This window comes from Neolamprologus brichardi, chromosome 2 (genome assembly GCF_056152115.1).
Source record: "Neolamprologus brichardi isolate AB-2024 chromosome 2, ASM5615211v1, whole genome shotgun sequence".
Taxonomy (NCBI): Eukaryota; Metazoa; Chordata; class Actinopteri; order Cichliformes; family Cichlidae; genus Neolamprologus; species Neolamprologus brichardi.
The window spans coordinates 8,214,745-8,336,640 of record NC_142105.1 but is presented as its reverse complement, the minus strand read 5'-3'; the positions used below and the strand labels follow the sequence as shown (position 1 = coordinate 8,336,640).

General features: G+C 40.9%; 7 protein-coding genes and 1 long non-coding RNA gene across 9 annotated transcripts; 2 read left to right on the top strand and 6 right to left on the bottom strand.

Annotated features, from left to right (window-relative positions):
- The first annotated feature begins 4,049 nt into the window (after window positions 1-4,049).
- On the top strand, window positions 4,050-24,265 carry b4galt1l (DP-Gal:betaGlcNAc beta 1,4- galactosyltransferase, polypeptide 1, like). Its single transcript, XM_006798917.3, has 6 exons — window positions 4,050-4,881; window positions 11,643-11,878; window positions 16,874-17,061; window positions 19,286-19,408; window positions 19,901-20,005; window positions 22,840-24,265. The coding sequence occupies exons 1-6, from the start codon at window positions 4,578-4,580 to the stop codon at window positions 22,967-22,969; spliced, it is 1,086 nt and encodes a 361-aa protein (XP_006798980.1). The 5' UTR covers window positions 4,050-4,577; the 3' UTR covers window positions 22,970-24,265.
- Window positions 24,266-28,988: 4,723 nt separating this feature from the next.
- LOC102785487 (exosome complex component RRP40-like) lies at window positions 28,989-33,340 on the bottom strand. The gene is made up of 4 exons (XM_087830235.1): window positions 33,335-33,340; window positions 30,254-30,442; window positions 29,975-30,126; window positions 28,989-29,858 (listed from the first exon to the last, which is right to left on the bottom strand). Exons 1-4 carry the CDS (start codon window positions 33,338-33,340, stop codon window positions 29,651-29,653), a joined length of 555 nt encoding a protein of 184 aa, XP_087686361.1. The 3' UTR covers window positions 28,989-29,650.
- exosc3 (exosome component 3) lies at window positions 32,955-34,971 on the bottom strand. Its single transcript, XM_087852527.1, has 4 exons — window positions 34,693-34,971; window positions 34,196-34,345; window positions 33,917-34,068; window positions 32,955-33,824 (listed from the first exon to the last, which is right to left on the bottom strand). The coding sequence occupies exons 1-4, from the start codon at window positions 34,915-34,917 to the stop codon at window positions 33,617-33,619; spliced, it is 735 nt and encodes a 244-aa protein (XP_087708653.1). The 5' UTR covers window positions 34,918-34,971; the 3' UTR covers window positions 32,955-33,616.
- A 1,346-nt stretch (window positions 34,972-36,317) lies between these two features.
- LOC102798360 (uncharacterized) lies at window positions 36,318-39,470 on the bottom strand. The gene is made up of 3 exons (XR_015720721.1): window positions 39,249-39,470; window positions 38,226-38,534; window positions 36,318-38,006 (listed from the first exon to the last, which is right to left on the bottom strand). It is a non-coding gene; the product is annotated as an uncharacterized LOC102798360 (long non-coding RNA).
- Window positions 39,471-41,256: 1,786 nt separating this feature from the next.
- tgfbi (transforming growth factor, beta-induced) lies at window positions 41,257-65,103 on the bottom strand. Its single transcript, XM_006798915.3, has 17 exons — window positions 64,878-65,103; window positions 60,854-60,952; window positions 50,295-50,359; window positions 50,037-50,194; window positions 49,760-49,924; window positions 48,950-49,096; window positions 47,146-47,287; window positions 46,843-47,055; window positions 46,135-46,272; window positions 45,898-46,040; window positions 43,614-43,750; window positions 43,176-43,306; window positions 42,668-42,792; window positions 42,279-42,381; window positions 42,017-42,084; window positions 41,822-41,846; window positions 41,257-41,729 (listed from the first exon to the last, which is right to left on the bottom strand). Exons 1-17 carry the CDS (start codon window positions 64,988-64,990, stop codon window positions 41,668-41,670), a joined length of 2,034 nt encoding a protein of 677 aa, XP_006798978.1. The 5' UTR covers window positions 64,991-65,103; the 3' UTR covers window positions 41,257-41,667.
- Window positions 65,104-69,961: 4,858 nt separating this feature from the next.
- Window positions 69,962-84,830, top strand: elp1 (elongator acetyltransferase complex subunit 1). The gene is made up of 36 exons (XM_006798913.3): window positions 69,962-70,051; window positions 71,105-71,291; window positions 71,526-71,678; window positions 71,820-71,901; window positions 72,092-72,172; window positions 72,276-72,361; window positions 72,443-72,633; window positions 72,718-72,841; window positions 72,938-73,031; window positions 73,199-73,429; window positions 73,512-73,682; window positions 74,004-74,082; window positions 74,171-74,326; window positions 74,423-74,529; window positions 74,708-74,811; window positions 74,912-74,965; window positions 75,054-75,159; window positions 76,457-76,581; window positions 76,882-76,955; window positions 77,519-77,597; window positions 77,859-77,938; window positions 78,743-78,880; window positions 79,049-79,134; window positions 79,224-79,372; window positions 79,782-79,905; window positions 80,013-80,110; window positions 81,663-81,864; window positions 81,977-82,038; window positions 82,169-82,231; window positions 82,328-82,388; window positions 82,483-82,596; window positions 82,678-82,777; window positions 82,878-83,005; window positions 83,300-83,451; window positions 84,498-84,576; window positions 84,702-84,830. The coding sequence occupies exons 2-36, from the start codon at window positions 71,142-71,144 to the stop codon at window positions 84,767-84,769; spliced, it is 3,951 nt and encodes a 1,316-aa protein (XP_006798976.1). The 5' UTR covers window positions 69,962-70,051; window positions 71,105-71,141; the 3' UTR covers window positions 84,770-84,830.
- Window positions 84,831-84,836: 6 nt separating this feature from the next.
- Window positions 84,837-99,749, bottom strand: cpxm1b (carboxypeptidase X (M14 family), member 1b). 2 transcript variants are annotated; one of them, XM_087846942.1, is made up of 15 exons: window positions 99,332-99,749; window positions 98,050-98,205; window positions 94,856-94,965; window positions 94,619-94,758; window positions 94,245-94,329; window positions 93,248-93,407; window positions 93,067-93,158; window positions 92,332-92,455; window positions 88,660-88,856; window positions 88,378-88,557; window positions 87,266-87,463; window positions 87,083-87,179; window positions 85,804-85,943; window positions 85,616-85,718; window positions 84,837-85,361 (listed from the first exon to the last, which is right to left on the bottom strand). In XM_087846942.1, exons 1-15 carry the CDS (start codon window positions 99,747-99,749, stop codon window positions 85,057-85,059), a joined length of 2,505 nt encoding a protein of 834 aa, XP_087703068.1. In that variant the 3' UTR covers window positions 84,837-85,056. The 2 variants fall into 2 exon arrangements, with proteins under 2 accessions (XP_087703068.1, XP_035767042.2); XM_035911149.2 differs by lacking the exon at window positions 98,050-98,205 and having other exon boundaries at window positions 99,332-99,707.
- Window positions 99,750-100,010: 261 nt separating this feature from the next.
- On the bottom strand, window positions 100,011-108,398 carry smu1a (SMU1 DNA replication regulator and spliceosomal factor a). Its single transcript, XM_087846923.1, has 12 exons — window positions 108,277-108,398; window positions 105,960-106,170; window positions 105,402-105,554; window positions 105,065-105,175; window positions 104,666-104,794; window positions 104,416-104,535; window positions 104,199-104,315; window positions 103,817-103,944; window positions 102,439-102,565; window positions 102,178-102,345; window positions 101,934-102,086; window positions 100,011-101,581 (listed from the first exon to the last, which is right to left on the bottom strand). Exons 1-12 carry the CDS (start codon window positions 108,300-108,302, stop codon window positions 101,483-101,485), a joined length of 1,542 nt encoding a protein of 513 aa, XP_087703049.1. The 5' UTR covers window positions 108,303-108,398; the 3' UTR covers window positions 100,011-101,482.
- Between the last annotated feature and the right edge of the window lie 13,498 nt (window positions 108,399-121,896).

Below are 121,896 nucleotides of genomic sequence, written 5' to 3'. Positions count from 1 at the left end.
GGCCATAGAAAAAGACTTTCAGACTGCCTCGAAGATATTCTGGCAAACCGTCAGGTATCTCAGGAGGGGAAAGCGGTGCTCTACCTGTGTATAGTGCTGGCGGAGCGCTGCTGACTTCGACTGAGAAAATTGTCAGGCGGTGGAAGGAATACTTTGAGGACTTCCTTAATCCCACTGACACATCTTCCGAGGAGGAAGCAGAGTCTGGGGATGAGGGGAATGACCGCCAATTTCTGATGGCGAGGTCACTGAGGCAGTTAAACAACTCCTTGGTGGCAGAGCCCCTGGTGTTGATGAGGTCTGCCCCCAGTTCCTGAAGGCTCTGGACGTTGTAGGGCTGTCCTGGTTGACACGCCTCTACAATGTTGTGTGGAGATCAGGGGTAGTACCCCTGGACTGGCAGACCGGGGTGGTGGTCCCCATCTTTAAGAAGGGGGACCGGAGGGTGTGTTCCAACTACAGGGGGATCACACTCCTCAGCCTCCCTGGGAAAGTACCTCGAATACAAGGTACTCGGATACAAGAGGAACAATGCGGTTTTCGTCCTGGTCGCGGAACACTGGACCAGCTCTTTATCCTCTCAAGGATACTTGAGGGTGCATGGGAGTTTGCCCAACCAATCTACATGTGTTTTGTGGACTTGGAGAAGACTTGGAGAAGGCATTCGACCGTGTCCCTCGGGGTTCTCGGGGTGGGAGGTGCTGCGGGAGTATAGGGTGTCTGGCCCATTACTATGGGCCATTCGATCCCTATACAACCGTTGCAAGAGCTTGGTTTGCATTGCCGGCAATAAGTCGGACTCGTTCCCGGTGGGTGATGGGCTCCGCCAGGGCTGCCCTTTGTCACCGATTCTGTTCAGAATTTTTATGGACAGGATTTCTAGGCGCAGCCAAGTGGCAGAGGGCTTTCACTTCGGTGGCCTCAGAATCTCATCTCTGCTTTTCCTGGATGATGTGGTTCTGTTGGCTTCATCGGGTGAAGGCCTCCAGCTCGCACTGGAATGGTTCGCAGCCGAGTGTGAAGCAGCGGGAATGAGGATCAGCACCTCCAAATCTGAGGCCATGGTTCTCAGCCGGAAAAGGGTGGAGTGCCCACTCCCGGGTCGGGGATGAGTTCCTGCCCCAAGTGGAGGAGTTCAAGTATCTCGGGGTCTTGTTCGCGAGCGATGGGAGAAGGGAGTGGGAAATCGACAGATGGATTGGTGCTGCAGCTGCAGTGATGCGGAGGCTGCACCGGTCCGTCGTGGTGAAGAGGGAGCTGGGTGTAAAAGCAAAGCTCTCAATTTACCGGTCGATCTAGGTCCCTACCCTCACCCATGGCCACGAGCTGTGGGTAGTGACCGAAAGAACGAGATTGCGGATACAAGCGGCGGAAATGAGCTTCCTCCAAAGGGTGGCTGGCCTCTCCCTTAGAGATAGGGTGAGAAGTTTGGCCATTTGGGAGGGGCTCAGAGTAGAGAAGCTGCTCCTCCACATCGAAAGGAGCCAGCTGAGGTGGTTCGGGCATCTGACAAGGATGCCTCCTGGGCGCCTCCTGGGTGAGGTGTTACAGGCATGTCCCACCGGGAGGAGGCCCCGGGGCAGACCCAGGACACGCTGGAGAGATTATATCTCTCGGCTGGCCTGGGAACGCCTTGGTGTTCCCCCGGATAAGCTGGAGGAGGTGGCTGGGGAGAGGGAGGTCTGGGCTTCTCTGCTTAGGCTGCTGCCCCCGCGACCCGGCCCCGGATAAAGCGGATGAAGATGGATGGATGGATGGATTGTTGAGTAAATTTCTGCTTTTCTATTCTGGCCTGCAACCAATCCAAAAGGACTGTATTGTTTTACACTGAATTTTTCTGACTCACTGTTACAAAAATACAGCGATTTACCTGTTCTTTAAATCTCAGTGTAATAAAATCATTAACTGGATATATTTCATTTAAAATGGTTTAAAATGTTGTCTCCAAATTTTGGTTATCTGATCTGATAGAGATAAAAATATCTTATAAAGATATAGTGTCTTTTAACCTGATTAGTATAATTTTTTTTAGCATTAAATGTAATATTTTCATTGTGGCGCAGATCAGGATCTTTGAAATCTCTGAGTGCTGCAGATCTTCGCTAAAGTTTGAGAGAGTGGGGCTGTTTTATCAACTTGTTATAGATTTTTATATTAAAGCGAAGACTGAATTTAAAACAAAGTTCTTGACACGGCAACGCACCACCAATATCATTCATGAAATGTTATATTGCCCAAACGGATATTACTGAGATTGGTGTAATTAAGAAAACTTTGTTGTTGTTTTTCAATATTTTGACCACATGGGGGCGCAGTAAACATTCATAAACTACCACAGCCCGTTCAGACTGTAATAATAAACTTCTTGTCAACAATTTATTATACTTTTAAAGTTCTTTTGTGTAGTTTATATGATTTATTTTCAGATAATTTACTTGGCTTGTAGTTTTTATTTTGTGCCAATTTTTCAATGTTCAATTAATTAATTTCACTTTATTTTATTTTAGTTTTGTTTGCTTAATCGTCTAAATGCATTAATATTAAATTAATGTAGTCATTGTTTTAAAGGTACGTAACTGATTGTCACTTAAGTAACGACAACTCATTGTTTTATTTAGTCTTAATGTACTTTATTTTTATCTCTTATTTTACTTTGTGTAATTCATTTGATTTAAGTAATTTTATTTTAGTTTAGTATGATTTATTTCATTTCATTTTATGTATTTATTTATTTTTTATTTCGTTTTCTTCGTTTAATTTTTTTACAGCCTTCAATCCTGAAGAATAACTAGCTTGACTCAGGGAAGATTAGTGGTTCATAACGCAAATAAAAGATTTATGAAGTCTGTAGGCGGTAAGAAGACGTCGCTGCTTTGTATAACCGGAAGCCAAGTCTCTTCTTCAAATTCACTACTGTGAACTTCCTCCAGGAAAATCGTTTCGTTTGCCTTCAAAATAAAGGTCTGGCTAAGCATTAGGAGATAAGAAGAGTTTAGCTAATTTTATTCTCAGGTGTTATCGTCACCCTAGCATATTAGCATAGAAAAAAAGTAACTGATTATGTGAGTAATTTCATTCAATAATCTGATACATCCTAAATGATTTGGTGCTCTGATAATTTTGATAGTTGCATATTTTTTATGTTTAACAATAATTTCTGATTTGAGTTCTAGTAGTTCTTACATTCGATGTTGTCTCATTAATCATCTGACAATTCTTCTGACCTCTACAGTTTGGCCTGGGTCTGCCTCTCCACTGTTAGGATAAGAAGATCGTTTGGAACCTTCACTAAAGCTGTTTTTTGTACTGTGATGAGCTCTGAAATCTGACTGGATCTCTTCAAATAAACCATCTTCAGATAAAAGGAAGCTTGGAGATTGGCCTATAATTAGCTAAGACAGTGATGGCCTTTAAAAATTATCATGAAAGTACTTGAAGGCATGTGGTACATAGCTGATTAACAGTGACAGATTAAATGGTGAGGTGTTTCTTTTATTATGTTTATCTATATCATTGGAGCAGAACTGTTTGAAATCTTTCCCTTCTATAAGCGGTAGAAATGTTATATTAATCACTATGTGCCTCATTGTGACACTTTAGGGCACTGTATTGCACAGGTACAAAAGTGTGTTGCCCTTTCATATGTGAACACTCAATATGGTTTCTTGAATTTATTTTTCAATTAACTTTGGCCTTGGACAGTGAGAGTGAAGGTAAAGGTCAAATGCAAGGCCTAGTATGTCTTTAAAACTGTGGATGCTAACAAACAGACACTACATACTCCCTCCCTTGGGGTGGAGTGGGGGGGGGGGGGGGGATTATATTAAAAAGAGTGTTTGTCAGTAAAAGAAAAAAACTTATCAATGGATACATCCATGTTTTATATAGACAAAGACTTCTTGATTGATTAATTCACTGACTGACTGACAGATCAGTGGGATTAATTTATAACATATAATTTATTTGTAAGCATTTAGAGAAACGGCACTCCGGGTGGTTTTGTGTTTTATTGTGAAAGTCTGAAACCGGAGGTGTTCACTATAGTTTCGTCACACTGACAGGTTAGTGTCCTCTGCGGCACGCGAAAGTTTATCCACTCTCTCCGGAACTTCGCAGCTCACTGTCCGAACTGACGTTTGCTGCTCCCGGCTCCGGTACCAACTGACGTGCGGATGTTTCTCTCGAACACTTTTCAGAACTTTTCCGCGGGATTTGTTAACGTTTGTTAGCCAACTTTAAAAGAGCCGTTTAACGGAGACACATAGTTTCCGAGCCGCGTAGCTGTGAGTTTATTTTAAACCGGAACTGAGGGGCAAACTAATTAATTTACCATCCACCTGAACGTGACGGAGCTCGTTTTTGTTTTTGTTTTTTACGTCTCGGTTATTTGCTTTATTCCCGCGACATTTCGCTCTTATTTTAACCGGATATCACAGGAAACTTGGAAACTTTCCCGACAACTTGCAGGAAAATGGAGTCTGAAAGCAGATAACATTAAGCGACCAGGGGAAACAGACGTTATTTCCGCTTCATCGGCCGGGTTTTAACGAAACACCTCCGGGACTGTGCGAGCCAGGATGCCCGGAGAGTCCTCCGTCAACTTCAGCGTCCTCCACCGGATTTGTAAGCTGGTGGTGCTGCTCTGTTTTCTCCACATCGCCGTCACCGTGGTCTTCTATGTCCGCTCCTTCGATTTCCGCCTCGCCTTCGTTCAGAATCAGCAGTCCAGTAATAACATCCCTAAGATCCAGAATAACAACCCGGTGGTGACCTCCGGACTCGAGCCTGCGAAAGACGGGGATAAAGTCTCCGAAAAGGGGGAAGTCTTGGAGCAGCCGGTGAAGAAGCTGGAGAAATGCCCCGAGACGTCCCCCCTGCTGGGTAAGACTAGCCAGAACCCTGGTTCTGAGGTCCAGAGTCCGTTTAAAGGTTTAAAACACCACAGACCTCGGAGATTGACTAGTTTCGGTCCTCACACTTTAATAGGAAACAGGGCTGTATAATTGTGACAGTATTGGTTTCTGTGACTTAATAACCTATTCAAACATACTTTTTAGCTCCAACTACCAAAAACAATAAATATACTTTTCACGACTCGCGATCATTTACTTTTTAACGGCATAATGCAGATTATTAACAATTAAAACCAAGCATTTGGGGCTTAAATAGTGTACTTGTTTACTCCCGACACCTTATTGTATTTCTGTAGCAAGATACTGTACTGCTCCTTTAAGTTTCCTCACTAAGAACAAATGAGGTCACTTGAGTGTTTGAATTGTTGTTTTAGAAACGGTTTGTGGAGCTGGATTTTTTAAATAACTGCCTGAGGTTGGAAATGCTGCCTTATTGCAGGGGTAAGACATTGTTTAAGATCCATCCATCCATTCTCTTGCGCTTATCCTTTTCAGGTTGACAATGCTGTGACAGCATGAGTCGCGGCAGAAAAAAGCAGCAAACTGGACATTGTGTCTTCCTTTCCTGTCAAAAACCACAGTTAGGGTAGCTTTATCTACTAAACTTCATACTGGTTGTTATTATTTATGTATGGCACATCCCTCTGCTGTGGAGAAGAGGCGCGAGAACAGTTACTCAAAGAGACGCCTTCACGTGCTCATCTTGTCCAACAAACAGTCCAGACCTCTACGATATTAAATAAATGAAAACGGCAGTTGAAGAGTTTCATTCAGGAATGTGGCTGCCTTAAAGCCACATTCCTGTACTCTTTTTGCCTGTTGCACAATCGAGTTACAAATCACTTCCTGTTCCCACTTTATGGCATTAGAGAGCACCTACTTTCAGTGATGCTGGCAGAAATGAAACTTACAGGTTTTAAAAGTACGATCTAAATATGAAGCTCAAGCTTCAGGATCTGCTGCAGTATCAGGATAGGTGAACAGACAAGGCTTTGCAATTTAGCTGAGATCTTTAGACTTGATCGGGTGTTTTTCATAGGTTTTACATCTTTTTATATTGATAAAAGACCCCTCCCTGCAATAGTAATAGATACACAAAGAAAAAAAGGGTCACCTTCTGGTATAGAAATAACTTTTTCTCTCTCTCTCCCCCCCCTCCCCTTACAGCGAGTTCAAGGAAGTCTTCTGTGAATGAACAAAAACTTCATATGTTATATTTACAGGACAGTCTGGACAATGAACCGTCAGCAGTTATATTTTACTCATTTTACACATTTTGTTATATACTTTCACTGATCCATGATGCAAAATAACTTTGAGATCCCTGGACTAGAGTAACCAAATATGTTTTGTGGTACATGATATGTTTTGAAGTGTACCTGGAAATAGCTTAAATGACATCTCGGTCCAAAAATACCTCCTGCCTCCTTCTGTCGTGAGGTCAAAGATAGCTCTGAAGTACGACTGATAAGAACTTGTGCTCTGACTTCATGCTAACAGTTTGTTACCATGAAAAAGTCATTACAAAAAAAGATCCAGTGTAACTCCATTCTTCCTCCTTATTAAGGCTTCTCATGTCTGCATCACTATGAATTATGGGACAGCATTATCTCCTCTCCTTCCATAAAGGATACTGCAGTGTATGCCCAGCTAAACGAGGTAATAAAGGAAGCATTAAAGCACCTTTCCTTTGTATTTGGAGAATTCAAATGACTAATCTTGTCAAATTGCATATGTGTATGAATTTCATGCACACATGCTAAATCTAGCAGTGGGAAAGCTTTAATGTTTTTTTTTTTTTTAAGTAAACCAATTAGACATAGAAAATATTAAAATTTTAATCACTCCTCACAGTCTTAAACCTCAAATGTGTCTTAAAATCAAATGTGATTAATTTGCTTTAATAATAAGAGTACATGCACGTTTGCATTCATGTGCTCCTCGGAGGGCCGGAATCTCCGCAGCTGAGAAATCATTCCTATGATAGTATTGTGCTGATTTTGGCCGAAGAGGATTACTGCCAGTTAATACCTCTTCCAACTCATCTTTGTCTGTGGATGGTTACAAATTACAAACTAAATCCCAAAAATCCCAAAACAATGAAAAGTTTCAACCCTATTATTGGTAACTTTATTACCATTTTCCCATTATTTATTTTTTAGCCAGCTGGAAAGCTGGAAGCTTTTTTCGATATCACATGACCGCGCAGTAAGATTGAAGTAACCAAAATGAGAGTAATTGTTTTCTGTGTCGTTACTTTTTAAATAGATGAGGTGGAAGAACACGATGAGCTGCCTCCACGTTAGGTTTCATGAATCTGTGGGGTTGCAGATGGCTCTAGTTTAATCACCAGAGTGGGCTTGATTTATGGGGGAGTTTTGTGTGTTCTTGAGTTCATCTGATTGGAGTCCAAACACCGTTCAGGAGATACGACGTACAGCTGCAGCCAGGTGTTCGGTTACCTTTAAACTTCGTAGTTTTGGCTCACATTAAATCTCAGTGTCATCCAGCTGTGATCTAAAGATCTCTAATAAGGTGTTTCCTCTCTCCTCGTGTCTCCTCCTGGTGTGGGGATGCAGTCAGAGGTGCTAGGATGTTCTCCAGATGTGAGATAATGCAAGCCAATCAGAGCCTCTGTACATGCTCCTCCTCTAACTGAGTTTCTGCTGGAGCTCGGGTTTCTGCTAAAGCTGCTCGTCCTCCATGCTTTGTTTGTGAGAAACAGCCGACAGAAGCAGCAGCAGTTTGCAGGCTTACGAGTCTCTGAGGAGGTAGAGTAGAGGAAACCAGATGTTGTCTGTTCACATCTGACCTGAGGTTTCCAGTCCTGAGGCTTCTTTTATAAACACACACATGCAAACACACACACCTCATGTCAAGGTTGGAATTTATAAGATAAAAAACGCTTACAGAGCCCCTTTAGCGGAAACATTCAGACCAGCTGGCTCTCGAGTGCATCTCTTCTCCCACAGACACACTCCATCTCCTCCATGTTGGACTGCAGCTTGGAGTCCTCGTCTTGTTCTGCAACCTCTGTGACTTTGGCATAGCAGCACCCATGAACCAGTTCTCCAGCCTACTGCAGGTTTTAGCTAGAGTGCTGTCACTAAAAGGAGAGAATCCACATTCATGAGGTGCTTTGCATTTTTGGTTGAATGAGCGGTGTCCATTATGAGGTGGACTGTGGTTTTAAAACAAGTCTGTTCCAAATCACAGGTGCAGACAGTGTTATACAATATTTTGTAGTCCAGGTACACTTCTGTGTGCTCTTTCATAAACGTTCTCTCTGCGTGTTTGTCTGGACTTTCAGTTTGATCAGTTTGTGTAACTTTGATCAGGATGTTTGTTATTAGTCTGATGATCTCACCGTTTCCTCAGCTGTGACCTCTCGGACCCCCTCAGACCTCTTAGATCAGCTCTGTCAGCCCACAGACATTCAGCTTCATCGCACTCTTTGGTTTCTGAGTGCGAACTAGTCTGAACCCATCTTGACTTTTAACTACACAGAGAACTTGTGAAAGTGTGGATTTTTAAAATTGTGACCTTTTATTTTAGTTTTAGTTTGCTGTTGGAAAAAAAAATGTGTGACTCAAAATCAGGGGTGCCAAACATTAGGCCTGGGGCCCAGAACCAGCCAGGCAAAGACTTAAATCCGGCCAGACTGGACAGCTTTAGAAAATGTGACAGAAAACATACATTTTTAACTGTATTTTCATAAGCTTTATAGCTTTATCTTTACTGATAAAGACCCAATGTATGGATGTTCATGCTACACAAAAAATATTGTTTTTTACAATCTACTATAGACATTTATATATTTATTTATTCATTTATTTTTGCAGTGTGCAATTAATATTCATTGCACACTGTCCATTTTCTTTCTGTTTGAGCCGGATTAAAATTGCTCTCCTTGGTTATTAATGAGCAGTGAAAATGATCAATGGTTTTACTCTGTGAACTCTGTCAGACATTGTGTCATATAAAGAGGTTTCACTCTACAACACTTATTTGTTTCTGTAAGACCAAAAGCTCCTAATATCTTAACTAATATTTACTCAAGTATTGGGCAGATTACGTGGAGCCACAAGATGGCTCCACGTAATCTACGGCCTGACGGCCAGAGGTCAGTAATGGGTATGTAGGATCAGTCGATTGGTCAGCTGTGGGGTTATTTAGGTCAAGTGACCTGTGTTTGCTCAAATCTCATAGATGGCAAACTGGCTGAAGTGAACCCTCACTATCAAATAGGTTTGAATTTTCACAGTAAAGGAAGCCCATTGAAATCCGCTTGTTAAGTGGATACGATTTGCCATTAGGTCTTTCTGGGTCCAAGCGCTCCTTCGGGTTCCAGAATCAAACAAGCACTTAAAAACAGTCCAAATTCTTCTAGCTCCAGTAAAATGATCTGTGCAAGTCGGCTTTTTAAGGACTGCCCTTAAATCTCCTCAAAGACCAGCTTGAATGATCCAGGAGCAAAGTGACATTATCCAGCAGTTTGTATCCATGGGCAGGAAACGTCCCAGCTTTTAATTCAACGGAAGACCTATGGGCAGTCCTTTAAAAGCACAAACTGTGATCAGCTAGGAGTGCTGGTAAGTCCAGCATGCTACGGAGGATTGAAAATGTTATGAAGGAGTCTCACAACTGTAAATACGGGCTCTACACTGTAAAAGTGAGTTATTTAGCAATAAAGTCTTTGAAACTTATGACATGCTTATAATTGTTGTTCACTGTATCATAGGGAGAAAATTGAGCCATTGCCCAAACTTTTGTATATGACTGTAAATACTCAGCGCAAGATTAACTCCCCCTTTATAAAAAAACAAACAAAAGTCCATTAGGATATCTCAAAACTCCTGTAATATAATTGCAAATGTTCTCACGCAGGCCTACATCTTTTAATAGCTGACCTTAAATCTTTATCCAGAGGGATCACCAAATGAAAGCAGCTTGAAGTGGCTTAAAGATGAACATATTAACATGTGAAACTGTGCTGAAACCACAAGTGGAAGGCTAAACAGTGAAGGATGTGATAAAATGGTTCCAGCTGTGCTCCCACTTCCTCTGTTAGGGAGTCCTGTTTGGTTTCTGTTGACACGTCATCACACGGTGAGAAATAGTACTCTGGACTTGCAGAGGAGCAGAACATTTTATCTGACATGAGTAGGACTCTGTTCTAGCTGTAGTTTTCTTGGCACTGGTCTAGCATGATGTCACTGTTACAGAGATGTCCGTAATGCGCGGGCAGACATCTTTCCGTGTTCAGGAAAATGACGTGAATATACAGGCTGTATAAAAGTTGTTGACCTGAGATCAGCGTCTAACTGCTCTCTGGATGAAGAGCGCAAATCTTTGTGTGTTAATGAGCTGTTTGGACTTTTGGACTCTTTCTGCAGCAGCATATTTCTCTGATTACACACTGAGAACTGCAGAAGGTTGGAAAATGTTCTGCAGGACGAAAACAGTTTTCTGTCCTGCTGTTTGTGCTCACATCATTTCAGTCAGAATAAACCAGAACAGACTGGAAGAACACGCTGCAGGCGTACACAAACACGTTTAACCTGTCCTGACGATTATGTGACCAGACTCTTCACAGCAGTTTTCCTCAGATACATTTGACTTCGTCTCTCCTCAGGGGCTGCTCTTTTCATTCATTCAGATATAATGCTTATAACACATCAGAGTTTAATGGGAGGCGGTGCTGGTTATCTCGGTGATATGTTTGGCATGAAAGGACTCCGCATCGTTTGATGGGAATGAAAATTATCACTCACAGAGGGTTGAACCCTGAAAATCAAGGTGTGACTGGCTAGTCCAGTTTGCCCAAATTTCATTGCAGCAACTCAAAAGCGGTTCTCAGTAGTTTGTATGCCTCCCCCTCACCTGCTTGTATGCATGCCTGACAGTGTTGGGCCATGCTCCTGATGAGATGAGATGGTGTCCTGGGGATCACTGAGCTCCTGGATAGTCTGAGTTGTAACTTGGCATAAGCCAAACATAAGTTTTGAGCGCAATCTATCGGATTTAGGTAAGGCAAGTGTGGGGGCCAGTCAGTAGTATCAATTCCTTCATCCTTCAGGAACTGCCTTCATACTCTCGCCACATGAGGCCGGGCATTGTTGTGCGCCAGCGGGAACCCAGGGCCCACTGCACCAGTGTATCGCCTGACAACAGGTCCCAGGATTTCATCCTGATATCTAATGGCAGCCAGGGTGCTGTTGCTGAGCCCGTGGAGCTCTGTGCGTCACTCCATAGATATGCCTCTCAGACTATCACTGACCCACCATACTAATACATACGTGCTAAACGATGTTACAGGGAGCATATTGTTCTCCACGGCTTCTCCATATGCTTTCACGTGAGGTGACGAGCAGGACGCCAGTTCTGGTATTCTATGGCTAATGCCATATGGGCTAAGGGCCTTCTGTGGCCCTGTCCAGCACTCCCAGGGTACCTGCCTGTCTCCCAGAATATTTGGAATAATTTGTATTCATTAGCTTATCCTACTGTATTTTTCCATGTGGATGTTAGTGAATGAGGCCTAGTTGTTGTATATTTATATATTATTTCACTTTTTGTTTTTCTACACTCTATTTTGTTTTTTAAAAATAATACTTTTGCTCAGTTTTTTGCCTGTGGGTGAAGCTCTCTGCTGTGGCCACCTGAAAAGGTTGTGCTGATCCTTTACTCTGTAGTCAGACTCTCTGATGTTGGTGTTTGTGTCCTCAGTGGGTCCCCTGCGAGTGGAGTTTAACATTCCTGTAAACCTGGAGCTGATAAAAAAGGAGAACCCCAACGTGCAGCCGGGCGGACGCTTCAAACCCAAAGACTGCGAGGCGCTGCAGAAAGTGGCCATCATCATCCCGTTCCGCAACCGAGAAGAGCACCTCAAGTACTGGCTGTACTACCTGCACCCGATCCTGCAAAGGCAGCAGCTCGACTACGGGATCTACGTCATCAACCAGGTACACTTACGATGTGTGTTCATACATGAGAACAAAGAGACAATTAAAATCCTGTATGTATAAGTTCCACTGTTTACTTGACAGGGTGGACTGTTTGCCTCTTTGCGTAAAAATGAAATGAGAGAGCATGTTTATCCAGAGTTTGGTTTCACAAATAGTAAAATAATAAATCTGGTCTCCTGCCTGTGTGACGCCAGTGTTGGCATGAATGGCTCTTTATCCTCCCAACGCCAGATACATTCCTGGAATTCAAGCTTCAGCTTGTTGCTTACATGAAATAATCAGTTTGGAGACATTAAATACACTGTTGTGTCTGGGTGCTTCCTCCTCACTATCACTCCCCCTTACTGTGCGATGGCAGGAGTTTGTTTTGCAGTGTGCAGCTGTCAGTGATAAAAAGAAGTTTATCAAACGTGACTGATGGGGGTGTGTGCAGGGGGTTGATCTCGCTACTTCTGACCAGAAATACCAGTCAGTTAAGCTATTCATGTAGCTAACTATTGGTTTACAACAGGAATAAACCATTTATACTAAGTACTCTGTACAAAATCAAACTTTTTATTAATGCAGTAACTACCTTTAAAATTACTGTTGAGTATTAGATTAACAAGAAAAAGAAGTAATGAAAGCAAGCCATAGGGTTTAAAAATAAGATGATAATCTTTATTTATTTATTTTTGCCTCTTTTTGAACTGGACCCCATCTTATAACTAAAAAGGAGCAGTGGCTATCAGATGTAAAGCTCTTAAAGTTCCTCTTAGGGTGGAGAACAGTGGTTAAAAAAAGGCTTCAATCCTGGAACAATTAATGAAATACCTTTGAACTTCTCTGTCTACTCTTCAATCACATCATGATTGTTTAACATAAAAATCCACAGGTGGTTCACAGAGTATCTCACAGTAAGAACTCTAAACTTCTTTCTTACACGAAGCTTCTTCAATCAGCAGAATTTACTGTGAATTCTTGGAAACTGGGAGTGTGATCTCTAGTGCTATTGATGTTTGCAGGCCGCATTGTCACATACTTTTGAGGATTCTGGAAACTGTGTGAGTGAAAGACTGGTGGCTTTTGCTTAAGTACACAGAGAGGGTGTGTTCACTGTGTTTTGTGTTGTGCAGAAGGCTTATCAGCACAACACAAACTGGAGCAACACTAACGGCATTAGTGGCTTTGGAGCTGAAATTCGAGTCGGATCAGTCACCCATCTCAAACAATTTTAGGTTTAGATTGGACTCTGGTTACTAGGAACATTCATTGTATTGCAGTTACTCCCACCACTTATAGATTACCAGAGGAGTTATTTAACATCTCTCTTAGCAGGACTGAAGTAAATACTCTTAAATCTACTTTAAGCCCAACAAAACCCACTCAGACAAGTTATTATCAAAATAAACTATTGTTGTACAGTTTGATAAGCTGACAGATTCTGCTACGCCAAGATGGAGGTGATGATGATGTGTTTAACTAAACAAACGAATGTGTCTGTGTGACATCAAACGTTGTGTTTTGATAGTAATGTCTTTTCTCAGCTTCTTAGATCCTGTTCCTGATAAATCCTACAAAGGGAAACAAAACTGAATTGAAATAAAAATTCAAAATGAATAACTCTCATCTGTGTTGATTATTTTTTGATTACTTGAATAACAGGACAGTTTTTAGTTTTGGGGCTCAGAAGTCACCAGTGTTTCTGGATCTTTGCATAGTTGAAATGTTAAAATGTGTTTACACAGCATCCGGAGAGCTGGTGATATGCAGTAGAGGCCATTAATTAAAAACTTGTTAGAAATTTGTTATTGCTCCCAAATGTTGTACCTCTGGGCGCGGCTTTCTGCTGTCTGTGTGGAAATGAGAACTTTGCGTATAGTTACAGTCTGCGTGCTTGGTCTGAGGATCTTTGCTGAGACACTGACAGTAATGTTAGCAGTCTGGCTTGGTTTGATAAAAGCCAGCCACCAGGCCTCTGAGGACAGATAAGCAAGCTCAGGTGTTATTTACATGTAAATGAGCTGGTGCCCCACCTGCAGACAGAATCAGGGTCAGTTTACACCTGCCCAGGTGAACCCAGGTGACCTAACGAATGAATATTCGCTAAATACGTGGGAGTTCATTTGCAGAAAACCTAAATAACAGAGACGAGTAAACACGTTTACTGGTGTCTTAGCGCCTGCTTTTCCAGTCAACAAAGACCTCAGTGTTTTGCCTTTCTATACCATGTAACTCTATTCAAATATCTCCTAATTTACGTGCAGTCACTCTGCATGTATTCAAACCTAATCCAAATGTTTCCCAGCCTCCATTCAAATATCTGCTGATTTACCTTCTCTATAGGTATATGCTAACAAAAACATACACAAAACTTAATTTAAAATAAATGCTAATATAACATCGGTCTGCACCTAGGCCAGCAGGAGGCTGTCGCTGATGAAAATTTCACACAATTGGATGGAAAATGCCAAACAATAGTTTTGTATTATAATCTTTTTAAATTAAAGGGTTTGAATCATAAATATTTAACACTCAGTGAATATATGTGGTGATAGTGACTGTTTACAAACATCATCTGGCACACGCAGCTGTTGTATGTAGTGTGTGTGTGTGTTGTTGTAACTGCATGGACCCCAGTGACTGAAGACTGAGCCTCATATTCAATCACCTGACTGATTTCTGAACTTTCTTCTTCTGCTTTGTTTCTCAGTGTGACTCACAGTTGTTGTTTTTCTCTCTCTTGTGTGTGTGTCCTTCCTCCTCCTCTTCCTCCTCACTGTGCTTATCTTGCTGCCCCTCCTCACCCCTCCAACCTCCCCTCCCTTTGCATGTCAGGCCTTTCTGACCAATGGTTGTGGCCCTGGAGACGCTGAGGCTCAACCCCCGTTTGGTGTTGACTGAGGGGGTCGCACTGGTAATACAGGCTTCCTTCTCTTGTTTTCTATCTGCTCCAACTTGTTTCTACTGTATTTGTTTCCTGTGAAGCTTTACTAACCTCTTTGTGGATCTTTTCATTCTGGCAACAGGAATTTTATCAGTTCCCTTCGGGCGCACTTCCTATTTTTTTGCATGATTACACTTGTTAAAGCACGCTACAGAGCTGCTGTGATGCAGATATCTGCAGCAGCTGCAGATCTCAACTTGCCTTTGTGCCTCATGAAGCCACCTGAAGGATCTCTAGCTTTGTGTGCTTGTCAGCTGAAACACAACTCCTTTGTTGGGTTGATTTTGCCCTAAAAATAAATATGTTTAGTTTAGTCTTTTAAAAAGAACGCTTGTTTGGTTAGAGCATTAAAAACTACTTGGTTAAGATTAGTCACTAACAAGAACACAGTTATGTTTAGGCCCTCCATACACCTTGGTCAGGTGTAGACTTTAGAAACTACCCATTAATTGGCTTCTGTACTTTTGGATGGAAAATCTGAAGATTTACGTTTATGTAGATGTACATCAACCTTCATCTTTAGGCTCCCTTCACACCTGCTCAGTGCATAATCACCTGAGGTCTGTTTACTGCTCCCATAGAAACCTGAGTTATTATTAGCACAGCAGCAGCAGGCATGAAGTTCTGAAGTTTCTCTCATACATCCCACGTGGCTGCTCACAGCTCCTTTATTCATCATGAAGGACAACTGGACCAGGATCAGTGTGAAGGAGTGTTGGATTCACTGCTGGTCTGTTTGTGAACAATGTTCATGAGCACCATTCACAAAGAGTTGCAGAATGGCTGCAGTAACAACATTGTAAGATGGTGGAAGATGTACCCTTAGGTCCTGTCCTTGATTTAGAGATGGTGAGGTCTTCCTCACAGCCCATTGTTCATTCAGTGAGCTTGTTTCAGTTATTATGCAAATATATGGTTTATAATGTTGGGGAAATCCGCAGTCACCTGAGACACTCATGTTACACTTCAATGAGATACTTTTTACCCCTCACTTGTAAAAAGAAAAAAAGGCAGAGGCATTGTTGTAGTGTAGACATCCAGGTCAAAGGTCAACTTTCCTTAAACTCACCTAGTGTGAGATAGAAATCCTATCTATTAGGATGTTTTGTTGGCCATTGTGCCTTTTGATTGAAGAGCAAAGAGTGTAGACACACAGGATTTTATTTGATCAATGTGACTTGAAGCTGTCAGACCAGCTTTGAGTCGCACTTTCAGAAGTTTTATTTACTTTATGGGGTATTGCAGATGTGTGACTTAAATGGTTTTTATTTATCACCTCGAGGCTGTATGAAGATTTGGGTGGCTGGTAACAAGTCACCGAGGAATCCAGAAGACTCAGTCTAATAGCTTGAATGATCCATCATGCTGGGATTAACTATATATTTTTTCTCATTTTCGTCCATCTGTTTATAGTTTCAGTGCACTGTAATAACCTCAGTTCGGAGCAGCTTCGTGCTGTCTTATTGTCCTTAAACGGCTCTTCTGACTTCACTCTCTCTTTGAAGGAAGTCATTTTTTTTTTCATATGAAGCAGAAAGTACACTAAATGCAAGAAAAATGCTGCAAACTTGCATAAAGTCATTAAGAGTGCAGCAGGAGACTCAAAGTCTGTCACCACTAAATGGGTGATGCAGATTAGGTTGCATTGAAAGTAGCCCCTGTAATCTTATGAGACGATAGTCGTATGTCAGCGCAGACATAAACATTTTTAAACCCAGTAAAATTTCATTAAACGGTTTGGGTTGTCTCAAAATCCTGCAATGTTTTAAGGTCATACTGAGCTTTGTCTTGTATTATCTCGACGGAGGCTTTTACTCATATCAGTTTCTGCATATTTGTACAGTTCAAGTTGTCTAACATTCTTCAAACCGGTCGATCAAGAACTGCTGTACAAGGAGACAAAAAAACACTATTGTTTGCCTGGTGATGGATTCATTACATTTGATCTACTATATTATATACTCTACGATACAGGTCAAGTTTGAAAGTGTTTTTTGTGACTAACTTAACACTCTGTTCTTTAACCAGTGCCGCACTTTTAACCCGTGATTATCTGTGTGTGTCAGGATGGCGACGAGACCTTCAACAGAGCCAAGCTGCTGAACATTGGCTACGCGGAGGCCTTGAAGGAGTACGATTACAACTGCTTCGTCTTCAGCGATGTCGACCTCATCCCCATGGACGACCGCAACACCTACAAGTGCTTCAGCCAGCCTCGGCACCTGTCTGTGTCCATGGACAAGTTCGGCTTCAGGTGAGACGCCACAGGAAATAAAGGGATGAGAAACTTAAACGACAGTTACGCCACAGAAAACTGAATGGAGGTGCAAGACAAGCAGATTTATTGTGACCATCTCCAATGAACTTGGGATCTCGTTGATTTGAAGTGATTACTTCAAATTCGGGGACCAGGTCTGCAATAACTTGCAGTCTACTGTTGTCTTCAAAGCAACTTTAGTGCATCGAGATGGGATGGAGTTAGTCTGCTATTAGTGATAAAAACTGTGATTGGAAATCATTTGCTGTCTACATTCACAGAAATTCATATGAACTTCTTACAGTCAAAGTCCAGTCAGAACCTCGTAGATTTAGAACAGAAGTTCAGAAATTCCTCCATAAATTGTGACGTAGTTGCTGCAGGACGGTGTTTTAATTGCAAATAACCAGAATACAACCCTGCTGATTTGAGTTGAGTCCCGATAAGTGGAGACCGACTCAGATTGATTGCAACATGTTGATGATCTGTCTGCATTAAATTAAATTTAAATAGAGGTTATTTGGAAACCTTTACCAATCTGTCTGAGAGTGATTGCAGTTGGTCAGAGTCAGACCGGGAATGTTTGGAGATGGGTTTTTCTACCACCAGGTGACTTTTGCCATCAGTTTCTGATTGGAGGTGATTGCCATGGGGTTGTGTGTGCAACACTATCACTCTCACTTACCCAAATACTTGCAGTGAGTCACCAAATGTAAAAAAAAAAAAGAAAATTCATGCAAACACCAGACAACCAACAATTTAAATTTTTTTCTTCATTGTAAAGAAGCTGCTGTCGAATTTTTACTCATTTTACACGTGTACTTACAGACAGATAGTAATGGTTAATCAATTTCTTGTAACCCGACCCTGTTATTGAGGATCTCTTTGTCATGCTTTGAGCTGATGGTGTCAAACTCTGTTTGTTCTGTTGAGGTCAGCTGAGAGAGGCACAGTATGTGCCGTATACCTGTCAGATACATGTTTTGTAGCTAATGGGTAAAATTAATAATGTTTAACATCGTACACATAACTGGCATCACGGATCAAGTCAGCTAAAGTAATTTCAGGCAGTAGTTGTTTCCAACACACAGTCACTGCTTTCTTCAAGTGTTTTGGGAGGAGACTTTTAAAGGAGTCGTGTTTATCTCAGCTATGTAACCAAGGTCGAACACAAGGTCAGGCAGAATTATCTCATGATTAGTTCATAACAATACCTTGGAACTGTAAAAATGACCCCTGCTTGCATGCATTTAAGAGTTTTTGAGAAAAACATCCTCTTCCTTTTTCTTGCTGGATCCTCCAGCCTGTCTGACTACATTGCAACACAGGAGAGGCTGTGCAGCTGCTGATTGTAATGCTGTGTTTGAGGCTGGGATAACTATATAACACAAAAGTGATTGAACTCATTAGTCACCGTTTTGGAGTAAAAGAGACTTGTTGCTAAAGATAAATTTAAAAAAAGCCTCCTTGAAGCATTCATAGCTGAGAAATGAGGGTCTTTTTTTTTTCTTTCTAAAAATCCTTGTTCTTGGTCTCGCTGTGAGGTGTGAAACGAAAGTGCCACTTTTGGCGTCGGAGCATCCTGCAGAGCTGACGTGTCAGTACTCAGGTCTGGATGTGCTCAGCACTGAATCTGTGTTGTGGGCCGGGTTAATCGTGCAGACAGTGTGTAGTTCTAGTGAAGAGAACAGACAGACTTTGAAACCACTGAGAAAGAGGTGGGTACTGAAAGAAAACCTCCCTTCCTGTTTCCTGTCGCTGCTGTCCCTGAGCAACAGCGTTTCCTGTCAGGAAGCCCAAAGAAGCTGATGTGTGTCATTTCACCTCCTGCTGTTGTTCTGTGAAAAACAGGCTGAGCATGAAAGGAAAAAATGTCCACTGTCACTCAGATCACGACACGAAGTGTTTACACAAAACTGCTTTGTACAAATACAGGATGGTAACTGGTTATGAGAACAAGTGAAAGCTGCTTCCTCTATGCTCTGCAGGCTGCAGCTGAGTGAGGCCTTATCATGTCCAGCTTTATGTTTTTCTTCTTGACTTTATTAGAGTCACTTTGCACGATTCACAGTTTAGAATAACAATAATTTACCTTATATTAGGCCTTGGTGCAGTCCCTCAGTTCATGCTTTGTCTGAAATGAGCCATTTTAGCTCCTCTGCCTTTAATATCCAAGATTGATCATGTCGGTCAGGTTTAATGACCTGTTTGTCCTCTGCAGGTTACCGTACAATCAGTATTTTGGAGGCGTCTCCTCCTTGAGTAAAGAGCAATACTTGAAGATCAACGGCTTTCCCAACAACTATTGGGGCTGGGGAGGAGAGGACGATGACATCTACAACAGGTACATTTTCTGCTTTACATGCTGCAGCGGACTCGCTCGTGTCATTACAAACACATCGCATACCGTCTTTATACACATGTCGCATGTCACATGATCCACAGTCTACAAGTCAACCGCAGCTCCAGTGTCAGTTTTTATGTGTCTGAAGCTTTTATTTGATTTGAATTGACAGCAAATATGTGTTGTTATCCACTCATCAGCTAATGAATCATCATAAAAATGTGCATGAAAATTACCCACGTTTGAAAAGAACATTTTTATATGGGGCAAAAAGGAAATATGTAACATTTACAAACACTTGGAAAATAGTTTATAAAATTATGAAAATTTGCCTGGACAATAATAGCATTTTTTTTAAATTACCAAAAAATAATTCAATGCTACAAATTAATTATTACCATCTTTATTATATTTAAAAAATATATAAATCAAACAAAAATCAAAGAAAGACATTTTAAATATATTCTTTAAAAAAAACTGTTGTGTTTTCAGGGTGGCGTCTAAAGGAATGTCCATCTCCAGAGCCACCGGTGAAATCGGGAAGTGCCGCATGATCCGACACAACAGAGACAAGATGAATGATCCAAACCCACAGAGGTGCAGACCCAAATCATCATCACACAACTCTGCTTGTTATACCAGACACACACACACACAACACACACTGTCGTTTATTCTGCATGATGACAGGGAGTCACGCTGGAGTACACCCACTCTCCTGAACTGTTTTCACTTCATGTAAAACTTGTCACATGAGATTTAATTTCATTAATTTCATTTCCAATGTTATTCCTCACTGTCACATACTTTGGAAATATAACATTGACTTTCACTGCTATGCTGATGATCCGCTGCAGTGTATTTCTTCCAAACCCATTTTCTCCCTTCCACCCATCTCTCTTTGATTGCTTTAAGAAGATTAACCATAGTTCTCTGATTTTCTCAAACTCAGTAGTAATAAAATTGAAGCTCCACCTGTCAGCACAGATTCCACTTTAACTAAATCCTACAGGTTTTCCATTAATATTGATGACAACTCCATCCTTCCCTCCGCTCAGGTTAAGAGTCTAGGTGTCATCCTCAACAGTACTTTATTAATCTTCCACTTAAGCAACATCAATCATCTCTGTCCCATCATCATCCTCCATGCTGCTGCCACGATTAGCCGACTAGTCACGATTACGTCGACTATCAAAATTTTCAATGACTAATTTAATAGTTGGCGCGTCGTTTGAAGCTTTGAAAGATCCCAAAAGACGCAGGAATAAAGTAGTAGGATTTAAGAGTGTAATAACGGACTAAAACAGAAGATGGCAGCACTGCATGTACAAGGATGCCAGCTGCCGTTAAACCCCGAAGAAGAAGAAGCAGTGTCCGGTATCGTAGCTGTGTCCAAATTCAGGAACCACATCCTCCTGTGCCTGCATTTGTAGGACGATTACGTTACAGCAACATGATGAAGACTGTCCAAATTCGAAGACTCCCGACAAATGCGGCCCCTTCATTTCCCCAGATTTGAAGGATGGGTCGGGTGTATACTTCGTGGCCCAACTTATCCCAGAATTCATAGCACGGCCCTGCTCAGTTTCCAACAATGGCGGCAGCTAGTTAGTTTTGATATTACTCTTATTATTCTTTCTGGATCACAAAATAAACATTTAACATATTTTCAGGTGACAATGTAACGGTGTAAACCTCAAATATCTGCTCAGTTTATCAAGACACCACATACCTTCAAAAGCGCGCCGACGTTTTCGGAGACGTCTGTTACCCACCAGCTCGATAGCTAGCCGGGGTACAAGGCTCACAAGAGCCGGTGAGAACACCGGACTCCCGGCAAATCATTTTCAAACCCACCTCCGCCTTTTGCTACTCAGGTTAAACATGATATATAAGTCACTTAGATAACTTAAAAATGTTATTGTTTGGCTTTTTTTAGTATTTTATTTGTTCCTGAGTAAATTGCTTTGGCTGAGATTAAAGTTATAGTTTTTACACAGCTGAATAAACGTCAAGCAGACAGCTGATTATCAGAAGTGTGAAATGCTCGAGAATATACTCCGGTGTCCCGTTATATTTTAGATAGCAAGGAGCAGACGGCTGAGTTTATTAAACTCCACCGAGACAATCTGCTAATTTCATTAGAATTTAATAAACTATCATCTTGTCTTTATTTTTAGTTAGCACATACCTTAAACACTTAAAGCTGTAAGCTAATGATAGTTATATAAGAGCAGATGCATGCTGGTGCAATAAGCTGTACATTTTACATCCAGTGATCTGATTAGTCGACTAATTGCAAAAATAATTGGTGACTAGTTGACTATCAAAATAATTGTTTGTGGCAGCCCTACCCTCCATGCTGCTGTCATCCTTGTCCATGGCTTTGTCACTTTTTGGATGGATTATTGTAATTCTCTTCTCTTTGGTCTCCCTAACAAGTCCCTTGATGAACTCCGGAATTCTGCAGCCTTGATCGTAACTCGCCCACACCCTCAGAGAGCACATCACCTCTGTGTTTCAGCCACCTCACTGGCTGCCTGTAGTGTCTAGAATCACTTTTAAAATATTGCTTTTCACTTTCAAATCTCTCCATAACCTGGCTCCTCCCTGCTTGTGTGATTTACCCCACATTGCTAGTCCCTCCCGCTCCCTTATGTCTTCTTCTGATACTCACCTTATTGTTCCCCGCACCCATCTCACCACTTTTGGGAACAGAACTTTAAGTTGCTCTGTTCCCCAGCTCGGGAATTCACTTCCTCCTGATATTAGAAACACAGGCTCTTTTCCCTTATTCAAGTCAAAACTAAACATGCATCTTCAAACTGGCTCACTCTCTTTAAACATAGACTCCAATTATTGTCTAATGCTGTTTTTTTTTTTATCCTTTTTACTGTTTGTCTTCTATGCTTTGAACACTGACCTTGGGTTTTAGTAAGGCGCCCACAAAAAATGTGTTATTATTGTTATCAGTACTGTTAGGTCTACACTTATAGACCTCGCTGACTGAGACTTATTCCCGTGAACAAAGCAAGACGAACAGAGATCGATCGGTTTTAACTTGCGCATGGGGAGCCCAGTTGGAATCTTAGAGCTGTGAGTTCTGCACCCAACCTCAGAGGCCTCCAACTCTGGCCCCCTCCTACAGAACATATGTCGTGTGTGTCCGCAACAGTGAACGTGTGATGTGTTTGTGTGAGCATGTGATGTGATCAGTGAAACGTGAATGTGTGTCTGTGTAGAAAACAGAGGTGAGCATTCATGCTAAAGATCTAATCATCTTGCACACTGACAACCATATTGATCCACAATTCTCTAACAAGTACCATTACTGATCAATATTTTTACTGCTAATTAAAATGATGGCTAAATGTGGTTTTAAGAGTGAGGCTGTTGGTTCTGAAGGGTCTGGATGCTGTTTTTGGTTTCAGGTTTAACCGGATTGCTCACACTCGAGAGACCATGAACAAAGACGGCATAAACTCTCTGAATTACCAGGTGGTGAACATCCAGAAGCTTGACCTTTTCACTATGATCACCGTGGATGTGGGAAAGCCATGAAGGATCTGTGGCACCGGGACCAGGCTGAAATCCACACCGTGCCTCTGACACTTGAAGCTTTAAGTTCTGGTTCTGCTCCAGAACTACTGGACTGTTTCCGTGATTTTTTTTTTTTAAAGTGTTTTTGTTTTTTGGGTTTTTGCACAAACAGACTCATGGTTTGTGGAGTTTTTTCGGGGCCTTAAGGACTCATTTCTGATTGGTCAGCTGGAACCAATCAGCTCCCACCATCTGTGCGTCAGACGCTGCTGCTGGGATATTTCCTAAACAAGACTTTTGTTTTGAAAATCAGACAATCAGAGCTGCCCTCAGGGTCATGTGGTCTGGGCTTTACTGCTGGAGGATTAGGGGTTATTGAGTGTGTCTGTTTTACCTTTTTTAAAAAATCAGGTTTGTGATCAATGTTTCTTTTTTTACAGCCAAAGTTTAATCCAAAATGAAACAAGAGTCTGTTCCTCAATAGATTATATTACTAATTAATCAGCACTGATTGATTATCTGCTTGTTTTGATTCCAACAAAACAGAAAAAAAGAAAAATGATAGATTATCGGTGATGGTTGGTTTCTCTGTTGACTGATTAGCTGTACTTCATTTTGATTGATTGATTGATTGTATCTCTAAGTGTCCTTATTGGTACCAAAGACTTTACTGATCCTGTGGATGAGGTCAACTGACTGCTGGACAAGTTCGTTTGATTATTGATGACACATATTGATCCAGTGTGTGTTATCTGTCCTGCATGTTCATTTGTGTCTGCAGACCAGTCTCCTCCTCACTCTGTGAACAAATCACCTGTAAATGTGCCTTAGTGGTGGGACTGGTGGAGAAGCCAGTGTATGAATGTGTGTTTTGTTTTGTTTTGTTTTTATTCCCTTTAATATGCCATGTGTATGTTTTTCTTGGTGTCTTGTTTCACTCGGTGTTTGTGGTGTTGTCTCTATGGGTCATGCTGTGCTGTAGATAATCATTTCCAGGGTGGAGGTCAGCCTGACCCACAGAGACGAAACGTGAATCAGAACACAGCAGGCTAGAAAAAAAAGAAAAGGTAATAATCCTTTTAAAAGCACTAAATTCAGATTCATAAAACCAGTTAAATTAATAAATACCTGAAATCAGATTTCTGTCCTGCTGCAGTGATTTTGGCTATAATATGTTTCTGTATGTGGACATTAAAGATGATGTGTTGGGCATTGTTTCCTCTATTTGCATTCCTTTCCTGTAATGCAAACAGCATTTCACAATTTAAAAAAAAAAAAGAAAAAATTAAGTAAATAAAGAATTATTTGGTTTCCCTGCACCAGTAATATGCTTTGATGCTTCTTAGAAGATTACAAAAGCTTTTGCTACTGAAAAACAGGTTTTTTAGTCAAATGTTATTCACAGAAGCCCCGCCCAACTGCTCTGTCTGCTTTGCCTGAAAAAGAAAGACACTATAGTCCTGTCTTCCTGTCTTCACCCCCAACTTGTTGCTGCAGATGGCTACCCCTGCCAGTGCCTGGTTCTGCAGGAGGTTGTCTGACATTGGGGTTTTCGTAAGCTGTAAGCCATAATCATCAACATTATAAAAAATAAAGGCTTGAAATATCTTTCTTCACATGTAATGAGTCTATAATCATATATTAGTTTGACTTTTTAAGTTAAATTAGTGAAATAAATTAACTTTTGCAAATCTTCAAATCTTTCAAGTTTCAGGAAATTCTATCCAAATTCAATAAAAGCTGTGCCTCCGAAGCATAACAGAAAAGGAACTTTGCTTTGATTAAAAAACATTTTACGCCAGTAAACGAAGGAAAGTGATACAGTCCTAAAAGCAAATATTTAAAATCACAGCTTAAAACTGACCACTGCATGTACAGAATCATTAGAAACAAAGTCACAGGGCAACTTATCAAATTTCTTCCTCGAGATCAGAACACAACAGAGAAATACTAAATTACTGTGGAAAAGTATTAATCAGAGAGCGCCTGAAAAATATATCCATACAACTTCAAGTAAACTGGACCATACAAAATGACAGTCTCGTTTTTGTAAACAGTTTTAATGACTATTTTATTAATTTTTTTATTATTAATATTTTATTAATAAAATTTGCAGAAATACAATCTGCTTTATTTTAATTGGTAAAACTACTTTAACTCCCAATTACAAAGATGATGATAAAGTATGTAAAAAACTTTAGACTATAGCCAAACTCCTGAGCAAAGTGCACCTGGGGGCTTGATACTTTCCCCTAAAGAATTATAAGGACATTTTAACTACTTCTGTTAGTCATTTTATTAATTAGTCTTTGGAGGAAGGTATATTCCCATGCCATTAAAAACCTCTACTGTAACTCTATCAATATACCACCAGCCTCTTCAAAAATGATTAAAAAGGTTGTGTCTAAAGAATTGATGGCCTATCTAACTGGAGAAAATCTACTCCACCCCATGCAGTTTGGTTTTCGAGCTTACTGCTCCACATCTAACTCCATCTGTCTATCAATGCCAACAAACTGGATTCAGTCCTGACTCCTGCTTATCTTACTGCTTTCAGTGTTTCAGGATAAAACTGAAAATATCATCATCGAGAGCCTGTACAATGGGAGTACCACAAGGCTCAATCTTAGGACCATTGCTGTTCACTATAAACAATTTAGTAAATATGATTTTCATCTGTGTGATGGTGTTAAAACCTTGATGTATGCTGATGACCCAGTGCTATATTTACACATTAAAGACCTTGAACAAATTGCTGCCAAATTAACATTCAGTATTCAAAAAGTGCCAAAATCATTCACATTTTATTCTGAATAAACAGAAATCAGTGACTATGTTCTTTCAGAATGAACACAACGTATTCACCCAAGTATCTACACTGATGGAAAACAGCTAAAAAAAATGCTGTTCAGTTTAAATATTCAGAGGTTACCTTAGATTCCACTCTTATATTTTAAAAAAAACATTTCATAAAGATGTGCCATATGCTGAAATACAGCATAACTACTTTAATTCATTAGGAACTAACTGACAGTTGCTGCATCTAAGACATAATTGAATGCAATGATTCTTTCTTAATTTCATTACTGCATTTCATGCTGGTCACAGGACTGGATTAAAATCCATCAGATCATTTCACAAATGAGTTCTTAAAGTTCTGGATAGTATTATAGTGAGATAATTACTGAAAATAACCTGTAACATTTTGATAATCTATCTATTGTATTTTTTATACATAATGCTGCTCTGACAACTTTGATGGAGAATGAAGTTCCACTAAGTCATGTAGTATAAAGAAGAGCTTTATGACTTGACCAAAGAGTTTCAGCCTGTCCCTTTCATCAGGGTCATCAAGAACAGTATTGCAGACAGCATTTTAAATAAATTAAGTGTGTGAGTAGAGAAAAAAATCTAATAGGAAACATTTAAAACAACCAATTTCTACACCAACAGAGCACCAGCATGGATGGGCTCAGCATGTGGTCATGTGACATAAGACCAAATAAGGAGTGACTGATGTCACATCTAAGTGTGAGATTTGTCCAGCACTGCTCTGAGTAAATGAGCGGAGCTAATGGTAGGACTGTAATATACCTTTCCAGATGACAATGGGAGTGTCAGCGGGAAGTTTAAGGTGGTTTTCAAACAGGATTTACAACCAAACACCTTTATTATCAGCGTGTTGATCAGAGTGAGTTTACTGAATGTAGTCATAAGAGAAAGTTTGGAAGAGTTTGAGGTATTTTCAGACCTGGAGGTTTGATGAATGCTAAAGTCTCCATGAAACAAACTGAAGTCACAGCCCATTGTTCATTCAGTGGGCTAGTTTCAGTCATTGTGCAAATGTACTGTTTATAAGGCTGAAGAAACCTGCAGTCAGCTGAGACTGAAGAAGTCACTTGGATGAGTGACAAAACGATTCTCCCACTTAAAAAGCTAAGTCCAGATGAACAGAATCAACCTTTTGGGATCTTGATGAAACAGCACACCCCTGCTGAAGGATCAGAGTCCCTGCAGCTCTTTGCTGTTTCAGGACTCCAAAATTCTGCTGTCTCTACAAAAAATAAAATCTAAATAACTAAAACTTAAGAAATACAAAAAATAACTAAATCACAGATAAGGACTTTTAAATACTGAATGCAATACAAATTTCTTCAAATTTGTATTCTATTAAGGAGGTCAAGGGCAAATGTGGCACCATATATTGACCTCAAATGCAGAACTTACTCTTAAACGCAACCCTGAGATTTCTGCTATATTTTCTCGCAAGTTCCCATAATGCTGTCCTTACCTGTTCAGTCACATATTTGACTTTCCAAGTAGGTACAAAGGTTTTGCATACAATTGCAGTGATCTGGAACGTTCCACTCAATGCATGTCAGTTGCATCTTCTTGTGCATTACTTCTCATAGCATCTTCATGTCTGCAGCCTTACTATCATGAGAAATATCTCCTGTCTGAAGAATCAGGTGTCAATTTGTGCTCCCTGATGATGTTTCATTACAATTGACAAAACCAAATAAAGGTATCAATCACCATATAACAGACTACCTATAAGCATTTAATAGTTTTTCATTTTCTGTGAAGAAGCAGTGTCATTGTGGTGCTACGAGTGCTGATCATCAGCCTGAAACCGACCGGCTTCCTCAAATTTGACCCTGGCTCACTGTCATTAACAACTGTTTAAAACCAGTCCTCAAGCTGCTCTGCTCACCTTTGTTTTGGAATAAAGTTGTTTTCCTATAACTTCGATACCCTAATGTGGCTTCTCGGGGAAAGAACAAGAGTCAAGGTGTTTGCCAGTCTGAGTTTGGTTTGAATTAAACGAATGCCTCATGCCGCTGGGGCTCTGGGATGCAGAAAAGTTTCTAGTTTGGCAACTAATCTTCAGATAAGAGATAAACCTGACTCATTCAAAGAACATGAAAAAGGCTTGGAACATTATCTGAAATCTTACTGAAACACACCCGAAATTTTAAAAGTGACAAGTCGTTGACAAACTGAGGTGACAGGTGCAATTTAATCTGTTCTTTCCCCAAACAGAAGATACGAAACAAGCCTGATATAAGGGAAGCAACCTCCATACACCCACATGTGAAACCAGACGAAGTGAGGAGGCTTGAATTTCCTAAATGAAAAAACTGGAGAATCATTTTTAGAAAGTGATGAATGTTTGAGATCATCACTGCACTGTGTTAAGCCCTCATCAGACATGTGTCAGAGATAAGGGAGGATAAGGAAGTTGGTGGTTACTTCCTTATGTCATGGTCACCAACTGCCTTTGCAGGTTGTGGTTCATTATCTGAGAGCACAATAGCAGAGGAGGCATTTGGTGCATCGTTTCTCTTCTATTCAAACTCGACCAAGTGAGCTCCAGTCAGAGACGTTATCAGAGGGAGAGGTGACAGACAACAGCAGATAAAGATCTATAAGCTGCAGAACAGCATTAATATTCCTGTGAATTTATGAGATAATATTAATGCAGTAAACAAGCATGAAACTGTGTTCTTATCACTGTCTATGAAACAGTTGCTTTGGTCTTTTTTAAATATTATTTTCTTTTGTCTTTGTTTTTATGTGTTGCCGTGTTCCACTGCCCCCTGGTGGTCAACACAGATGCTGCAGCTCACCCACAGTCATTTAGAATAAAAAAATAATTAAAAACATTTTTTTTTACTTAACACTTAAATTTAAACCCCTTTAAAAACCAGAAGTGAAAAATTAAATCCATATTTGATAAATGCACGTTATGCTTCAGTTTTTAATTTTGATCCCGATCCCATCTTTGGGTTCATCAACAGGGGGACAATTATCAACTTCAGACTATCTGAAAATCTAAAGGAATCATGAAAATATAAATTTTATCAGTCAGTGTCTCCAGTTATGCTGCTGCTGTGTCTGCCATCAGGAAGCCAAGCTGTTCATGTTGGACTTGGAGCCGATAAAAAAAAGAAAACAATCATGGCTAAAAGTTTTGACAGTGTCAGAAATTTGTGCTTCAGCTTTTTTAAATGTCTCCATCTTATAGAGAACAAAGCAATTTATACATTTTAAAGGCTTTTATTGGCAAATAAATCAAATGTATGCACAGAGTTAGTATTTACAGTGTTGACCCTTCTTTGTAACCTCTACAGATCTCCGTAATGTGCTCTAGATCCATTCCTGCCTCATCAGCACTCCAGTTGATCACAGATTCTCAATTTCATTAATAGTGGAATTTTCTGGTCCTGGATCTGAGATATTAATATGCAGATCTCTGAGGGATCACTTTACCTTGTGATGTGGTGAAAAAGGCACAGACTGTCACCAAACTGCTCCAGGATTGTAGGAAGGAGCCGCTCTTTGGTCAATCCTCAACTTTTCTGAACATTTATAATTTTGACATTAGACATTTTTTTTAAAAAAATATTTCCCCCTCACCCTCATCTAGTTTTATTTATTTTCATCTTGAGAGTCTGTCATGTTTGTGGTTTTTGAGTGGGCAAGTTCTTTGACAGCTGCTTTTCAAAAACGTTCAGACTGGAGCTCCATGTGAAAACATGTAATGATCCTTTAAATACTGAACAGCTGTAGACATGCTCAGTGTGATATCACAGAGCCCAGGAGTGACATCACTGCAGCATTACACCTGGACTCAGGTCTGAAGTGGTCTACAGTGTGGGCTCTGCTGGTTCAGTCGGTGTCCTGGAGTCAAGAAGTTGTCTAGAACGCCCCCTGCTGGACCTTCCTGAACAGCTGCTGTCTCTGCTGGGCCGTCATGGTTTCGGCACTCTGCAACAGGTTTGCGATGATCAGCGTCTGCTGCACGCTGGCCGATTTGACCCAAATGCGTCCGTTCATCCCGACTACAAGCTCACACGGGAAGAGGTGCTCAAGGTCTGAGCGGATGTTGCTTTGGGGTGCCAGCAGCCTGAGGGGGTGGGGGGGGGGGGGGGTGGGGGGGGGAGAGTAATGTTTAGCCTGAGTTAAAAAGACCATAGATATGTCATGTCATGTTAGCTGTAGAGGGTGCCATGTGTCAGTTACCTTCTGACGAGACCAAGAGAGACTCTGAATAGCAGACCTCCTGTTCCAAACACTCCCATCCCATTAGCTCGTCCTGAGCTGTCAATACACACCAGCTCTGGTTCCATGTCCCTATTGGCTATGAGGAACTGAGCAAACACCAGGTCGCCCATCTGTACAGGTGACACACAAACACACAGGGAGAAGAGAGGGGGAATCATTACAGTGGCTCTCTTTAACCTAAAGGCTGATTACCTTTAGAGTTCCCTGCACACCAAACGTCAGTCTGATTTTGGATACCTGGACGTTGGGTCTGTTCCTCTTGGTCGCCCCTTCAAATGCCAGGTAGGACAGAGACGCCTGCTCACTCCCTCCGAAGTCCACCTTGAAGACATCTCCAGATTTGGCGGTGACGATCCCGATGATGCTCTCTCCTTTAGCTGGGACATACTGAGGATAAAGAGAGACATAATCAGCTCCCAGCACGCACTACTTTACATTCCGACGCAGCTTTACTGCGGACTTCCACTGGACACTGCCAGACTCCATTTCAATTTTTCTATACTTATGAATTAACCTGCAGGAGGAAGTTTCAGACCAAAACATGAGAGCCTTTGTTTTGGAATAAAGTTGTTTTCCTATAACTTCGATACCCTAATGTGTAGTGTATGTAGTGATAAGAGAAAGTTTGGAAGAGTTTGAGGTATTTTCAGACCTGGAGGTTTGATGATTGCTAAAGTCTCCATGAAACAAACTGAAGTCACAGCCCATTGTTCATTCAGTGCTAGTTTCAGTCATTGTGCAAATGTACTGTTTATAAGGCTGAAGAAACCTGCAGTCAGCTGAGACTGAAGAAGTCACTTGGATGAGTAACAAAACGATTCTCCCACTTAAAAAGCTAAGTCCAGATGAACAGAATCAACCTTTTGGGATCTTGATGAAACAGCACACCCCTGCTGAAGGACCAGAGTCCCTGCAGCTCTTCGCTGTTTCAGGACTCCGAACTTCTGCTGTCTCTACAAAAAATAAAATCTAAATAACTAAAACTTAAGAAATACAAAAAATAACTAAATCACAGATAAGGACTTTTAAATACTGAATGCAATACAAATTTCTTCAAATTTGTATTCTATTAAGGAGGTCAAGGGCAAATGTGGCACCATATATTGACCTCAAATGCAGAACTTACTCTTAAACGCAACCCTGAGATTTCTGCTATATTTTCTCACAAGTTCCCGAAATGCTGTCCTTACCTGTTCAGTCACATATTTGACTTTTCAAGAAGGTACAAAGGTTTTGCATACAGTTGCAGTGATCTGGAACGTTCCACTCAATGCATGTCAGTTGCATCTTCTTGTGCATTACTTCTCATAGCATCTTCATGTCTGCAGCCTTACTATCATGAGAAATATCTCCTGTCTGAAGAATCAGGTGTCAATTTGTGCTCCCTGATGATGTTTCATTACAATTGACAAAACCAAATAAAGGTATCAATCACCATATAACAGACTACCTATAAGCATTTAATAGTTTTTCATTTTCTGTGAAGAAGCAGTGTCATTGTGGTGCTACGAGTGCTGATCATCAGCCTGAAACCGACCGGCTTCCTCAAATTTGACCCTGGCTCACTGTCATTAACAACTGTTTAAAACCAGTCCTCAAGCTGCTCTGCTCACCTTTGTTTTGGAATAAAGTTGTTTTCCTATAACTTCGATACCCTGATGTGGCTTCTTGGGGAAAGAACAAGAGTCAAGGTGTTTGTCAGTCTGAGTTTGGTTTGAATTATCGAATGTCTCATGCCGCTGGGGCTCTGGGATGCAGAAAAGTTTCTAGTTTGGCAACTAATCTTCAGATAAGAGATAAACCTGACTCATTCAAAGAACATGAAAAAGGCTTGCAACATTATCTGAAATCTTACTGAAACACACCCGAAATTTTAAAAGTGACAAGTCGTTGACAAACTGAGGTGACGGGTGCAATTTAATCTGTTCTTTCCCCAAACAGAAGATACGAAACAAGCCTGATATAAGGGAAGCAACCTCCATACACCCACATGTGAAACCAGACGAAGTGAGGAGGCTTGAATTTCCTAAATGAAAAAACTGGAGAATCATTTTTAGAAAGTGATGAATGTTTGAGATCATCACTGCACTGTGTTAAGCCCTCATCAGACATGTGTCAGAGATAAGGGAGGATAAGGAAGTTGGTGGTTACTTCCTTATGTCATGGTCACCAACTGCCTTTGCAGGTTGTGGTTCATTATCTGAGAGCACAATAGCAGAGGAGGCATTTGGTGCATCGTTTCTCTTCTATTCAAACTCGACCAAGTGAGCTCCAGTCAGAGATGTTATCAGAGGGAGAGGTGACTGACAACAGCAGATAAAGATCTATAAGCTGCAGAACAGCATTAATATTCCTGTGAATTTATGAGATAATATTAATACAGTAAACAAGCATGAAACTGTGTTCTTATCACTGTCTATGAAACAGTTGCTTTGGTCTTTTTTAAATATTATTTTCTTTTGTCTTTGTTTTTATGTGTTGCCGTGTTCCACTGCCCCCTGGTGGTCAACACAGATGCTGCAGCTCACCCACAGTCATTTAGAATAAAAAAAGAATTAAAAACATTTTTTTTTACTTAACACTTAAATTTAAACCCCTTTAAAAACCAGAAGTGAAAAATTAAATCCATATTTGATAAATGCACGTTATGCTTCAGTTTTTAATTTTGATCCCGATCCCATCTTTGGGTTCATCAACAGGGGGACAATTATCAACTTCAGACTATCTGAAAATCTAAAGGAATCATGAAAATATAAATTTTATCAGTCAGTGTCTCCAGTTATGCTGCTGCTGTGTCTGCCATCAGGAAGCCAAGCTGTTCATGTTGGACTTGGAGCCGATAAAAAAAAGAAAACAATCATGGCTAAAAGTTTTGACAGTGTCAGAAATTTGTGCTTCAGCTTTTTTAAATGTCTCCATCTTATAGAGAACAAAGCAATTTATACATTTTAAAGGCTTTTATTGGCAAATAAATCAAATGTATGCACAGAGTTAGTATTTACAGTGTTGACCCTTCTTTGTAACCTCTACAGATCTCCGTAATGTGCTCTAGATCCATTCCTGCCTCATCAGCACTCCAGTTGATCACAGATTCTCAATTTCATTAATAGTGGAATTTTCTGGTCCTGGATCTGAGATATTAATATGCAGATCTCTGAGGGATCACTTTACCTTGTGATGTGGTGAAAAAGGCACAGACTGTCACCAAACTGCTCCAGGATTGTAGGAAGGAGCCGCTCTTTGGTCAATCCTCAACTTTTCTGAACATTTATAATTTTGACATTAGACATTTTTTTTTTTTAAATATTTCCCCCTCACCCTCATCTAGTTTTATTTATTTTCATCTTGAGAGTCTGTCATGTTTGTGGTTTTTGAGTGGGCAGGTTCTTTGACAGCTGCTTTTCAAAAACGTTCAGACTGGAGCTCCATGTGAAAACATGTAATGATCCTTTAAACACTGAACAGCTGTAGACATGCTCAGTGTGATATCACAGAGCCCAGGAGTGACATCACTGCAGCATTACACCTGGACTCAGGTCTGAAGTGGTCTACAGTGTGGGCTCTGCTGGTTCAGTCGGTGTCCTGGAGTCAAGAAGTCGTCTAGAACGCCCCCTGCTGGACCTTCCTGAACAGCTGCTGTCTCTGCTGGGCAGTCATGGTTTCGGCACTCTGCAACAGGTTTGCGATGATCAGCGTCTGCTGCACGCTGGCCGATTTGACCCAAATGCGTCCGTTCATCCCGACTACAAGCTCACACGGGAAGAGGTGCTCAAGGTCTGAGCGGATGTTGCTTTGGGGTGCCAGCAGCCTGAGAGGGGAAGGGGGGAGTAATGTTTACCCTGAGTTAAAAAGACCATAGACATGTCATGTTAGCTGTAGAGGGTGCCATGTGTCAGTTACCTTCTGACGAGACCAAGAGAGACTCTGAATAGCAGACCTCCTGTTCCAAACACTCCCATCCCATTAGCTCGTCCTGAGCTGTCAATACACACCAGCTCTGGTTCCATGTCCTTATTGGCTATGAGGAACTGAGCAAACACCAGGTCGCCCATCTGTACAGGTGACACACAAACACACAGGGAGAAGAGAGGGGGAATCATTACAGTGGCTCTCTTTAACCTAAAGGCCGATTACCTTTAGAGTTCCCTGCACACCAAACGTCAGTCTGATTTTGGATACCTGGACGTTGGGTCTGTTCCTCTTGGTCGCCCCTTCGAATGCCAGGTAGGACAGAGACGCCTGCTCACTCCCTCCGAAGTCCACCTTGAAGACATCTCCAGATTTGGCGGTGACGATCCCGATGATGCTCTCTCCTTTAGCTGGGACATACTGAGGATAAAGAGAGACATAATCAGCTCCCAGCACGCACTACTTTACATTCCGACGCAGCTTTACTGCGGACTTCCACTGGACACTGCCAGACTCCATTTCAATTTTTCTATACTTGTGAATTAACCTGCAGGAGGAAGTTTCAGACCAAAACATGAGAGCTTCCGGAGGTCTGCTTGGTGCTGTGATTAATTCGGGGTTATAATTGAACACTGAGAGAAACACACTTTTCACACTTCCAGGTTTCTGAGATAAATTAGCATCCAGAGAGCAGAAAACCAGCGTCTATCGATGAATTAGGTTATCAGAAACTCACACTGGCGTTATCTTACTAATATTTCTCTCACCCTTCTCTGTTGGGAATCGATCCAGAACACGTTGGGCTCCTTGTGTCGCAGCACGCCGCTCTTACACACCACTAGCCGGTCACCGCAGCGCCGCAGGCCCGGACCGCACACCACCTTCTCCGACTTCACCGGCACCGTCAGAGAAATGTTCTCTTCGGCCTCGAAGGAAAACTCGTCCCCCGGTAACAGCACCTCCCCAACCCTTTCCTTCACGGTAGAAAACATGCTGCCGCCTATTCTTCAGCGTTAACTCCTCTAACAGGTTGTTGTTGTTTTCCACCGGAAAAAACCCCCCCAGTATCACACGCAAGAAACATCCAACAGCGCCCTCTGTCAGTCAGGAGGTATTACAACAAGCTGGCAAACATGCCAGTAATTTGTTGGTAGATTTAAAAAACAAAACAAAACAAAATAAAAAAACAAAAACATGTGTGACCCAAACCATTGTTACCAGGTCTGACTGATCTTTACCTCATTTTTAACATGTCTCTTTATTAAATATGTTATTTAAAATCACAAAGTGATTATGAATTGAGAACAAAATCATACATTATTATAGTGTTATTTTATTCTTCAGATACTTTGATATGACAGTAGATTGAAAGACAAGAAAAACAAAAAAAAATAGGGATGAGTCTGAGAAAAAAGGTTCAACAGTGAAGTCCCAATTGTATCAACAAACAATTAAATAAACAGTGAAAAAACAAAAATCCAAGAGTAACGTTATAATTTACAAGAAAAATGGTGTCATTTACAGTTAGGATCATTGTACACCTAAATAAACAACTAAATAAATACATAAATATGTGTAGACAAACAGAGGATCTAATCTAAATTAATTTACAATAAAACAGTTATGTCACACTATATAATTAATGATTCTTTAGTTGTTACATTTTGTGCATTTAATGGCACTTACTGTACATTTTAATTGGTATGAATATATTTTTGTCAGTCTGCCCCAGGGCAGCTGTGGCTACAACTGTAGCTGCCTCCACCAGTGTGTGAATGTGTGTGTGAATGGGTGGATGACTGGTGTGTAAAGCGCTTTGGGGTCCCTAGGGGGGACTAGTAAAAGCGCTGTACAAATACAGGCCATTTACCATTTTGTATTTATTTTATATTTTGGCAGGTTTTGTCTTCCATATTTAGTCCAGTCAGCTGCTGTTTTCTATTTTAATTTATGTAAATATACACCTCACACCTAGTTAATTTCTCCTTAATTTTTAATGTTCAAATATTAATTTTGCGCATCAGCAGATCTCTTTTCTTGAGCAAACGAGAGATCAATCAACTAATTCAATTCAGGCCATAATAAAGGAAAATAGCAAAATTTAGAACAAAGATTTTTACCGTTAACTCAGCAGAGACAGATTTGTTTTTAAATTTTCCACCACCGTTGGCAGCAAGAACTGCAATTGGGTGTTTCTGATAACTGACAATATACGTCTTTCATATTGCTGTGGAGGAATTTTAGCCCACTATTCTTTGCAGAATTGTTTTCATTTCATACACATTGAAGGGTTTTCCAGCATGACTGACCTGTTTAAAGTCACACCAAGGCATCTTGGCATCTTGGCAGAGTCAATCTGGACTTTGACTCAGCCACTCTAATGCCTTCATTTTGTTTTGCTGAGCCACCCAGAGGTGGACTTCCTGCTGTGTTTCTGATCTTTGTCCTGCTGCTTAACCTCAGTGTGCTTGAGCTTCAGGACAGGGACTGATGGATGGATTTTCTAGTTGAGAGCAGAATTTATGGCTCCTGAGTACCATTAGTACCACTGCCACCACCATGTTTGACTGCTGCTATGATGTTGTTTTTATGAAATGTTGTTAGTGTGATGTAATGGGATTCAAAATAGTTCCACTTTTGTATTTTCAAACAGTCTACAGAATATTTTCCTCAAAGTCTTGGGGATCATGCAGAAGCATTTCAAAAAATGTGAGATGAGCGTTTGTGCTGTTTATACTCAGCAGTGGTTTTCTCCCCGTACTCTCCCCTGGATGCCATTTACGCTCCATTTCTTTCTTAATTTTTTTTTTTTTACCTCAACTGAGACGTTACAGTGAAATGATCAGGGTGACAAATATGCAAAAAGCTAAAATCATGAAGGGGGCACACACACAGTAATATAAATGTTCTTGAGGGGGTAAATGAAGTATTACTTTTGTTTTAAAGTAAAGGGTTGTACGGAGGAGGATTAGGGCCAATGGAAAAAAAAAGTCAGAATTCTGAGATTAAAGTCAGAATTCTGAGGAAAAAGTCAGAATTATAAGAATTATAAGTACGCCCCACATAGCAATCAATTCCTCCAATTCCTGAAGATAAACAAATTCCAGGTGAGCTAGACAGCTCTGCAGAAACAGAAACTGCTTTGGAAAATGATGCAACGCTAAAGAAATTCTCCGTTCAACATGAAGCCAGCACACCACCTGACAACTCAGAGGATAAAAACATATTTGAATTTTTTAGTAACAGATATTGATTAGTTGAAGATGAAATTGTTGATATTAAATCGGAGGTGGACAAGCTGTAGATATTGAACCTTCAAGTCGAGTAACAAGGTTTCTGTAATGTAGGAAAAATAGTGATATCGATTTTAAAACGTTTCTAGAATACTAATTGGAGACTTTAAATTGGCTAGTTTTAAAATTATAATGGCTCTTTTAAATTGATGGAGTCACTTTTGAAAATCCTTTGACTGGTCCTATAGCAGGCATTCGATTCGATTCATCAGTATAAAATATTTATGTTCAAAGCACATTTCTCAGATTAAAAAGGGATAGAAAGGTAATTTGTTTTGTAAATAAATATAAATATACAGCAGAAATGTTGTTTGTTAAAACAATGACAAAAATGTTTCTGAACATGCATGGAACAGTTAAACTTTTCCCAATACACTGTGAACAACAGGCAGGTAAGTGTCTTAAACTCCCACACATAATAGCATTTCTGTCACACTTCACTATCAGAACCTTTTGTTCCGTTTCAGCAAGAGCTGCTTTTCTAAATTGACAGAGGCTATCTGGCTTTGTTTGGCTGTGAAGAGTAAACCAGTACAGCTAAAAAGTTGTTCACACGCAGCAGAAGCAAGCAGAGCTGTGTTCAGCTTAAGAGAGAGGTTCTTGATGGCTGAGAAGGAGTGCAGCAGCTCCATGGGGTCTGTGGCACAAGCAAGATAACCATCAAGCTCAACTGCAATTTGCAGCCTTCTGGAGATTGGTCTGGAGAAGAATTCATCTTCATGACTCTCTTTGCTGATCCTCACTCTCATGCTCCATCGTTTTAAGATGTTGTATGATGCATGTCAAGGCTGCAAGTAGATAACACAATTTTGTTATTTAAATTTAAGTGATTATTCCTGAACACACAAACTTAAAATCAGCTAATTCTCAAAAATGATTGTTTGATATTAAGGACACACCATCAATAACTTACAATGTATTAGGTGACATACTCACTTAAATGTGTTCATATGTAATAATACACAAAAATGGGATCATATGAATCTTTGAAAAAAAATCTGGCATACCAGCCTCCATTACATCTGCTCTGTCAGTCCAGGAAGGCTTGAACTTGGGTAAGAGGACTGCAGCTGCAGCCAACTCTGGATCCTCCATCATTGGTCCAAAATGCTTTTGAAGGCCATGCTGCACTCTGATGAGTGGCATGCATGTCTTGCTTGATGTCTCCAGCCTGCTAAGTTTGGACAGTAGTTGTTGGATTACTGGCAGCAGCCCTCCCATGAAGGAAGTGGACTCAGACTGGAGGATGTTTGAAGCTTTCACCAGTGGCTTCATGGTGGTACAGCCTTAGGAATGCAACTTCTGCGGGACTCAACCTGTAAGATACAACAACAAAGGCCACTATGATTACAATAGGGATCTTCTTATTAAATATTAAGAGTCTGCTCACGTTTTCAACCGTCTATTAAAGAAAATTCACAAAATTTGCAACCATATTGGTAGGTGTCCAATTTTACTCACATATTTACCTTGATCATCAAGAGAACCGGCAAACATGTCAAATGTGTGACACCCTCTCAATCTTTTGCAGGCTAGTTCAGAAAAGGGATCACATATACAAAAATGCTGCCCATAGAGCTAACAAATCAAAACAATCCACATTATGTTCTGTAAAAAAAAAAAATCACATTGGGAAACATAACCCTACCGATTAAGACCCATGTCATTTGGCCAATGATACTGATCCATCAGTCGGCTCCAGTGAGCTGGAAGATTAATTTGAGATGCAGCTCAGCAGTGTGTGCCATTTTTGTTTTTAAATATAGACCAGCTGATTTTAGGCCTCTGAGTTTTAAATGACTCAAGATTTAATTTACTGTAATGATGATGGTTGTCCAAATAAGCTAAAACATTCCTAAGAAGTGTAGCTCAATTATGTTATATTATACAAGTTAGCTAGCTCCGTGTTACTTTAATACTGTATCAGGCTAACCAACGGCAGTGACAATATCTTAGCCAAACTAATGACCTTAACACACATGAAAAATAAAAAAACAATATCGTACACGTATAGCTGTAAGACTTCTTACCTCAATGTGTTTTTTTTTTAGATTAGATGCTGAAGTCTTGTAAGCTGATATCACTGTAGAGGTCAAAGTTTGCACTGCATCTGGACGCTGTCTCCTTTTCTCCCTCTCTACATGAAAAACCCATTCATCCGGGTACAGCCACACGTCCTCCGTCTTTTCTACATCGTTTTCTCGGTTGACGGCGTTGTCTTCTGTCTCCATTTGGGCTTCTTTGTCTCCAAATCTTCAGTCTATAAATTTGTTCAGCAGCGGAGGTTGCTTGCGTCTTAAATTGGCGCGGTCGCGATTGCACGGTCTTATTGGCTGCAAAGATGCAGATGAAAGGTTTGAATATTAATTCAAATTCTGGGCATACTCAATTGCGACTTTTGATTTTATAAGTAGCGAAGTAGATCACATGGTCTATATTGTACTCAAGTACGAGTAAAATTTCACACTTGAAAAATTACTCATAAAAGTACAAGTACCCCCCAAAAAATCTAGTTAATTATAGTAAAGTGAGTATTTGTAATTCGTTACTTCCACCCCTGGTTTTTCCTCTCCACTGTTACATATTGCTTGCTCAGAGTTTGTCTGTTGGGGTTTTCTTTTTAATACTGTAAGGTTAAGACCTTAAAGTAATACGCTGCAAGCTTACCTTGCTGTGTATTACTTTAAGACCGTAACCTTACATTGTGAAGGCTTTGAGAAAAAACACCATTTCATTTGGCGCTATACATACTGAAGTGAATTGAATTGAACTAACATGACTAATTCGGCACTTCAAGTTTACCTCAATAAAAGTTTTACATTTTTACACTCTGATTTCTGTTTGTTTATTATCTGTAAGTTGAATAAATACATGTGTTACCTGTTATTTAGTTCAAACTGTGGGTACAAAATGCAGAGAATATGTTGTGTTGTCATGTGACCGGTTCTCTCATGTGTGCCTTTTTCTTGTTTTGTATGCATTTCTCTTATTTTTATTTATTCCTGCTATCTTACTAATAATTTTTTATTCCTGCGGTTGGTGTGGAATTCACATTTTCATTAAATTATTTTAACCCTCTCTGGCATTGATTTTCGTTTTTCAGAAAAAAAAAACTTCACCCTATGTGTGGTGCTGGAAACATTTTACCAACTTATGAACTCATAAGTCTAAAACAAACAAGTTCATGTCGTGATTGCTGAAATTTCCCATCACCTGAGGGTTATGCAACTCAGTTACCTTGGGTCAGATGTTCATGCTACACGGAGCTGAAAGGTTTGAGTTAGAGAACTTTTCCAACTTCTGTGCCCGCTCCGCGTGGTGCCCTGCTGCGAGCCGCAGCTGTCCTGCATTACCTGCTGCTGTCACTCATCTCCACAGCTGACACCTGAGCCGCAGCTTTAAACCTGCTCTGCATTAAAAGAAGCCAAACACAGAGAGCAGACTGACAGGAAGTCCCAGAGTCTGCTCATACTAACTAAATAAAAGGCCCGGTAATTTAATGAAATCAGGCAGGGAGAGCATGTTTGTAGAAGAGGTCATCCTCACCGTTTCCAAAGTTTCAGATGAACTGAAGCTGATAAGAGTTAAACTAATGATATTGGTGACTTATTACTGACTTGATTTAGACTCACTATGAGTTTGTTTTGTGCTCATGTCTGAAATTTGATTTTGATGGGAAACACTCATCGAACAGCTCACGGCTGATGTTGATGTTCGGTCTTGAAACAAGATAATTTTAACAGCATGTTCTGGTCTCTGAGAGGCGTCCACTGCTTCAAATTAAACTGTGCAAAAAGCAGCTCAGTTTCAAACCTGGATCACATCAGGGACGATGCAGGATTCCCAAATGTTAGAGGGATGGAGTCACAACCACTGTTATAGGTAGAATCTGAGAAAATTACAGAGCAACTTTTGTTGTAAAAATGTAACTAAGACATAATGATTTGATTGTTCTTCAACTTCACTTTCATACAGAGATGTTAGTGCAGACAGATGTGAGGTGAGGCTGAAGGACACATGGTGTCAAACGAGCGGCAGTGTGGTCTCACTTTTTGGTTTTATTTTACAAAAAAAACAAAACACACACACACACAGAAACCATCAGCTCTATGGTTGCTTCGAGCTCTGACATGCTGCAGAACAACAAGAGTACAAAACACACTTTACAAAAGTTCACACTCTGAATTATGGAAGTAAAAACTAGCTGTTATATATATATATATATTTTTTTACAGCGCACAGAAAAAACAACATTGGTTTGATTAAAAATAAAAAAGGAACAATTTTAAAAAGTCTTCACACACATTTCTTCTTTTCCAGACATGAATTACACCAGAAAATCACCTTCAGATCCTCTCATGGCTACACAGCAGAGGATTTAACACATGACCTTTGACCCTCTCTAGAGAGCCTCTGCTTTTCTCCTTCTCGTCTTCCCTCTTGGCAGTGTTACTGCCTCCGGCTAATCATCTTGCTGGAGTGACTGTTGAGAACCTTATTGAAGAGATCGTCTGAAGAAACAGAGAATGAAGCAGAGCAGATTCAGATGAGAGTGGCGTGCAGCAGGAACTAAACACATCATGAAGACATTACAAACACTCACCGTTCCTGAAGCCCCTGGAGTCTGCCTGCAAGACACAAAGGAGGGCATTGCAGCTCAAACATGTGATTCAGTAATCAGAGGACAGGTATTACATCAATCTTTCTGATTTCAGGATTTAGAACATTTTGAGGTGCAAAAGTGATATTCAGATTATTTGTGAAAAGGTTTTTTGGCATAAAGAAAGGCCTTTCTCACCCTGGAAGCGGCAATGGCTCTGAGAGGAGCTGCAGGTCCGTCGCTCTGCTCTCTGTCCACCTTTGGAGCTGAAGACACAAAAACGCCAGGTCAGCTTTAAAGGACAGGTCCACATTTGAAAAGCACTTACGTCGCTTCAATTTTATGTATACAGCGCCAAATCACAACATCAGTGGCTGCATGGCGCTTTATATTGTAAGATAGACCCTACAATAATACAACTATCTTATCCATAGTTCGATGTTGTAAACATGGTACTCACGCAGAGGTCTGATGATGGTGTTGACGGCATGGATAATTCCGTTTGTCGCCATCAGGTCAGCGTCAGCCACGGGGATTTTGTTGACGTAAACCGTGTAGTTACGCTGAGAGACAAAGAAAGGCGTCAGACTCGCTGATTATTCCTAAGAAAACAGCAATACTGTGCAACATCTATGGTCAACACAAATTAAATATGCCTTTAAATGTGAAATAAGATACAAAGTGCTGAATAAAATATTGAAAACAAAATATAAAATAGACAAATTAGAGATGAATAATCAAAATATAATAATAATAATCATAATATTAATATCAATAATAATAAACTGTGTATTTAAAATAAATAAATAAAAGATTTCATCATCTTTTAAATAAAGTTTTTGAACCAACCAAGCCCAGCTCCAGCTTCTCCCCCTGCAGAGTTTGGAACCTGGTGTGAGAGGAGACGCCACCGCTCACCAGCATATTCTCCCCCAGGTGATACTTGAGCACACCTGACAGCTGCTGAGGGTCACCTGGACACAGAAACACAAACGGTTCTTACTGTGCATCTGATCTCATTTCCTTCTTCATGCTAAGCTCTGCTATAAGCCATGACTTGCTTTGCCCCGTGTCAGTAGATGACTGGAATCAGAGCAGAGTCTCTGTATGTCTTTATTAGGGTAGAAGGTGCTGCTGCTGTTTGTGCAGCAGATTAAACAAACAGTTTGTGAACATTCAGCGTGTTCAGTCCAAACAAAGAGCAGAAAATTAGCCCCCCTGAGAAATCTCTACAAACCACTTCTCAGTATGAACTGCTGTAAAGAAGAGAGACGCTTTCCACATGTGTGTGGAAACTGTCCATGTGGATTAATTAAGAATGTGAATAAAGAAAGCTGTGTGGTTGAATAAAACTCACGCATCAGCCTGTTGCGTTCATCCTGCGGCAGTGCATTGAAGGCATCGTTGGTGGGAGCGAAGAAGGTGAACATCTTCTGCTGGTTCAGAAGCTCGGTCATACCTGCTGTCTGGATGGCATTGACCAGCATGCTGAAAACAGCAATAAATGATGTTAGCTCAAATGGCAACTACACAACAACACACTAACACCTCTGCTTCCAGTCATTATGCAACACCAAACTAACAGCTTTATGATAATCTAGGCTAACAGCTGACTCACTTTTTTGGAGCTTCAAACTACAAAAAAAACTTTTTTACTGATCATAGTTTGTGCAGTTGCTGCTCTGTGCCTCTAAGGTGCACTGTAGAGTCATTAAAACTGCCAACAGGTGACAGGGAGTGTTTTTGCTGTACTTTTCCATCAGAGAAACATGATTCAGATGGTACAGATCCTCACATGAAGCGGTCATCGGCCTTCAAGACATCCATGATGTTTCCCATTGGTGGAGTGATTACTTTGTCCACTGTGAACATGGTGGCATAGCGTCCAACCTTGTCATGCGCAGCGATACAGGCATTCTCGATGCAAAGGTTCTACAAAGAAAAAAAAATTGTGTTTAAATACATAACACTGGGCTTTGGAATCAGAAAAAACGATTTCTAGTTATTATTATTACTGTTATTATACTGTTTAGATACCACTGCTAGCAAGCCAGAGTGTTTCTGATATATTTGTTGATCTAATATTTGTTGTGGAAACCTGTTAACCTTCACACTGACCATGCTGAGTTTGACCATCTTGATTTTGAAGGTACCCTTCTAGTTATTATTATGTTGCTTAGATTAAAAAAACTGACCAACTAAAGCTTCTTCTCTGTAATGTTTGTTAACTTGCGAAGGAAACCTGACCACAGGCCTGAGGGAATCACAGATGACTAAGAATTTTTTCATGCTACTGTCTCCACGTTCTAGAGTCTAGTCTAGGATATTGCGTTGGTCTTATCTTTACAATGTAAAGTGTCAAACACAAACCTTAAAACATACTTCACATTAAAATGTAACAATTAATGGTGTAATGTAACTCTGTGGCTAAGTAGACAGGTTTATATCCTCTTTAAATGAGGTAACACACCGCACACACAGTCCCACAATGGTTAAGTATGGAAAGACTTAACCGCTGTGGGATGCAGGAAGCTTGATGTGGTCTGCAGAGTTTATTACTGAGCAAACAACCACCCACAAACACGACCTGGGACATGTGGAAACGAGCAGAAACACAAACACTTCACATCCTGTGTGACCAGAGCACAATCAATACTACTGCTAGGACGTATCAATGCGTAAAGCATCAGTGTGAGAGGCAGCTAATCCACTACAAAATCAGTTCACTTTTCGGTCATTCATCGATTATCTGACTTGACTTTTGCAAAGTATGTTTCTGAAAGCCTAAGGAAAAAACTAAAACTGACACATAGAGAGGGGTTAGCAAGGGCAGAACAAGGGTCAACGGAGGGGAGAGAAACGGGGACCAAAAGAGGCCAAACAAGGGCTAACAGCGTGCAAGGGAGCACACAAGAGCCAGCAACGCTAACATGGGGTAAAGGCCAAAGTGACTCAATACAGGGGCGATAGAGGCCAAATAGGTATCAACGTATTAGGTGTAAGCTTGTGAGATTAAAAAGGTTTTGAACATAGACATAGTTATAACTGACCTTCGGTCAGCAGCCAGCTTGTTCCAAAGAACAAGACCACAGTAGCTGAAAGCACCCTCAGCAGGCTGAGACCTGATTCTGGGAACCGTTAAAAGATCTGCATCTGATTACTTGAGAGGTCTGACTGGGTTAGAGAATCAGCAAGTCGAAGATAGGCCAAAACGTGAGCCTTGAGGAAACCCTGATTGGATTTTTTTTAACTACTAATCACAGTTTAGGTCTCTGACCTGAACCAATGAAATCATAAAGGCTTTGAATTAAATGTCATGATCAACAGTGTTAAAGTCAATAATGAGATCAAGCAGAACTAAGACAATACAAACAAGGACCAACCAAGTAGAGATTGACTAATAAGCTGGCTAGCCTACTCAGCAACTGGTGATGCTGACTGTTCAGCTCCAAACAATCATGGGAAAATAAGCATTTATTGTGTTTCATTTCTTACTTCAATAAAGTTCTGTCTGCATGTTTCAAGTTAAAGTTAATAAAGAAAAGAGGTTTTCAAGAGAGATGAAAACCAGCATCTCGTTAGGAGATGGAAGCAGTTTAATTCCTCATGGCAGCAGCAGACGGAGGCAGCAGCTCCATCAGAAGTTGTTTCTTCAGCAGCAGCTTCCTGTTCTGACCACAAACAATCACATAAAACAAAACCACATAAAAGAGCAACATCTGCTGTGAACAGCCTCTTGATCCAGCAGAGAACCATCCACACTCAATTCAGCCAAACAGCTGAACAGTTGGCTGTTCTGCATTCAGAATATTTAACTTGTTTCAGGTCCAATTAAACAGTCTCATGGCTGTATTTTGACACATGATGAAACAGTACTACTCTGCTTCTTTAACCTGTGAATTCCAAGTACTCCTAACCACATCTGTACACTTCTAGAATTTGTGATTTTTGGCTGTTCAGTCGCCCTAACAGAGAGTTATGGTTAGTAACCACAACTGAGTCTGAGACACAAGGAATCTGAAAAGTGCCTCTAACAAACTGTGGAACAAACCACCAAGTAAAAAAATGTCAGTTCTTACTTTTCTGTAGACAAAGACTCTGAGTTTGAGGCCTCCCAGTGTCTCCAACTCCTGGCCATGGTATAGAGCCTTGGATGACAGCTGCTCCTTCAAGATGTGATTGCTCATTAATTTTCTCATGCTGGGAGTCATTGTCATACTTCCTGTTAGACATGTGGAAACAATGGCTGTTCATACCCATTTCTGATTATCCCTACAGGATGGCAGGAAAGTCTTTTTTTGGGGGCCACACGTTACCTTTAAAGGCGTCGTTCAGAGGAGCAAGCATGGTCAGAGTCTCAGACCCGGTCAGGTGGGGGGTTAGACCAGCTTCAACAAACATCCTGGTCGCAGTGGAAACAGATGAACTTTCAGCCAGCTCCAGGAGAGTTTTAGCTGCAAGAGACAAAGAAGTATTAGTACTATCTTTGGTACAACTAATAATCCTTTTAGGTAACCCTAACCCTAACCTAAAAATGGTAACTGTAACTTGTGTTTGTTAGAATTTTCCACAATTGTTCACTTCCAGTGGTAATCAATGTGGACAAATGTGACTTGGTTTATTTTAATATAATTGGTCTCATAGTCACTCAACACCACCATCGGACCAATCAATTGGTTCAAGGTGTGATTTCATAACACCAAAATTTGATTTGGTTGAATATCACCCAGGTGTAGAGATCCAAGAAGTGGACGGATCTTGTCTCTTAGTCTCAGTGAGGACCCTAAACTTTGAAAGATCTGTAAAAATAATAAACATGAGATTTTTTTGGATCTCCTGCTAAGACAGAAGTTCTTCCAATGACCTGAAGGCGATAATTCAACTCTGAGTCCATGATTATTCCAAGTGCTTATGTTAAAACCACTACTGAAGGACTATTTTGTGCGGATTCCTTGTGCAGCAATATCTTCCCTATATTGGGCAAAGCTTTGTGGTATTAGTAGTATTGTTTGTAGAGCAATTACCTGAGTCAGGAATGAGCAGCTCGCCGATGTAGTGGATGACTCCATTGGTGGCTAGCTGGTCCGTCTTGGTGATGATAGCTTTGCCGTTCAGGGTCATGTGTTCTCCATCACAGCCGACCTCCAGCATGGTTCCCTGCAGCGTTTCCAGTGGTGTTCCTGACACAATCGACTCTGCGCAGTGCATGTTCTTCAGGATGTGGTAGTTGAGCAGGTCTGAGGGGGCCACACATCAGATCATACAAAAGTAATTAAAAATATAAACAGAGCCAGATAGAAGGAGTCACAGTGTCTTGTGCCGTTCACCTTTTAGAGCTATGGGGTCTCCCAGAATTCTGTTGAGGGTCTCCCGAGGAATCTTCTCGAAGGCGTCGTTGGTGGGAGCGAAGACAGTGTAATGACCCTCGCTCTCCAGCATGGTGGTGAGACCTGCAGCAGCAAAGGCCGTCTGAAACACAGACAATGAGACATACAAGAAAACAGAGACAAGAGTTTAAGCTGCTTATTCCATCAGAACTTACAACTACTACAAGTGTCTGGGGACGTGCAAACCTGTTGCTGGAGAAAAGCTAAATGTTCAGGATTTCATAGTTCTCTAACTGTTTTCTGTATGTGACAGATATGGACAGCAGTCACCCAGAATCTGTTACTGTGAAGCATGTGGTTAAAAATGTCTTTTTGACATAAGAAACAACTTCTGTGAAAAAGATTTCTCCCCAGTGTCAACATACCCATGGCCACACTCTAAATTGCCAGACAAAAGGTGGTGGCCAGGGTTCTTCTTCTTCTTTCATGTTTAACGGCAGCTTGCATTGGTGGCCAGGGTTTGAAACAACTAAATGCAAAGAGGGATAACTGGACCGCACCACCACTTCCTGCTGAAGGGGCGAATGTGTGTTTTCTTTAATTTACAAATAAAGTAGTTGTACTTCGTGGCTCAAGAGTTGGGAGTTCGGGTTGTAATCGGAAGGTTGCCGGTTCGAGCCCCGGCTTGGACAGTCTCGGTCGTTGTGTCCTTGGGCAAGACACTTCACCTGTTGCCTACTGATGGTGGTCAGAGGGCCTGGCGGCGTAAGTGTTCGGCAGCCTCGCCTCTGTCAGTGCGCCCCAGGGTGGCTGTGGCTACAATGTAGCCTGCCATCACCACTGTGTGAATGTGTGTATGAATGGGTGGATGACTGGATGTGTAAAGCGCTTTGGGGTCCTTAGGGACTAGTAAAGCGCTATGCAAATACAGGCCATTTACCATTTACTTAATTAAATGTTTGAGTTTAGTTTAGGGTTTAGTAGTTTTGATTTCCTTCTTTGGTGTTTAGTTTATTAACAAACCAGACTGTACTGCATTGTTTGCTGTTTATGATTGTGTTTTGTTTAGTTACCCCTCGTGTCTCAATGGTCTGATCAGCCATTATTTATACCCTCGTGTGTAATTTCATGTGGAGGTCATTTATGTTTGTTTGGGCAGTCATTTGGTTTGTTAAGTTTGCAGTCTTTGCCTGAGTTGAGTTTTGTTTCTTTGACCTCTTTTATGAGCTCAACATTTATGACTTTTGTAAATATAATTTTTGGGTTGGGTTCACAAATGAAAACCCTATTTTTGTAATAATTCCTGTGACTCCTCCTGCTTTTTCAACTCGGTCCATCACAATGTCCCATAGAGGTCTGCAACAGCAACTATGGACTAGCAGGTCCAGTTAATGGGGTAGACCTTAGATTCAGAAGGAGAGTTCATGGGACTTTAGAACTTTGACTGATAATTTACCTTGTGATATATTTTAATGATTTACTGTGATGGAATCAAACTCTTTGTCATTTTATGGTGAAAAATGTTCTTCTTAAACTGCTGAGGTATTTGCCCCTGTTATGTTTCACAGCCTGGTGAAACTCTCTGTGATAGTCATTTTATACCCAGTCGTGTTACTAATGAACATTAGCTGGCTGATGTTCCACCAGCTGTTACACAACTTTTACAGTTGCTTTAGCTGTTCATGTAACAACTTCATTTAAATATTTTTAGATAAGCAGGTATTTCTAATTTCGTAGGCTGTTTTAATACTATTTTTTCCAAAGGTTTAAAACAACAAAAGGATTTTAAATTCAATGGACTTACACGCAGAGTCTCCAGGTCGTCATCAATGTCAATGATTGATTGCATGTTGTTGTAGATGGCTGTGATGACGCGGTCAACCACGTGCACGATGCCATTGGTGGCATGTTGGTCAGGTTTGACCAGACGAGCGCAGTTCACAGTCACAATCTGTAGATATAAGAAGGAAATGTATTAATGTGTTGTTACTGCAAATATTTGTGTTACGCCTTTAACAGTTATGTGTATGATCATACATTGATGATCAGACACATAACTGTATGATACCTAATGTAAGATAATAATGATGTTCAGAGCAAGACTGTACATACAGCCTCAGTTTTGAGCCTGGAGACAGTCTGGTAAAAAAAAAAAAAGGTATCTTAACAAGCACTGGGACTGCTGACCAAAGTCCTCTGTGAAAGAAAGAAAGAAAGTGTACTTTATTGATCCCCGTGGGGAAATTCCTCTCTGCATTTAACCCATTCACTCAGTGAAGCAGTGGGCAGCCATTGGGCGCCCGGGGAGCAGTGTGTAGGGACGGTACCTCGCTCAGGGGTACCTCAGGGTAGCTGTTTGGGGGAATCGAACCCCCGACCTTCCGATCATGGGGCCACCACTCTACCTACTAAGCTATCCCTGCACTGTGGAGAAGGGAGAGCAATAGCTTAGCTGATTAATACTCAGAGACCTGACTAAAGTTGGTTGTCTGAGCTAATGACGGTGGTTTCTCATTAATTACAAATTTCACTGGTCTATATTCATGTTATCATGACAGCTAAACTTGATTCCTGTGCCAGAGTTACAGGCTAACAATAGTATGTCTTCATTCACCCCGTTGCTGTAGTGGTGTATATGGACGGGGGCATCCTGGTACATGGAGGAGAAGGTGGATCCGTGCTTCAGCTCCTCAGAGGTCAGCCGGCGATTCACCATGTGGTAATGAAGAGCATTTAACAGCTCGATATTCACATTGCTCACCAGAGCGTCAAGGATCTCCTGGAAAACGACAACAAACGACACACAATGAGTTAAGCAGGAGAACCATCGCTGATTGCTCCTCACAAAAGGAGCGCGAGGTTGCAGTAAAAGTGTGTGAGTGTGTACTGACTGTTGGCAGAGATTCCCAGGCCTTGTTACTCGGGGCGAAGAAGGTGAAGCTTCCTGGACCTTCGATCTCCTCCCTGAGTTGGGCTCGATCAGAGTACATCTGAGTGGTGGAGGCGCCGACCACGGCCAGAGTGCTGTAGATGTTCACAAGAGGCAGCGCTGCAATGGTGCACATAAACAAACACAGCTGATGACTCTCTGCAGTAAAATCCCAACAGATGTTTTAAACATATTTAGTGTAAGGGGTGAGAGGTCATACCTGCAGGACAGCCCTTCTCTCCGGGAATCCTCTCATAACCAGGGCAGCACTCATAGGTGATCACCCTGCAGAGAACACATAAAAACACAGGAGAACATGAGGATTCTTGTGGACCTTCTTGTATTCCCTGACGTCAGAGCAGAGGCCTCATGTCAGACTTCATGTTCCCGTTTCTCTATAAAACTCTCAGCTGCCACATCAGGAGCTCGTAACTTGTCTGTAGGGTTTCTGCTACAGGATACTCATAAATTCCTGTCTGACAGTAATTATGCTAATAAAGTTACGAGCTGCATGAGCAGACCTGAGAGTCTGCAGGTAGTGCAAGTGGTCTTATGAAATGAGAAAAAAAGAGCTCCAGTAACCAATCAGCCCTTACCTGACTCAACAAAACCCACCTGTTTGTCCAGGAAAACAACAGCTTCTACAAAGCTGAAGACCCACCTTTGTTTACTGCATCAGTACTTTGCACACTAACCACTAGTTTATCTAAAGAAAAGATAAAAAAATTATCTTTATTATGGCTTTAGCTTAATGGAAGACCTACACATCTTTCAGCCTGAGTAAGTCATCAGCTGGAAGGAGTTAATGTCGTACGACACAAGCTAAAAGGGGAACTCTGAAACCAAAGACATCTTCAAAAGAAACTTAGACTTTGAGAGAGCTGGATCTGAATCAGAGGCAGCTCGACTCTTTGCTGGATTATGTCAAAGTGCTGAATGAAGGCAAAGATAGTGGAATGGCAATATGATATGAACATCATCCTTCCATGTGTGCCTGTTTGGTGGCTCTTCAGTGTGCCTATGTACAAATGACACCAATCCACCTATTTAAATAAGCATTTGTCTGTAGAAGACAACAGAGAATGGTCACACCCTCTGGATAATCACTGGAAAAGTTGGACCTATTGAGGCCACAATATTAGCCAGAGAAAAATCATGCTGCTGTACTACAGCCAATATCATCCAGTGGGACAGGCGAGCACTGAATTTTGCTGATGACCCTTTTCTGAGCGCCTAAACATGACTCATTTGGACACAGAGTGGATGAGGTGAGTGACATGCTGCCTGCAAATTATGGAAAAGAGAAGAAAAACAGACAAGGAAAGGCTTTGTGTTTCCCTGAGTGTTTTGGATTCACAGTTTGAAGTGTATTCCACCAGAAAAAATATTACTTCTGCATCCAGAGCATTTAATTGCCCTCTGATTTTTTCCAGTTTCTCACTGACTGGAGAGTTTTTCAGTCAGTTTTTGTAGACGTGATTTATGGCCATTTCATCTTGCTTAGATTCAATTACACACGCCTTATTGCAGGTCATGACATGTGTGCTAGATTTACATGTCACACATTAGTGGAAGCAGCACATCTACTATTCCTACTCATTGTAAAGCTGTATGTATGGGACTGTTTTTCCTTGCTGCACCAACACATTCACAGTCTGTCCACAATCTGTTCGTCACGGTGGGCAGAAGGTTCCTCTATGTCTGAAAAACAATTTAAAATAATTGGAATTCACATTATAAACATAAACTTGTCTGAGAAAGGAGGAAATTAAGAAATGCTTTGGTGACAAGTTTATGGTGTCAGATTGTAGTTTAAAATCTTTTTAAAAATCCAAAAAACACAGTTTATTTTATAAATTATGGTCTGGATGTAAAAAAAAATAAAAATAAGGAGAAAGAACAGTATGGCTTATGGCTGGGTTACCCTGTGAGTGACAGGGATTAATAATGGATTCTGACTCCGATTACCTAGTGTACCCAGTGGTCACTCTGGGAAGTGCACCCACTGAGCAGGATTTACAAGCAGTAACTGTGGGACCAGGAGGACCTGTGGAGGTCTGTCTGCTGGAAAAATCTCAGAACGTTACTTCAGCTACAGGCACATGTGGGCTGCAATGAAGCGTACAGACTGAATGGAGCTTTCAGGACTTCCTGTTGAGATTTCCATAATAAATGTGGCTCCACCGTCTGGGCTCATAAAGCTCATTTCCTCAGAGAGGAGAAGAATCTGCAACCAGACTAGACATCTGAGAGGAGACCTGCACCCACTGCCAGGAAAAACACTAAAACCAGGGCAGGAGCCCCCATCCAGCTCCTCACTTCCTGTCCACTACAAAATAAAAGGTCATTATGAAGAGAAAAGTAGCAACTCGACTGCACGTATAAACATCAGTTTGAATAGTTCTGGACATGAACATTACTAGTTTCAGTTTAACCGGCAGCTTGGGGGTGATTAAGACTTAACCAAAGCAGATTTGAACTATTATGTCACTGCAAAGGTAGTGAAGAAGACTGCATACCCATAATCATAGTCAGTGTCTTTTAAACTGAGAGCAAATGAACATAATTCAGCGAGGAAAAAAATCAACCTTTGGCTCAACAACCTTCACTAAAAGAGCTTCTCAGCTCTGACAAATACTTTGATTACATGTGTGACAGAGTAATTCTTCATTTATTTGAATGCCGTCTTCAAAGACTGTTTATAAAAGACAGAATCAAAACTGGAGAAAACTTCTTGGTCAGTCTGTTTATCGAGCAGTTTGCTGGGGTTGAATTCCAGAGGGACATAACAATGACACACAGTGACGGTGACAATACTATCGTTATGAAAGCTCTAGCTACATGTATTAGAAATATGTTGGAAATAACAGTGGGCCAAAGATTAAGTCTTGAGTCTTGAACACCATAGTTAGAATGTAGAAGGTGGAGAGCAGATTAGCTGAGGTGAAGCCTAGCAGACAGCCAGCAGCTACAACCACCTGTGTCGCTTTAATATTTAATATTTATCCTGCATGTATAAGCCAAGCTCTTTGTGTCAAACCAGTGTCAGCCTGCCTCTATGTTGCATGACATGGGAACTTTTTAATTTGCAGTTTGAGATAAATCATTGAGTGATCAGTCAGCCAGCAGTTGAATTCTTCTATAAAAATCAATTTCCTAAACTTCCTCCTGTGTCAGCTCCTCCACTATGTCCTCTCTCTGAGACGTTCTGAGTCTATAAACATCAGATGTGTATTTTCTTCAGCTTTACGAGTCAACGATTGTTGGAAGGATGACTGGCAAGAGTCCCCTGATGGAGGAATCTGATTATGAATTTCTGAGTTTCTTGTGTTTGTTTTAACAGAGTGATTAGTGGACAAATCTTTCAGTGAAGCCAGGACCACCAACCAGTCACTACTCCATATTAACACTTAAACCGTCTGCAGACAGAGGTCTTATTTCTGCTCTCAGGTCCTCTATAATAAAGTTTAATGTCGACAGAGAGAAAAAGGAAGCTCCCAAAGCTCCGGCAGCCTTCATCACCGCTGCAATAAGTGCAAACATGTGAAGAGCAGCTACTGATGGTGCGTGTGTTAATGTGCGCAAACACACACTGGACTGATTATCAAAGCAGATGGAAACTCGGGTCCCTTTTGTTCTCCACACAAGTAAAGATGGCTGCTGTGGATTTATGACAAAACAAACAGAGCAAGGTTGCAGTAATTCTGCTGCCGGGATCGAGCTGCTCGATGAAAACCTTAAAAAAGAAATGCTTTCACATCAGTCAGCAGCGCCATGAAAAGTGAGAAAAGTTTCATCAGGGATTAAAAGTCATTTCCAGAATGTAAAAACAACGTGGACACGTACAAATTTTGTCTTTGAGAAACTTTTGTTAACTAAAGCTGATGAATTAAAGTTAGACACCTCAGTGAGGAAATTAAGGGACGAGTTACACAAGCTTGGTTATTGTGAGGGTGCGGTACATAAACGTGTGCTACTTAATTCTAAATGAAATGCCCTTTATTTAACAAAAATGCCTGTTAATGATCTAGATTTTTTTTTCAACAAAATTAATACTTTTACACAATATTTAAGCGCCTTGAGGCGACTTTTGTTGTGATTTGGCGCTATATAAATAAAATTGAATTGAATTGAATTGAATTGAATTAAGAGACAGAAATCTAATCTTCTGACCGAATTCTGTGTCTTATACACCGCACAGGTGCAAGATCACTGATTTTATTAACATCTCAACAAAAACTCTGAATAAGTCAGTCATGACAAGCTAACAGCTAACAGTTTAAATCCAGACTCTACAAACCACATCACACATTGCCAATAATCAAAGTCTAAACATAACACATCTCAAATCATAGTCAAGCGTTCCAAACTTCATGTGTACTGCTATATGCCTTATTATGTGGGCAAAAAGGACAGAAAGTTCAGTTTTATTTTGCATTTTACAAATAAAGGATTTGAAAATTATACTAAATTGCTTCTAAAAAATCTTGTAGCTCTAAAAACTTCCAAAGCTCTCAGAGCTGGAAGTGAGCTTGAACCTTTGAAGCTCTGAAAGCTAGTGGAGCCCTTGAAGGTGTCTGAGTGATCGACGCTCTCAGAGCTCTTAAAGTTCTTGGACCTCTAACAGCTACCAGAGGTCTCAAGTCTTTGAAGTTCTCAAAACTCGTGGAGCTCTGGAAGCTACCAAAGACTACCAGCATCTGGAAAGTCCTCAAAGCTCTCAGATTTCATAATAATTATCAAGACTAGGTTAGGTAGCAAAAGATCAGCGTATAACTTTGGACACCAGACCTCTGTGCACTATTATAAAATAGTTCTGACACATAAGATGCATTGAGTTTTTCCTTTCCAGTCACCTTTCTCGCTCTCTATGTATTAACAGACCTCTCTGTGTTGAATCATATCTGTTATTAATCTCTGTCTCTCTTCCACAGCATGTCTTTTATCCTGTCTTCCTTCTCTCACCCCAACCGGTCGCAGCAGATGGCCGCCCCTCCCTGAGCCTGGTTCTGCCGGAGGTTTCTTCCTGTTAAAAGGGAGTTTTTCCTTCCCACTGTCGCCAAAGTGCTTGCTCATAGGGGGTCATATGATTGTTGGGTTTTTCTCTGTATCTATGAAGCGCCTTGAGGCGACTTTTGTTGTGATTTGGCGCTATATAAATAAAATTGAATTGAATTGAATTGAATTAAGAAATCACAGCAAGAAGATCAAAGGGACAAAAGTAATGTAACAGTGATAAAGATATGTAGAGCAGAGTAAAGAAATCCCCCCCATCAGATCTCACCCAGCTGCTGAGCTTTAAACATCTCCAGGCTACATCTCTGACCTTTGAGCCATGTTTTAGCAGTTGTAGGCTGACACAAAGTCTCTTCTCACAGTTTGACTCCAAACCTTTAACGCAGTGTCATTTTGCTTTTGTTGTTTTAGCTCCTAAACTGTGGAATGAACGAACTCTCACAATCTGCACAGCTGCCTCCTTCAGTTAAAAACCTGTTGACTTGGATAGTTTTACCTCCTTTAACTGCATATTTTGATCTTTTGTTCTTTATAACATAAATAAGATGGTTACTTCAGTGCTGTTATTGTAAGTATTATTATAATTATTAGCAGTATTACCTAAGGTTAAAGAAACAGATGTGGCATTAGTGTCTGACAGACAGAGGGTACTTTGAGGACCCGGGGTTCAGAGGGGGGTTGTAGTGAATTACGATGGGAGTTATGAGTCTTCCTTCTGCTGACCTCTAACCTCCGGATCCTCCTCCACAGAAACCCACGGGTCCAAAGCCGCAGAGACAAAGACATGACTGTTAGACTCAAAATGCCCCATCAGTGTAAATCCAACTAAACTGTCAGAGATAAGAGCTCAGTGTTTCCACACCCACACTGTGGGTGTTGTAAGATTTGTGTGCATGGGGCGTCAGGGTCCTCCAGCAACTTCACTTCCTACAAATGTCCACAGAAAGTCTCACTTCCTCTTTCTGTCCTACTTGCTGCCAGCTGAAAGAATCTGTTTGTGAGAAACGTTCAGGCTGAACTGTGAGCTGCGTCAAGGCTGTGTCCAACATCCTGACTGGACACATTTAGGACAGGAAATGCACAAACACACAGGACGAGCCTCACAAATGCATGAATAAATACACAGAGTAAGCAGGAGAGATGAAAACAGTATCAGACAGAAAGAGGTGGTGGACAGGAGGAGGATCATCTTTAGATACAAGACGGGAGAAGAAAATAGTGGAGCAGGCCGAGAGATGAAGAAGATGAGGGAACAGAAACCAACTAAGAAGAATTAAAGTAGAAGAAAGAAGAAGTAAATGAAACATTGCAAACAAAGTTATGAATCATTTCTTATTGAAATGTCTGTTAAACTGCTGAAGCGGACATTTCCATAAGTTTGCCTCATGATAAATCTGTGACAGAAACACCAACGCCTTCGGTTTGAATTCAACACGCACCACTAACCGATCAGCTGATACTAGACTGTGGCAAATAAAAAGACATTAACGAGAGACAGGGGCTAATTTTTAGCTCTTCTATCTGGCTTGCTGAATATTAAAAATTAGAGCGACAAAGACCAAAAAGGTTTTAAATTTGTTATTTTTTTATCATCATCTGTGTGAATCCAGCCTAAATGCTCCAATAATTCTACGTAACATGTGAAGCATTCCTCGTCCAGAGCTCATGGAGAGATGATGGATGAAAGAGTCACCAAGATTCAGGTTCCATTTAAAAATGAAAGTAGATGTCAGAATTAATATTTTTAGACTCCGATTTACTTCATTTTCTATAATTTATTAAGAACTCGCGTTGTAACGTGAGTTCAGGGATGCCCCGATCTGCTGATCTAATTTAAAGAATCTCCCCAAATATGGGATAAATAAAGTATTTCTCATTGATAATTGATCTGAGCCCACACGAGCTGATGACTTAGCTGATACCCTTCCACAAATCCACTTTTTCATCTATTTTGATTTTAAAGACTTCACACACACTTACTATGCCTCTGCAAGCTGTTTTGCAACCCTCTTTTCATGTTTCAGCGTCATATCTGCTGTCACTGACGCCTGCTCTGATCTGTGAGAGGCTCTTTGTGCTACACACGGAAAGGTGGGGCGGTGCCAGAGCAGAGTTTTACCAGTAAATCTAAACAACTGCAGATATAAATCTCCTCTGACTGCTCCTTTGTGGTGCTACTTTAACCCTGTCTGGGTTCAAATAGACGCTTTTACAACATTAACCACATACCTTCTGACTTTGCGTACTCTGTTTTGGTGGTAGTTTTTCTTTTTCTTTTGTATTTTGTTAAATTTTTTTTGTCTCAGTTTCGTTTTTCCCGTCGAGAAATCTTCATTTCTCCACAACATCCATCACCTTTCTCTTACATATTGGACCAAAGCTGAGTTTAAAGTGGCAGCAAACAAACAAACTGCTGGCACATTTTGAAGGCATGAATGCATTCACACTGACAGTGGGTGTTTGTGTTTGGTAAAATGTGCTGTCAGAGGCTTGACAAGTTGCAAATGTTCAGATTTAAAAATCACCTCTGATGTTCATGTTTGAGTTTGTTAGAAAAAGAGAAGCTAATAAAGTTTGGGGAAAGCAGCTTCTCACTTGAGTGGACTGAAAAAATGTGGTTAAACAGCCTTTAAATTATATTTAGTTTCATGCGTCCAGCTGATTACTGCTTTGTTAAACTGGCTACTGGATATAACTCAGAGTCTGGTTTTTCTGAGTGAGATTTCATGCCCGTAGTGATGAATGTTATGTAGATTAATCAGGAGAAAAGCTGTTATCACTGCAGAGGCTTCAAGTCCAAATCCCTGTTCATGTGTTCTGTCATTTAGATTCAGCATTTGCAACTGCTGCTTCATGAGTAAACTGTATCACTGTGTTCCTGTTAAACAGTGTTGTCTGTATAAACACATGCATGAAAAATAAGCCTCCTGTCTTTTAAATCTTCCTCAGCCACCGTCACCTTCCTCATGTTCACAGCTCTGCAGGGACACTCCGCAGCCAGCTGCGTTTCACTCAAGAATGTGCTCATAGAAAGAGTTTGGGAGGATTTTAGGATTTAGCAGCACGTTTCCTCTGCAGCGCCTTCCAAACACATACCAAGCAGAAATCCGGATTTAAAATAAAAATCAAATGCAGCGTTTAACGTTCGGAAAGGTTTTTCCTCTTTGGGCTGAAGATGGAGTTGGGAAGTAAATGCAGACAGTAAATTTCAGTGTTTTACAGTCAGAGACACACACCCACATTATTAATGAGGCAGCAGAGGCCAGCTGTGCTGCAGATCTCATGCCGCATGAGCTGGACAGGATTAAAGCAGAGTGCTGTGTCTGTCTATTCCTGTGAGGACGAGTTTCGGTTTTAGACTTTAGGGCTTTCTGGCCCTCACTTTAGAACTGTTCACACTTGGGATCAGGTTTAGCTTTAGGCCAAATGAGATCAGTTCTCACAAAAGCAGGTGTAAAAAAGCAGTCTGTTTCTCTGCACTCATGGAGCTCAAATGGGAAAAATCAGCTCTTAAGTGAAGTTGGTTTTAATCCAAGTGTTTGTGGATGGTTCTGGAATGACTTGTCTGACTGGCCAACTTGACCTCGTGACAAAAAAAGCCAAGAAAACCAACAGTATTTGATTTTTACACTCCCAAATTTCCTCTCAAACTTTAGGAACACAAGAGAATGCACATAATGTTCAGATGATGTGCACGAGGTCTTTCCTGTTTGTGGATGCTTTTCACCTGACAGACTTGTTTACTATACTGCCTGATTTCCAGTGTATGACCTCAACTTTGATCAAAGACTTGGATTTGATAGACACTTACAGCAACAGCAACAACAAAAAGGCTTTCACTTTATGTACATGGATGCATTAATAGAGATGAGTTTATTAAGAACAAACTGGTTTCTGTCATTTCGAGGTTTAGATTAAGTCTTGTAGTTTAGCTGCTGTTTAAGGTTTTAGTCATTTTTAAGGACTTTTATGGTTTGAGGATTTGGGCTTTGTATTCCTGGGTTAAGTAATATTTCCTTCTTTTTGTTTAGGTTATTCTTTCTTCCCCAAGTCTTTATCTCCTTTAAATGGTAAGCGGACTGTTCTTATATAGCACTTTTCTACACTACCTGAGCACTCAGAGCACTTTATACCACTTGGCTCATTCACCAATCACTTTTTAAAAAGAAAAATCTAAGTGCTTTCTATCTAACATTCACACTTCAGTGGATGCAATAGACCAACTTGGGGATATTTGGCGTGCAGACTGGAGGACTGAACCACTAACTTCAGTACATCACTCTACCTCCCGAGCTACAGCCACATAGAGGCACTTCTTTTATTTTTAAAGTATCTCTCATGTCTTGTATTCAGTTTTACTTCCCTTGTGTTTGTTTTGATTAGTTTCAGCTGTTTCTTGTTGCCCACCTGTTTCTCTTACCTTGACTGCTGTCAGTGACTATGAGTGTATATATAGCCTCAGTTTCTTTTATCAGGGTGTCTGTGACCTAAAACTGGTACCAAATGCAGATGGAACTTAGTTTCTGTCATTGTCAGAGCAGAACAAAAAATAAAAAAGGTATGTGTGGGCATGTTTTGGTAGATTTGGACAGAAATGGCCACCACAGCAGGTAGCTCCATGTTTGATTTGGTAGAGTTATGCACTGGATGCCCTTCCTAATGCAACCCCACAGCGTCTTAGCATTCACTTGGGAGGGATCTTTTGTTTATCAAGTGAATGTGTAGAGACTAGCCTTACATTAAAAGTCTTGTTATGATCATTTTCCTATGCTCTGTAAGATAAAGCTAAGTGAAGAGGACTTTGTTTTCCTATTCTGGACCACAGTGTGATTCATAGGCAGGTCTCTGGATTCACTCTTAGGACACTGGATGCTGTTTATCATTCTGCCTTCTGGTTTATTACTGGCAATGGTTACATCCATCATCACTGCAGCTTACATGGAAACACTGGATGTTCTCTGCAGTCCTTATGAAATAATATAAACATTTAACTGTTTATAAGGCTGGACGCTTCAGTTTCACATCTACTTTGTCCTTGCGTCGTATCCTTATGTGACTTTAAACTGGCATGACTGTAATTCAGAGCTAGCCTCATTGCAGTTTAAATAATTTTCAGAAACTCTCTGGACGACTTTACAAGCTAAACTCACTTTTCAAAGGATGAATAAGTGTTTGTAATAAATTAAAAGCTTGCTTCATATACTTTGAAGCACATCATTACTACAGTTTGGGGACTGAGTTCTGTGTTTCAACCTTATTTGATCTGAAATGAAGCTTTAGCTAGGTAACACTGAAGGAATTTAGACTTGACTTGGACTTAAATTAATGACTCGGACTCTAACTCGAGAGACTTTAGACTTAGACTTGAGGACTCCAAAGGAAGTGGAATATATCAGAAAAGTCGATGTATATGTTTGCACGTGTCCTTTAAATGAACTCATGAGACTGGGAGTGGAGTCTCAGCCTCAGATGTAAACTGACTCTGAATTTTGTGCTCCGCTCTTTTTATTCTGAGGTTATGTAAGAGGCGGGTAAGAGGCGGGAGAAGGACATTTCTCTGTTATCTGAACACAAACTCTCTCTTTTCAGCAGAACTAAAGTCAAACTAACAGAGTTGGGGTGAAATCGAATACAAAAATCAACTCAGAACCACAGCTGTAACCAAAAGTGAGCAGCAGTCGACGTGTGCTGCGCTTCTTAAGGAAAACTAAGAATGTATTTAAAATGGTAAATATGGCAAAAAGTGCAGTTGGTGGGACTTACGTGGGTTTGCCACAGATCTTGCGGTGGTACCACTGTTTGCAGTTGGTGAAATACTTCTTGCTGGTGCCTTTAATCTGTTGCATGGCGCAAACATTGGGTCTGAAACAGAAGAGAGACAAAGAGGAAACAGTTTAGTTTAATTCAAATGTTTATACTTATTAACCACTGTCATTTACAACATACAGAGACAGTTGGCTTAAGTAAACCGCTAATCCTGAGCGTGAGAGCAGAGACACGTAGAAGCTCTGTTAAAAGTCTAAATCAAAGTATTTGAGTCAGCAATTCATAAACTGAAACAGACTGACAGCCATAGGTTTCACAAATGATAAACTGGGACTGTCAAAAAATTCAGTTCATACCAACTCTGGTAAACATAATTATCCCCAATTAAGAAAAACACTCAAACTCACTCAAGCACAATGTTGTGATCTCAGTCGGCATGCATATCGTTTCATTGTGTATTGTTCTGTCTGCATAGGGATAAATATTAAGACGAACCACACCACACAATTTATAGCCTGAGCTAATTTGCACTGGCTGTCTCCCGAGGCGTCTGTGCAAAACACACACGCGCATGACTAAAAAGCAAAACAATCTATACCATAAATCATCCACAATGAAATCCCAAACTCAGAACATAAAGTACAAACAGAGCAGTCAAATACATGAAAGAGCAGATCGTGCAGGGCTGCAGGGCTGATCCCTCTGCTACAACCGTCAAAATGATTAAAATGATCTCAGTTTGAGTTCTGCAGGTTAGGAATTTGTCACGTTGTTGACCCGAATTGAAAAAGCTGTTTATCCAAATGAGGATTTACGTAATGGCACCTTACAGTTCCCACTAGTTGACCCATGTGATTATATCCATCGAGGAGCCAGAAGGAGAAGGCAGGAGGAGGAGGAGGTCTGATATTAGGTAATTCTTCTGTGCGGAAACCAAGTAAGCAACAGTTTTCTGAAGTGTTGTTTCTAGTTTGGTAACTAAGAAAATGTTGTCTGCCCTTCTTCCCTTCCAGCCTGGGCTCACAGCCAGATGTGAAGTATTTAGGAAAATGCATTTGTCCTTGTACATAAACACAGTTTTACTCGCTTTTTTCAATTCCAGTCAGGGTGACAGTGAAACCGGGAGGTTTTTCTCATGTTAAAATCCTCTGAGAACTTTTCTATGATCCTTTTGTAAACCTATTATAGCTGTTAAAAAAAAAACAAAAAACAGAACACATGAAGAAATTTTTTTTTCTAAAAGTTGAGGTCATTAAAGTTGATGGAAACTAAACTTAAAAGTGAAACTGCCGTCGTTTATAAAGGTTTTGGCACTGGTTTTTGTCAAATGGTCGATGACTGATTGCTGGAGCTCTTTCTCTAACATCGTAGGGTCTTCAGCTTAGGTATAGAAATTAACTTAAATTGAACATGAAGAGTTATGGCAGATTATATCAACCAGTACAGAGTAGGGGAGACCGGGGATAGTTGTAACGTGGGTCAGTTGTAACACTTCCAATTTCTCCAATCAGGGCTAAGTTTCAAATGATGTGACTCATCCTGTGCATGCCCAATTCAGTTCTGCTATCACATGTGAAAAATCAGCACATTTTGTCAAACACAGACAATTTAACATGAAAAAAAGTAATTTGTATGCCAAAAAGTAAGTTTTTCTACTTTATTTCAATTTCTAATAGCATTATCTGCTTTGCAGTTAAACTCATCAAACTTAAATTATGTTATTTGTATGTCTATGGGGATATATTCTGTGTAGGTCTTTAGTGCTAATGTTTTAGCCATTGGCTGTAATGTTAGCTAGTTCATGGCTATAGGAGTCCGGGTCAGTTGTAACAGCAACAGTCTGGGTTAGTTGTAACAATAATGCAGATGTTACAACTTACCACACTATTACTTTAACTTATATTAAACAAGTTGTGGCAACGACATCAGCAGAGAGAGGTTCACTGGTCGCTTTTGTATATGCGGTTAATGCCATTGGCAACACAATTCCTCCACTGTTTGTGTTCCCACACATACATTATGCAGACCACTGTGTCAGAGATGGACCAGTAGGAAGTATTGGTAGTGGAAATAAATCAGGATGGGTGCAAGAAACAGATTTCCTCATCTTTCTGAAGCACTCTGCAAACCACACCAAGGTAAGCCATGATAAAAAGTAATGGAATTGCGATGCTGGTGAGCAACTACATTTTTTCAGCTTCATTGTTATGTTCAAAATTGGTGCAAGAGTTGTACGTTATAATGCCCACTGAGCCAATGAGGCCAAACTCAAGGAAGACCAACCAAAATTAATGAAATATCCAGTTGCAGAAAATTCCATAATTTGTCTTTTTTGGGGGGTTGGAATATGTTCAAAAGCTAGATTTTTGCATTCTGTCACACACACATAGCTACATAAATGGCTCTAAGTGCATTCATGTGTTGAATAAAAAAGATTACATGTTAATGTTTTGTTAGTACCCTTATTTCATTGTGTTACATTTCACCCCAGGATATGTTACAACTAACCCAGACTATGGGGTTAATTGCAACATTTCACTCTTTGTGTTTGAGACCATACCATGCAATGGGTAATTGTGCTGCAGAGAAAATAGCTGCGCTATTTAATAGCCGAGACATGTAAATACTTTGCATTACATTTGGAATCCACTACCTTAAAAGAGCTCCAATTTACAGACAGAAATGTCAAAAATGTTACAACTATCCCCGGTCTCCCCTACAGAGTACAAGCCGGATCACTGTAACACCCTCACACGCTGACTCTCGGCTCACACAGACTCTCTCAGGCTGGCACCGGTTTCCTGTCTGTGAAGGAAATCCAGCTGTTTAAACCCTGACCCCCAACCCCCCCACCCAAAACCATGGATATTTAATATCGTACTGCAGTACACAAAGAAGAATTCAGATCCTTCGCTTAAGAAACAAGAAACCGCGTCACTCCAGTGAGAGCTGAAAATTACCACCACACCTGGCATGAATTGAAACCCTGGATTCAGATGAATATCTGGAGCTGGGCTAGTTTTTTCATATTTTCTTCAGAAAAACCAGGATGTCTCCCTTTTTGTGTGTATATTTCAGTTTTATTTGTAGTGTGAAGATATGACAACAAATATTCAATTATGTCACATCCCACAACAGTGAAGAATGACTAGATGTGGACCGACTCAAAACATTAATCACCTGAGTTGGCCAGAGCTCCACCTCTAACAAAAACACATCAAGTGAATCCATCCAGAACTTTGGCAGTCCTGCTAACAAACAGACACATTGAACCAATCACATGAGGAGATGATGCTCAAAAAGTCAGCGACTTCCTTCCGACTATTTCTAAAATTATTTTTTAAATTGTCCTTTTATCATCTCTGATCATTTAATAGTTGCTTTATTGATTTTCAATTCTCCAGTTGTGCTTTGGAGGAGTGCATTATACTCTTTGAGATCATGAGGAAAACGTGAAGTGGTAGTTCTTGAATAAACTTGATCACAACCATTGTCCAAATATGGAGATACGCGCTTTTCCCTGCACAGTGAGGCCATGAGAAACAGCCGTCAGACAGATGTGAGTAAAATGGATATTTTATCTGAGGTGTAGTGCAGAAAAAAGTTGCACAACACGACCTTTATTAAAAATCAGCAGAACATCTGTTTTTCATTTGCAGCAAATAAGTATATTCATGACGAATCGATCAATAAAATTCAGTCACTTTCTAGTAGTCGCCCTTAGAAGGAATCTTTTTATTTCTCCAGTAAAAATATTCGATACACGTCATGTTCCTGCGTAATGAAGTACTTTTATTTTCATACTTTGTTTCCAAACCGGGACTTTTACTTCTTTATTAAAGCTGACGTTTTAGTACATTTAGTGTAGTGACTAAAGGACCAGAGTACTGACACTCCCGCAGATTATCGATCACTCTCTGATCATTTCTATTGATCAGCTCAGTAGTAGTTGAGGTTCAGTCGGGCAGGACCAGGCTCGGGTCACTTCGATTCAGGAGAGAAAAAAAGAAAAAAACCTCACCCATGCGTCCGGCCTCTGATCCGGCTGTGCTGCAGGACCGCCTGGAAAGGAGACCGGGCCACACACACGGTCAGAACCAGGACCAGACCCAGGGCCAGCGCGCACACATTCATCTTCACTTTCTGGAGAAAAACCTGCTGCTGCTGCTGCTTCTTCTTCTCTTTCTTCCTGTGCTTTTTCCTCCTTCCCTCTCTGCAGCCCTCGGTCCCTGGGACCAGGACAGTCCGGCTTTATACACCGAAGAAAGAGGAGGAGGATGAGGAGGAGTGGCGAGGAGGATGGGGAGGGGCGCACCAGAGCAGAGCAGGGAGAATCCTTTGTTGCGGGAGAAGTACTAGTACAATTGTGTAAAATACTCCCCGGCAAGTTGAAGTTTTTAAGAGTACCCTGCAGTAACATGAGACTACTGCTTTGAATTCACGAGTCACCGATGATGATCGATATATTATTGGTTTATTTGTTGATTGTTCTTCATGAGTCGATCAAATGTTTCTCTTTTATCTCGTGTGAATCCCTTACTTTGATGACGTTATATTGTCAGAATACGTCATTATTTTATTATTTTTTATTTAATTATATATACCAACAACCATTGAGCCATCCGTTTTCTTAACCGCTCATCCATCCAGTTGAGGGTGGTGGTGTTTTCATGGGTGGGTGGGGGGCTGGAGGCAATCCCAGCTGTCACAGGGGAGAGGCGGGGGTACACCCTGGATCACAGCTCTAACACAGAAAACAGACAACCATTCACACTCACATTCACAATTGTTTCTGGCCTATGGGAAAACGCAAGAGTACTCTGAGGAAACCCACGCAGACACGGGGAGAACACGCAAGCTCCACACAGAAAGTTAGTCTGTGTTTTGTCACTAAATTTTTAGATTTTTCAGTTATTATCTCGTGCAAACCAGACATTATCCTATGTGAATGAGTTCTCCTGTGCAAAGAACACATTTCGCGCAAGCGGTGTCACCTCAGTTATTGTCTTATGCAAATGAGCAATTATCTTATGCAGATTACTTATTATCATATGCAAATGAGCTGTCTCGTGCAAATCAGTCACTGTCTCGCGCAAATGAGTTAATAATTTGAACAAAGTTAATGACTTGTTATGATATAATAATTGGTTTGCATGGTCTTTTCTTGTGAAAGAGTTATTATCTTGTATAGATAACGTGTTTTTGCTACACTTGCTCAATTTATAATTCTTGCACATGGACATAATTTGCTGTATAACACACTGCCTGTCTATGAATTTCATTGTATGGCCTTCAGGTAAAACTAAAACTTGACCCGCTGAGCTCTGGGGGCTGCATGCATCTACTTAGCAGTTTTATAATGCATGAGATGTTTTTCTGTTCCAGTAAGATAAAAAAAAAAAAGTCACCTTATGAGAGCTCAGGGGCTCCACAGATTTGTAAAAACTGAAAACATGGTCGAATAAATTCTGAAATCCCAAATAAAATATGTGAGGATGAAATCAGTTTCACGTTTTTGCTTCACGTGTGTTTTTCCCTTTCAGACCCTGAAGTAATTTTGAGTGTTTCCACTGGTTTGATGGTTCAGGTCACTAAGGTTCACAAAAAAAGGGATTATTTAAAATGCAGATGATGATATGAGATTTGCATATGATCTCATTGCCCATCATCTCTCTCAGGTATTAAACAGCTGCAGCTCAGATTGGTCTTCTGACATTACTTCATACAGATGACATGATTTTTCTCCTCACATCAGCTCCTGAAACTCGCACAGTCGGCCCACGTGTTCTCTGTGAACTGAGGCAGGGCTGAAGTTTTTCCATCTGTGTTCATCGTGATGGTGATGACACCCACGAATATCTCACACAGTCAGGGGTGGTTTTAACGGAGAGAAAAAAAATCAGTGTTTGAAACACATTCATGCTTCCACACACTAAAAGCCAAAAAGGCTGCTAGGAACTTTAATTTAATTGCTGTGCTGAAGTAAATGAACAGGAATGGACACCCCATCACCTTTTCCATCTCCCTTATATTTACTAAATCATATATAGAAACATCAGTATCCAGTAAAGATTCAAGATTATGGTGGCCACAGAAGATCTGCTGACATGAAGTTATTCACTTTGCCCTTTTCCTCTCATCTAAAAAGAACAAAAAACATACACATTCACTGACTACTTTATTAGGTACAGCTGTTGAAGTGTTTACTAACGTAAATATCTAATCAACCACTCAGCCAACCACTTGGCAGTATCCAATGCCTTTAGGCATGTAGACATGGTCAGGATAATCAGTTAATGTTCAAACCAAACATCAGAATGTGGACAAAATGTGATTTAAGTGATATTTAATGTGGCATGGTTGTTTTTGAAAGACTGGCTGATTTGAGTATTTCAGAAACTGCTAAAATAATTTTCCAGAGCAACCGTCTATAAGGTTTACAGAGAATCTGAAAAAGAGAAAATATACAGTGAGAAGCAGTTTTCTGAGAAGAAGTGTCTTATTGATGCCAGAGGTCAGAGGACGGGCTGATTCAAGCAAGGCAACAGTAACCACTAATAAGTAAATACCCATTCATTCCAACCAAGGTGTGCAGAAGAGCATCTCTGAATACACAATACCTCGACGCACATGGACAGCAGCAGAAGATCACAGCGAGTGCAATTCCTGATGGCTAGGAACAGGAAACAGGCCAATGAGGCTCAGTTTCTGCTGGAACGTTCAGGATTTGATGCGAACAACATGAAATCATGGATCAGCGATTCAGGCTAGGGCTGGTTGTGTGATGATGTGAGGGATGTTGTGACTTTACCAACTGAGGAGTGTTTAAACACCACTCCTCATCCAGCTGTTTATAACCACAGTGTAGCCATTGTCTGACGGCTGCTTCCAGCAGGATGACGCACCATGTCACAAAGCTCAGATTATCTTAGACTGGTGTGTTGAACATGACGACGAGTTCACTGTACTCAAACTTCCTCCACAATCACCAGATCTCTGTCCAACAGAGCACCTTTGGACGAGCAGCCTACAAATCGGCAGCAACTCTGTGATGCTGTCGTGTCAACGTGGACATGTAAAAAGTTAAGTTTAGGTCTGAAGGCAAAAGAAGATTCCACCTGGCACTGATAAAGTGTACCTAATAAAGTGTCTGGTGTTTTATTTATGCATGTGTCAATAAAATTAAAGAATAGATGATTCTCTGCTGGACAGATGTGCAGTATTATACAGAATTAGTGGATGTGAAATGATTTCCTGTGTCTGTCATGTGCAGAATCACTCTGTTGGTGCTGCCTGTGGTGCAGAGGGTGGTCAGGATTTTGGACAGTTTCTTCAGTGATCTCTTCTCCAGCACAGTGGACATTTAAGTCTCATAGCATTTGTTTCCTCTGTTACTTTTGAGTTGCCATTCCAGATGAAAAAACATCACAATGGCCCAGTGGCTTTGTTTGAAGTCACAGTTTTTCCTCTTACTGGTCCATGAACTTAAATGTCTCTGACATCCCGGTTCCTGGCTTCAGATCGCCCTTTAATAAAGAAAAAAAAAAGACTTTCTGTTTTCTGGGGTTAAATACTGATTTATTTTAGTTCGATGTGATTTTATATCTGAATATCTGAAAGTGGAAACCACTCCACATTTAAACTCCCTCTGCACAAAGACATAACATGTCCATGTCTGTGTGACAGCTGCTCTTCATTTCCCCACACAAGCAGATTATCAGCAGGAAAGCATCACAGCAGAAAATTTAATCCTGCATGAGGAGATGTGAGCAGGCTGATAGGAACAGTTTGGAGGAGGTGAACTGGTCTGGAACTGGACCTCCAGGGTGGGCTTAAGTTGTTCCAACAAATGGGTCCTCAAATTTTCCAGATTTAAAAACAGCAGGAAGCAGGAAGTTGCTGCTCTGGTTTGCATGAAGTAACTTTACAGATTATTCACTCTGACACTGATTTTTTCCACCAACTTCTCCTTCTGCTCCTCAGTGAAGCATCACAACAAAGACTTCTTCCAGACTTCTTTCTGAAGTGCCTACAGTTACAGTTGATGAGGAGCCATTTTAGCATGGGAGTCTGTGGGAAGTGATTCGCTTTTGGAGCCAGCCTCTTTAGTGGTGACTTCATTTCTCTGCCCCAGAGGGTGATGCTTGGACTTGATGTTTTGGCAGTATTAACCACTGATAGATTGTGGAGCTGTTTTAGAAACCTGCAGAGATCCTGTCAGGGTAGTAGGGGCAAAGGTGCAGGTTTGCAGCTTTCATTTATAGTTACACTCTCAATAACAACTTGGTGTCATGGTCCCTCCTGTCCTTCAGGTGGGGTACCTGTCATTGTGAGTGTGGGTGATCTCTTTCAGTTTGCTTGGGCATGGTCCAAGCAAACTACAGTCAGACGCACCACAGTCGATGCAGTTTATAAACCTGACTTCCACCAGATTTTTAACCTACTCGTCTAGTAGTGGACTTATCCGCTTCTGTAATGCCTCTAGTATTATGCCCATCTGCAGCACTGTTGGTCTTGTAGAGGTGACAGCTTCTGGATGTTGCATGGGTTTAAATTTAAATTATCTACACCTGAGAAGTAGAATATCTCACTTTTTGTGGGCATGATCCCTTGAAACATGTGGGTCACAAACAGATTCTTATCTGTGGAAGAAGGTTGGTTATTACCAGACCAAACAACAGCTGAATGTTTAACAGGAGCTACAACAGCAAGAGGAAGATACACTAGACTTCTAGTGTCTATTTATACTTACTAGAAGTTATAAAATGTAATTCAAATAAAAACAAAACAGTATTTATGGCATACACAAGACAAAATTTTGATTTATTATCTCAGATTTTAATTGTAAAAACGCAAAATTCTGAGTTTTTAATTATTTATTTATTTTTTAATCACAAGTGAATATTAGGAAGTTGAAATTTCTAGATAAAACCCTGAAATTTCCATTTGAGTGCAAAATATTTTTCCCATAAAACACAGAAAAACACACACGATTGTAATAAATATGTGTTAAAAGATCAATATCATTTTAATCAGTAGCCGTTTAGATTCCCTCCGCGCCGCTAGGGGGCGACATAGCCACCAATTCATGTTTCCTCGTCAGAGGTTAAAGGTTGTGAGTCTGACACCGCCACATGCATGTTGTTGATGTTGGAGACTGGAGAGATTTTCCTTACCTCGGCTTGTTTTTTCACGGTGGGTTTATTATTTTTGTTATCGTTTTTATTTTGGCCTCGTCGCGTATTAAAGTTTCTTTAGCTTAAAGCACGCTAGCACGTCTTGTTCCATTTTCGGACACCCTGTAGCCTCAGCGTCTTCATCCCTCTCACACTGAGCAGCAAGTACTGGACAACAAACCAGCTGTTTAAAATGTTAAATGTCTTCAAAAAACTTTTGCCGTCATCAGTTTTATTTATTTATTTTACTGTTTATGCGTAAAAAACGTTCAGTCCTGACTCAGAAACCTTGCTGACAGCTTAATACGATTCCTTACATACGTAAATATTCCTGTAAGGAGGCTCGAAGTTATTTTCACGCCTTTGAATAGTAATTAAACTCATGTAAAACAAGAATGTGTATTTATATATTTAATGTTTATGAATCTGGAGAAATGTAAACAGTTAAAATAGCCTTGATAAATACAGTTGCAGTCGTTCGTAAATAACCCAGTATTGATGAGGTACATTATTTTTATTATTTTATTTTATAATTTGTTTGGGCGCTTTTAAGATTTGTTTCCCATCATAAGGCAAAACTAAAAATAACTTTTTATTTTCTGTTAAATGTAGAATTGTTTCTGCATAATTTTTTCATATGTGATATTTTCTGATTCTGTTGTTAGTTTTTATAAGTGTACCATTTCATTTGAGAGCAAACTAAAAAATGTGTATGGAGAATATAACTAAAGGAAAAACAAACTAAGTATCTGACTTCTATAGATGAAAAAAGTTCAGCTGATAACATCCATTTCTTTCCTTGTTGTACATTTTAGACTTTCAAAATAATAACGCTGGTTTAAAAGATGAGGTTGAATGGATATGAAACTTTTCCAGTAAAACAAAACAAATGCAAACGTCATTTTCTCCACATTCAGCATAGTTATTCTATATTTCCCTCCAATATTATTAAGTGTTGAGTTTTGAAACTGAAACACAGATCTTGTGGTTTTAATCTGTGGTAATTTAGGTAAAAACTCTTTCAACCAAACATTTATTTTTTGCCTAATTTGTACGAAATATACTGTGTCAGGTCTCCTTTGGCCCTTGGAGGCAGGTCCTGAGGTGAAATGAGGAATCTGAAACTTCTGAAGAGCCTTCGGAGCTCGGAGCTGCAGGGTCCAGGCTCGCCGCAGTGTTTCTCTGTGCGGGCGGACACCGGCTCGCTTCTTATCGCCTCTCAGTACTGCATCACAGAGTACGACCCCCGTACAGGCCAGGTGAGAAGCGATGATGTAACACTAACACACTGGAAATACTATGAAGTGCTGTTAATACTCAACAGGGTGTAGTTTAGCGTGATTCAGTGAGGAGACGGACGTGTTTAAAGTGTCCAAATTTGAATATTTAAGTGTAACATATGTTTGCCTCAAGGTGCACCTGGAGTTTCTTCATACCTGTACTGTTTGGGACTTGAACAGGGCTTTCAGCTCTTCTCCGTTTTTCTTCGGCAGGTTGTCAGTGAAGCCTCTTTGACAGCAGACGGTTTCCTTCCAGAGGACGGCAGCGGGGTCGTGGTCGGACTTCAGGACCTGGCTGAACTGGAGTCTGCATGTTTGGCCACAGCAGGTGGTGATGTCGTCCTCTTTAACCTCAACACCTGCCAGGTTAGTAATGCTCAAAGTCAGACAGATTTTTAAAACTTGTGTCCCCCAAAAAATCTGAAGTTAGGTTCAAGCTCTGGTTATGATCAGGGGGAAAGAAGTTAGGACAGTCGGGGTCCTCAGTAAGTGTGCTCTGATCCACAGCTGGAGTGCGTCGGCAGTGTTGATAGGGGCCTCACCTCGATGAGCTGGAGTCCTGATGAAGAGCTTGTGATTCTCACTACTGGTCAGTATGTTATATAATCGTCAGAAATTCTGATGATTTCCATAGTGAGCATTATTTCTTAGATTAGAAACCATCACAGATGAAGAAAAGTTCAGAATTTCTTGTAAGATAAACTAAAATGTTCAATATTTGGAGATTAGTATACAGTTATAGGTGTTGTGGTTGAGTCACTAGTGTTTTGTGTTCACAGGCCAGGAAACGATCATCATGATGACTAAAGACTTTGAGCCGATCACAGAGGTTGGAATCCACCAGGACGATTTTGGTGAAGGTACGGTGACTCTAAATAAATTTGTGGTCTCCCTGCTGAGTATCAGGAGCTACTCAGGTTCACCAGACGGTGATGTGCTCACCCACATAAGTTTGTTTTGCAGGAAAGTTCATCACCGTGGGCTGGGGGAAGAAGGAGACTCAGTTTCATGGCTCAGAGGGCAAACAGGCAGCACAGAGGAAGATCCAGGTCCCTTTTAATTACTCAAATATTTGAGTTTATAAAAAGAAACCATAAAGTCAAGTTGATGATTTGATCATGTGCCTGCAGGAGGTGCAACCTGCTGTATCATGGGACGACCACAGGCCGCGGGTGACGTGGCGAGGGGACGGGCAGCTTTTTGCCGTCAGTTCCATCTGTCCCCAAACTGGAGCCAGGAAGGTCAGAGTCTGGAACAGGGAGGGTGTCCTGCAAGCCACCAGTGAGCCCATCAACGGCCTGGAGCAGGCGCTCTGCTGGAAGTAAGTTAGTTCATTAGTTTTCCCCCTTTCTCTCTCTGGAGAACTTTTATAAATCTGAAGCACACTTATTGTTGTCTGCTTCAGACCTTCAGGCAGCCTGATAGCAAGCACTCAGCGCCATCCCAACAAGCACAGCGTGGTGTTCATGGAGAAGAATGGGCTGCTGCATGGAGACTTCGCTTTGCCGCTCAGTAAAGACCAAGCCAAGGCATGCTCATCGAAATCACTCTTTCTGCACGAACACTGCAGTTTATGTTCCAGTGGAAAGTTTAATCAGATCATTGCACTGTGTTTGTGTTTTTAGGTGAAGGAGCTCCTGTGGAACAGTGACTCCACGGTTTTAGTCGTTTGGTTGGAGGACATGAGTGCTGGAGAGGATGGACAGGTCAATGCTTACAGTAAGTTCACCATCAGATTTAGTGAACTGTCTGCCACAGATGCCACCAGCTGCAAACTCATTTTTGTTATGAAGCAGGAACAGGAAAAATACTGTTAATGTGGAGAGTGTTGCATGTTGTAGTCAGTCAGAAAATCAGGAAACAAAAAAAGTGTCTTTGCTCTGCAGTCCAGCTGTGGACGGTGGCAAACTACCACTGGTATCTGAAGCAGAGCCTGGAGTTTGGACCAGACCCTCAGAAGGTGCCAGTCTGTGTCTGCTGGGACCCGGAGCGCCCCCTACGGCTCCATGTGGTGACCCGGAGCTGGACCAGTATCACATACGACTGGGGCTGGACGACAGAACGGAGCACCGGACTGGACGCCACTGACAACGCCAGCGTGGCTGTGATCGACGGAGGTAAGGGTCAATGAAAGACGAGAGGGCGCTCAGTTGTAGATTTATTCCAGTATGGTGTTAAGATTTACCAAAATCCCCTCAGAAAAAATCTTGGTGACGACCTTCCGGCAGTGTGTGGTTCCTCCTCCCATGTGTTCCTTCGAGCTCCAGTTAAAATCACCGGTTAACCAGGTGACCTTTCTGTGCCAGCCTGAGGGAACCAATCAGCTGGCAGCATTCACCGCCGATGGACAGATTTCAATCTACACCCAAGGTGGCTTAATAAAAACAAATTAATCTATTAATTTTCCTTCAGAAAAAAAGTTGAAGTTTAAGGATTCATATAGTTTTAGAATGTAACACCTTTTAAAATCTATTCATCAAATGCATAAAAGCGATGTTTACCTGATGTTAAAACCAGAGAGCGTTTACTTCTGAAATACAAATGAAACTTCTAAATTTAAGTGAAAATACAAACTACTTAAAAGAAAAAATCATAATACTTAAAGTTTTGTGGCTAGAAGAAGACCTGTGTGACTGTGTCTTAAATTTTTTTGTCTCATAAACATGACTTTATCTTCCTGCATGATTCCAGATTCAGGAGAAAAATCAAACAAATCGGCAGATGGGTTCAGGGCTGTGTCTCATCCTCTCATCCTGCAGAAATCCTTCAGGTAACACAGCCTTCAGACACACATTCTCATTTTCTTCACCTGATTAGGTTGTTTCTACAGTTTCCCCAGATTTTTCTCCCTCCTGCAGACCGGCAGTTCTTCAGGATGTTCCTCTGGCTCTGCGGCAGCTGCTGTGGCTGCAGGATGAGCTGTTTTTGGGTGTCAGTCCTGGTCTGCTGCCAACCTCCTCCACCCTGCTGATGCTCCGCCCCAGTCAGGATGCTGGTGATACCCTCACTGTCAGGTCTGCAAACTAAGAAACCTCCTGCTGCCCCGTAAAGCTTGTAGAGTGTCACAGATGTCATTACCAAATCTTTCTAATAGTGATTTTCTGCCTTAGGTCTGAGGTGGAAGTGGACGGTGTTGTGGTCAGTGTGGTTCATTCCTCTCAGACAGGAACTGTGGCCCTGCAGCTGGAGGATGGACGGATCAGGAAACTGATCTGGGGTCAGCAAACGTACCTTTATTCATGCGTTTTAGCAACTGATCCATGGGGTGGGGGGTTAATTTTCCTTTTTTCATTTTTCTGACATGTTGATACTTTCCTTTGAGGCTTGTTGTACATGTAAGGAAGCTGTATTAGTTTACAGGAATAAATGTTTTATTTCTGTATATTTCTGTGTAGATTGTCAAGAGCCATCAGTGGAGGACTGGCAAGACTCCAGCGGCTGCAGCATCAACTTTCCTGTTCCCTGTGTCCAGATGGCCCTCTGCAGCATCGGTGGAGAGGTAGAAACTCACCAGCATATAATTAATTACATGAGTAATTATCTCTAAGTTCTAGTCTGCAGGCCTGATGCTCATGTATGCTTTTGCTTTTCATCCTCAGGAATATCTGCTTGGCTTGACGGAGAGATCTCACCTATATGCTGGAGACTCAGAGGTCTGCATTTTTCTTTCTTGTTTCATTGGCAGTGAAGAAGCAGCAGAGCTTATTAGAAATATGTGCATTTGTCTCTGCTTACTTTCAGCTCGCTTCTAGTGTTTCTTCCTTTGCGATTTGCAACGACTTCCTCCTCGTCACCACGCACTCACACACCTGCCGATGCCTCCAGCTGAGCACGCTCACAGTCAAAGGTGGGAGTTTTTCCTCCTCTTAATAGGCCTTAGAGACCAGGTGTGAAAGTAACAATCATGATGGTTCATGACCTGGTGGATAGAAGCCTCTGAGTGTTTTCAGTGTCATCATCTTGGTGTTTTAACATTGCACACTGGCTGTGTGATCATACTATGGTTTATGTAGCAAGGACCATATTTACTAAATGAACCTTAAAATAGTGCTTGTAAATGTTTACTGAGGCTGGGGGACGGTTGGAAGTGAGGGGACTGAAGATTGTTTACTTAAACACTTCTATGCACTCAGAAACCTTTTGGGTATTAGACTCCAGACACTTGCCCTTTAGGCTCCAGTCGCAACCTTGTCCCAGGGAGGCTAAGGCCTAATTATCGTGTGGTCTTTTTCTAGTGTTTTATATACAGTACCCGCCAATTAAAAACAAATAAAATGCTGTTTGTTTGTTTTTTTTCTCTTCCTGGGTCCACTCCATTTGCTTTGTGCAGTTTTTTTTTAAGGCAGACATATTTGTCCCTCAGGTTTTTCCCCTTCTTTGTACATTCCCTCACATCAATTCTGATCTTTTTAGCAGGAATCTGCTGACATTTGTGAGTCTTTATATTGATGCTATAATTTTCTTTTCTTATTCTGTTGTGATGATCGTTAATCTCTTATTGAAAAATTCAAAAACTGCAGTGAAAAAGTAGCGGGAAATGTGCAGGATCAGGATGAATTGCACTGAACAGGCTCATCACTGTAGTTGTGTGGCTGCGCTGACCCAGAGTGTAGTAATATTTCTCGAGAGGTGCACGTCAGGTTAAAGCGTAGATTTCCCACTGAAGCATAAGTCCCTGCTAACTGTGCATCGTAATCGCCATGGTTTTTAGTTGGAAAAGAGCCCACTGTGGGTCAAGGATGATTTGTTGCCACAGGTGGAGGAGTTTAAGTATCTTTGAGGTCTTATTTTCTTAACTGAGGGAAAAGCAGAGTGGGCGATCAGTCTGTAGTACAGATGGTCTGTTGTAGTGAAGCGGGAGCTGAGCTAGAAATTTACTCCATCTGTTTGATCTATGATCCATGTTTCTACATGGATCACACATAAATGTTCACCTACAGCCGTGAGCTCTGGCTATTGACTGTAAGAATGAATCACCGATACACTCAAATGGGTTTCTGGGCTCTTCCATAAAGAACAAGTGAGTACCTTGGTCATTTCCAGCTCACTGTAGCTTGGACATAAATGTTTTTCATTTACTGAGCAAGGTCTTCTTTTTTTGTGTGTAATAGTGATGGTGAGCTGAGTGAACTTTGACCCCACAGGGTTGCAGGCAGCTCTAGCCTCCGATGGCGGTCAGAATGATCAGAATGATGAGACGCTTAGGCGAGTGGAGAGAGGATCCAGGATCGTCACTGTGGTGCCACAAGACACAAGAGTGATTCTGCAGGTCACACACACACACACACACACACACACACACACACACACACACACACACACACACACACACACACACACACACACACACACACAAGCCCGTTCAGCTACCTTAGTGAGGACCTTCATTGACATAATGGTTTCCCTAGACCCTTACCCTAACCCTAACCACAAAAATGAATGCCTAACCCTTACCCTAAACCTAACTATAATCTAATTGTAACCCTGACACTAAAACCATATTTTGACTCTCAAAAATGCCTTCAAACGTGTGGGGACCGGGATTTTGATTTAACTTGTGTCCATCCAGATGCCTCGTGGGAATTTGGAGACCATACATCACAGAGCGCTGGTGCTGGCTCAGCTCAGGAAGTGGCTGGATAGGTGCGTTTGAGATCGTCTTGTTATGTTCTTTTAGAGAACATTAAGGTTCTGATATCCAGAGCCAAGACTAAACATTTTACACTAAATCGTAAAAATTAGACGTGTTTGTGTAGAGGATGGCCTTCTTTTTAAAATTTTTGGTCCTTTTTATTCATGGAGTTTATCTTTAAAATATATTCTGTTTATGGCTAAAATTCAAAGTTATTTCTGTTTGTTGCTATGAAACAGTTGGAAGAATTTAGAAAGTTTTAGTACACAGTTCATGTGGGATCTGAGTACAAATGACTGTAAACATATGTGCACCTGACATTTCTGTGGAAGAGCTTTTAAAAATGTCTCCCTTTCTACGCTTCCAAAAAGTTTGAGAACCAGACATCACACCTCTAAATACTGTAGCTGAAATCTCAGCAACAACCTTCTGCTCCCAGGCTGTGATGATCTGTTCCATTACCTTTTTTTTTTTTATTTATAAAACTTTAAATTAATTAATTAATTAATTTAATCTTATAAATAATGTGTTAAGACTGAAAACATTAAACTTGTTTGTTTTTTTTTATAACCAGTTTGAAATTCAGAGACGCCTTTGAATGCATGAGGAAGCTGAGGATCAACCTGAACTTCATTTATGATCACAACCCAAAGGTTTGTTCTGCGTCTTTATGTGTAGTTTTATAACTTTTTATTTTCCTTTAATGTTTAGGGCAGGCAGTTTATTTAAAATGAAGCTAACGTTTATAGTAATATCTACTATTAGTCACCAAAAGTGATGTGAATATATTGCAAAGCCAGAGAAGCTGCAGGAGGTTTCTGTGCTTAGACACTGAAAGACGGATGGATGGGTGGATGTTTCTAAGCTATAACAAGGCTGTGAATGAGTAAAAACAATGTTATTTTTCTTCAAAGGCTTTCCTGGAGAACATAGAGACCTTCATCAAACAGCTGAGCTCCATCAACCACATCAACCTCTTCCTCACTGAACTCAAGTAAGACTTTTCAAAAAGGTCAAAGGAATACATTCTCACCTTAAAAGAAAAATGACTGTATGGTGTGACATCACCTGCTGTTTTTACTGCATTTTAAAGACTTGGCATCAACATTTCAGCCACAAGTTATCATATTGGAAAAGAATGTTTAGTATTGGTGCAGTGCACAGAAACAGATGCCTGCTACTTAGTACTAACTGATTAATTAAAATACTAGAATTTAATAAAGCTGAAAATATTGGATGTTCGTTCCCATTGAGTCATATTATTTGTTAGATCCTTTGTTTGTGGGTTTTCTCAGGGTACTCCAGTTCCCTCCCACAGCCCATAGACTTGCATATTGGTTTAACTGGTGACTGTAAATTGGCTATACGTGAAAAGATGGATGCCTGGATCAAAACAGTTTTGTATCAGGCTGTAAACATGTTTATTTCTGCTGTAAAGAGATTTTAACATAATAATAACAATAATGGATTGCATTTTTTTTCGGGACCCCTCAAAGCGCTTTACAATACCACTATTCATTCACTCTCACATTCACACACTGGTGAAGGCAGCTACAGTTGTAGCCACAGCTGCCCTGGGGCAGACTGACAGAGGCGCGGCTGCCATATCGCGCCATCGGCCCCTCAAACATGGGAGTCTACGGGGACTGACTCACTGCTGGAGCCTCAAGTGGACATTATTGGAACTGCAGTTTCTTATTATTTGTGCATTTGTTTCGATCTTTAATCCCTGAAGGTTGAGGTTTGTTTTTTATTTTTATTTAAAAAAAAAAAGTTTTCTCTTCCATTTTTTACTCAGAGAGGAGGATACGACCGGTAGTATGTACCCCCGTTCTGAAAGCAGCCCGGTCCAGCCTCAGCCTGCCTCAAAGCAGAAGAAAGTGGACGTGGTGTGTGATGCTTTACGGAGTGTAATGGAATCAATGGATCCAAACAAGTCAGTGAAATCTTTTTTTTTCTTAAATGATAGTAAACATATTCATGTAACAAACCTTACTATTTGCGATCTTAAAATAGCTGAAAGAAAAACTAGGAAGGATCAGAGATGTTCAGTAATTGGATCATTTGATGGGAGCAGTGGGACATAAAACAATTCTCCTTTCAGGTTCTGTCTGTCCATCCTTACTGCTCATGTGAAGAAGACTGTTCCTGAGCTGGAAATTGCTCTGCAGAAGGTCCACGAGCTTCGAGGTGAGCACACCTTAGACCCATCGATGACCTTTCTGTCTGTACTTGCTCTGATCCTTCACTCAGTGCTCTGTGTGTGCATTCCTATTTAGAGAACCCTCCTAAAGCTCCTGGTGCTGTGAGTGCTGAGGAGGCGTTAAAGTACCTCCTCTTCCTCGTCAATGTCAACGACCTTTATGACTACTCGCTGGGAACATACGACTTTGACCTCGTACTCATGGTGGCGGAGAAATCCCAGAAGGTAGGAGACTGCAGGGGAAGAGGAACCACCAGACTTTACCTCAGTGCCATGATATACTATATGCTTTATACAGAATCGTTGATAGTGAGATCAGTAAATAAGTTAGTGGATCATCAGGATGTGTTATTTAAAATACGTTTTACATTATTTCTAATAATGATAAACCATTTGATATTTTTTATTTTTCAAACATTAAACAGGAGACTTTAATGCTCTTGAGAGCCTGTGGTGTAATCAGGGGAAAGAGTATCAGTAAATTTGTTGTGAATTAAAGACTTTTCCATGTCCAAAGTTTTGAGATCTTCATATTTTGGGCAGCCATATGCCACAACAGAAAGGTTAATCTTTCACATTGTTTATAGAGTAAGGATACAGCTGATTCATGTTGCTATCTCCTTAATCCCTGCAGGACCCCAAAGAGTACCTGCCTTTCTTGAACATGCTGAAGAGCCTGGAGCCAAACTACCAGCGCTACACCATCGACAAACACCTGAAGCGCTACAGAAAGGCCCTGCACCATCTCAGCAAGTGTGGTCAGTCCGCTTGTGCCTGTCAGCTTGGTCTTATCTTACTGAGAGTTGCTGTTTTTGGAAACTCTGCCAGAATCTTTTTAAGTTACATGATGAGTGTTTTTGTATAGGAGAGGAACATTTTCCTGAAGCTCTGCAGCTCGTGAAGGAACAGAAGCTCTACAGTGAAGCTCTGAGACTGTACTCAGCAGACAGCGCTCACTACAAGGTACGAACACAGCTCAGGACTGTTTCAGGTCCGTGTCAAGCCGAACCCAAATACTGCAACATGACACATGCATTCATGACACTGATCATAGTTTTTCAAATCACTAACACCAGAAATGGCAAATATACACCCACAGAAGGGTTTAATCTGGCCCATAGGATGGTTTTGCAGAAAAAAATGGAAAATAAAATGGCATAAACTTTGCACAGGAAGCTGTGTGGTAAAATCATCAAGGCTAAATCACGATGAAAGAGGCTTTCTGAGCTGTTTATTATTTCCAGGCCAGAGGTCTGATTCTTTGTCAGTTTTACAGCCTTTTGTCTGACAAAGACATCCCACATTGTCTGCCATGCTACATCAAAGTCAGATGGTTAAACCCAAAAGAGCCGTGCTGATGGGGCTCTTTGATTTACTAGTGGAATTTCTTTGTAATGACTGGATGGATGTGGGAAAACTGAGGCATTTTGTTGAGATTGTGCTGTTTTTTCCCCAGACTCAAGTTTTATAAAAGATAATTTGTTAAATGAGAAATTTGTCAGTGTTGTGTTCTCAGTCATCCACAGATCTGGATGGAGTGAAACACTTGAAACGTTTCACCTCATACAGCTGTAAACACTGATGGAGAGTCTCAGGTATTTAACCCCTTGCAGGGTTGTCCCCTTGTATGCTGTGCAGTGCAGGGAGGAGCGTTTGGACCCTTTACATAGGTGAGAGAGTACAGCCACGGCACAACATGAGGCCCAGGACTCAGCTGTACTCTCCTCTTTCCTTTAAGTGCAGATGTTTACATTTTGGACTGAGTAGACATGACACGTGGTTTAAGTAAAAGAGGCCATGTAGATCCACTGTGATTGACCATCATCAGAGGTGGTGGTCTTCAACACCAGCTGACGGTGTTGAAGTATAACACAGACTTGAGATGCTTTACCAGGCGATTTGGCCCACACTCACATCTTGACCCATGTGACGTTAATGGCTCGTGATGGCATGATGGGGAAAATCCAACAGAGTGTTCACACCGTGGCCTCTGTGACTGCAGTGAGCCACGTCTTGGGTTACGTGAGGTTCAGTTTGAGTTAAAGACACCGAAGCCTTTTGGATGAAAGCTGGACAGATCTTAAGACATTAAATGTAAAAGGTTTTTTTTTTTAATGTAAAGAAAAGGAGAACAATTTTAAAAAGTTTTTATTTTATTATTAGAGGTAATTTAAAGAAGAAAAATCGGACTACAAATGTCTTAAAAACATCTTTAAGAATAAAAAGGCACTGAGCAAAGTCTAATGGATGAAATTAACACAAATATAAATAGATAATTTATTTTGCATTCTTCGATAATCAAACCTCATTTCAAATCTCACTGTGGCACTTTACGCTGTGAATAAGGTCACACACATAAATTCAGGTTAGCTTGCCAAGTTTGGCTAACGTTAGCAGTGCTAGCAGCAGCCACCTTTCCACGCAGGTCCACTCACCCGTAGAAAGCGCTCACCTGTTCACCCGGTCTTGTGTTTATATGTCAGTTAATTTTGACACTTTGCTCTTTGACTTCAAGACACTGAGCTGTGCCTACGCCGAGCACCTGGTGGAGCAGCAGCAGGCGGAGCAGGCCGGCCTGCTCCTTTGGCGATGTGGAGAGCCAGCACGGGCCCTGCAAGCTTTTGCCACCAGCTCCAGCTGGAGGAACGCCATCTGTGTGGCGCAGCAGATACCGCTACCACCCGACCAGTTAGCTCTGCTGGCCAGAGACCTGGCAGGTAATCATAAGAACAGGTGGTCATGTGACCAAGAGATTAAGTGGAAAGTCAAGAAGCCACATCGCTGCTGGATTATATTTCCAGTGAATTTTTCTGCTTTGTTCCTTTGTAGAGAAGCTGAATGAACAGAGGCGCTACTCAGAAGCTGCTCTGCTGTTGGACCAGTATGCTAAAGTAAGCTCTTCTGCAGCCATGACCAACCTGAGAAATTCTGATACAGCTAAAGATCATCCAGCAGTGCAGCTCTTCCTGCCTGCAGTTGCTAGCCGAGGTCTGAATGCCTGATTTTCCTTTGTTCCCACAGGACTGTGAGGAAGCCATCTTGGCTCTAATCACTGGGGCATCCTGGGAGGAGGCGCTCCGATTGGTCAGTAAATAAACCACCATCTCTTGGGCCTTTTCACTTTGCCTTCACCTTTCTGTTTACACAATAGAACACAAATATTTCCTCTGCCTGCCTCAGATTTACATGCACAACAGACAGGACATCACTGAAACCAACCTGAAACCCGCCATATTAGAAGGTAAGAGAAGTTCAGTCTCTTATTTTATTGAACCATGCAAGAGGGCAGCCATACAAAGAGGATATAGTCTTATCATGTTGATGTTTTCCATCAGCTGTAAACACCCAAACCTCCTTCCTGGAGGCTCAGGTTGGGACTTTCACCCGACACAAGACCCGCCTGGCTGTGGTTCGAGAGCAGAAAGAGAAAGCCAGACTGGACATGCTCGGTGAGAATCGGACTGAATTAGCGGTTTTTGTGTTATCTGACGGGAACGTGTTGTGACCCAACCTTTTGTCCGCCTCACCAGACGAGGACGGTCCAGACTGCGCTGACGCTGAGCTTTACTCTGAAGCCAGCAGTGTGATGACCAATTCTAAATACTCTCACAGTAACTCCCGCATCTCCTCGTAAGCCAGCCGCTTCCACCTTGAGAGTTTGTCAAGCGTAGCCCAGCTGGAAAATACTTTAGCTTTGTTACTGATAGAATGTTTGTCGATGTGCTCGCAGGAGATCATCGAAGAACCGACGGAAAGCAGAGAGAAAGAAGCTCAGCTTGAAGGAAGGAAGCCCAATGGAGGACAGAGCACTGATGTTTGCCCTGGCTGAGATCATCACTACTGTGGACAAAATGAGAGGTACGACTATGAAACAAAAACATCAGCAAACAGTTGTGTTGGCCCACATTTAGTGCTGCTCCCCTTCACAAGGTTTTTCTTTATAATCATTCCTCTTGTTTGAACTCGACATCAAAAGATTAATTCCTGGTCTGACTTGGTGTGCAATTTAAACATAATAAGTAGAAAAGCTTTACTGCTCACATGCACACGTATTGTTTTAATACAGAATTCAAGACTTGTATAAGTCACTGTGCCCTTCAGTGATGTTACATCCATCTAGGTGAAACCTTATTTGTTAATTCCCCCTGACAGAGGAAGTCCACAACCTGCTGAAGGTGTTGGTGCTGTTCCAGTTCGACAAACAGGCAGAAAAGCTGCAGCTGACCTACGATGAAGCTCTGCAGATGATGGAGGCAGCAGTTCCTGAGGTGTGGCCTGAAGGCCTGCAGACCAGCCAAGCCCCGGTAAATATAGTTCCTATCATTGTCTTTAACAGTCTTTCTGCACATTTGGCTTTGTGCATTGGTATGGATCTAAAGATCTATCTTACATGAATTTACATGAACTTACATGAATCCTAAATACACTAAAAGGACCTTTTATGAAAGAGAACAAATAAAGGGAGCTGTTCACCCTGCCTGGGATAAGGGTACACTATTAGGGGGGTTTGCACTATTCAGCCTTCCTGGGAAGATGTATGGCAGGGTACTGGAGAGGTCTCTCCATTAGTCAAACATCAGATTCAGGTTTTCTTCCTGATTGTGGAACGCTGGACCAGCTCTTTATCCTCCTGAGGATATTTGGGGTGTGTAGGAGTTGACCAACCAGTCGACATGTGTTTTGCAGTCACTGAGAAAGAATTCAAACATGTTTCTTGGAGGAATCTGTGGTAGTTTCTTCAGGAGGTTGTAAGTATGACATATCTGACTTATGGTAAATGGCCTGTATTTGTATAGCGCTTTTCTAGTCCCTAAGGACCCCAAAGCGCTTTACACAACCAGTCATCCACCCATTCACACACACATTCACACACTGGTGATGGCAAGCTACATTGTAGCCACAGCCACCCTGGGGCGCACTGACAGAGGCCAGGCTTATTGCTATGAGCTGGCCTCTCCTTTAGAGTGAGGGTTTAAATCATTTGGGAGGGACACAGAGTCGAGTCGTTACTCCTCCACATCGAAGGAGCCAGATGAGTTGGTTCCGCATCTGACTGTGATGTCACCTAGGCAAGGTATTGTGGACATGTCCTACCGGGATGAGGTCATAGGATAGACCCAGGACACGCTGGAGAGATGTATGGAGCATCATTGGTGTTTATTAATTTGCAGTGTATCGCTCAGGGTGTAGGTACAGCTCAGTGGGTTGAGCAGACAACTGCAGATGCAGGGTTCGATTCCGCTGTGGGCCTTTTCCTTAACATCATTCCCTCCTTTCCTGCCCGCTCCATTGACCTGTCATAAAAATGACAAAGGCCAAAAATAAATCTTAAACTTTTCCTGCTCTGCAGCTCACTGGGCCAAACTCCACTGCAAACAGCATCATGGCTTCTTTCCAACAGCAGCAGAGACCAGCAGCTTCACAGCAAGGTCAGCACAATTTGTTTCTTTAGCCAGTCGCTTCTCTTCTCCTTAGTTTGACCTTTTTAGTCAGATAAATATTAAATGCCACCATTTAAAATTTTCTCTTGTTTCCCATCTTTTCCCCTCCGTAGACGCTGAGGTCCCGACCGCTCCAAAGATGAGAAACGGTGTCAAGTGGAAGCTCAGTGTTCTGAAGTGAATTAGTTTTTAATTTTAATTTTTAACTGTAATGTCAAATACTAATCATGTAATAAAGAAAGACTCAGTTATTGACTTCTCTTATAAAATGTGTTCATTCTCTTGAGCTCAAAGAAAACAATATGACATCACATACAGAATAATTAATGTGGCTTTCGCTGCAGACTTTTTCCTAAGTTGCTCTGCTGCTCCACAGCAGAAGATAAAAACATTTCTAACGTGTGAATCCTGCGAAGGTGGGTCTTTGAACCAAGTCCTGCTTTGTTCTCGCTTTGATCACAATCATTATCACACCCTCTTTGCCCGTTTTGCGGCAGCAGCGCGTCTCTGGTTGATCGCCTTGGTGGTGACACGCAGCTTCCGCATGCGTAGCTGCCGCAGCCTGAGCTGCAGGTCTTTGGGAAGTTTCCCTCCCTTCATCAAAAGCTCCTTCAGCCTCTCTTTGGGCATCTTAGTGAGGCGGAAATCACAGGTTGTGGGGTAGTGGTCATACATGACCTGGCAGGTGCGGGAGGAGGGGAAGTAGCCCTCTGCGGTGGCCGTCACCCGATACTCGCCGGGGTTCAGCAACCGCCAGTAATCGCCATCGGCCACTGCAGAAAGGAAATAACAGAAGGTGGCATGAGGAAAAGTATCAGTGCAGAAAACCTTGTTTTTTTTCCCTTTATTATAAAACATGCAAAAAGGGCCAACATTTTATATCACGTTATCAGATTTCCACTTAACATCATGATAAAGAAATAATTAAAAATGTCCAGAATCTGTTGACAGGCTATTGATGTTTAGTTGCTTCTGTTATTCTTACCACCAAAACTGATTCAATATCTGACGTGAAATAAAAATGTACCTGATCTAATGTGATGATTAATGTCATCGACTTTGATAACGGCGTCTGATATTCCAGCCCCCGTATCCTTGTCGCGAACCACACCCTTAATACCACGATGCACCTAAAATAAAATAATCACAGCCTTTAAAAAAAAAAAAAAAAAAGATAATCAAGCTGTTCATAAAATAAACCTATAAGTAATATACCTGCTCCATGTAAGTCAGCAGAGACTCCCTGTTGTTTTCCCACTCGATGGGAAGTTCGCTGGCGTGAGGAAATTTATCACAGGACAACTCCACAGTCACCTCGAAGCAGTTGGTGTGCAGATAGCTGAAGTCATTCATACCTGAAAGTAAAAAAGAAAAATATGACAAACTTTATTTATTCAATCCAAGTTTTGTGCTGAGGTTTTTCTGGTGTTGAGTTTATGTTTTTAAAGACAGTCATGTTCAGCTAAATCAAACACATCGTGTTATTAAACTCTTTCTCCTTTGGTCACTTGCTAGGGGAAACCCTAGTTTATCTGTTCTGACCCGAGAGGTTTCGGTCATATTTCAGCCCTACTTTCAGAACAAAATGAAGCTAGTGAGGGTGATCTGCGCCTGTGAATCTTACTAGGGATACCCTCGGAAAAAACTGTGACCTATTCTAATGTTTGTCAAACTACGTCTTTACTAATACATAGGTGTCAAAACCTGTCATTAAGGGTACAGAGGTTGTATAATATCGTCTTTATCCATTTAGTCTCCCCTATTTCACCCAAAGCATCTTATTTACTTTTAAATAGGTGTGCATATGTATACCATCAGTTTCAGAGCAACCAGGTTTGTTAGCAAGCTGAAAAACACTTTTAATATTTCGACAGCAACACTTTGTAATACAGCCCACGACAAAGGCCTTAATTCCTCTGTAACTAAATGAAATTTCAGTGCAGTTATATTTACCTACATATACTGAAAATTGGGGTCCCGAACTCCAGGCCTCGAGGGCCAGTGTCCTGCAGGTTTTAGACACCACCCTGGGTCAACACACCCTAAATCAAATGAATCAAATCACCTGAATCAAATGATTACTTCATTTGATTCATTACCTCAACAAGACATGTTGCGGAGGTTGTTTAGCCATTTAAATCAGCTGTGTTGGATCAAGGACACATCTAAAACCTGCAGGACACCAGCCCTCGAAGCCTGGAGTTAAAGGTAGGCACACCAGATTAACAGGGTAACAAGTCAGTTTTTCTACAGGTAACAAAGAAATGATTATACTATTATTAAATTTAAGCAGACTGTAACCTAGTAATGCGTAAGTAATTTTAGGTAGTGAAAAAGTTAGAGCTAAGGTCACATCTGTCTGCAGATTCTGATGGTATTAATTTTGTCTTGTAAGCTGATAAAGGAGATAGACAGAATAATAATTAAATGTTAATTTAAGAAACAGAACAGAGATTTAAGCTTTAAATCTGACTTTAAAAACACTCGTTCTTACTTCCAGGTACATTGTGCCAGTCGGCTCCATTGATGATGTTGTTGTATCTCAGGAAGTCCTTGTTGTGGCACGGCCGGCGGTCATGGTTGGACATCACCTGTTTTGTATTACGTGTAAAAGTACACTGTTCACTCACTTTCTTTAATGTGTTTTGTAGTTTAAGAGCGTGGAAGGAGCAGTCACCTGATTGGTGCTGGCATACACTACCGCCAACCAGCGGAAGAAGCTCTCATCAGCGGTGGGCGTGTGCTCACGAGGCGCCCAGTCCCGTGTCATGTCGTATGGGTAGGTGACCACCAGCTCGCCACCGTGGAGGTTGGCACCCAGAACAAACGGGATGTTCTGCATCCAGCTGATGACAGCTCGGGTCTCTGACGCCACCTGATGTTAAAGGTGGCGAGTTTGTTAAAACGTGCAATCAGGGTAAACTCGACTCTGTTTTAGGTGACATTTTAATGCCAGTAAATAGTGGATGGTATCCCCAGAAAACATGATGCTGTGGATATCTGTCCACCTTTTTAGGTGTTTTACAAGCTCTAGCTGTTGTTTGTTCCACAAGAAACAAAGAAGCATCAATTATAACCCTCCTGCAGCTCCTTTCTTCCTCTACCCACTAGATGCATTTGAATTAAGACATCCTTCAGTGTGTTGTATTGAGATTAACTTTGGGATCGCAGGCAGAAGGTAAGAGGAGACAAGGAGGCACAAATTAGCCAAAAGAAACATTTAGGTATGACTCATCACAATCTAAGAGTGAAACCTACAAAATTACAGGAAGAAAAACTGAAAGCTTATTAAAAGGACTAAAAACTAAGTTTAAAATATCTGTTTTTATTTTTAAAAAATCCCTTTTTCTTTCTATTTTCCAGTTTAATTTTTTTTAATTAATTGTTTTTAATGTTTTTATTTGTTTAATGGTTTTTTCATTAATTAATTCATACTGAAAATCTTTATTTATCACCCAGACAGTCAGAGAATTTTAAAGTTAAAAATAAAATGTTAAATTTAGACATGTTTGCTTTGAACTATCCCTGCTTCTGAAAGCCTCCACGTGACCCTGGTCCACGTGTACAGGTTGTTTTTACTGATGCCTTTTCTCAGGACTGAATCGATGTGAAAATACTATACCCTGTCACCCTCGTGTTTAAACCATTAGGATTAAAACACCATTAAAGTCTCAAAGTTTTAAATCATTCTACAATAAAATATAAATATGAAATTGAGAGGCAGGAAAACAGGTGATGGAGATGTTTTTCGTGTGTGTGAGATGTGTGTTTGTCACTCGTGTGTCTCACAAAAGCTTCTTCGGTGGTGTACTGTTCAGGGATGGGGAAATAGTGGTTGATGAGTTTGGACCAGTCTGTCTCCAGCTCGATGGCGGTCCACATCACTGAGTTGAGGTCAGCAAAGTTGTGGTTCATATCGATGCCTTCATAGCTGTAACGTCCCAGCGACCAGCCTGCCAGCTCTGAGCCCTGGACGTCAAAGAAAACAGGATTAACTCCTTTTAGTTCTGGTAATTTATTACTCTCATGTCTAGTGCTGACATTCAGAGCTGACAGGGGAGTTTCCTGCACCTTTTTAAAAGCCATCTCATATCCATCGGGGTTCATGGAGGGCAGAAGGTGGATGCGGGTCTCTTTGACCAGGTGCACTATGCGCTGGTCTCCCCGTTTATACTCGTGGCAGATGTACTGCATGAGATTTAGCAGGAGCTCTCGTCCCAGCACCTCGTTTCCATGCATCCCTGCAACATATCTGAACTCTGGTTCTCCTGCAGGGGGCGCCAAACACAGAGATGGGAAGGCTGGCTCATACCAGACTTTTACTTGTCATTTGGTTAATGCCTTTAAAGATTTAAACACAAATCTCATCAAAATCCTTTATGTGCAGTGGATATCGTATGCAACAGCTTTTAATACACGTGCAGTTTGATGTTTTACACGCAGAGTTGCACAGATCAGTGGGCCACATACTGCACATTCAATGGCAGGTATCTCTGAAATGTCACATGTTATTCTCAGAAATGCTCATGAGGAGGACTCTGAGCTCACTTCACTGCTAACAACAAATACGGCACATAACACTCAGAAAGTTTTCAAACAGCGAGCTGTGCCCGTAAGCAAATATATTTTAAATATGAAAATGGCTCTGAGGCTATTTAAAACACTTTAAAGCACAGATTTAAAGCCCATCCATCCATCCAACCTATAGAGATATATATATGTATAATAGCAGCTGGATAGCGTATTGGTAAGACTACACGCCTCTGAAGTGGGACTTTCAAGTTAGACTCTCACCTGGGGCATCTGTATTCAGCAAGGGTACTAGGCTAGACCCCTCATGCTGCTCTCACAGCTAGAGATTGATGAGGTACAGTACAAATGCTATGGCAAGGGGGAGCCAGGATGACAGGTCAGGGGGGGAGATATCATCACCCCTCCCAGTGTGGTGTTCTGGGATTATACCAGGGGACCAAGTATAAGATGAGTATGGGGCAGATTTGCATTCAATTTCCTGCTCACACTATGTTTAAAGGTCATATGATCTTCTTATGGCCTCTGACAGTGGACTCATCTCTGTGCTTGTCCTTCTTGACCTTAGTGCAGCATTCGATACTGTTGACCATAATATTCTATTAGAGCGATTAGAACATGCTGTAGGTATTACAGGTATTGCACTGCAGTGGTTTGTATCATATCTATCTAATAGACTCCAATTTGTGCATGTAAATGGAGAGTCCTCTTCACACACTGAGGTTAATTATGGAGTTCCACAGGGTTCAGTGCTAGGACCAATTCTGTTTACATTATACATGCTTCCCCTAGGCAGCATCATTAGAAGACATAGCATACATTTTCACTGCTATGCAGATGACACCCAGCTCTATCTGTCCATGAAGCCAGATAACACACACCAATTAGTTAAACTGCAGGAGTGTCTTAAAGACATAAAGACTTGGATGGCCACTAACTTTCTGCTTCTCAACTCAGATAAAACTGAGGTCATTGTACTCGGCGCTGAAAAGCTTAGAAATTTGGTATCTAACCAGATTCTTACTCTGGATGGCATTACCTTGGCCTCCAGTAACACTGTGAGGAACCTTGGAGTCATTTTTGACCAGGATATGTCCTTCAACGCACATATTAAACAAATATGTAAGACTGCGTTCTTCCATTTGCGCAACATCTCTAAAATTAGAAATATCCTGTCTCAGAGTGACGCTGAAAAACTAGTTCATGCATTTATTACTTCCAGGCTGGACTACTGCAATTCATTATTATCAGGATGTCCAAAAAACTCACTGAAAAGCCTTCAGTTAATCCAAAATGCTGCAGCAAGAGTACTGACAGGGACTAGAAAGAGAGAGCATATTTCTCCTGTTTTGGCTTCCCTTCATTGGCTTCCTGTTAAATCCAGAATTGAATTCAAAATCCTGCTCCTCACATACAAGGTCTTAAATAATCAGGCCCCATCTTATCTTAATGACCTTGTAGTACCATATCACCCTATTAGAGCACTTCGCTCTCGCTCTGCAGGCCTACTTGTTGTTCCTAGAGTATTTAAAAGTAGAATGGGAGGGAGAGCCTTCAGTTTTCAGGCCCCTCTTCTGTGGAACCAGCTTCCAGTTTGGATTCGGGAGACAGACACTATCTCTACTTTTAAGATTAGGCTTAAAACTTTCCTTTTTGCTAAAGCATATAGTTAGGGCTGGACCAGGTGACCCTGAATCCTCCCTTAGTTATGCTGCAATAGATGTAGGCTGCCGGGGGATTCCCATGATGCATTGAGTTTTTCCTTTCCAGTCACCTTTCTCACTCACTATGTATTAACAGACCTCTCTGTATTGAATCGTATCTGTTATTAATCTCTGTCTCTCTTCCACAGCATGTCTTTATCCTGTCTTCCTTCTCTCACCCCAACCGGTCGCAGCAGATGGCCGCCCCTCCCTGAGCCTGGTTCTGCCGGAGGTTTCTTCCTGTTAAAAGGGAGTTTTTCCTTCCCACTGTCGCCAAAGTGCTTGCTCATAGGGGGTCATATGATTGTTGGGCTTTTCTCTGTATCTATGAAGCGCCTTGAGGCGACATTTGTTGTGATTTGGCGCTATATAAATAAAATTGAATTGAATTGAATTGAATATTCTATAAATATGACCTTTCAACATAGCTTCAACAAAACACTGATGACACAACCATCATCAACAGCACCGTAAAATAAATCAGAGAAAAGAACAATGAAGAAGATGTGGTTAACCAAACAAGAGCACAGATTTAAACCCAAACAGACACCCCTCCCCCCACTGACTTCAACATAACAACCTGAAGTGATTTTTTTGGCGGGAAATACCCTACCTACCACTCTGCTGCCACGCGGGCTGAGTTGATGAGGCCAAAGAAAACATTTGTACACCTTAAAGCAAACGAGGGAGAACTCTGGACTGTTTATGTCTCACACAGTAGTGCACTGTATCTGAAGAAGGGCTGAAAGACACGGTCAGAACCAGCATACTGACCCGCTGACCTCTTAGTTTACTGTCTCATTAGGGGAGAAGCGGCATGCAGCACAGCACCATGTGGAAGATTCAAGGTTTAGTTGAAGCTTCAGATTGGAGCTTTCTTATGAAACAGTGCCTGCCCAGATTAAACGGTAAATAAAACTGTAAATATTCTACACATCACTGAAAAGGCAAATTATGTTGAGGAATACTTTGACCTAGATGGAGCATGTACAAAGAGAAAAAAGAACAGGCTCCATGATTAACCCCTGTGGAACTCCAGATGTCATAACAGCTGATCCGCAGGAGTATTTTCTAGTGATAGCTGAGAAAATCCTGAGTTTAAGATAAGATTTAAACCAGTAAAGAGCCAAAGCCCTGACTCTTCACAGTGTTCCAAGCTCTCAATAAGTAAGTGATTGCAGCTTTATGCCATGTTTTTAATTGGAAATAAGAAGTTCAGCTTCTGAGAAGTAAACAACAGCTATTAAAAAACACCAGTGAGGAGGAGGTGGGACGTCATGAACACGCACAGAGCACCACTGCCATCCTCAGGGAATTTGGGGTCCTCTGCCTTTTTGCATTGCACAAACTGACTAGAGGAGTCAGGGATCAAACCAGAAACCTTCTAACTAGTAAGACTGGATTCAGCTTTGATTTGTGTTCAATAAACTAATGATTTCACTGATGAGCTTTTCTTCCTAGAGTTAAGCTTCCCTCTCCTGCAGATTTCACATTTCTCTGCAAGTCTCACCCAGCTCGTGTTTTCCTGGATTGTCGGAGATCTCCATGACATAGAGCTTCAGCCCCATATAGCTCTTCCCGATGCTGTAGATGCGCGTGATGTCAGGGCACTCCTCTTGTACTGACTTCATCAGCTGTTAAAACAAACAAAAAACAAAAAAAACGTGTTTCACTGACACAGTATTTCAAAGGGCAACTGTTTTGTAGCCTCATTGGAAGTGTGTTAAGCTTAGATGATGCCCAGACAAAATTCAAGTGCATCATTTCAGCCCATCTCAGTGGGAAACAAATGATATGTATAAAAATGTGGGGTAAATTATTTTACAAATGGATTATTAGAAATTAATTATCTGAAGGTTCCTCATTTAGTCTGAGTGTCTTTGAACCATCTGAAGTATTTATCCAACACTTCTTTTAGGAAATTGAAGTTAAAAAACTGCCAAAGAACGCATAAAATACACATACAAAGTAAGTTAGATGGCACAGAGAAACTTCTTGTCACTGAAGTGGAGTATAAACATTTCATACGTCTACATCCCATAAATCAGCCATGTCAGACCTCTAGCTATGTTTGGGGAAGGTGGACCTGTGTTTGCTTTGGTTGTTTGTTTTCTGACCGTCAGATTCAGACAGCTCGTAGTGGCAGCACAGTTCATTCAACAGAATGAAACCTCTGTATATTTGCTTTTGGTCAGACCAAGCAGACCACACACACATTAAAATGTTCAGGATATAAAACAAACACCTTTCTCATCTCCTTATAGTTGTGGTGTCTGAAGTCCAGCTTGTCTTTGGACTCTGTGGGCTCTGTCTGCCATGGATAGATACTGTTTGGATCTGTAAAATGGGAAACGTGTGTCACTTTAATTAAATACTTATATCTATATGAATGTAAAAAGCTATTTCCAGCTAGTGGCCTCTTATACCTGGGAGTGCACAGCCCAACACCTCAGCTCTCAGGCAGATGTCCCCCTTCGTCCCATTCTGGTACCAGGACTGTGGATTGATCCGAATATAGCGTGCCACTGTGGAAGTGTTGAAGAGGGCGAGGACGGGTGTCTCTGCATCTTGGTTTCCTTCAAATATCTGCGACACAAGGACACATTTAGGTTAACGACCTATAATACAATTTCTTACGATTTTTTTTAGTAATAAAAATAAAAAATTGTACTGTAATAACTATTTTCATAACCGAGGAAGAGCACATTGCTCTATCACTGTAAACCATGAATTTTAACGTCAGTTAGTGCACGCTTGTCATATTTTGATCTCCTCTGATTTTCACCACCTGAATTCAAAAGCCCTGTGGAAAAAAAAAAAAAGAAAGAAAAAGGTTGGACAAAGCACATCTGGCACATCGTGCCAGCTGTGGCTGAGTCACACATGCCAGACAGAGCAGGGGAAAGAACAAACCCCAACAAATCTGCACAGTTAAACCAATTTTTGAGTTTTCAATAACTGAACGTCACAAACTTTGCCCTCATACTGTAAAAATGAAATAGCATATAATCTTTAAATGTGCTGCGTCAACACTATGGACCAAACTTTCCTTTACAGGACTTTGTTGGAATGATGGTAACAGCTTGCGGGTAAATTAAACTCTAATGGCTTTTCCTTTTTTTTCTCCATGAAGTGGGTTCAAGCTGCTGTGGTGGGAGTAAGAATAACGCAAAATTATTCCACAAATACAAGAAAAACACCCCCCCACCCAAAAAAAAAAATCCCTAAAAGTCAAGTGATACATCAGTTTGCTTATATTATTTTGGGCTGTATTCTTTCATAAACATGCAAAAGGCTAACCTGTTACCTTTAACAGATAAACCCGAGACAAAGAACGGCCTCGTGACTCCTTTTATAACCAGCTTAGAAAGTGAAATGTATACACAGAGTAGAGGGAAGATCAGAGCTCGGATGTTCACTCACAGCCTCTTCAGTCCCGTTCATACATGGCTTCCAGACCAGTGTGTCATTGCTGAACTGCACCTTGTAGGTATACACAATGTCCCAGCTGTTTGTGAACAGAAAACACACATCTGGGTTGTAAATATGGCACATGTGATATGACACACACTTTTTAACTTAATCAAGACATTACCAGGTTTCAGAAAAAGAGCACAACCTGAAGACGGAGCAAAGCCTGCTTTTATGTGTCTTAAATTAAGTAATATTGAGTAACATCTCACAGTAGGCAGACTTTGGGAACATTATCTTGGACTTCAAAATGAAACAATACTTCCATTCTGCCCTGAAACCAGTTTCCCAGCAGGCTTACTGATTTCTAACCCACCAGCACTGACCTCCAGATGGAGTTGCGCCCCTGCAGGATGACACCAGTAAAGCGAGTCAGCCGTCGAGCGTCAACCTCCAGCCACTGCTTCTTATCTCTGTACTGAGCACACCAGGCCCCATCATAGATATCTCCATCCTCTATTCCAGACTGCCACACACAAATGGAATGCACAGTATTTATGATGCTTCTGCAAGTATAGCCTGAAGTGCAGCGGTGGATCTTTTTTTCAATTCTGTGCAGTCACCTGGATGTTGAGTCGACCCCTGTGGGGACCCAGGCCTCGGCGCTTGTAAGACGAAGCCCTCAGCTGTGTGTCTTTGACCTTCAGTGACTCGAGACCCAGTGGAGGACATTCTGAGACAACCAGCAGGGCTTTATCAGTCATTTCACTTAATTATGAATGAAATTACAGGAGAAGGGGTGAATTCGAAGAAGTGTGAGTTCGAAAGGTAGAAGTCAGATTATTTTAGAATGTTATTAAAAGACAGAATATCTGTGAACTGTCAGTTTCTGATAATTTAGTGCCATCAGACAGAACGCACTGTTGGAAAAAAGGCTTTTCTTATTTACACTGAAGCACGTTTTAATTCTATGTTGTTGTACTTTTTCAACATGTTCAAAATAAAGATTCAATCAATCAATCAATTTTAAAATGCAAATGTTCAAATCAAACTTCCAGGAACTTGTGGCTCGGTGCGCTTTGACACCCTGCATCAATATGTGATTGTATAAAATATTCAGCCGCATGGATGCATTGCATTTAAACAAATATAACCGTGCCTTGTACATATTTGGAACCAGCTTCCAGTTTGGATTCGGGAGACAGACACTATCTCTACTTTTAAGATTAGGCTTAAAACTTTCCTTTTTGCTAAAGCATATAGTTAGGGCTGGACCAGGTGACCCTGAATCCTCCCTTAGTTATGCTGCAATAGATGTAGGCTGCCGGGGGATTCCCATGATGCATTGAGTTTTTCCTTTCCAGTCACCTTTCTCACTCACTATGTATTAATAGACCTCTCTGCATTGAATCATATCTGTTATTAACCCCTGTCTCTCTTCCACAGCATGTCTTTGTCCTGTTTTTCTTCTCTCGCCCCAACCGGTCGCAGCAGATGGCCCCGCCCCTCCCTGAGCCTGGTTCTGCCGGAGGTTTCTTCCTGTTAAAAGGGAGTTTTTCCTTCCACTGTCGCCAAAGTGCTTGCTCATAGGGGGTCATATGATTGTTGGGTTTTCTCTGTATCTATGAAGCACCTTGAGGCAACTTTTGTTGTGATTTGGCGCTATATAAATAAAATTGAATTGAACTGAATTGAATTGATTTAATGATTCCAAGAAAACTATCAGAATGCTGAAGACAGAATTCCAACATTCAGTCAGTTTTAAAGTTCATTCTGAATTCAAATACCAGATGTCCGATATTTCAGGCTGAATTATAAGATTAAAATAAAAAATACAAAATAAACTTCCATCAGAGCAGATGCTTCCATCCAAAAATCGCTTGTATGATGAATTTGGAAATGCTCATCATTATTGTTGACCTTTTTAGTGGGCAAATCTGAACCCCTCTGTACGAACGCTGAGCAGAAACATAACTATTATTATTTTATGTTTTTAAGATTTTCACTTGTTCATGTGTCTTCAACCCTGATGGGTTTACAAATTAAGCCAAAGGCAGCAGGTAGAAAACAGAGAAAGCTGAAGCACTGAGGTTTCTGTAAACCTGTTCACGGGCTCTGCAGCCTTGAGTCCTCGGACAGACTCTCATTGTCTGCTGGGTTCAGCTCGGTTCAAAACACCTCCTCCTCTTAGGAAGCTTTATTAGCTGCTAAAAAGCGTTGGGCCAGAATATAGAAGTAGCATAAATGAATGCTAAATGTTGATGGCATTTCCTGTAAAGACCCTTTCCCCCTTTTGCCTTGCACTCCTGTAGGATCTCTTTCGAGTTGCTTGTGAGTCAAAATGTGTCTTTGTTGTTGCTGACCATGGGAATCCTGCCAAACCACAAATTTATTCTCAAACTTCTGAAGCGGAGCCAAAGACAGCTGGCAAACTCACAACGATGGCCGGATTACACTCAGCTTTGACTACATTAAAGGAATCCACAACTGAGCTGATTAACTGTGTAAATAAATCCCACCAGGAATTTTTATAGAGGTAGAAGAGTGTTATTGTGCCTCTTTTATTGTTCTCCAGCACTAAAAATTTCATCTTTCATTTAAAATGAATGAAGCCATAGAAGATGTTTTCCTGACCCTGAATCTGACCTCTGTGCTGGTTTCCCATTTTTCCCAGACTCGCTCTTTGCTGCTTCCTGTTGTTCTAAAGTTCAAGTCAAGTCACACTCATATTAACGTATGCATCATGTTGCTGATGAATGAAGGCACGAAAACACCTCCGCTATCAACCAGGAAGAGGCAATATTATAAGTTTGACCCGTACTTATTCTCAACACGCAACATTTTCTGTCATATCACTCACTGCTAATCTCGCCCCAGCACTGTCTGATAGGCCTGCATGGATTTTAACGAACATCGGCTCTGATTTGACATGACATGACAGCTACTAAGCATTTATTTCTAGCCAGCCTCCACTGAGCTAACCTTCGATCATTCCCTCTGTACACACAGATTATGCAGACAGATGCACTATACACACACACGCTTACTCAGCTGGCACGATTTCCAGTCTAGTACACAAATATGAGATATGTACTGTATACACAAGGGAATATGCACACGGCAGAAACCAGACTGTGCATAATCACACTAGTAAAACACTTCTATTCTGTGATGTGTGTTAACTACAGGGACTAAGTTCGGCTCAATCATACATGAGGGACATAAATCAAGAGACGCTAAGAGTAAAAGGAAGCTAGAGGAAGATAACAAAGCTCTTTAAACTGAAGTGAAGGACGAGGAAACTCATTGTATATGGTACAATACATCATCTCTTATCATGTTCCCAATGTAAATAAAGAAGACTGGCAGAAGCAGAAAGGTGAAATCTGTGAGCAGTTCAGCAAAAGTCCGAGTCTGCACTTTCTTCTTTTTAAGGGCTTCAATGAATCAATTTTGCGTATCATGAATACCTGTGTTTTTAAAAGTAGCTGCAGGTGGATGGAAGCTGCTGCCAGGCTTTAGTTTGAGCTTGCACTGAACGAGTGTAACACACAGCAGTTATACATCAGGCTGATTTAAAGTACAGGTTTTTACATATACAGTATGCCTCCATTCAGCACTGCCTTGAGTTTGATTGTCACAATATTAAACCCATAAATGGCTCTTATCTAAGCTAGTTTAGGAAATAGTTTGGTTTGTCTGTGGCTGCCTGGTGTGAGTGTGACCTGACAGCTTGACCTCTTTCAAGCAGGAAAAAGCAACCAAACCTGTCTGATGGGCATACTGTATACATTTGGGGCTAACCCCCGATACATACGTGGGGCTGTTTCTGTGGCCACTGATTGGCTCACTCTTTTTTTGACCTGGGGTTTTGCTCTTTCAGCAGCATTTGGCTTCTTGCCGATGACTTTGGGTTTCTTCAGGACCGTTTTGGGCTTCTTTGCTACCTTAATGCCTCTGGTGGACCTCTTTGCTATAAAAAAGCAAACAATTTCATGCACAACAGGACATGCATTCCTCATACCACATCAACATGCAATATTTTAGACAGGATACTTTACAATGGAGCTTTGCTTTCAAGGAAAATAGCTATGTGTCAATCTCTTGCAGAGAGCTAGATGAGACTCTCATATATTTCTATTAATAATGAATTGGTCTGCTTATTTTAACACAGAAACGGGAAAAAGCCCTGCACAAACAATCAAATTTAAAAATTCAAAAATGTTTAACTATGGAAAGAAGGTCAGCTGTTTCTTGGTGCTGTCCATCATTTTTTGATGCAATAATAATAATGTACAGTTTAATTTTTGAGGGTGAGATGACTCTTGCAAAAAAAGCAAACAAGATGTTACTCCCTGCGCCCCAAGTCTGTGAGACAGTAAACATGCACTGTCCTTCTTGAATTAAATAACGAGCTCAATAAACAAACTAACAACCCCTGCAGTAGATGCTCTGGATATGCATCTGCTCGCTGTGCAGTGGAATATTCCTGCATTACCAACATTACATGTGACTGATTATAAGAAGAGTTGCCTTCTGTTTTCTGCTCTCAGGCATTGCACAGCCCATCTGGTTTTCATCAGCGGAAACACACGGCTAAAATGTTTCACTGCACCCTCTGCAGAATGTGGAACATCCTCCCCCAGCCCTCGGACAATGACTCTCCGACCGCAGATATGAAAACACTAACACAGTCCTTTTACACTCCGAGTATCTACAAAACTGTGGCTTCAAGTTGTCGTTGAAAGTCTGTCGCTTCATCAGTGATTAATGCGACCATGATTAGAGTTGGTAGACAGTTTGTTGCATCTAACTTTCAAAGCAGAATTTACATTGAATTAAAATTTTGGCTGCTTTGTTCTCTTTCACTGTCACCATGATGCATTTACACTGAAACTGCTTTACCACATAGGCTTTTTGCTTAAGGGAAAAGTAATGACCAGTAAAACAAAAGGACAATCAGTGGAGTTCATTTGCTCTCATGTAAGCTTTTCCATGAAGGAGAACCCTTTGAATTTAACAATTTGTCATCAATTTGAGATTAAACAACATTAAAGAAATCAAAAAACAGAAATAGATATCAGTTTGTGTCCGCTCACCCAACTCTGGAGGACCTTCTTCTTCTCTTTCAGTTGTTTTACCAGCAGCTTCACTCAGACTTTCTGAAGCTGTGGTGGGTTTGCTTATTGACTTAGGATACCTAGTTGTGAATCCTGCGGTGGGAACCTCAGTGGTATTGGGTTTCCCTGCAGAAAAAAGGCTCTCAGTTGAAGTTAGAGCTGTGTTTAAAGCCACAGTGGCTCTCCTTGAGGTTGTGCCATCTGCAGGTCTGCTTATAACAACAACAAATGAACCGCAGTTCAGATAAAAAAGCACAGTGATGAGCAGAAATCCTGCCATAGCAACTCTCCCCTGCAGAAAACCCTCTAACACGAACTTCTCATTCAACCTCTGTGACCCGCTGCTCTGCAACATCAAGTCCACAGCAATGCAAACAACTTCCTGTTGTATATACATAGAAGTTAAAAAATAAACTTTAGGTATGATGTGTTTTTGGCTAAATTAAATAAAACTTCAAAAAGCTGAAAAAAAATCAAGCCTTAGTCTGTGTGGAATTCTTTTTTGTTGAAAAAAGTAGGATACAAATTAATGAAGACACAGGAAGACAAATAAGCAATTTAAAGGCTTTTACAGTTTTAAACATAGGAAATGTTCATTGGTGTAAGAAACCACCACATCCTTCTTACATGCTGCCACTACAGGAAACAATAAAAGGCTCCAGAATCTTTAGAATAAATGATCTTTTAATAATTCTCTGAAATGTTCTTGACTTGGTAAAATAATCAAAACAATTCTGGTGACAACAATCAGAGTAGAGGTACGTTATACTTTTCACATTTGCGCTTTTATTTTGAAGGATTTACAAACCTTCCTTACCTCACTGACTGACTGGATGCGCCTCTCCTCTGCAGAGCTGCTGTACCGACAGCCATGCACCAGTTTATTCAGGGATTAAACGCAGAGGCAGAGAATTACCAAAACATCTTCCAGCACTCGGGGAGGCAGGAAATGAAATGTAGACCGAAATGCCTTTAAAAACTTCAGATGTTTTGTGAGGCTTCTTTTCTTTTTCTCACCTTTAAAATGTGGAAGATTTCTTGAATTACTGGTATGTCGCAATGATTCAAAAACACTGAAAGGGATTATTTCTTTTGCACAGACGTCACATTTCACTGCTCTGGTTAAACAGCTTTAATGGCACAGACAGACGCTGTTACACAGGACGTGTGCATCCAGACAGCAAATTCATATAAATGGGTATAAAAAAAACTCAAAAAACAAACCAGAAGGAAAAAACAAAAAACACTTGACATATTACATCCCATTTCCAAATGATAACCAAATAGGTGGTATTTTATGGATCACTGAACAAAACTGTTTTCTGTCCAAGATCAGCAATGTTTGAGGAATTCAAAAATACTGGGTAACATTTTCTACATATTATACTTTTTCTATGCTTAATGAGAGGAACCAACATGCAACCATGAACTATTTAACCAGATCTTACTGGAAAAACGCAAAGAAAAATATATTTACAAAAACAAACTTTTAAAATGAGTCGGCTCAAGTATCTGCACTCTCACTGGTGACCTCTCTCCTCCTGCTGAAGCGCTCTTACATAAAAGTTGGAAATGCTTGCATGTTGAACAACAGAATCTTATTTATTGAACAGCCAGTGGAAAATGTGCAGAATTATTTTCTTTAGGATTTCACTGAGTACAGTTCGAGAATTTGTGACATTCACGTTTTCTTCACATTTGTAATAATTTCTGTGGAAAACTGTTAATGAAAACAACAACAGCGGGTGGCCTACAAATTATTAAATACCATCGCTGTTCATCAAATTGCTTTCTAAGACACATGAAATGAAAACTTTATTTGTAAAAAATATGCAACAAACCTAAGAAGCTGAGTTAAATAAGACTCTGCTGTGCAAACACCCCGAACTGTCGTAAGCTGTCAACATTCACATGTATATTTTTTTAATGATACAAAAACTTCTTAAAATCCTGCTCAGTCTTTGCATTTTAGTCACTACTGTGTTCCCATTAATTTAAACCTCCGAACCACCTGAATCTGAGAAGGATTCATTAGGGCTGCAGAAGGTTAAATAAATCAAAGTGGGCGGAGCCGTGTCCAGACTGAGGAGAGCATCAGTCTCTTCTCCAGAGGGTGTTTTTTTTTTTTTTTTAAGGTTTCCAGAGCTTCAGCAGGCCATCCTCACTGTAGGTGGAGATGAGGTTCTGGTGGGGGTGGTGAGCGATGCCGATAACATCCTTCTCGTGGACCTGGAGATGGGAGATGTAAGATGTGATCAAGATACACCAAAAACATCAATAGTGAAACAGAGTGGAGCTTCTTGCAGTCTGAAGTGATGGATTCACACAAAAATTATCCATCATTTTGCAAAACTAAAACAATCCCTCCAACTTCAGCTACTGTGTGTAAAATGGAAACACATCAGCAGTGACCAGTACGACACCTACATGTATATAGTCTTATATGGAAGACAAGGGAGCTACACATCCCCCCCTTCAACACTGACTTCAAAACTTCAGCGATAAGAACTTGGGGGAGGAACAGAGGACAGAATATGGTGTGGTATTTTTGGAAACTCTGATCCTGAGTGCCGTAACGTACCGTCAGTGTTCTCTCCAGCTTGCCGGTGACTGTGCTGAAGCAGTAGAGCACAAAGTCTTCACCCACGCAGTAGATCCACTCGCCGCGGGGCGACAGAGTGCAGCACACAAAGTCACCACCTTCCCTCTTACCGGAGCTGAAACTCCTCACGATCTGCACAACAAGAAAACAGCTTATTACCTAAAACTCCGGGTTTAGAAGAAAATCCCAAACAACTGTTAGTGATGTGGCGACATTAACTGACCTGTCCCTGCATGTTCATGATGACCACTGTGTTGGAGCGGTTGCACACGACAAAGTGCTCCGGGTTCTTGGGCAGCAGGATGACGTTATTGACTGTGATGTCAGTGCCGGCTGACGTTCCCAGAGGCTTGAAGGTGCTGGTGCACTCAGTGGTCTTCACGTTCCAGACCTGAAGCACGTTGAAGATGAGTGGGAAAGCAAGAGGCATTATGAGAAAGAAGTGGATGAATGAGGTTATTTTTAAATCAGCTGCTTCTCTTACCTTTACTGTACCGTCAGAGGAAGCGCTGATGATGTGATGGCCGTCCGGAGTGAATGTGACCTCGTTGACAAACGAGGAGTGACCGCGGAACTCCTTTAGAGTTTTACCCGACTTAAGTCCATGGATTCTTATGAAAAACAACAACAAACAAACAGAGATGGCGTCGACATAATAATTTAAGAAGGTTTACTGAAGAGCACAGTAGTTTTAATGAAGATTGGAAGAACAGTAGTCTATTCAGCCTTGTTAAATTCCTGTGATTCTGCTGACTTTGCACTATATTTTCCGATGCTGATAAAATACAGACGCTAAGATTGGATGCCACTGTTTGTGTGTTGCTGGGACACTAATCTGGGACACTAAGATTAGTGACACTAATAGAAACAAAAGTAACTATGCTATTCTTTTAAATCAACACTACATTAATGTTACAGAGGACCAAAACTATTTCTTGCCCAGCTCCAACATTAATGTTATCATTTATTAGTCATAGCCGGCAGTGCTACCGTAATCATAATGTACGTAATTACATGGCTAATGTTAACATGTGCCAGTCAGGTAAACATTCTAACTGTCTAGTACCTAAACTTGGAGCTTTATTGAGCTCTTGAAATTCCTTGTTATTACTGGTTGGTTGTTTGTTGCTACTGTTCATGTGTTCAGCTGCTAGTGGGGGGAGGGGCTTTAGTAAATCATGTTCAGAGGAGCCACCACTGCTGATTTACTGACACAAAAATGCAGCTGTTATTGTTTTTTAATGTAAGTGTATTTAATAATTCAAGACACAATTAGTATGGTCTTCTGTTGCCAATGGTAACAGTATTGTTAGCATCTAGGCACCAGCTGTTGTTAGATATGAGAACTTTAAACTGTAGCAGCCACTTGTACACGCACAGAGTGTACAGCAAAGAGAGAGCCTGAGTGGAGCTAAAAACTACGGTTCTTCTTAAACAACCAAAATCATCACGATAAAAAGCCAACTGAACTTTGGGAAAAGTGATCTTTTCACCTGCTCCCATCCACCTCCTACATGCTTGAACACAACCAGACCACACTCATGATCCCATAGCCTGCTTTGAAGTTTGGTCATCATGGACATCAGCACTAAGATCATTCCCTTTGTGACAATTAAGCAACCTTGCACGTCCTTAGTATGAGCTTTAGATTTCGAGAAATAATAGTGGCAGCCATAACCACTGTATTATCTTTATTTCACACCACAGTCGCAGTGAGAAACTAGAAGTAAGTGCATGACTGAGTTTGTGTTTGGTACACACATTGTGCATATGGGGGAAAACACCACTAGAAAAACACCACCCTAATGGCTGCACAGCCTCCTCTGCTGCTGGTAAGGATAAACGGTCAGATATTAGTTTACCTGATGGTCTGATCAAAGGAGGCACTGAGGAGCTGGCTGCTGTCCTTGCAGAAGCTGACACATGTTACTCCTTTGCTGTGGGCACGCTCGAACCTCCTCAAACACTGACCGCTCTGGATCTTCCAAACCTACACAGACACATACAGTTTGTTCTAAACTCGTGTTTTAGTAAAACAGAAAACACATGAGTGAAAGAAACTGAGGTTTTCAGTTTTCTGAGAGCTTTCATGTGTAATAATTAAAATGTCTTCTTGATAGGTTTTTATAATTTTATACCAATAGATGTGGTTATATAGCCTAGAAATGGGCTGCAAGTACAGAATTGGTGAATGAAACACAGAAGGACAATGACAGAAACTGAAGTACAGCTGGTCCTCTATACCTTAACCTTTCCATCCTGGGCTCCAGTGGCCAACATCTCTGTGTCCCGACTGAAGCCCATACACAACACAGCGTCATCCATCATCATGAAGTTATCCTGAGCCTGGTATTTCAGATCCTGCAAACACAAAAGATATATAATAATTAAAAATCACTGGCATAAACAGAGTGATATTTAAGCAGAAACTAAATCTGCCTTTCTTTTCCTTTCAACCCACCTTCCTGATTTTGCCAGTTGTGAAGTTCCAGACTTCGATGAAACCGTCCACAGAGCCAGTGACCAGATACTGACCATCAGGGGAGAATCGGGAACACTCCACGTGAGATTTCTGTCCAAACTGCACAGTGAGGAAAAACAAGTCACGTCAGAACAAGTTTAAGTCATGAACTTGAAGAAATGGCAGTAAGGCCTGGTCACAGTGAAGAAGCTGACTAATACAAATTGCCATTTTGGGATAGTGTGGGTACCTTGATGTGTCTGCTGAGCTGCGTGGGAAAGCGTTCCTCTTCTACATCTTTAACGGCAGCTTTACCTCTGAACAAGTCAATGGTCATACCAGGAGGCAGGAGACCCTGATGCTGCTGCCACTTCAGAGCCTACAGAAGGAAAAAGATGACGGGGGATGACATAAGCATTTGCATTTTATCTGAACAGAGGAACAAATTTTATTTATATAGCACCACATCACAACAAGGTGCTTTATAGTGTGTAGTTAAGACCCTACAATAACAAATCGTCGATATTATGCATGCAGAATCATAATCAAGGACAACTCTGCTTGCACATTCCTATTTTGTTTTGTAAAATTAAGAGGCAAATGAGTTTCACAAACTAGTACAACACCTGCAAATTTCCAGGTCACATACCTGTCCCAGCAGAGCCATGAGACGAGAGGGAGGCACCACGCTGACCTCTCCTGCCAGTGCCTGAGCGATGGCCGCCCGACGCTTCTCCTTACTGCTGCCATCTGGGTACGCCTGGATAGAATTTCAACAATGCGTAAGAAAGAAACATGCACATCTATTAAAAATGTACAGCACACTTTAATCTGATGTTCTTTCTGATTTAAAACCTTATTTTTCCAGATTTAAAAAAGAGAATTTATCAAAGCCTACATTCTACCGAGGAGGAAAAAAAAAAAAAAAAAAAATCAGGAAAAAGTGGAAAAAATAAATAAGAGTCACTTTAAGCAATTTATCTCACCTCTCTGGGATCAAAGTAGGAGCGAGCCAGCAGGTTCTCCAAGTGGATGTATCTCTCTGGCTGGGTCTGTTTCAGCATGATCATGGGGTCGGTCTGTCTGAGCAGTGAACGAGCTGCACCCAGCTCTCTTAGTTCAATCAGCTCTAACACGACCTGGTGAGGGAATCAACACAGAGGCCCAACTTAAACAAACAAACAAAAAGATCTACAATGCTTACACTGGAAGATTTGCTATGATACAAATGCTTAGCCAAGAATGACAAGAAAACATCTGGATAAAGATAGTATTACAAGAAACACCTGAAAAAAAGCCTTTCTGACCAGAAACCATTAGAAATAAAGCTGGAGGACTTAGCCAAGCTTTGGACACCATTGAAAATGGTGTGAAAGCCCAGTTCAATGTACTATCATCATCATCCCTAACCCTAAATCTAATATTCACACTTTACTGTCAACACTTGTATACAAACAAACCCTCATCCCCCCGTATAATCCCAGATGATGATAAGATGCCAGCGTCTTCTGGACCTGTCAATCAAAACTTTATCCAGACCATACCTGTTCGTAAAGGTCTATCAAGGTCTTGTCTGGCAGCTTGAGGGACTGGATGGCTTGTAGAACAGTATCCCAGTGGCCGCTGTTGATGTCTGCCACGAAGCTCTCTATGCTGTCCACTGTGTTCAGAGACACTGTCGTCTCCTCCTGCAGAGTGGCTAGTGTCCGGTGCAGATTGTTCTCTTTTAAGTACTGCATAATCAGACGGACCACGCTGTGAAAATAGACAAACAACGTAAGACAGAAGACGGCTCAGCTCAGGTAAAACCAGCTCAGGATTTGGTGGTCAGAAACGTTCCTGATGATGCCCTACACTTTGAGGTATAGTGAGTTCAAATTCAGAATTTTCATGTCACAAGGTGGCGCTCTTTTTACCTGGTTAGGTTCTCATAGTAACTTATACCAAACATATACCATTATCTGCATTTTATATTCACTAAGTCTTCAGTACACTCTAAGAGTAAAATAGATTCTCTGGTGTGGGAATAAGTGTTTGTGCCTTACTAACAGCACGGTGCATTAATGTGGCACATAATCACTGGGACTGAAATACATTTAGACTTTGATGCAGAAAATAAATGCTTTTATGCTTGACTCTTATCTGCTGCAATGTCTGATTATACTGACACAAATGCAGCCAGTCTAAGAAGATAGATAAGAAAAACATGAGTAGGCTATTTATTGGCTATTCATCATGGAGAAGACTAAATCTGTTGAAATAATTCACTTTAATCTGGGAACAAACTAAAGTGATTTCTCTTTCATTAGTGTAGGAAAATGCCAGTACTGCATGCACTGAAAGTCCAGCACACATTTTAGAATTGAGTGAACTAATAACTTCTAAACTCAAACTATGTTCTAGATCATCATCACCATCAGCACCACCAAGGGGGTACCAGGGGGGCAAAATTTGCTGTCCTCCCCAGAGGCCCCTTTAGCAAGACTGTCCTGTGTTGGTAATACATTTTAATAAACTTTGATGGCTGGATAAAACTGTTTTGAATAAATGTGTTGCCAAGAGATTATTTTGTTTTGCAGCAGTAAATAGTTGATTGTGAAACACATGGAAATATCTGTGTGGTGTTTAAAATGTCAAAAGTCTTATTTATTTATAGGTATTTGATCCATATCAGGTTGCAGAAAAGTTAGTGCATCTCAGGGCCAACATAGAGACAGGCAAACAGTTCACACTCATACATGATCTAATACTCATTTGTCTTTCCTCAACAAGTTTTCTCTTAAAGTGAACTCCTTTCTGGGAGAGGAATCTTAAACTGCTCCTGCTCAGAAACATTAAAGAGTTGGGACGTTCCAGTTAGTCAATCAATCAATTAAAACAGATTATTATGGCTTTCAAAGTCATGTAATTCTTTTATTTCTCACCATATTTTTCAAGTATATAAATATATTTATATGATATATTTGACAACAACATAATAAAACTGTAAATTCTGTTTTTGGTGTGCCACCCCTATATTATTATTGCCCTCAAATGGCCACCCCTATGAAAAAAAAATCCTGAGGCATCACTGTATGTTAAACTTGCTTTGGAGCACATCCTTCAGTCGTGATCAATAACTTTCCCTATTTTTTTTTTTTTTATTGTTACTGTGTTTGCCATAAATTTTCATTTTAAGGAGTAAGAATCTGCGGACAGATGTGTGGTTATTTCTAAACACTATCCCTGCTTACTACCAATGTTTTCACTAGTATTTTTTCTTGCAAAAAGCCTCAGTTTACATAATTCAATTATGGATTCCTGCGAGATTTTGAAATTATGAGCACCGTTTTGAATCTAGTGTGAATCTAGTTTTGAATAAACCGCAAGTTACTGACAAAAAGTGGAGTTACTGACACTAAATGAAGCAGACTTAATATGTCAAGTAATCTGGCTACTTTAGTGAGTTGTCCAGGTTGGGTTTGTTTGAATCAGTAACATTTCCAGCTCATGTCAGAATCTACGGCGACTGGGAAGCGCACATCTTAAGCTAATGCTAATTTACTCACCTCTCTTTCAGTTTTGTGCAGTACACAGAAGCGATTAAAATATAAATGATCAATAAACAATTATTTCATATCACATAGTGTCAGTTGAAAGAGTACCTAACTCCACTTTCCAGTCATACACTACATACACTACAGCGTATGGCTGGAAGTTAGCTCGTTAGCTTAGCACAAAAACGCTACCTACCGCTACTGCAGTTTACTGCAGGATGAAGGAGGCCTCACTGCCCAAAAATGTGATCAAATATGGAGCTTTTAAAACCCAGTTTACTTTAATAATAACCCCCCTATAACAATAGTTAAGCGGAGTACTTACTCTGCAGATTCCACCTCCAGAGACATGATTATTTATGTGAAAACAGCCTCCAAGATGCACTCCTGAGTCCACAGCAGAAACAGACGCCAGGAACACACGGTTACGGCACCGGAAGAAACAGTATCAGGAGGCGGGTTTTCTTTTCCAAAATAAAAGATTCATTTGACGCTCAAAAAACATGGAGTTATTTTTTGTTGCAGTTTTGGTTTTTGGATGACAAAAATGTTCACGTTTCGACGTCTTCATAATATTCAAACTCTTAAAATAAAAACAAATAAAGACACCAAATAACTGCACTAGTTCACATTACTGTATTAAAAAAAAAAACCCTTTTCTATGTCAACTGACCACCTGTTTCCTGGCAGGCCACCCCATATTATATCATATACAAACAAACAAACAAACAAACAAACAAACAAACAAACAAAAATGCTTAATTTTTAGCTCTCCACTGTTATTAGTTTCGTCAGAAAAAGGTAAGAAGTATTTTTGTGATGAAGCTGAAGTTCAACATACATTTCTGAGAGCTTGAGTTTGGTTAAAAATTTGACAGCAAGGCCTGAACTACCATATTTGAAGGTTTATTGAAATAATAATTTCAAAGATGGGGGTTGAAATTTGTAACACAGATGAAGTATAAAAAATACTGCTCAAGCTTAAAATGCCCCTAACCTCATCACAAAACTTTAGAGTGTTTTATTTATTTCATTAATAACATTACAAAACTAAAATTGGAAAGTTTTAAGAACTTTTCCATCTGCCAGGATTTTTTTATTCAGGGAAATCACATATGGTCAGGCTGGGAATTTGGTCAACTGATATGATATAGAATGACCCAGATAAAATAAAAACAGGTATCTAATCCAGTGTTGTTCAGTGCACTTAAAACTTCCTTAGTTTGAAATTTTCACAATTATTTTTCTTTAAAACTGATAAAGTTATTAAATTAGTCTTTTATTTCGTCTCATTTAAGGCACCTGTAATTTTTTTTCAATGTTCCCTCCAAATATCCATGTTACTTTGGTTGAGTAGAACGTAATTCAAATTCACCCACTGATTCATGATTCCGCTGCAATATTCACACTTGTTGTAGATGTTCTAATTCTGAGATCAGTATCATAAATCCCTGGGGTAGCCCCAAAGGACAGCACAATTATTTTTCTGCTAGAAAAGATCAAATAAATTAAGATGCCTATTTAATTAATTAAGGTTGTTTGAGTGTGGATTTCCTCTTGCGTCCTTACATGGCATCAAAGCACCATTCCCAGCATTAAGGGATCTTTTCCTCATAAGCGTGTAGCGTGTGCACAGCCAATTCCCCTTTTTTGCTGATCAACAGGGGGTGCTATTTGCACAGTAATGGCATCGAGGCCCTCTTGACTTCCCTCTTTCTGCCCATGAAGGTCTTTCAAGGTTATGATGATAATAGTGCACAGTGCAGCAGCACTTCAGACTGCAGGCCTGGGTTTGATTGTTTTGGCCAATCATGACATAATCCCACTGTGAGCCCCATCCACATGGCAAATGAAATTGGCATTGAGAACACGGCAGATCCTGGTCGGTTTCATTTGCCTTTGCAGATGGAGAAATATATTGGGAAACGATGAGGGGAAGCAGACGTGATGGGGAGGGGAGGAGTGGTGTTTCCACACAATACCATAAGACCTCAGTCATCCCGAATATATTACCATAAAAGCACAAGAAAGATGTCAATTCAATTTTGCCATCTTCTGGCAGGACAAAGCACAGGCTGCTGTTTGGAGACTGCTTGCCGATGAGATAGACGCCGCCATGCTGGAAGAGTGACAGCAGCACAAAAGGCTGTAATGCAATCACTCCGTCTTCTCTGGTAAAAACAAAAGAAATTTAGTTTCTATTTATGCGAGGTGCCATTCTTGGTGTGAAAAATTGTTACCTCTTTCCAACATAATTAGAACACATTACCACCACAAAGAAACATAACCTGTCTTTGTGCTGTCGGGGAGGAAAAATTGAGTGAAAAAACATTTTTTTTTACCTGATCTGTAACTGCGTTTTGAAAGAATGTCACTGCTGGTGTAACTACACTTATCTTCTTCTTCTTCTTTTTTGTCATGCTAAAAAGGAACACAAGGACACAACAACCAAATGGTGACATTCATTCAAATAGCATTTATCTACCATTCACAGCCACTACAAACAATTCTACATATCTAGGAAAATCTTCACAAATCTTCACCGTCTATTGTTCTCATGGAAACCATTGCTGAGTCCATTCTTTAGTGCAGCTGTAAGTGAGAATAGGTAAACTCGAGAGGCAACAACAAGACAACTCTCAAAAAAGGAAGCAGACTGCTGCCTTCTCCTTATGCCTCCCCTAACTCATTTTCCTCTGTTTTTTGTCACTGCAGGTCAAGCTCCTCCAGGATGGCACATCCGTACAAGACATTGCAAGGTTTGCTGCATTTCCCAACACAGTCTTAAGAGTGTGGAGAAGACATGAGGTGAGCTGGGCAGGACTGTAGAAAGGGCAATAACCCAGCAGCAGGCCCATATCTGCTTTTTTTTTTTGCATGGGGGGCAGCAGAAGTGCTGCCAGAGCCTTAAAAATTAACCTACAGTGGACTACTCGTTATTCTGAGCAGTGTTTAGCAAAGTGCAAAGAAAAAAAACAGTGAAAGATAGAGAGCAGATGATCATGAAGGGTTTAATGCTCAGAACGGAACAGTAATGGACCCAAAGCAGAAACATTCACAAACACTAAGAAAGGACTGGACTGTAAATACACTGAGGGCTGATTGTGAGTAGGAAACAGCAGAGGAATGAGACACAGGTCACAGGTGAAAACAAACAGCACAATAACAAAGTGGGATGTAAAACAAACACAAAGGAAGAAGGAAGCCCGATTCTACATGCAGAGACGAGAAGTCTCAATAAACATGAAGACAGAGAGAAATGAACATCCACACAGGAAATCAAATCAGGACTGAACAGACAGGGAACTAAACACAAACAACAAACTCAAAGCAGGAACTTCTTAGGAATAATCCTAGAACAGAAACCAGAATCTAGTCTGCATTCTGCAAAAACATGAAAGCTCAATATACTAGAATACACAATTGAAGCATGAACTGTAACACAGGACACCTCACAAGAAATCAAATTCATCTTAGAATAATAACAAAATGAAAACAGGAAATCCAACATTTCAAATGCCGGGATAATTGAACCCAAACTCAGAGATAATCAAAACCCTGTGACTGTGACAACAGCACAGCCGAAAAAGACATAATGATTAGTTTGAGGAAGGAGTGGAGAAAGAAGAGCACCCAGGTATCAATGCATGTCTGCATGTATCACTATGGGACTGTCTGCGATGTCGATATTACAGAGTGCTGTTAACGAGACATCAGACAGCTGCCCTACTTTCTATATTTTTACCCCGTCGTGTCGTGTGGAACTATTGGCAGATCTTCCATAACAGCTTGTGTTGCTTTGATGGAGAATATATACAAATGAAGGCACTGCAGGTGCTGCAAGAAGAAATGATAATAATTGTCCGGTATTCTGTATGCTATGTTGGTTGTATGTATTTGTGTTCAGTGTTTTGAGACACAGGGGCACCAGCCGTCGGCCAATTACTATGAAAACCCACACAAATTTCTCTGCATGTAATAGCTGAGACTCACTGATGTTGCTTTTTAGTTGGGATAAACCCAGATACGATTAAGCTACATGAAGCAGTAAATCCTTGCAATGAATTGTCAGCAAATGATGGGAACAGATGTGTGGTTGGAGTAGGATGCACCGGGCTCTCTTTGCATGCTTTCTGCTGTTCAGTTGAACTCTGCACATTCACAAAACCGAGAAGCAGCTACAGAAGAAAAATAAACATCCAATCTCATCTTCTGTGTGAAATTGGACATTATGGAATAGATTCATCATTCACATCAGACAAGAAAAAAAAAAACCCCAACCTAATGGGATTGTTTTTTTTTGTTTATGCTGATTAGACACTAGAATCTAAAGAACATCACGCAGATGCAATGTGATGGATTATCAGACTGTGAACAGAGTGACAGGTTATTTCTTCAATACGGCTTCAAAAAGGCAGGGAGTTTGGGTAAGCAAATACAGATAGATCAGTGATTTGTTGGACAAAGACACTATTTTTGTACTTTTGCCCCTCTACACCACAACAACACTGTCAAGATGGGAGTGAAATACAAACTTTAATTTAACTTTAATTCCAAGGATTTTACAAAACACCTGCAGTAATTGTTTATCAATTACAGCCTTTTTTAAACATCGCTCCACAATTTCAGAGTCTCAAAACTAATTGGATAAACTAATATTATGTTTAATATAAAGAACGTTTTTAATACTTGCATGAAATTCCTTGCAGTCGGTGACTGCCTGAAGCCTAGAATCCACAGACATCACCAAATGCTGTTTCCTCTCTTGAGTTGCTCTGCTAGACCGTTACTGCCGCCAACTTCAGCTGTTTCTTTTTTGTGGCTCTGTTTACATTCAGTTTTGTATTTAATAAATGAAATGCTGTTGTGTTGTGTTGGCATCAGGTTACTGCCTGGGCCATTGAATTTCCCATATCACATATCTGTGCTATATCTTTGAGAAACTCTTATGTTGGTTTTGCATTTTGCTTTGAGTCATGATCCTTTTTGCATCGTGCGTCCCTGTTAAACTAATTTTGGAGCATTTGTCTGAATCTGTGCAGCGAATATAGCCCTGCACCAGTGACCCCAGGTCCATTGGCAACCATACATCCTGCCATCATAACACTGCCTTCACCATGTTTGACAGATGTCGTATATGCTTCAGATCATGAGCCGTTCCTTCCCTTCTCCATACTTTTATCTGCCCATTTGGTTCATCTTGTGTCATCTGTCCAAAAGGTTTCCAGAAGCTTACAGAGCAGTGTTTTCTGGCAAAGTCTAATTTTCAAATCTTTTGTATTTCCATTCATGAAGGCATCTGTTGATTGTAGAGTTAACCCACCTCTTTGGGAGTGACCTTGACTTGGCTCTATGTTGTTGTTTTTCTTAACCTTGGAAATAATTCTGTCATCATGCACTTTCCTTGTTTTCTGACATCGTTCAGGCATGTCGGTGTTCCTGAGTAGGTCAGAATAGTCATCCTTTTAAAGAATGGACCACACTCTTGATTTGGCCACTCCTGATGTCTCTCCAGCAGGTTTATTTTGTTTTTATATGCAATTACAGTAAAAAGCTTTGAAAACTTTGAATTTTTTTCTGCTTCATTTTGTCAAGGGAACAAGGCTCCTGTAGCCATTAAACTGCAGTCATTTGTCCAATTAATTTTGATGCTCTGAAGATGAGGAACTACTTATAAAATTTTTTGTAATTCCTTAAAATTTAATGAAATGTTTTTGTGAAACACTTGAATTAAAGCTGAAAACATCTACTATGATGTATACAGAGGCAAAACTATATCAGAACGTATGTTTTATCCAACACATTAGGAACCTCACTTTACATCTACTGTGTGTTTTTCTATTGAGTGGAGGATTTAAATCTGCAGTCGACTTTCCCTACTGCTTTCAGGTAGCAGGTGGTTAACGTGAAAGGAATATGAAATGGAAAATGCCTTTAAGTCTTTCCAACGTGTGATGAAAGGATCACCCAACGGCTGAAAAAAGGTGCCCCAAATCAAGTCAATTACAATTAAATGCTACATCCACAAGATCTTCTTTTTACCTCATGGGTTACTGGGATTGAGTCTTCAATTGAAAACTGCTGGTAAGAGATTCAAATTCTAACCTCTGGTGCCAACATTTGGCCCTTTTTGTGCCTCAACGATTTAGCCCTGTCTTACTCCCCCTGCCTTTTTTTGTGATCTTTTTTTTTTTGCAAAAGATTTTTATTACAGAGAAGCAACAACACATCAAGAAGACATAAATGACAACAGACATCAAGCAAACACCCCCACAGCTGGTGGGACTCAGTCTGGTTGCTTTGACCAAATGTTCCATGAGGAATTTCCCAGTAATCACATGCTCATCATTACATGTTCTTGGCAGGCCTTTTCATCCTGATATTACCTAACTAATTATCCCAAAAGGTCAGTAGCTATCCTCGCCGACAAAACTGTCTCTTCTTGCCAAGATTCTGAAAAAGTGCAACTCAAAGTGTCGCTTTGCACGACAGTGTTCTGAATAATACACTGGAGTGCACAAAGAGCATCAGTAATGGATTACATGTATTTTAAAGATGCCTTAAAAACACAAGGCATCCCCTCAATGATGCTCTTGGAATGATAACACTCAGCTCACTCAAACCCATCTTAAACATAGAGTGTATTTGCTCTGGCATAACATTTAAAAATATAAATATTATTTTTCTATATAAGTGTTTTCTTTCTAACACACATTTACACTCAGATAGATGCATCTGAGCAACTTGGGGTTAGAACCTTACACACACCACCGGTCTAAATTTAGTGGAACCAGGACGCAAACATGCCCTCTTCTTCATCATATTGTATTTATAGTCCCTTTCAGTGTTTCTTTAATGTGAATTTGCATCTTCAGATCATCCAAATGTTATTTGAGTGTTCCTTCAATGCTCATTTCACAACATTTTCAGGAAACAGCTGATGAGGAGAACCTCACAAAAACCTGAATGGTTTGACTCTGGAAGAAAACAATCACATCAGATGACAAAGCCTTATTGATCTGGTTGGTTTTGTTTATGTCTCTTTGAGAGCTTCGCCCTTGAGTGTACCTGGCTGCCAAACACAGTCAACAAGAGTCCATTAATTTGCTGCTGAGAAGCTACTTACAGCTCCTTGCTAATGGCTGATTTTTCCACCACTCTCTCATGTCTTTCATCAGTGGTAGTGGGTGGAAGGAGTGTGTTTGTGAGGAGAGGTATTGGTAATAGAGTAGTGATGGCAGAGTGGGGGTTATTGTCCAGGCAGTAATTCTTGATTCACCTCCTGTGCTGTAACATGGGTCTGAGCTTCAGTCATATTGGCATAGGTATTATTTTCAATGCATGCATTAGAAAGAGTGAGAAACCTTTGATGGTTTCAGTCTTCTTGATGCACACAAACAGGACTCAGAACCAATGCCATAGCTGCAGGACAGCATTCACGTTTTTGGAGAGGAGATTGGGAAACACAAAGATTCAGAATCGGGTTTGCTCATGCCGTGGCAGCTTGCAATGGAACGCGATAAATAACAGGTCATCAAGGTGATAAAGCATTGAGCTGGAAATGGGATTGTGCCTGTAAGGCAGCGGACCAGGCAGCACAAACGTGAACTGATATACATTAGCCCCCGAGCAGTCTGTACAAGAGAGATATGCTGCTGGTACCCTTCTACCCGTGACAATGTAAATAGAGGCTATCCACTTACCGGGTGAATGCTGCTGCCTCTCCTCAGCTGAAAGGCTTCAGGGGCTGTGTTGTATTAAAAAAAAAGAAAAGAAAAATGGAAAAAGACCCACAAAGTGCTGACACAAGTGAATGGTTTTGAGTGTGGTAAGAGTTTTCTTTTCACTTACTGGTTCTGCTTGTTCCAGTGTCTAAACTCATGTTAGTCTGCAACTGATTTTCCTTTTTTAGGTTCTTTGGGAATTCACTGGAGGTGTTTGTGGACATTGACCAAAAGCAGGAGCAGCTGAAATGAGGATCTAATGGATTCTGTTTGGAAGATTGCAATGTGTATGATGAATTTAAAGTGTTAAAAAAATGGTGAGGGAACAATAAAAGCTTGTATATTGCAAACAATGTTAATTTGAAGAAAAAGTAACATCGGGACTTAAAAGAGAAGAAAAATCTTCAAAGGTTCGTGATGCCTTTTGAGGCTTTGAGTTTGGAAGCTGTAAAAAAAAATCCCATCACTACTTTGATGATATTCTAAAGGCCTTGGCATGCTTCAAACAAACTAGGCCATGTGTTATTCGACTGTATGTATGCATGAAGGCAAAAGTCTTTATATCTGTTGCAAAGGACTCCTCTCAGTGGTGGAGGGAAAAGCTCTTACTACAGCATCCTGTCTGTGATGACAAGAAGTCTGTCCTTCTAGTCTCGAGAAGATAAATAATACAAATGGGAATAATAGCGCACTTCATGAAAGCCTCTCCTTGAAAACATTTACTGTGATGTGCTTGAATGTACAGACAAAATGTGAAGTAAATGCAGTGTTAAAGAGAAACCCGAAGGAGTGGCTTCGGGAATAATGTGACCTCTACATGCAAAATAAGGGTATTCCACCAAGGCACTGTTTCAGTTTTTAGTCTTTATTTTAGTTTAGGTCCTCTATTTCCACCTGGAAAAATATTTGGGAGGAAAAGAGTCAGAAAGGGGAAAATAATGACTTCATTATCAGTGTTGGGGAGTAACGGAATACATGTATTTAAAATACAAAAATGAATAACTGTATTTAAAAAGGTAGTATTCAGAATACAGTTAGTTTGTTAAAATAAATGGATTACACAGCCGTCTTTTGTTTGACATGTTAGGCTATTCCATCTCTATTCTTGGTAATTCCATCCCGGCGGAGACCCAAACAAAACATGCATTAAGAGCCTCTAATGCCTGTGTCTCAACCTCGCGGCCCATGTCACCCCTACTTGCAGCGGCCCGCATAATGACGTTAAGAAATATTAAAAAAAAATTATTATTCAAAAAATGATTTAATATGAAGGCAAACTATAGCAGCCTTTCAACGCTTCTTTCTGTCTCTCGTTAGCAAAGTTGACCCAGACAACAAAGTAAAGCTAGTTTTTGGCTAAGAGCCCGACACAGAACCCGACATATTAGCCAGAGGTCCCGTTTTATATACGCATGAGGTGCAGCCTTACCTAATGTCCACCCTATTGTTACTCATTTTATATTAAGATTTAAAAATCTAGTTGGTATTGGTATGGCGAGTAACCTTCAGTAATAGTAATAAATCACACAGCAGTAGTACATTCATGTAGTTGTAAAAAGCATGATAATATATCAAGTAATCCAAAGTATTCAGAATACGTTACTCTCATTGAGTATATGTTACAAAATACATTTTGGGGCATGTATTCTGTAATCTGTAGTGGAATACATTTTAAAAGTAACCTTCCCAACACTGTTCATTATCAAACTAGAAGACTTCTAGTTAGCTGCTATGTAACAAGCAAAATGGTCTTTATATTTTTGGTCTACTGAAGCACAACCTCTGCAGCAGCCAAAAATTGTCAAATTGCCACTTCAGGATGTCGAGCCCCAAAAACAAATGTTAAATGGCCTGTATTTGCATAGCGCTCATTCACACACACACACTGGTGATTGCAAGCTACATTGTAGCCACAGCTGCCCTGGGGCGCACTGACAGAGGTGAGGCTGCCGGACACTGGCGCCACTGGGCCCTCTGACCACCAGCACTAGGCAACGGGTGAAGTGTCTTGCCCAAGGACACTTAGCTAACTACTAGTATGTACTTTTTCTTTAAAGGCATATTTGAACCAGGAGGTGGAGTACCAACTTATCAGCTAAGGCTACCAAGCTGCATCAATAAAGTTCATGGGAGCCATGCAAAAGGCACAGAAACCTGTAAATTAGTGCTGAAAGTGCTGGAATTTCAGTCCCCAAAACTGAAGCACAGACTTATTGAACAGCCGTATTTTATCTGATAACTCCATTAAAAATCCAACTAAACACAACCCAGTTCCTGTGTCAACAAAGCTGTCAGTCAAAGCAATCATGCCCCTAACTTTAAACTTGAAAAAGTCTCATCTCTAAAATCACCGATTTACATAAAAATAAAAATCACTGACTGTAGAGTTGGTATGAATGGGGAAACATTGCATCGAGACTAAAACAATGCTTTGTAGCAGTCCATAGACAAGCTTTGGAATACTGTAAAACTGAACATTTTACACTGAAGTCACTGGGGACTGACTTGATTTTGGAGCTGCAGGTGCAGAAACTCCTGCACCTGTTTTCTTCCACTTGGACTTTAGTTCTGATGCGTTTGAGATAAGAACAATTGAGATTTTCTTACAACAAGTCAGAACAGTGAAAGCTTACATTTCACATTCCCAGCTGTCCTTATAAATCTACAATATTTCACTTTTCATCTGATCTCTTCTGTTGCTGGTGGTGGAAACTGAGGAATTGCCTCTTTTACCTTAGTCTCAAGATTCAAACTAAGGACACTCTCTAACCCTTGAAGAATCATGTTCTGTCTATGATACTATAAAATCCTCCAAGGTGCAGAACCACAAAAGCCTCTGTTCACTCAATTGAGGCCCACAATTAAAGCCTAATTATGTTCAGAAACCCAGTGAACAGAGCTCACAGTAGGCAGGTTGAAATGAGCTTATTATGCAAAACACAGAAGACAAAAGGAGACTATTTGCAGTTAATTAATGTGGTAATTTCTTAGTAACTGTCTAATAATTTATACAGCAGTATGGAAGGAGCGGCTTTTCTTTTGTGCTTACTTTTACTGGAGGAATTGCCTTACTTGTAACCTTGCCTGACCCTTTATTTCTATGGCCGTCACACTTTTCCCACAGAGTTATTGATTCCACGTCTTGCTTATTCACATTCAGACACCATAATAAGTAAATCCATCTCCTGTGAGTCCCTGCTGAAGCAAGTGCAGTCCTAAGGGGAGGGAGGCAACACATTCAGGCCCAATTTTCTTGTATTTTGTTAAGGATTACCATCATATTGTTATGTACTTTACAGCCCCTACATCTTGCCAATTCATGAAGAGCAGGGGGACTCGGACACATTTGGGATACTCGCTGGCAGAAAGAATCCAATAATAGAATATATTCATCCGTGGTGGCTTAATTAACGGGTGCTGCTGGAGTGGAACAAAGCTAGTTGATGGGATATAAACACTCAAAAAAGGCACAAGTGCATTTCATGAGATAGAAACACCCAAGCTAATGTATAAAGAATATCATTTTGGATTCTGGCCATCTTAGACGTCCAAAGTACAGAAATACTGAGATATGCAATTAGTGTTTTCCACTTAAAATTGTGCCTCAGTTTCCTAGGTCTGCTCTTAGAGTAGGCCGTAGACTTTTTTTGCAACATGTTAGCATACATGTCAGCTGTCCACTTGGCTTTTGACACCCAACTGGTTCTGAAAGAAAGTCTCTGACATTTCATTTTTCAGTGATTGTAGTTATTCTCGCTGCTTCACTGTAGCATATCTCAGCATGAAGCTGGTTTCAAGCTGAAATAATGGGCCAAGGAATAGCACTGTGCCTCATGTCAGCTGTCATCTTTAGAAATGGGAAGGGTGTGCACGGTTCCTTTTCAAATATTGGATCGGGCTGAAAATCACTAGTCGGTTCTTTAAGGCGGGGCGACCACAGAAAAGAAACAAGGAATCTTAAATGTCACTGCCTCTCCTCATCTGTCCAGAAGTGCTCTATATTACTTTTCTGTGGCATTTTGCCTGCCTAAGAATGTGCCTGGATGTCGGCAATGAAAGAAAGTGGAGTAAGGAAGTAGCCATTTGTAAAGGGCACAGCCTAATAATCAAATCCAGATGGCCTTTTTCCCATTTCCATATCTGCATTTTGAAATGATCATTTGTCATGCATAGTAGAACAAAGAAAAAAACAAACAGGCAGTCTTGTTTTTAGTGCGGGACCATTCACACTTCCTTAACCTGAAGTTCCTCAATGACCACACGATGCACATCTGCTGTGTGCACCGGACATCATTTGCTGTGTCAAAACAGCAATTCTTCAACTTAAGTTAAATTTTGGGGTGGAAGCTGAAGTTGCATTGTGCCAGGACACAATGGGAGTTTAAGTTAACAATCCAGCCCAGCAAATGAATTCATTCTGCACCACTGAGTTCCAACCAACCAACCAACCAACCAAACAACCAACCAACCAACCAACCAACCAAACAACCAACCAAACCAAACCAAACCAAAGTCAAAGCTTCTGGTTATAAGTCAATCAATCAATAAACAAACACAAACATAAAATTCCTAATACAAGCAGCAGTTATATGAGACTGAAGATGAAGATTCAAATCTTGTTAAGCTTCTTAATATGTTTGCGTGTTTGATGTGTTGGCTTCTTATATTTTGGCAAAACAATCATGCACAGGTGAGCTCCTGACTGAGTGACACATTTTTCTTTGCTGTGTTCACGAGGATGAATGCTCCCCAATGCAGAGAAAACACCTGCAAACAAAAACATGGACACACACACACACACGTACACAGGAGGACTGGAAGCAGAAAAGCAATGTGTGAACATGTGTCAGTCTCTCCTTTCTCCACCTCAGAGCTTTAAAGTGAACGTGAGGAGAAAGCGAACACTGTTGCTGCAGCGTCGTGTGCTACTGTTTTCTACAGCAGTCTGATTCACTCAGAGAGGCCACAGACATTAGCTGGGCGATCCTGAATTATACTGTCCTATAACCGTAAATCTAATACCGTGGTTCTTTTGACATGTGACTGGAAGCAATGATTTTTACCTCTGCTTTATTCAGTATTTTGAGCTATTGTGCTATTTGGTATGTGCAGTGTGCATGGTGCTATTTGCTCTATATGAACTGTTTGATCTTTAAGGTACATCATACAGTACTTAATGTCACAACTTTTAATAAATTTGTGTAACAAAACAGTAATCTAAGCTTTCACATATGTTATGAAGCTTTGAGCTGATTCTGTGGCTCAGTCAATAATTAACTTCCATGCTGTAAAAACTCAAAATAACAGCTTTCCCACCGATTAATTAACCATGAGCCAAATGTTTGCATCTGGGTTTTTAATGAATCTCCTTATGATGGGCTTAACCCCCACTTAACCCCCCACAGATCACAAAGTACAAGTGAGCACGCAAAACACGTATGACTTCTATTTTATCATGCTTTATCGAAATCTTTGAAGTCATGCACAGGATGACTGCACTGAATATGCTTTCTCACAGCACACTGTAACAAATAGGTGTAAAAATTCTCCCCTGGGGATCTCACGCAGCACGAGTGGAACATGCACATAATCCAGCCTTTAAGACACTGATTTGTTATTCAGTAGTCAGAAAATAAGAGAGAAGACTTTCAGTGACATGTCATCAACTCTTTTCAAATGATCAAATAATGACACTTGATTATTTCACATTTTGAAAATTCATCTTCACTTCTATAATATTCTCCTAAAGATTTCCTTTCACAATCCATGCCATGCCAATCCGTGCCATGCCTTTATGTTCTAACCTCTCCTATGTTAAGACTGTCATGGTATGCGGTGGGTGGCTGGAATTTCTGTAAGGCTCCTGAACTTACCTGGGATCCGCCCCTGGGCAGGGCCAACTCCTCCAGCTGTGCAAGCCTGGAGCCTATTGCAGGCAATCAAGTCAGAGGGATTTAAGCCACACGTTGATGTTCATTCGTCATCAACCCATGTTGGTAACAGGCCCTTATGCTTCAAGTTCTTGCTGTGATTTATCTTGTTAACAAGACTTTCTTGTGCTGCAGTTGCTGGATTCTTCTTGGCTCACGCTCCACCACCGGACTCAGGATACCAAGCCATCATTTTGAAAAACCTCCCTAACTCCACTATCTTCTCTCTTCAGCGTTACTGTTCCCTGTTCAGCTCCACTCTGCATCTCAGGCCCCGTTCCCTCGCCCTAG

Bases quoted from the DNA above. Each gene is read 5' to 3' on its own strand.
- b4galt1l (XM_006798917.3), top strand. From the start codon at position 4,578: ATGCCCGGAGAGTCCTCCGTCAACTTCAGCGTCCTCCACCGGATTTGT. The intron at 17,062-19,285 runs GTGAGACGCCAC...TGTCCTCTGCAG, and splicing joins ATGGACAAGTTCGGCTTCAG to GTTACCGTACAATCAGTATT. The intron at 19,409-19,900 runs GTACATTTTCTG...TTGTGTTTTCAG, and splicing joins GACGATGACATCTACAACAG to GGTGGCGTCTAAAGGAATGT.
- LOC102785487 (XM_087830235.1), bottom strand. The intron at 30,127-30,253 runs GTATCCAAAATC...TCACCTGTACAG, and splicing joins GGAACAGACCCAACGTCCAG to ATGGGCGACCTGGTGTTTGC. The intron at 29,859-29,974 runs GTAACTGACACA...CCACCCCCTCAG, and splicing joins TCTCTTGGTCTCGTCAGAAG to GCTGCTGGCACCCCAAAGCA.
- exosc3 (XM_087852527.1), bottom strand. From the start codon at position 34,917: ATGTTTTCTACCGTGAAGGAAAGGGTTGGGGAGGTGCTGTTACCGGGG. The intron at 34,069-34,195 runs GTATCCAAAATC...TCACCTGTACAG, and splicing joins GGAACAGACCCAACGTCCAG to ATGGGCGACCTGGTGTTTGC. The intron at 33,825-33,916 runs GTAACTGACACA...TTCCCCTCTCAG, and splicing joins TCTCTTGGTCTCGTCAGAAG to GCTGCTGGCACCCCAAAGCA.
- tgfbi (XM_006798915.3), bottom strand. From the start codon at position 64,990: ATGAATGTGTGCGCGCTGGCCCTGGGTCTGGTCCTGGTTCTGACCGTG. The intron at 49,925-50,036 runs GTCAGTACACAC...GTCGTTTTCCAG, and splicing joins CCTGGGAATCTCTGCCAACA to GAGATCCTTGACGCTCTGGT. The intron at 42,793-43,175 runs GTGAGTTTTATT...TTCTGTGTCCAG, and splicing joins TGAACGCAACAGGCTGATGC to GTGACCCTCAGCAGCTGTCA.
- elp1 (XM_006798913.3), top strand. From the start codon at position 71,142: ATGAGGAATCTGAAACTTCTGAAGAGCCTTCGGAGCTCGGAGCTGCAG. The intron at 72,634-72,717 runs GTAAGTTAGTTC...TGTCTGCTTCAG, and splicing joins GAGCAGGCGCTCTGCTGGAA to ACCTTCAGGCAGCCTGATAG. The intron at 83,452-84,497 runs GTAAATATAGTT...CCTGCTCTGCAG, and splicing joins TGCAGACCAGCCAAGCCCCG to CTCACTGGGCCAAACTCCAC.
- cpxm1b (XM_087846942.1), bottom strand. From the start codon at position 99,749: ATGTATATACAACAGGAAGTTGTTTGCATTGCTGTGGACTTGATGTTG. The intron at 92,456-93,066 runs GTGTTTGTTTTA...TTGTTTTAACAG, and splicing joins ACTATAAGGAGATGAGAAAG to CTGATGAAGTCAGTACAAGA. The intron at 88,558-88,659 runs GTGCAGGAAACT...TTTGACGTCCAG, and splicing joins ATGAGATGGCTTTTAAAAAG to GGCTCAGAGCTGGCAGGCTG.
- smu1a (XM_087846923.1), bottom strand. From the start codon at position 108,302: ATGTCTCTGGAGGTGGAATCTGCAGA. The intron at 105,176-105,401 runs GTGAGATAAATT...AATTCTATCCAG, and splicing joins CCTACTTTGATCCCAGAGAG to GCGTACCCAGATGGCAGCAG. The intron at 102,087-102,177 runs GTCAGTTAATGT...CTTGTTGTGCAG, and splicing joins TCATGAACATGCAGGGACAG to ATCGTGAGGAGTTTCAGCTC.